This window comes from Oryza glaberrima, chromosome 1 (assembly GCF_000147395.1).
Source record: "Oryza glaberrima chromosome 1, OglaRS2, whole genome shotgun sequence".
NCBI classification, from domain to species: domain Eukaryota; kingdom Viridiplantae; phylum Streptophyta; class Magnoliopsida; order Poales; family Poaceae; genus Oryza; species Oryza glaberrima.
Window position 1 is genome coordinate 5850317 of NC_068326.1, and position 132627 is coordinate 5982943.

The 132627-nt window shown below is 43.0% G+C and overlaps 15 protein-coding genes and 2 pseudogenes across 17 annotated transcripts; 7 read left to right on the top strand and 10 right to left on the bottom strand.

The window, feature by feature from the left end:
- The first annotated feature begins 1981 nt into the window (after positions 1–1981).
- Positions 1982–7375, top strand: LOC127778818 (protein RICE FLOWERING LOCUS T 1-like; annotated as a pseudogene).
- Positions 7376–8261: 886 nt separating this feature from the next.
- Positions 8262–22444, bottom strand: LOC127778826 (histone-lysine N-methyltransferase ATX5-like). Its single transcript, XM_052305463.1, is given in 33 exon segments — positions 8262–8887; positions 9164–9429; positions 10040–10361; positions 10461–10702; positions 10775–11003; positions 11555–11719; positions 11814–12159; positions 12161–12204; positions 12865–12932; positions 13280–13466; positions 15283–15325; positions 15454–15554; positions 15645–15719; positions 15894–15980; positions 16128–16217; positions 16294–16350; positions 16441–16527; positions 17120–17318; positions 17648–17712; positions 18037–18141; positions 18261–18406; positions 18635–18759; positions 18870–18972; positions 19056–19131; positions 19269–19404; positions 19833–19922; positions 20019–20113; positions 20233–20298; positions 20403–20471; positions 20569–20682; positions 20776–20983; positions 21079–21134; positions 21353–22444. Coding segments are annotated over 33 exon segments (4992 nt in total). The 5' UTR covers positions 22088–22444; the 3' UTR covers positions 8262–8692.
- Positions 22445–26149: 3705 nt separating this feature from the next.
- On the bottom strand, positions 26150–28965 carry LOC127778809 (histone-lysine N-methyltransferase ATX3-like). Its single transcript, XM_052305441.1, has 8 exons — positions 28006–28965; positions 27556–27611; positions 27277–27484; positions 27062–27172; positions 26896–26964; positions 26720–26785; positions 26530–26622; positions 26150–26461 (listed from the first exon to the last, which is right to left on the bottom strand). Exons 1-7 carry the CDS (start codon positions 28645–28647, stop codon positions 26572–26574), a joined length of 1203 nt encoding a protein of 400 aa, XP_052161401.1. The 5' UTR covers positions 28648–28965; the 3' UTR covers positions 26150–26461; positions 26530–26571.
- Positions 28966–31289: 2324 nt separating this feature from the next.
- LOC127756977 (uncharacterized) lies at positions 31290–32681 on the top strand. Its single transcript, XM_052282368.1, has one exon. The coding sequence runs from the start codon at positions 31667–31669 to the stop codon at positions 32408–32410; it is 744 nt and encodes a 247-aa protein (XP_052138328.1). The 5' UTR covers positions 31290–31666; the 3' UTR covers positions 32411–32681.
- A 736-nt stretch (positions 32682–33417) lies between these two features.
- Positions 33418–36137, top strand: LOC127763917 (uncharacterized). The gene is made up of 6 exons (XM_052288725.1): positions 33418–33605; positions 33705–33758; positions 34484–34557; positions 34751–34868; positions 34964–35022; positions 35892–36137. Exons 1-6 carry the CDS (start codon positions 33489–33491, stop codon positions 35968–35970), a joined length of 501 nt encoding a protein of 166 aa, XP_052144685.1. The 5' UTR covers positions 33418–33488; the 3' UTR covers positions 35971–36137.
- Positions 36138–36205: 68 nt separating this feature from the next.
- On the top strand, positions 36206–40157 carry LOC127763910 (probable F-box protein At3g61730). Its single transcript, XM_052288714.1, has 9 exons — positions 36206–36320; positions 36420–37174; positions 38236–38456; positions 38540–38584; positions 38674–38841; positions 38956–39003; positions 39094–39264; positions 39387–39500; positions 39590–40157. Exons 2-9 carry the CDS (start codon positions 36774–36776, stop codon positions 39673–39675), a joined length of 1254 nt encoding a protein of 417 aa, XP_052144674.1. The 5' UTR covers positions 36206–36320; positions 36420–36773; the 3' UTR covers positions 39676–40157.
- Positions 40158–42432: 2275 nt separating this feature from the next.
- On the top strand, positions 42433–43672 carry LOC127768514 (uncharacterized). Its single transcript, XM_052294112.1, has one exon. The coding sequence runs from the start codon at positions 42625–42627 to the stop codon at positions 43195–43197; it is 573 nt and encodes a 190-aa protein (XP_052150072.1). The 5' UTR covers positions 42433–42624; the 3' UTR covers positions 43198–43672.
- Positions 43673–48561: 4889 nt separating this feature from the next.
- On the top strand, positions 48562–49504 carry LOC127760461 (non-specific lipid-transfer protein-like). Its single transcript, XM_052284725.1, has 2 exons — positions 48562–49118; positions 49222–49504. The coding sequence occupies exons 1-2, from the start codon at positions 48760–48762 to the stop codon at positions 49244–49246; spliced, it is 384 nt and encodes a 127-aa protein (XP_052140685.1). The 5' UTR covers positions 48562–48759; the 3' UTR covers positions 49247–49504.
- A 190-nt stretch (positions 49505–49694) lies between these two features.
- On the bottom strand, positions 49695–52179 carry LOC127776741 (endoglucanase 1). The gene is made up of 6 exons (XM_052303274.1): positions 51934–52179; positions 51604–51816; positions 51254–51454; positions 51048–51137; positions 50794–50958; positions 49695–50696 (listed from the first exon to the last, which is right to left on the bottom strand). The coding sequence occupies exons 1-6, from the start codon at positions 52177–52179 to the stop codon at positions 49695–49697; spliced, it is 1917 nt and encodes a 638-aa protein (XP_052159234.1).
- A 5586-nt stretch (positions 52180–57765) lies between these two features.
- On the bottom strand, positions 57766–61182 carry LOC127776731 (endoglucanase 2). The gene is made up of 8 exons (XM_052303264.1): positions 60910–61182; positions 60600–60812; positions 60056–60256; positions 59863–59952; positions 59604–59768; positions 58867–59524; positions 58729–58761; positions 57766–58423 (listed from the first exon to the last, which is right to left on the bottom strand). The coding sequence occupies exons 1-8, from the start codon at positions 61150–61152 to the stop codon at positions 58104–58106; spliced, it is 1923 nt and encodes a 640-aa protein (XP_052159224.1). The 5' UTR covers positions 61153–61182; the 3' UTR covers positions 57766–58103.
- Positions 61183–65124: 3942 nt separating this feature from the next.
- LOC127776750 (uncharacterized) lies at positions 65125–70183 on the bottom strand. Of its 2 annotated transcripts, none has more exons than XM_052303294.1 (9): positions 69911–70183; positions 69247–69307; positions 68582–68746; positions 68366–68471; positions 67704–67886; positions 66916–67081; positions 66011–66264; positions 65633–65722; positions 65125–65534 (listed from the first exon to the last, which is right to left on the bottom strand). In XM_052303294.1, the coding sequence occupies exons 2-9, from the start codon at positions 69274–69276 to the stop codon at positions 65479–65481; spliced, it is 1050 nt and encodes a 349-aa protein (XP_052159254.1). In that variant the 5' UTR covers positions 69277–69307; positions 69911–70183; the 3' UTR covers positions 65125–65478. The 2 variants fall into 2 exon arrangements, with proteins under 2 accessions (XP_052159254.1, XP_052159246.1); XM_052303286.1 differs by having other exon boundaries at positions 66011–66318; positions 69911–70182.
- Positions 70184–76812: 6629 nt separating this feature from the next.
- LOC127760335 (uncharacterized) lies at positions 76813–80216 on the top strand. The gene is made up of 2 exons (XM_052284576.1): positions 76813–77118; positions 79747–80216. Exons 1-2 carry the CDS (start codon positions 76936–76938, stop codon positions 80002–80004), a joined length of 441 nt encoding a protein of 146 aa, XP_052140536.1. The 5' UTR covers positions 76813–76935; the 3' UTR covers positions 80005–80216.
- A 43-nt stretch (positions 80217–80259) lies between these two features.
- On the bottom strand, positions 80260–81194 carry LOC127760334 (uncharacterized). Its single transcript, XM_052284575.1, has one exon. It carries the CDS (start codon positions 80961–80963, stop codon positions 80460–80462), a length of 504 nt encoding a protein of 167 aa, XP_052140535.1. The 5' UTR covers positions 80964–81194; the 3' UTR covers positions 80260–80459.
- Positions 81195–83986: 2792 nt separating this feature from the next.
- On the bottom strand, positions 83987–85299 carry LOC127760108 (uncharacterized). Of its 2 annotated transcripts, none has more exons than XM_052284319.1 (3): positions 85066–85299; positions 84748–84895; positions 83987–84600 (listed from the first exon to the last, which is right to left on the bottom strand). In XM_052284319.1, exons 1-3 carry the CDS (start codon positions 85140–85142, stop codon positions 84538–84540), a joined length of 288 nt encoding a protein of 95 aa, XP_052140279.1. In that variant the 5' UTR covers positions 85143–85299; the 3' UTR covers positions 83987–84537. The 2 variants fall into 2 exon arrangements, with proteins under 2 accessions (XP_052140279.1, XP_052140278.1); XM_052284318.1 differs by having other exon boundaries at positions 84748–84901.
- A 19227-nt stretch (positions 85300–104526) lies between these two features.
- LOC127759978 (bidirectional sugar transporter SWEET3b) lies at positions 104527–106465 on the bottom strand. The gene is made up of 6 exons (XM_052284187.1): positions 106359–106465; positions 106241–106277; positions 105929–106151; positions 105674–105835; positions 105314–105433; positions 104527–105213 (listed from the first exon to the last, which is right to left on the bottom strand). The coding sequence occupies exons 1-6, from the start codon at positions 106396–106398 to the stop codon at positions 105037–105039; spliced, it is 759 nt and encodes a 252-aa protein (XP_052140147.1). The 5' UTR covers positions 106399–106465; the 3' UTR covers positions 104527–105036.
- A 610-nt stretch (positions 106466–107075) lies between these two features.
- Positions 107076–110407, bottom strand: LOC127755685 (alpha-amylase/trypsin inhibitor-like; annotated as a pseudogene).
- A 7659-nt stretch (positions 110408–118066) lies between these two features.
- LOC127785448 (jasmonoyl--L-amino acid synthetase GH3.3) lies at positions 118067–124003 on the bottom strand. The gene is made up of 5 exons (XM_052312902.1): positions 123904–124003; positions 123118–123453; positions 122920–123021; positions 121905–122707; positions 118067–119074 (listed from the first exon to the last, which is right to left on the bottom strand). Exons 2-5 carry the CDS (start codon positions 123429–123431, stop codon positions 118518–118520), a joined length of 1776 nt encoding a protein of 591 aa, XP_052168862.1. The 5' UTR covers positions 123432–123453; positions 123904–124003; the 3' UTR covers positions 118067–118517.
- Positions 124004–132627: the final 8624 nt, after the last annotated feature.

Genomic DNA, 132627 nt, shown 5'->3' on the forward strand with positions numbered 1-132627 from the left:
TGATTAGTTGAGAAAAGAATGTAAGTTGAGTTCATTTTGTTGTGTCTACTATTCCAAAGTAAGTTTGCTTCTAGTGCAAGTATCATCAATTTGTAAATCGTTAAGTTTTACTCCCTCCTTTCTAATATAGGTGCAACCTAATATAGATGTGACATATCTAATTTTTTTTCACGAACGCGTAAAAGAATTACACGTTAATATAATATATTAGATATATCCAATGTTACATTTATATTTTTTTTAACCAGATGTTACATTTATATGGAGACAGATGAGTATTCATTTAGTCCTCTTATCGACCTACCATCAATGCTATTTTCTTATTAATGATGGGCACTTTGATATTTTCTTCTTTCACGAACACGTAGGACTAAAAAGTAGGAGCAAGTTATTTTGCAATGAAGGGATCTATAACATACCTAAGGCGTGAGTATATCAATAACTATAAATTCAGCACTGAATTGCAAGTTTTCTGTTTACCCTGCTTCTTATTATTTTTTCTGAATTGATCTAATTATGGCATAAGTGCGAGTTATTGGGATTGACTTAGTAATAAAAAGTAATTGACATATAATAAATAATCATCTAAGACGACATATTAATTAATTACTTCCTTTGCTTTATATTGTAAGGTGTTCTAAGTTCATCTTAAGTCAAACTTTGTTTAACTACTATCAAAATATAGAAAAACTTAGCAACATCTCTAACACTATATTAATTTTATTAAAACCGCCATTAAATAGGAGCAGATCTTTATAGTATTTTATTAAAAATTGACTTGCATCAACTTAATTAATATACTACTAGCAGTTTCAAAAATTGATACGCTATCTGTAACCAATGTAATTCCTACCCATATAATAGCTACTAAGTATATACTACTCCGTCCGTCCCATAATACAAGAGATCATGGCCTTCAAATTTATCCTGAAACGTTAGAGATCTTGGTATCCCGAGACAATACTTATTTATTCCTCACCCCTAACTTGTATACTAGTTTATTCCTTCACCTATCATCTTTTATATTATTGTATTCCCTCATCTATCACCCTTTGTAGTTTGAACCATCACATGTTCTTTTATACTTCCTTAATTTTTAGGACGGAGGGAGTACATCATTAATATCCACCCCACCTATACATGTAGTGTCTCGGAGACAATATTGTAGCTAGCATAAATCTATAGCCTATTTATTTCTCTCTCTTTCACCTAAGTATAAATTTGATGTGGCAATCTTTATAGGTGCTTACATCACTCATTGGATTCGTTCTTACGACAAAAATAAAGAGAGTGTTGTTATTTACTTAGTTGAGACATAATATATCTGGCACTAATAATTAAGGCCAAGGGAGCTGAATTAGATGGAAAAGAGTACTCTCTTTTTCCATAATATAAGAAATTTTGGCCTTCAAATTTGTCCTAAAATATAACTGATTTTGTGATCTCGAGATAATCTTTTATTTCCCACTTCCCCACTTGTGTATAGTTTATTTCTCCACATAGCTACTCTTGTAGAGTTTAATCCCCACCTATCAATTTTTATACTAACTAATTTATTCTATCTCCTATCACTTTTTTCATCATTACTTGTACTTTGCTACTTCTTTAATCTTTGGGGAAAAAAGGACATAATCCCTTCCTTAGTACTCCATTCGCTTCATAAAAAACAAACCTATGACATAATGTGATATATTTTTAATACTATGAATCTGGACAACATTTTATCTAGATTTGTAGCACTAGGATTTCTTAGGTTTGTTTATTATGGCAGATCGAAGGTGTACATGGTACAAAGCAAGGTTTGTTTTTTATGGTAGAGGCGGTGTATATGGTACATAGTCCCTCTCTTAGTACTCCATCCATTTCATAAAAAACAAACCTAAAATAGAATGTGACGTATTTTAACACTATAAAACCTGCGACGATGTATCATATTTTATCTTAGGTTTGTTTTTTATGGTAGAGACGGTGTATACGGTACAAAGCGAGCAGCCAAGCTACTGTAGCTAATGGTAGGGCGCGTGCGACAGTGGAGTAAAGTGAAGCAGCAGCAGAGAAGCAGAGACCATTTCCCCTCCTCCCTCCTCTCTCGCCAAACACGACGACGTCGCCTCGGTTTAGTCGTCGTCGGCCGGCAGCCGGATGACGGGCAGTAGTTGTCCGGCCGATTCTTCCCAGCTGCTGTACCCTCGCAGGGGTGCCCCCACCGCCACCACCACCTCCCGTCCTCCTCTCCATCCGCTCATCCTCCCGCTGCCGCGGCCGCGCTCATGCGCCCTACGACGTCGTCCTCCACCGATCCGTCGTCCTCTCCATCAGCTCAGCTCGTGATCAGGCTGAGCTCGCGAGCTTCTGGTGCTATATAAGGCTGGGTGGTGGTGCAAGTGCGAAGCGAGCGGCCGGTCAGGACGATCGATCGAGATCGAGCTTGACGGCGGCGAGAGGAGGAGGAGGGGAGACGATGAGCGGGCGGGGGAGGGGGGACCCGCTGGTGCTGGGGAGGGTGGTGGGGGACGTGGTGGACCCGTTCGTGAGGAGGGTGGCGCTGCGGGTGGCGTACGGCGCGCGGGAGGTGGCCAACGGCTGCGAGCTCCGCCCCTCCGCCGTCGCCGACCAGCCCCGCGTCGCCGTCGGCGGCCCCGACATGCGCACCTTCTACACCCTGGTACGTACGTACGCACGCCTCCGCCGCCATCGCCGCCGGCGCGGCAGCTAGCTGAGCTGACACACTGCTCGATCGATTCTTGTGGCGTCTGCAGGTGATGGTGGATCCGGACGCGCCGAGCCCGAGCGATCCAAACCTCAGGGAGTACCTGCACTGGTGAGTCATCGATCGAGTCAGCACAGCAGCAGCTGTTGTAGCTGACGCGCCCTGTGACGACTGATCTTATTCAGATTCAGAGTCCAGATTCAGCTCCCTGCACTGCACCCTCGTCGTCTCGTCTATCGTGTCGTACGAGATAGAGCGTATAGCTATAGCCAGCCAAGTGCCCGTGTTGGTGTTGCACTTGCAGCCACGAGATCGATCGAGCCCTTTTTGCCTCTTTTTTTTTTAAAAAAAAAGAGAGAGAATATTTTTGCATCGGGGTAGCAGCCAGTGAATACAGTTACGAAACATGAACGTTTGATCGTTGACTGCATGCTAGCTAGCTGCTTTTCAAAAGAAAAAGGGCACACATTTCTTTTAATTTAGATGAAAAACAATATATATGGATCGATCACACATTAATCTCTCTCTGCAAATTCTGCTATAGTGATGTGCCGAGCACTGTTTGATTGGGCCTTCTAGCTAGTTTTCCTCGAGATAATAACACACTCATATGTATAATATGCTGTATATAATATATGATCATGATCTCTGGAATGATCATTACGTCGTCTTTGGGAGAAAAACACATGATTTTACACAAACTGAGTTATAGCAAAGCAGGAACGACATTGAGTAGAACGATCTTAAGATAGTATATATTCAATCGATCGTACGTAGGCAAATAAACTAATTAATTAATCAACTGACTGAGATACTAGCTTTATTACAGAAACAACACCAAATTTATCAGCATTCAAACACTATTTTATTTATTATTAATTTCCATGGAATGTCTCAAACAATGTCAGAAAATCAGGTGATGTTTAAGTGCAGTATAGTAGTTTTTTATGTGTACAAAAGTTCAATATATATTTTTCAGAATCATTTCAATAAATACATCATAGCTAGGATTATCGGTAAAATATTGTCACATATAATTCCTAGCTAGGAAAAATATATAAAACAATTTGCTTGTATCTACAGTAGTTGCACATGCTAAGGAATTGTATATATGGATTGGTAGAGATTATATTTGTATTGCACATCCATGAAGAGATAAGAGGTTTAATTTTACTCTTCCATTATCTAAAAGGCAGGTAAAACATTTCCATTAATTATCTAAAAAAAGTCTAAAAGGTAAATATCATGTTGGATATATGTATCAAACGATAGGGTTTTCTAAAACATTCTGTCCAACAATTTAAAATGTGCTTAGTTTCTTTTTTTCCCCTTGTTTAGAAAATAGTTTTTATGAAGTTATTTTGAGTGGCATTTTCCCTCAAATGTGGTGTGTATGAAATTTACTAAACAATTTAACATTTGAGCTTAAATGCATACACATCACATGAAATTAATAGCAAAACAAGTTGATTTCTTCTCTTCCTAGCTTGGTTCAACTAAAGTAATTAAGAGATGATAAAATATTATTTGGATAAAAGATGGTGTAAATTAAAGTATCTATATCTGAAACTAGAGAATAGATTTTGATTTTCCTTGATAAATTTATTAGAGAAGAATTTGCAGTACACAGTAAAAACAAGCCAAGAAAGTAAAAGTAATTAAGGAGGGAATTAATGTAATGTGCACAATTGCTAGAGGAACATTTGAAAAGTAGTCCATATTTATTTGATGTCTTTTGCATGGTTGCATTTCCGATTAGTGTTCATATATATGTGAGGCCTTCGAAGTAATTTACCAATTAAAATGATAATTTGCATGCACATTTTGTATTGTATATAGTGATGACATAAAATGATTTTGATTGGCATTGCTACAAAAATGATTTTGGCATTGCTGTATATGATCATACGGCCGGGGATATTGATTGCAATCAGTTGCTTTTGTCAATAGTTAATTAGAATTTTCGAGTGTGAAGGGAGCTTATAGACGAACTGACCGAAACAATAAAATTAAGAATCCTCCCAACACAAAACCCTCATGTGCACTGTACGTAGATGTGTCCAAAGATCATGTGCAAAATTTGTACAATCAATGAAAATAGGACCGGATGTTTCACATATATAGTTAATTAAATTCCAGGCCATAATTTTTTAACAAAACAAGGTTGATTATACTAAATATAAGAAATGATTATAAGTATATTGTTACAATAAAGGACATAAAATTTGCCAAGACAAACCAATATACTCCATATATAGCTCAAAAAGTCACAAGCTAGAGATGCGAGCAGAAGAGCGCAACCACAATCCTTTTGAGTTATTTGTGCAACAAAAACTCTATTTCTTAATATATTGATGTGCAATCTTTTTGCGCGTTCGCGAAAAAGAAGAGCGCAACCACAACATTGTTGACGTCACCAACTCCAGCACATGCAAAAGTATATATGAATGTGTATATGTCACCATCTTCGATCCTTTGACAAATCTGTAAGTCAACGTCATCAAACAAATTGGAGACCTAGATTCTGAAATCCGCACCACCAATTGAATCGTCGGTAACCTAGCATACAAATCTTCCTAGATCTTCATCGATGATCCCAGAAATACAGAAGACATTGTCAAAGATATACAAAAGACAAAAAGAAAAAAAAAACTCTAGACAATCCTAATTCCATGGACTTCCTAAAAGACAAATCTCAATCTATCTAGAATATCTAAAATTCCTTTTTTTTTAAGAAACCCTAACTAAAAACTTATTGGATAAAGACAAGACACGGGTCCCCTTCCTCCTTATCACCGGCGAGGATACAGGAGACGAGGAGGGTACCTGATGACGGTGGCACATGAGGTACCCTTGGCAGAGGTGAGTCATGAGCATACGATGCTGCTATGTGGATAACTGAAAAATTTTTGTTGAGAGAATTCCAGGCAATAATTTGCAGAAAACCCCATTAATGCTGGTTTTAATCCGGCTAGGCTAGTGCCGGTAGTGATAGTCAGTATCTCTCTAGTTATGAGCTAGTTCCAAAGGCCATTTCTATTTGTTGAAACCCTACAATAAAATTAATAACCGGTTCATCCTAGCTAGTAAAAAGAGAATTCCATTATATATCTAGGTAAAATTTATTCCAAGACACTAATGAAATTTGTGGCCTTTTTCTCTAGTACACTAGTTTTATGGTTATTTGTTAAAAGACACTTGACCGTTAGTTAATATATATTCTTCCAACAGAGAGATAAAACTTAATTTGCAAAAGACAATAATCCTTGAACCACCTTCAATATAAATTTGAATATTTTTTAAGCTGAATTTAAACTTGTCATACAAAATTCAGGAATAATATATTGTCCCAAATTACGGAAATGAGAATTGCCAAAAAAAATGCAAAATCAGAAAAATGAAAAAATATTGGATGAATTTAAACGACTTTTTAAAATGTTTTTATTTCCACAATTTTAGTGCACATTTTCTACAAAGGGAAGGAGCATATAATTACGCAGATTAATCATTCTACAAGTACTTAGATAAATTCTTAGGAAAACTAATTGCCCAGTTCTCACTATATATATTATATGAGTAGAAAATACAACGTACACTCCTAGAAATATTTTCATGCCAAATTAAGCAAAGCTAGTTCCTCATTTTGCGACCTTCACATGGTTAGTTATTGGTTAATATATACTCCACTTGATTCCAAATAATGTCAGTCATTTCATACTTGCTCACAAGAATCAAGAAAACATTTCAAATTACTTCATTGGAAAATTAATGTGAACCGATTTACGCGACATTCTTTCACCCTATTCAAAACTGATCAACGGAACTTCAAGTTCCATGTGCTACCTATGCTGAAAATATAATGGAACTGATCAGAATTAACGATCTATCAATGCAGGCTGGTCACCGACATCCCGGCTACCACAGGAGTCTCTTTTGGTACTGAACAACTATAGCACTCTCTGAACAATCTTGCAACAGTTACATTCATATGTGTGCACATCAACACATGCATGAAATCAGATCACTCTGATGTGAAGAAGAGTACAATTGCTTGCTAATTTTGCAGGGACAGAGGTGGTGTGCTACGAGAGCCCGCGGCCGGTGCTGGGGATCCACAGGCTGGTGTTCCTGCTGTTCGAGCAGCTGGGGCGGCAGACGGTGTACGCACCGGGGTGGCGCCAGAACTTCAGCACCCGCGACTTCGCCGAGCTCTACAACCTCGGCCTCCCTGTCGCCGCCGTCTACTTCAACTGCCAGAGGGAGTCTGGAACCGGAGGAAGAAGAATGTGAGCTAGCTCTCCCCTCTCTATCTCTCACTCCCTGAATTTGGGACAAGTCCTGAATTTTGCATGACAAATCCTATACTCGGAACGATTTGAAATGGAAATTTGATCATATGTATTTTTAGCTCCCTATCCTCTCTCTCTGTACGTTAGTTACATAAATGCTCCCACCGATTCTAAATGTAATTTATTTATATTTCTCTATTTTTCTCGAAATTTAAGTTGTTATAGGACGTTGAGGAACTTTGTCCCCCATTTTTCCTTTCATACCCTTCATTGTTAAGGGAAATGCTACCACTCTGATATATATAAAAATGATGTACCATTTTCAATATATAATAACCATGCACAGGGAATATAGTCATGTTAACACTTTGTTAATTCTTAAGCACAGCTCTAAGACGACCTACATTTGGAGTCAGATGAGGTATTCTCTCTTTTAGAAATAGAGGGGAACACTCTCTCCCATTTAATTAGAAAGCCCTCTTCATTATCAGAAATGGCAAAAATGTACGTCTATGTTATATCGGTAGGATTTAATACGATTGAATTGATATTAGATGGATGGACAGATATATGTCTCAAAATGGGATTGAACTAATAGGCTAACAGTGGCGGATCCAGAAAATCGATTCGTTGATGTCATAACGTGTCTATCGGCGTCATAGTATGCTAATTATGTTTAGATCATGGTGTTACTATAATATATGGATTAGCAGTTTTGCTATAAGTTTTACCGAAAGTCGTCAGCGTCGTCTGACACAGACACTTATATCCGTCCCTATAGGCTAACCCGCTAATCTATTTATAGACCAAATAAGTGGGTAACCCGTTGGTCAACCCACTTATTAGTCTATAGGTGGGTCCATAGTCAACCCGCCTACACCCTACGATTACGATTGAAGTGTACAATATGAGCTACTATTGGTTAATCAATTGAAGGCATTTTTCTCTGAATGATGTGTTCGGGTTTTTCATAGATTTTTGGAAGTGCATTTGATGATATTTGGCAAGACTACATATATGGTCTTCAATACCGTGGAGGTGTCTCTCCTTGAGTCCCGTTTTAGTGCACCTTGTAGCTAGCTACAACTTGCGTGGTTCCATGTGTTTGTTTGCAAGGAGTAAGGAAATTGAATACCAACTGACGATTGCAAAAGTTGGCCTGTTTGATCAGCTGCTATGCAGAATTATGCCACTGTTACTAACTGCGGCAATGAAGCGGCCTCCCCATGCATTGCGTGTACGTGACGAACCAGCTCAAGCCATTTGGTCGGAATCTGCACACACTGCATGTATATAAGAGCTGTAATTCCCAGTATAGTTACAAGGACACACCACACACGTAATAACAAAGAGAGTTTCAGATATTCCGTCGTCATTTCTAAAAGAAACTCAAAAAGATCAGAGGACTGCATATCTACATATGATGTTCATTCTGAACTTCGTGGTATAACGATCCAAGAACAGATGAGCTTCCCTTTCAACCTTTAGGTGCTAAAATCTGTGCCACGCCTCGAGTTGGTTTGTAGCATACTAGCAATTTTGGTCATACAACTCAACTACTCAAGCATCACATATTTAGAACAATCAGCATGACATATTTTGGGTACTTGGCTGGGCACCATACACTTCACGTATGGGTGAAATCTTGCGACAAAACTGCTCAGGGGCAAATGTTGCTCAAATCATGAAATTCTTATGAAGCAAATGAGGATGACTCTTCAATCGACATCTGTTCTGTGGGCTTTAGGTACCAATTACGTGGGTTGCTATCCGTTGAATCGGAATTTGAAATGTACAAGACCTTGTTGTGGAACTTGTGCAGTGTTTTCCGGTGACCAATGCTTATGTAAGTAATCCCTGCAGCTTCAATCTGACTGTATAGATGACGCTGTGAAAACGAACAAAGTAGTCAGAAGCAATAATGAGTAAATGTAGGTCAGTGAATCAGTGATCACTGTATTGTTTATGCATTCATAAGCATTAAGCAGAGGTCATCAATCCTCTCTGTTTTGCCTCTAAATGAACTAAAAGCATTTATGTAATTCAGGGGGTGACGAATCCATACTTAGCATCTTTTGGCAATTCATGGTAGCTAGTGTGTTACTAGTAATTAGTAGTAACAGTATGGCAAATATAGCATCATAATAGAATTGTTAGTTGTTACCTCATTCATATCATCTAGTGCACTTGTGGACTCATCAAGGAGGACTAAAGTTGGTTTTGCAAGTAACAACCGAGCAAATGCAAGACGCTGTTGCTCCCCCAGAGAGAGAACACTGGCCCAATCATGCATAGAATCCAAACCATTGAAACGAGGCAATATATAGCCTAACTTAACAGCCTCAAGTACTCTGATCAGTTCATCAGTTGTGGGCATCTCAGACTTGGAACCAACTCCATCTGATGTGGAGACTTCAAAGGTAAGAGGGTCTGAAATTCACAAGATGGTACAACTTTAGGTCATTAGGTAGATGCAAATGTATGTTCTGGAGCTTCCTGCCAGAAGTATTGTATCAAATAAACTTGAGGCAGAATGTGTGATCTCTGTATCAATACGGATTTCTATAGCTTTATACCACATCCAACAACAAAATGCAAACATTTTTAACTGTTTCATCACTATTAGGCAAAGAATGATGCAACTATAAGGATTCAAAGAAGAAAAAAAGAGCAACGGCGAAGTGAGTTTGAACGTTATAATAATTTTATACTTCACTTCTTTCAAGATGCATTATTCGAGAATGTCATAGCATTATATTTTTTTGAACAAACGTCATAGCACTGTAATAAAGTCACTTAAATTCAGAGTTACCCCATGGGGTCAGTTCTTGTCCCCATGTACATATTTAAAATAATTGAAAGTTTTATATGATGGTATGGTACCTCTATGGCTTAAGTTGCACAGTGTATACAAAACTTTCATGTAAATGTAGTTTTCACACCGATGTGGATTCTACCAAGCAAATGGTTTGTTGTTGTGGTCTCTAACAAGAAAGAAGTTTACACTTGATTGTTCATCGTGCAATATAGGAATAATTACCTGTACTTTGAGGATCATTATTTGATGAATGACAAACATCTTCAGTCCATGTAGGATAGAGCAATTGCTGACGAAGGGTTCCCAAAACCATATATGGTCTCTGCGGAACAAAGAATATACCATTATCCCTTCTCTGCTTTGAACTTTGTAGCAGTTCTTCACCGTTTGACTGTATGTTGGATGGCTCATCAGGACCTGAATTTGATGTTTGAAGCTCCATGGAACCTCTCACATGGTATATGATGTCCCCAGTACCACTGGTCCAAAGGCCAGCCAAAGCACGTAACAAAGAGGTTTTCCCACTTCCACTGGGCCCCATTACCTAAAGGCAAAAAATGAACATTTCTCCTCTGTCAGATGGCAGTGATAACATTTATTTCTCCTATTTACAAGTAGGCGAGTAGCTAAAGAAACCAAATACCAGTAGGTGGTCCTTTTCTTTGAGTTCCATAGTGAGGTCAGTAATAAGAATGTTTCCACTCCTGGGTGTTAATAATGTCAAATTACAAATCTCAAGAACCATGGATGGATTAGATTGTGTCAGTGATCCATTGGAACTCAGTACAGTAGGACCAGTGCTCTTGAAAATTATGTTGATCCCATCAATGTTATCAGGCTTGGATAAAGATGAACCATTTCCATCCAACAGATCATCAAATTCACCTGAAGATTATTGTTCAATTAGAATAGTCTAGATATGTTAGCAAGCAATGCTGAGAGAGAAAAAGGCATCACCTAGACGATCAATAACCGCCGAGAATGCACTAATTGACTGAAACTGGAACACAATGAGAGAAAAATCACTAAGGATATGATTGAAAGCAGACACTGATTGATTTATTACTCCAAATTCAATTTTTCCTGAGAAGTACATCGGAGCAACAACTGCAGCTGGCAGGATCTGGATTAAATAACGGTAGCCATTGGTGAAAAACTCCAGATTACGAGATGCTATTAGCAATTCCTGCAAACAGAACAGGAAAAGATAATATAAATCGGCCTGCTTAGAAAAATGACTCACACATCATAAGTTTCCATCTGAACATTCAAAAAACATGGAGCTGCTGCAAAGTGACAGTTTTTCAGGGATATTAGTCTCATAAAAAGCAACTACTACTATTAGTATGGCTGAAGGTTTTGTTTTGGAATTCATAGATTATCTAACATTTGGATAAGTTTTCAAAATAACTTTTGGATACCAGTTACTAGGTGTACTATATTACTAATTCAGTTGTAAGAAGAATATTACAGCACATGTAAAACCAAAATGTTATTATTACATCATGGTTTTAATAGTATATTACATCAAACAAAAATCTGAGTATTAAAATTGGCATGTAACCCATGAAATACCACAGCCACATAAAGGAATATGTATGTTTTATATGTTCTAGGATGCTTTTAGTAGCTATGACATCCTATTCCAATACTATAAAACTAAATGTCAGAACAAACAAGTAGTGTAAAATGAATAATGATGTATGGTGAAAGAAAGTCTATACAAGCAAAGCTTACGCTAAGGTTTTCAAAAGCCCTCCTGAATCGATCCAACAAAAGTTGCAATTCATTTTCTTCACCGCCATAAAAAGCAATTGATTCAGCATTTTCTCTAACTCGGACAAGTCCATAACGAAAATCTGCTTCTTTCTTTTCTTGCATGAAGTTCAAGTTGACCAAATTCTGTCCGTACAAGAATAGCCAGCAATTAGTTTTAAAGAAAGAAAGAGTATGTTCAATGCAAGTTGGAGATAAATAATGTTGATAAGCAACTTACTTTACCAAGGAAGATACTAATTCCAGTGCCCCCAAGGGAGTAGACAATAAGAACAATGAATAATGGTGGATAGATCCCATAAAGGATGTTACTGAATGATATCAAGTCCACGGCAGCATTTAAAAATGTCAGAGAAAATGCAAGCGCGGTTCCAGTGAATGCACTGAGATCATCATTGATCCGTTGATCCGGGTTATCAATTAGTGATTGAGATTGAATCTTATAGAAAGTTCTATTTTTAAAGTAGCGCTTCATGTAATAACTTGTCATCCAAGATCGCCATCTTAAAGAAAGGGTCTCCCTTGCATAGTCTCTCAAGACAAAGAACTGCAGTATAGTGAGAGCAGAAATCAGAACACAATTATACTCATAGGAATACAGGTTGCTGATTCTGCAACACAGAAAGTACATATCCTTGATTGATAGATACAAATAGAAGTAGTAGCAATTCTAGACACACTGCTGGAAAAAAGGAACAGAAGTAAGATTCTAGAAGCTAATCCATCTAGTGGGAAAATCAGATTGCTGAATGGTTTGTGGTCATAAAAGGGGTAGTTTACCAGATGGAGACAAGCTGCTGGGTTCCAGATCAAATAGTAACAATGAATTTTGCTAGATTCTTGAGATACATACCATAAAAAAAAGAAGAACAAGCAGAACTCAGAGATCTCCAGTGCCATGATAACCATTGATACTTGAAATAGCCAACTATGACAGTGTTGCCTTCCAAATATTACTCTCTAATTCTAATTATTTAACATTATTGGAACTTTTATCATCTTTGAGAATCAAAATGTACATTGACAGCAATACCAAATTTGGTAATATAGTTACATGAATGGAACTATAATATTGTGATGTTACTTACGGAAAATCTAGTGATATGTGATATAATTCTTGTATAAACAATCTAAACAAGTGATGAAAAAAGGGTTGGTCATAAGTTAGCACAATCTGATATTTTCTCAATCTGTGTCTAAGTGATACAAATAGTTGTAACAGGCTAACAGCTTGAAGAGCAATACCTACAAAAGAGCAGCAATATGCTCACCGGTATTCCTACAGCAAAACCTCCCAAGTAATACAGCAGTTGCTTGGTAAATTGTTCCTGGTCCTTGTCTTGCAAGAGAAAACACTAAATGTGTGTTAGCATAAAAAAAATAGAAGCTATTGTACATCCACTTTGGACTTTTGATGACAATGGCATGCCACCTTCAGTAACACTTGTAACAATAAAAAGCAGAAGTGTCCTTATATTTTGTCTAGTTTGAGTCTTGCAGATCCCCGAAATTTTCAAATGAGGGTGTGTCCATTTTAGTACAATAGATTTAGTGTGTACGATATAAAGGACCTCTCCCTCTCTTGTTCCCTCGCATTGTTATGTGCACTGCAAATCCGTGTGTGTAATTTTGTTCAGAACGTACAATGAATCTACAAGATAACAATTTAAACAAGACAGAACATACCAGCAAGGGCATTGTAGAAGTCACGACCCAGAAAGTTAAATCCAACACTAATTCCAGTAGTTGCTAATGTAAGAGCAAATACTGCAGCAAGCCTCAGCCTCGCTTGCACTTTATCTTCTGACCACCAGTAAGGGGCAGCAACTTTCCAAAATCTTCTAGCAAGTGTTTTGAGGTCCGTTTCAACTCTCTACCAGAACGAGATAAAAAAGACACATTAATTAGCAACAGAACAAATAGAAGCCAGACTAGCGTAAGAAGCACTAATCGCTACAGAAAGGCACTGCCTCCTCCATAGATGAAAGGAAACAATAGGCATATAGCACACCACTAGCTGTTAGCCCGTAGGCCATAACATAACATGTACTGAACCAAAAACACAAATGAAGTAGTACTAATTTCTAATAAATTAGTTATAACAGCTAATAGACGACACTGCACCTTGTACACATACTAGAAATACATTTACAATCGCGGATCACAAGGCTCATACGGTTTCACGATTGACAGTTCACATTCTAAATCGAAATTACTAGTTACCACAGCCAGATTGAACCAAATGAGTGAAATGGCATAATCACAAGAGATCAGACAATTGATACTTTGGCTATGCATGTATGAATGAACATTTCAAAACGTCATCCCATCCCATGGTTGATTTCGAAGCCGACGACTGCCCACGGATAGCAAAACCCACAGCACCAATCACATCACACCACAGAAAAATCGCCAATCGGAAAAAAAAAAAAAAACCTACAGCTCGCCGCGGAATTACAGCACAAACCTAAACCTCGAATTGCAGATGATGTACACCTAACGAACTCTGAACTCTGAACTCGCAGTTTAAGCTATAAACAAGCACCGAAGCAGATCACGCGCGCACGAACCCAAAACAAAAAAAAAAAAAAAAGCACAGCGGGGAACTCCACGGAGCAGAGAAACCTCCATCACCTTATCCTCGGCGCCGGGACCAGAGCCGCCGCCGTCGCCGGTGGCCTCCCCTGCGGCTGCCGCGGCGGGAGGGGCCGTGGCCCTGCGTCGCCGCCCGCGGCGGCGCATGGAGGAGGATGCCACCGCGTGGGGCCAGTGGAAGCGGGCGTGCAGCGGCAGCGGAGAACCGAAGCAAACCCCGGGGGAAACAAGCCGCCGCCGTCGCCGCGGCGGCTGTGGTGGTGGTGGTTGGAGCGGGAGGAGCAGTAGCCGCGGGGACGACGACGAAGTGGAGGGGAAGCAGCACGCGGGCGCAGCAGCAGTAGGTAACCCCATCTCCGCTCGCGTTTGGTAGCTTCTCGACTCCGCTTTTTCTTCTCCTCCTCGTGACCTCGCGTGCTCTCGCCGCGGCGAGCAATGGCGGCGAGCGGCGAGGAGAGAGAGAGAGAGGCGTAGCAGCGAGCGCCGCTCGGAGGAGTCCAGTACGAAACTACTCCGGCGTCGTCCGTACCCGGTCGGTCACTGACAAGCCGGGCCCACGCGCAGCGACAGGGGAGGGCTGGGGACACGTGTCCTTCTGAGGACGACCCACCGGGTGGCTGCAGCAGCGCCACTCACGGCCTATCTGAAACTGAACTGCAGAGGAAAACTACAGATACAGAAGTCTCTAGCACAGAAGAAAATGGTATGCATTTTGGATATTCATTTCTCTTTCTTTTCATCATGGAGAAAAGGCATTAACAACTTAATCATCTTATTATTACATCAAAGTAAGAAGAATTTACAAGGGGCTCTGGCAGCGTGTTGCTAAATTGCCAGGTGCCTGCTATGCTCTCACCGAAAGTCTGAAACCGGTAAATCCAATCCAGCCTCGCTATCTAGCAAAATTTGTGTAAAAAAATCACAAACTTTGATGCTTGTTTGACAACCAGCCTTTGAATAAACGAAAGAATCATGATGAATCTGAGAATATAGCCCTTTGGCATGGTTAAGGGGGGTTAGCCTTGTGACTTGTGAGAATGTTCACTTCAGTTCATGTATCCACGGCAGTTAGGAGCTTTACACAGACAAGGGACCCTGCAGTCCTCGGACTCGTCAGGGTCAAACAAGTAGTCATAGCTGCACACAAGAGGGAGAGACGGATCAGAAAATTGTAGAGATCCATAGCTTCGGGAATGGAGACAGTTAGCTGTACTCTCAAGGTATAAAAGGGGCATCAGGACAGGGCAGGGTAAGGAGCAAATTACGTTAGTTCTTCGCCAGCTGAGACGTCTCTTTTGGCGATAAGAATTATCTGGCTCTTTTCATCGCCAACACTCATGATCCTTGCGTAGCAATTAGGCATACACTGAAAGCAATGACGATAATGTTTAGCTGTTATATTTTGTTGGGCTATTAAGGTAGAGAGAAGATGCAAATGGGAAACCCAAAGTATTACCGAGTGATTAATTAGGCGGGCTATGTTCCCTTTCTCTGTTGCATCAACGACAACGTCTTCGCTGATCTTGAACAGCTGCAGTGCAAAAGAAAGAATCATCACCATCACACATAGTTAAGATGTGGTATTTCCAGTAGATCAGTGACCTATCTGGAAATCATTGCATTATTCACAGGTAGAACTGCCTAAATAATTCAAGTCAAAAGTAGAACAGATGACCTCCACAAAATAACACAGTGAACAACTTACATAACAATCTTTCTTCTCCCTGTGATATCGTGCTTCCCTCAAATCTGCAACACTACGTCTAACTTGGTCACCGCGATATTCAATAACCTAGCACAAAAGTGGTCCATTGACATGTTAAGAACAGGCTCCTAGTATTTGGATGCACAACAAACAACAGAACTGGAATGCTAACTATTTACCATGATAAACTATTGGGTTTTATTGGAAAAAATGCATATAACTTAAATGGCATACCATTTGCCCCTCCTGGATTTTCTTAGCAGCAAAGAGTCCCCATCCATGTATTCCAGATCGACCACAAGAGACCCTTTTGTTTTCTATTTTCTGAAATCATCAAACATTTAGTGTATCAGTATGCTGAAATCAAATATTAAAAAGAACAATCAGTCAGAAACTAAACCTGTAAATACCGAAGTCGTTCTCTAAAAGTTGCGAAGGATTTTTCATCCTTTTGATCCTGTTAACAAGTGGGGGTAAGATGCATAAGTTCTCGCATTCAATGGTTGCTGGAAGAAAGACAATACAGTAGTTAGAATGGGATAGTTACCATGCAAGCGTTCAAACCCTCAATTGACTCTTGGGAATGATGTCGGGGTCCCATTATTCTGTGGGCAATTGCCTCTCCTGGTTCTTTCTGGAACATGCAGAAAATTTAGTGCTAGAGCTAGCTTATAACAGAAACAAAACCTAGGCAGATCCATATTCATCCATATGATAGACATCCTATTATTCCAAAAGAACTGTATATAACTGCCACTAAGAGTCCCATCCTTTGAACATGCAAAACCAAGGATAGATTACAGCATGAGAAACCCATGCAGACAAGAATCTAAATTGCTTGGATGAACTAAGAATTTTACATAAACTAAAAAGGAAACTACCAAAAGGAGAAAGAACATAAAAAGTCTAAAGGATGGGCTACAAAGAATTACAAAATGAAAGTGGACAGTGTAACAAATTCGTGAATTATCCCTGCCAATTAACTATATCTTTTATTGTATTGGGAGGCAGTGACGGAGCCATGTATTGTCAGCTGACGCCACAGCTTTTTTTGCAAATACCATTGTGAGTCTCATTTTTTTATATATAAGTCCATTGAAATTTACAAAAATAACCCCCACTAAAATATAATGCAATGGTATTTGACCCCACAGGGTAAAATTCCTGGCTCTGCTACTGTTGGGAGGAGCAACAGAACAAAACAGAATAGGGGCGTCATAAAATACCTTATTTTTCAGCATTTCATAAGGTAGGCACCTTGCAGCTGGACAGTCAGAAATTTTAGCAGGAAGGACTTTCTCCTGTAGATTCTCTTTCCTGACAAGTCTTGTACCACTCTGTTTCTCATTATTTTGGGGCAAAAATTTGGTTGAGAAAACTCCTTCAGGCGTCTTAACTATCAAGACATTATCTGGGTCAGGAGTACTGCAAAGGGTCAGTAGAACAGGTGTAAGTAACACGAATTTGTGGCACTTAATCCTTTAAGGTAGAATTGCCACTCCCACAAATAACTGAGACAACAGAACTGTTCCAATATCTTGTCAATTCAATGCATCAGATTACCATTGATTTTGCTCAAAAAGGAATGTATCGCTATGCTACTAAGATGAACAACAAAAAGAAAGAACAAGGTCTGGAAAATAAGAGTCATGACTCATGAGCCTATATTGGAACTATTATTTTTAATGGAAACAATTTGATGAATTGATATATATTTGAACAGAGGGTGAGACAGTAAGGTGAAAAAAAATTACCTGTGAAATGCACAGTAGGAAACCATTCTTGTTATGTTCCTTCCATTTTTTTCAGAGTATTGCAACTACAAGCAACAGAAAAACATCAATTATGATAAACTGTATCCAGCTGTGCATTAATGAAGAAACAATTGACTAATAAATTAACATCAAATGATACAGAATAAATTTTAAACAAATGTACAGGTCACGCTTCAATGGAATAGCTTATATGGAAAAATGAAGCATAAGGCTTGTGCTCTTCAAAGCAACAGTACACAGAATCAATTCAAAAACCAAGCGGGCGAGTACAAGTGCACAAAACTCTCCCAGACAAGCATCATAAGACTCGTAAGTCACAAAATGAATTTATTTTTTATTTAAGCAAGAAAAGGGTTCCCACAGTCTACCTCCATGCGATATCCTGCTCTTGATGCACACATTGCATGATAATAAGTAGAGCACTTGTAGCACTGAGTGCAGGCACCATGCATCTGCTTGCATATAACACATGCCTGGAATTCATATGACAACATAGTGTAAATAAACATCACGACAGGAACTCAACAAATAAACAGACAATAAATATCCAATGCATAACATTATATACAAAATAACAATGAGAAATCTTAACCTTCTTAAAGTACTCTGAAGGGATGCTCAATATGCCCATGGCTGGCTCCATTGTCTCATCAACAGGAAAAGAGACTTTAGGTTGAAACCAGGCACATGTAACATGAACCCATAGTTGGTCAATATCTGTTGGCTTGAGAGCACCGCCTAAAGCAATTAAAAAAGAAAAGGTGAATACTGATAGCATTAAAAAATAATATAATGCAGCGAACCAAGACTAGGAAAAATGGACACCAAGCACCACTGCAATTTAATCAAATGGGGTACATCATATAAACATAATATAAGGAACACTGGAAAGCCTCAGAAAAAAATGTGAGGTATCAGTATCATTCAATACTGTGATGACATACAACATCATGGCAGGAATGATACCTTTGACAGGACAAAGACAACATTCTCTTTTTTGTTTCGGCAATTCACATGCTCGACAGACCCAATTTGTAAAATCTTGTACATCACGTGCTCCATAGCACTCTTGGTGGACAGCTATTTGGCATCTGCACATAAAGATTTTGGACAAGTTTTTCAGCTACACGCAGTCCTAAAACATATAATGAATCCATAAACTAAGGGTGTCAAAAAAACCTCAAAGATTAGCAGGAAATACCTGTTGCAAATAATAATTTTATTGTAGTCCCAATCCTCAACCCATCGACAAACAGCACAACGTTCAGTTGTCCATCTAGCATTGACAGGTCTAAAAGAATTTGCTGCAAGCATCAAATTCATTAGTTGTGAAACAAGTTGCACACACCAACTGCAGAAACCAACATAAACTCAAGAGCCAATGTACCTAGCAATTTCAGCAACTCTTCTTTATTAATACTTGGTGTAGAAGACTTCACATTTGCGCAGGGAATATCATCCAACTGAAGGTCAGACAAACATGAAAGAAGTCATATCAAGTTCTCATACCTTTGAATTTTATTGAAAACTAGGTGAATTCAAGTTTAGCGATCATTATAGACCACCAACTTTCAGATAAATGAAGAACTTAAAGGCTTACCAAGGTTACCAATGGATCCCCATTGCTCTTAAGTTTAACGCTCATCTTCCAGTTCTTCTTCCTTGAACCAGTATGTCTCTCCCACTCACTCAGACTCATCAGCCTTTCTTTGCAAGAATTACATTGGCATAGTATCCTGCCAATAACAATACAAAGTCAATACCAACAGTTGCACCAGCCACAGCCACATCAGGAAATCAGTTTATAGTCCTTTAGAAAGAAAGGAATACATGAATTTCTTTAATATTGAACAATCGACCTTTCAAATGTTGTTTTTCTTATTGAGCCTTCTAAGCCTTGTGGCACAAAATATCCAATATGGCTAAATTGGTTAAGTGTCAATTTTCATGCCAGATGAATGAAACAAAAGAGAAATATATGCCCCTAGGAAAATAACCTATCACCTAAATCTAGTAGTCCTTCAAAGAACATATGACTCTACATGATATGGGGGATTGAGAAATAAAACAAGCTAAAATCACTTAAAGAGTGTTGATATCCATGTAATAAGCTTAAAGAAGCATGCTGGCTGTAGATTAAATAGAAGATATGCAGAATACATACATGTGCTTCTTAGGTAAATACATTCCGTCCATCCCAAAGCAGAACACAGGTATCATTTCCGGCAGTTTTTCCTTAGAAGTGCTAGCACATCTGTGTATAGATACATTAGAAAGTGGCATGCTTATAATCATTTGAGTAACGTTAAATAGAAGTCAATAGGTTGGATAAAAAAATTAAATAACTCACTCTGAACTGTTCGGAGTGTTCATTTGTTCAACAGGAGGTACTGTCTTGCGTTTTGATTTGCAATCTGGACAGAAGTAATCGGCATTTTCTAAGTCCTATAAAACAGTACTGGAGTCAGCAAATTATATACAGTTATTATTCGTAGAACTGTTCGATATCTGTGTCAAACAATAGGATAAAAAATATAAACATCAAAACAAAAGAAGCAGATTACCTCCATGTTGATGCATGTTAGGTCACATTCTACATGAACCCAAATTTGACACTCATCACAACAAACCTGCAAAGAAGGGTGTTGCAGGTTGTGAGCCTTGACCCATGGACAAATCAAGAGAACATGTAGAATATAACAGCGACAAAACACATATATTTCTAAGCTCTTACCCAATTTCCACCATCTGTGTGGTGCCAGATTTTCTTGCATATGCCACAGTACTGCTTTGACTGCAATAGCTGCAGATATAATAAAATTTGCACACGTAAGGCACCATAAAAACAGAAAACAGTAATGGAACACACAAAAACCCATCACAAATGTACGGCCGCATACCTTATCACAGTGTCTACAGAGTAACTGCTCTCCCGCTTGCTTCTTTTTCTTCGCGATCTTGGGTGGAACACGATTACCACAACTATCACAACATCCAGGTGATTTGCCAACAACCTGCAGTGTTGATTAGATTGCGGCTCAGCTGAAAGTTGTAATAAGGCAGTCACAAGCTCATATCTTTACATTTGTGATGCATCCGGAACTTACCTGAGCCTCCGATTGACATTCCTGGTCATTGTTAGAACCACTCCCTTCCTGTAACCCGTCAGGGACAGACTGGTCATTGACAGACTTCTCTAGTGAGCACCCCTCATCCATTTCGAGCTCAAAAAACCCACGCTCAGCAAGGAAAGCCTCCTCAATTGCTTGACGGAATCTGTTTGCCTTGAGTTTATACAAAGCCTGACCCTGAAACCTGGGAGACCAAAGAAATTTCAGATAGCACGCAGGTAAATAAATCCCCATAGCAGCATTTTTAAAAAAAAAAACGAACGTATGCCAGTAGCTTACCGGTCTAAGTAGTCCACAAATGGAAAGATCATCCCTTGCTTAATCCATCCATAGTCCTGCGATGCAAAGAAATACAGTACTGTAAGTTGACGCAAACCAAAAAAAAAAAAAAAACAGAAAGGGACTGTTTGGCCCATGCGACACATGGTTTACCCTGTTTCAGTTGCACTTCGTGGAACTCTTATTCCACATTTAAATTCAAAAAAAATCACATTTAAATGTTGGGTTGTGGATTTCAAGGACAAAACAAAAACCAACACCCCACAAAGCTTACCCTGCCATGCCCGCCAGAAGAGAATCCAAAGAACATGACGCAAAGTGCACCCGGGATGCAGGAGTTCAACACGACCGCTGGCGCGTGGAGCAGTGGGTCAATCACCACCGCAGGCCATGCTGGGCACTTCTTCCCGGACCTCGCCCACACGACATCACCCAGCACGAAATCCTCCGGCCAGTAAAAATCCTCCTTTTTATCGCCGCCCTCCCTCTTCGGCTTGCACTCCACCACCACCACGGGCTTCCCCTCCGGCGCCACGCTCCCGCCGGCATTGCTCAGCGACGTCACCACGCTGCCGCTGAACCCGCTGGAGCTGCTGCTCCTGCTGATATTCCTGCACGCCCGGTACAGCTCCTCCTCCGACTGCGCCGGCCGCTCGTCGCCGGGCCACACCGCGGTCTCCACGGCGCCGAAGGCCGCCGCCGTCGCGCCTTGTTGCTCCACCGCGCGCACCTCCACATCGTACACCTCCCCGTCCCCGCCCTCCCGCGCGGCCGCCTTCTTCGCGGGCCTCCCCTTCTTCGCGGGCGGCAGCGGCAGCGACACCACCGAGTCCCTAAACCGCGAGGGGACCACCCGCTCGCGGCGGCGCTTGGCGGGCACCACCGCCGCGCCGCTCCCCTCACCACCCCCGGCGGGGGGGGTGGGCCCCTCCTCCATCTCCAACTCCCCGGGGAGGGGGACGACGGCGGCGGCGGTGCAGCGCTTGAGCGGGATGCGGGACGCGAGCATCCCCGCCGCGCCGAAGCAAAACCCTAGAATTGAACTCCCTTCCTCCCCCCAACTCGTCGGTGGCCAAATCCTCCGCGTGTTAGGGTTCCGAGTTTCCGACCGCTGGGGCCGAGGGATTTTAAGGATCTAGGCGGGGGAATCCGAGTGCGGTTCGGAGGCGAGGCGAGGGCGAAAAATTTGGGTTCCCTCGCAGGGAGGGGCTCGGGTTTTGAACGAAAATTTCGAACGCGATGTCGGGGGGACGAGGCGGAGGCGAGAGGTGGGGGAAGACGACTCGTCGGCGCGCGGCGGGGGGATGAGATGGGAGGCTGACAGGTGGGGCCGTGACGGCGTGAGGTAGTGGGGAAAAGGGTTTTTTCGCGCGGATCTGGAGGGGAGTGGGGGGGGGGGGGGGGTGCTGTGGCGCGCGGGGAGGCGGAGCTCTAGTCGGGCAACGAATTTCTGGGTCGTTTCAGTTTTCGACGTGGATAAGGTGTGACGCACGCAAGATGTGTACCGTACCACCTTTTGAAACAGGTCAGACGACTGAAAGCATACTCCCTCCGTAAAACGAAAAAAAAAAATAAACCATAAGTTTTCGTGTTCAACATTTAGCTATCCGTCTTATATGAAAATTTTTTATAATTAGTATTTTCATTTCATTGTTGTTAGATGATAAAACATAATTAATATTTTTATGCGTGACTTGTCTTTTTAATTTTTTTCATAATTTTTTCAAATAATATAGACGGTCAAATATTGGACACGGAAATCTAGGATTTGTCACGGGAGGCGTACATGTGAACATGTCGCTTGTTCACGGAATAAGCCAAACGGTATATTTACAAATGAATAATAATCTTGTGAATAAAACTTTTATATAAATGTTCTTAGAGACATAAAAGCAAAGGTTGAAAAATAAACTTCGATAAAAAACCTTAAAATCAGCTCTAAATTTAAAATTGAAAATTCATAACTGATAAGAATAAGCGAAAAGATGATGTCCATGGGCTCTCGTCCGGGCTTTGAACTCTTTGATGAGCACTGTGGTCACCTCTCGGGTTTGAGCACCGGATAACAGAATGGTACTCACCAGCAAATTTTAGCTTTTTTTTTTGGTCGAAATTAAATTATTCGAAACCATTTGAGGTTTTACTCGGGATCTACTTTTTGAAACATCAAAATTTCACAGTTCCCACTCGATTTTCATCAAAAACGTATACGCCTTAGTTGAGCAACATAAAGGCATTAAAAGGAAAATAACGGCAAAAGAAGTACTCATAGGATATCTCAAAATATGTTTAGATAAGCTCTGTATTCAGTACTAGGATATATTCCGTTCAACTAAAATCTCTTCTATTTTGCAAGGGAGAGAATAGCACAAACGGAGAGAGTGGTAGTACTTTACATAACATTGCATCAATGATGAACAAAACGATGGCACCAACATCTCCTTACCCGAAGCTCCCCTTCCTCCATTCAAAGTTTCCAAAGGGCCGAGCTATATTTTTTTTATTGAAAAAAAGTAAAAATTTTCAACATCTATTTATACTGTAAATTCTACTACCTCCATCCAAAAAATATAACCAAAATATAAGACATAACCACCACTATAAAAAATAATTATTACCACATTCTTATTTGGATCATCTTAACAAATATAATGCGTGCACCTGATATGATTAAAGATCATGAGGGCAAAGGATTAAAAAACGAATTTAGAGGAAACAAGGGTAACAGTTAAACGTGTATGCATGTGTGTCTTGTATTACAATGTAACATAAAAAAGGTTGCGCCTATTACAATGTAAGATTTACCCCTAATATAATGTATACTTGTATGATAAATTTAATAGTTACGATGTAAGATACTAAGATATACTCCTAACAAAAAAGCGACATAAATATGTACTATGACTTATATATCTTGATCATGAAAATGCCATCAAAGCAATAGTCATATAGCTAACTTAGCTCCATAATTCTGTAGTAATAGTTTAGGCCAAGTTAACAACAACAACAACAAAGTACTAAAATACTTGGTAAAAGAGAGAGAGACAAGTTCATCCGCCCCATATAAAATCAACCTAGTATCATATGTGACACGTCATAGTATTATGAATCTAAACATGTATTATATTATTTTTTTATGAAACGAAAATAATATTAGATGGACTCACGTTAATGTCTTATCCAGGGCAACATATTCTATGCACACAGTCACTCACGTGTATACACGTGCACACCAACTAAAAACTGTCACCAAAAAATCTAGAAAAAATCACACACATACTTTCAATTGTATTACACCTAGGGTTAAAATCTTAACATCAAATTCATTATATTTTAGCCGTAACAAAAAAACAAAAAATCTGACAGTTTTAAGGTTGCAATTTTGTCAGAATTTTATTTTTTTTTCTATTCTCTATGTAGAATGAATTTGAAGATGCGACTTTGCACGTAGATGTAATACTATTGAAAGTACATGTATGAGTTTTCCTAGAATTTTTTGTGATAGTTTTTAGTTGGTGTACACGGTGTATACACGCGAGGGCCTGTGTGCATAGGATACGCTCCCCTTATCCAGGTAGCTAACATTTTGCAACGGACAAACAGAGCGATCCGATGGCCAAACAATCCACTGAAATCTAAGCAGAGAATCTAGCAGACAACTTTTTTGATCTCCATTGTTCTTCCAAGCGGGTTGGTGTCAGGATGGGGAAGAGAGCTGACAAGGGCAATTTTATCATTATTTAATGCTCCCTCGTCCCAAAGTGCGTAGTTTTCCATATCCAACGTTAAATTATCCGTCTTATTTATTTTTTTTACGATATTAGATGATAAAACATAAATATTACTTTATAGGTGACTTATTTTTTAAAATATTTTCGTAAATATTTTAAATAAGACAGACGATTATACGTTGGACACGGAAACCTGCAGCTACACTTAGAGCATCCACAATGTAATGCAAAAGTAGTCTATATAAGCAATATAATATTTCATTCAGTCACCTAGCAATATTGTGGAAGTAGTCCATAGCAAAGAAATAACAAGAACTACCCATAAGCATATGTGTTGCTCATAGAGAATAAAATATGTTATTTGTCTCTACTTTCTCTTTCAATATTATTTGCTATCTATATACATTGTGGAAGGCTACAATAGTTCTCATATATGTTGTTTGCCCTTATATATAAGGGCGTGCTCAATGTATATGAACTACCTTACTATTATGGTGGGACCCACTAAAACGTGTTATCATATCCACAATGTATATGTCGAGAGAGGATATTAAGGTGGATCCCACAAACCCAAGATTAGCCATTGAGAGAGGGAGAGAGAGTAACACTACCATGAGAGAGGAAGGAGTAATATATTTTTTATTCCTTGTGGATGGTCTTTATGCATATGGCTAGCTCAAGCAAATGCCACCTATAAGAACTACTCTCACAATGTATAAGATTCACTTTAGAGGCTTAAGACCTATTCTTATGTTCACATTGTGGCTGCCCTAACAAACTCATGTATTTTCGATGTTAGATTCTATAATTTCCTACATTCCTTCCAAGTATAAGGGTAAGAGGGGCATTTTCATAACGGTATAGAAGAGATCAAAACAAAAAATTCATATATATATATATATATATATATATATATATATATATATATATATATATATATACACATATATATATATACACACATATATATATACACACATATAAAAGGAAATGAGTAGAAGTGTAGAACCTAGGGACGAAATGAGTACAAGGAGTTTTCTGCAATGGTAAGCAAGTATGTTGTTCATTATTATACAAGTGACCAATCTTACGAAGTCACTTGGATAAATAAACAGGTCAAAATAATGTTGAATTTACACGTGTGATTATACCCTGCAGCGCAAGCTACTTGTATGCTTTTTAAATAACCAAATAGAAGTATAGGTCTTAGGACCCCAGTCACCCCACACAAGAGTATAAAGGCTAAATTTTAGATGCCAGTGATACAACATGGAGTAGATAAATAGAGTTATGAAGTGATGAAAGTCCCAAGAATTGTCAAACTACATTACTTCGGTGGCTAAACATACAACAGCATAAGCATTTCAAATAATTAATATTTACAACATATATGCATGCATGGTTTATGTACAACATACACGCTGGTTTGTGCCTTTGTGGATACTACATTGCGGATAGGGATCCTAGTACAGGCTTTCTAGTTGGTAGGTCACATTGTCACAGAGAAAATAGTCATTACAGTTTATGGACAATGCTATTTTCTAAAGCACGTCTAACAAAACAACATGACGGCACCAGAACCCGTTTGACCATATCACAATACAGTTTCAGTACCAGTGTACCACCCTCACTAGTCCCTACATACTACATGTCTGCACAAATGACAAATATTAGTTCCAACTATCACAGTTTCAACAGACTTTCAAGGAAATTAACTCACTCTGAACTGTTAGGAGTGTTCATTTGTTCAACTGGAGATATTCTAGCGTTTTGATTTGCAATCCGGACAGAAATAATCAGCATTTTCCAAGTCCTATAAAATTATATTCAGTTATTCATTCATAGAAATACTTGATATAGATGCCAAACGACTAAAAAATATCAACATTGAAACAAAAGAAGCAAATTACCTCCATCTTGATGCATGTCTGGTCACATTCTACATGAACCCAAATTTGACACTCATCACAACAAACCTGCAAACAAGTGTGTCACTGTGTTGCAGGTCATGTCCTTGACCCCTAGACCAATCAAGAGAACATGTAGAATATAGCAACAACAAAGCACATATGTTTCTAGCTCTTACCCAATTTCCACCATCTGTATGGTGCCAAATTTTCTTGCATATGCCACAGTACTGCTTTGACTGTAATAGCTGCAGATATAATAATGTTTACACGCATAAGGCAAAATAAAAACAGAAAATGAAATGGAACACACAAAAACACCTCTCCAATGTCCAAGCAACATACCTTATCACAGTGCCTACAGAGTAATCGTTCTCCCTCTTGCTTCTTTTTGCTTGCTATCTTGCATGGAAGACGATTACCGCAAATATCACATCCAGGTGATTTGCCAACAACCTGTAGTACAGTTGATTAGATCGCAGCTCAGTTGAAAGCTGTACTAACAAATGAGGCAGTCACAAGCCCATATCTTTGAAGTTGTGCAGCATCCATCCAATTACCTGAGCCTCCGATTGGCATTCCTGCTCATTATTAGAACCAGACCCTTCCAGTAACCCGTCAGGGATGGACTGGTCATTGACAGACTTCTCTAGTGAGCACCCCTCATCCGTTTCGAGCTCAAAAAGGCCACGCTCAGCAAGGAAAGCCTCCTCAATTGCTTCACGGAATCTGCTTGCCTTGATCTTATATAAAGTTTGGCCCTTAAACCTGGGAGACGAGAGAAATTTCAGATACCACGCAGGTAAAGAAAGAAAAGCCCCATTCACCACGCAGCTTACCTATCTAGGTACTCCACAAAGGGAAAGATCAACCCTTGCTTAACCCATCCATAGTCCTACAAAGAAATGCAGTAGTGTGAGTTGATGGAAGCCAAGAAAAAAAATAACAGAAAGGGGATGTCTGGTATCCCTCACATGGTTAAGCCTGTTTCAGTTGCTCTTCGCCGTATTCTTGTCTAAGTTGAGTTCTATCAAGGACAAAGAAAAAAAACAAAAAACAAAAGAACACCCCGACTGCTTAACCAGAAAGTTGTGGTGAATAATCTTGTGATCTTTCCTTGTGTTGGCGTTCAGTAGTTTGTGTGTGCTTCTGTTTTATTAAGCCTGTGTTTTATGACCTGTTGAGTTGCGTTGTGTTTGGTTGAATTGGTGTAATAATTTGTTGTAGCTCTTTGAGCAGATGCCGAGATTCTATTCCATTATCTAAAAAAGGAAGTTGTGGTGAATTACCCTGAGGCCGCTATTAGAGTATCCGAAGAACATGACGCAGAGTGCACCCGGGATGCAGGAGTTCAAGACGACCCTTGGCGCATGAAGCAGTGGATCAATCACCAGCGCAGGCCATGCCGGGCACTTCTTCCCCGACCTCGCCCACACAACATCCCCGAGCACGAATTCCTCCGGCCAGTAGAAATCCTCTTTCCTCTCGCCGCCATCGCTCTTCGGCTTGCACTCCACCACCACCGTGGGCTTCCCCTCCGGCCGCCCATTCCCCCCGCCGCCGCCGGCATTGCTCAAGGACGTCACCGCGCTGCTACCGCTGAAGATGCTGCTGCTGAAGCTACCGGAGGTGGAGGTGCTGCTTCTCCTGATGTTCCTGCACGCCCAGTACAGCTCCTCCTCCGTCTGCACCGGCCGCTCGTCGCCGGTCCACAGCATGCCGGGATCCCCTTCTTCCAGCTCCACGTCGTAGAGCTCCCCGTCCACAACTCCCCCCTCCGCCGCGGCCTCCGCGGGCTTGCCCTTCTTCGCGGCGGCCGTCGGGAGCACCAGCACCGAGTCCTTGAACCGCGACGGTAACACCCGCTCGCGGCGGCGCTTGGCCGGCATCATCATGCCGCTCCCCTCTCCGGCAGGGGGCGGCTCCCCCATCTCTCCCCGGCGACGGCTCAGCGATTGAGCGGGATGCGGGACGCGAGCATCGCAACCAACCCCGGGGGGGAGACAAACCCTAGAATCCCCGGCTCGGTTGGCCAGCCAATCCGCGGGGCTCCGGGATCTCGACTCCCGGGAGAGGAAATCGAGGAGGCAACGCGCCGGCGCCGGGCGGGGCGGCGGGCGAGAGAATTTTTGGGATCTCTCCGGTACTCCGATCGAGCTCGAGGGATGGGGGGATGCGGCGCGATGTCGGACAGGAAGCGAGGTGAGTGAGCCTGCCGAGGTAGAGGCAGTGAGGCAGGGTGGGGGAAGGAAGACGACGACGACGACGAATCTGGCGCCGGGGAGATGAGACGAGAGATTGCCGCGTGGCAGCAGTTCGGTTACGTGGCAATCTTGTCAATAAATAAACTACTAGTAAAAGAAAGTATTTATGGAGAAAAATACATTTCATCTGTTTTATATCATAAAGCCGTTTTAACTTTTTTTTTCCTAAGTTTAACTAAATTTATAGAAAAATCTAGCAACATTTTTAACATAAAACGAATAAACTATCAAAATATATTAAATTTTAGTTTTAATAAAACTAGTTTGATGTTATAGATATTGCTAAGTTTTTCTACAAATTAGAAAAAATGCCCGTGCGTTGCAACGGGTGAATGCTATTTTAATCTTATTATTGTTATATACGGTTTAATTAAGGTGAAATTTACCGTGGGAATTCGCTTAAAATCATGAGCTTTAATTAGAATCCGATTGTCTGAAGTTATCATGCGAGTTTTTTAAAGAGATTTCTTATACGGCTCTTATGTATTTTCAAAAGCAAACGGACTTAATAAACAACTCGAATACGGATATTTATTTCTAAAAGTGAACGAACTTGAAAACCGACTCATACACAGATGACGTACCAAAACACCAGCAAAAACATATTCAATTCATATTATAGTAGAGATTTGGTCAAACTTAAAAGCTAGGAAAAAAATTAAAATGACTTATAATATGAAATGGAGCATGTACTCTTTATAACTAACTTTACATGTCATCCTCTACTTATCTTCTCTTCCTCTCTTCCTACTTCTCTCGATCTTGCTCCTCGTAGCCCCATCATTATTATTGTCGCCACTTTCCTATCACCTTACATGATTTGCTCGTCCTTGTAAAAAATCCCTTTGCCACAAGCTGATGTCGTTGCAGCCATCGACAAGTCAAATAGCCAATGTCGTCTATAAGCTCACCGGTACTACCCTTCATCAGAGTTTGTGCATTTTTCACTGGATCGCATAGAGGTGGAATGCTGAGCTAGAGCGAGAGGTGGCTATAGCTTCACCCTCGATGTGTCCATGAGGTCGCCGCCGACGTGAGGTGGCTAGATCTAGTCGTTGCAACACCACTAGATAGATCTAGTCGTTGCAACACCACTAGATCTAAAGGTTGTGTGGCCATGAATCGAGTTAGCAAGGGCGAAACAATGCAGGGTATTGGTCGCCTCAAGCTCATGGGAAGGGGTGTGTCATTTTTACCGTTGCCTTGAGCCATCCAAATCTTGAGATACGTGAGATCATCTTCGTCATTTCGGTGGCCTACTACCGGAACATGGTTGTTGCATATATTCCATTGGCACGATGACATGGAGCCCCACCATGCAACACAAGGTAGGTGTTAGAGGCTGAGCTGTAGACTTGCGGTGCATGTCTTGCCAGAAAGCTCAATGGAGCCAGTGGACTTAGCATGTGTTATTTGGCGGTTTCATGAAAGCACAGCACGCACATTAGCGTGTTTAGTAAGGAAAAAATATACATGTCCAACTGAACCAATTCTCTAGCTTGTGTTGAGGATGTGCATGTGATATGTATGTTAAGTGTTCGACTATTGTATTTGAAAGAAAACAACATAACCAATGAATCGTGTGCCTAAACTTCCCATTTGTTTGTTCTTCTTTAGCCTTTTTGGCAAACGGTTGGCACAAAATGGTTTGTGTGGATTGAAAGCATTACTAGTGACTGGATTAATGTACTATGGTATTAAACAAACCACTAAAGAAAACTATCGAGTTGATATTTAACTCTTAAAAGTTAACCAAAATGTAGGACTAGTTCCAAACAGCACCACCAACCAATAATTAAATTATAAAAAAAGGGAGCATATATATTAACATAATACAAATGTTCATCCAAAATTATTCGTTTATCTATCTAGATTTGACTAAATTAAGTAGTTGTTTAACTAGTATATCAGAATTCATTACTTGAGTGGTGGTAGAAATATACTGTGCGCAGGGAAATCAAAGGCCATAAAGACCACGATGTTTTTGGTAGCTTGGAAAATCTTAGAGTGAACACAATAGACAAGTCTTCAACAAGAGAGAGAGAGAGAGAGGAAGGTGTCTCAAATTGTTGAAAGAAATCAACATTTGAGTTATGTGTAGAGTGAAAGACTTAGCGAGAACATCTAGCCTAACATAGCCGTGTACTTTATGAAGACTCCACAGTCATACTTTTTTCTTATGTTTTTGTCGACTGTAAGTATTGTTTGTACTGAAATATTGGGCCTGTTCATTTTAATGCTATTTTCAACCTTACCAAATTTTGGTAAAATTACCAAAAAATTGTCTACATTTAGTTTGCTGCCAAATTTTGGTAACTATATAAGAAATCCTACCAAAATTTTGGCAATGGCAATGCCAAATTTTGGTAAGGTTTTTTTTAGCATCAAAGTGAACATACCCATTGTTACTCATTCCAAATACTATAGGAACAGCAATATTTAGAAAAAAAACAGTCATATTTGTTTGAAAAACTTTTTTCTCAGCTTTGAAGAGGTTACTTTGAGAACAAGCATGAGAAGGCCACAGCTGTCATTTTCAGTCTCGGCCTAAAGCCCAAGAAAGAAAAAGGCCTAAACCCCTTAGGCCCTTAACGCCACCAAGAGTCCAACACCAAGCCGCACCAGATCTCCCTCTCCCGAACCCCAGCGCCGCCGCCGCCGCCGCCGCCGATCGCATCGGGCCGCCATGGAGGACGTCGTCACCGACGCGCCGCCGCCTTCCCGCTTCTCCCCGGACGACCTCGACAACTTCGCCGCTCCACCGCCGCAGCCCACCCCTATCCTCGTCGTCTCCCCCGCCAACCCTAGCCCCGCCCCGCGCCGCCTCCTCATCCTCCTCATCTCCCCGACCTCGCTTGCGCTCCTCCCCCACCTCCCCTCGCCGCCTCCGCTGCACGCCTCCCTCCTCCTCCCCGAGCTCCCCCTGGAGCGCTCCCAGCCACCCATCCGCGTGTATCTCCATGCCCCCTCGGGCGCCCTCCTCGCCGCCGCACACGGCCCCGCCCCCGTCCCCGCCCACCGCGCGCGCGCCGTCGCCAGGAGCCTCGTGTCCGCCCTCCAGCCCGAGGAGGTGCTGGTGCTCGACGCGGTCCGGAGCGGGGCCTACAGGGGCAGGCTCGCCGCGGACGAGCCCGTGGAGGGGAAGCTGGAGACCAGGGCGGCGCGGGGGCGGGGAGGCGTCGGCGCGGCCCGCGGCGTGGCGGCGCTGGCCCCGCCCGGGAGCGTGGTGGACGGGCTCGGCGCCGCGGTGTTGGCGGAGTGCGAGATGCGCGGGAAGGCGGCGAGCATGGTGGTGACGTGGCCGGAGGGCGCGAGGCCGGCGGAGTTCGGCGTCATGCGGCGCGTGGCGGCGGAGCTCGGCGTCGACCCGGCCAAGGCGGCGGCCGGGAGGGTCGCCGGCCGGGCCGAGCTGGACGCGCTGTACACTTGAGTTGATTCGCTCGTTTTTTCGCTGTGATTGTGTTGCACGGTTGCTCGTGATGAGTTTGTAATGGAGAAAGAAAAAACTGGGATTATATGTGTGACAAAGAGATGATTTCTTTGTGTTTTGAGACTATCTGCCTCATGGATTCTTAATATGCAAAGCAAACAATTTTCTGGTTTTGTTGTGTGTCATCACCAGTACATTTTGTTGTGCTGCCGGTTATTTCACAAAAATGTGGAGTAATTAACTATTTACCACTCTTACGAGTGGTGCTAAATTATTTGCCACTGAACCCACGTGTCATAGACATATGAGAGCTCAGATGTTATAGAGAGCGAGTGACAAATAATTAATTGTAGTAATAATTAATTTTTGGGTCCACATGAGGGACCAAAAATGTTGCGGTCTTTAGTTTGTTTAATTTAATTTAATTGTAGTAAAAAATAAAAAAAACGTGAGAACAAAGGCAGCAAGAAAATGGTCCTTTAAAACGCTGGACTTTATCGTATTTCGCAAGAATAATAAAATTCCTGCAAACTCCAAAAGATAGAGAGGAATTAGTTTAATTCCCGCAAAGATCTTTGCGAAATTGCTCTTTCTAAGGGATATGCTTCCCTCTCACAATGTGGCATAAGAAAGATACACATGGAGAAGCAAATGATTTGGAGGAGAAAACATACTCGGCACACATAATTCAAGTTTGGAAAGTTTAAATTGCTTGAAAAAAAAAAGATCCGACGAGAGGATGCCAAGTGTGATAATGGATTAATAGATCACACATAAGTGACACATCAAACTACATGAGAACCCACCCACGTGATCTTTTGTTGCTCAACTTAAGTTTAGCCTTTAGTTTAGAACACTTGAATAATTGAGTTTCACTTTGGAATGTATTTCCACCTAAAATTTCAGCACATAAATTAGAGAGAGAGGCCGCGAAAATCCCAAACTAAACGAAGCCTAATGGGCCGAATTTATAACGGGCCAAAGTAATTTGGGATCTTTACCACACACCATCGAGGTCGTGTTCTCCATCAACCTCGCCTTTCGCCTCTCCGATTCGACCCAAGCCGACGAGGCGACGATGGACGCCCTCACCCGCCTCCACCGCGCCCTCGCCGGCGGCGACGACGACGAGGAGCAGCCGGAGGATTCTATCCTTGGCGACACCGAGGGCATATGCTCCCTATCCCCTGTCCAGGTAAACCCAGGAACTTGGACAATCCCCTCGAATGCAGGATCAAATGTCTTGGGGTTTGCGTCGATCTGATTTTGTTGCTCTTCGCCTTGGCTTCTCCAGCGGGTCTACGGCTTCGCCGCGTGCTTGGTTGCGGGACTGGCTCTGATGATCCTGGTACGCACGCACGACGCTGCAATTTGGTGCCTGAAATGCAATTCGTTGTCCGTACGGGCTTGCGGCTGCTAGTTCCTCATGTGGATGTCGAATTAGCTTTGTAGGTGTTGCTGTTTCCACCAACAGGATCGTATACACAATGTATTTAAGCAAAATAGTAGTATTCGCTATCCAATGCCTCTTGGGTGGTTATACGGAAATATGTGATTTGAAATTTAGGTTTACCAAAATATCAGCAAGTTTAAAGTCCTCACCAGAAGGGGAAAGAAACAAAACCAAGTTTCAAGTGTTCTGACATATGGTCACTCCGCAGTCTACTCTTTAAGAAAATTGGTTTAGCTGCAATTGTAAATTATTAAAGTTGCCTGTCTCAGGAGGCAGGAGCACATGATATGTTTTATTGTCTCAGTCCTAGAGAAGTAGTGCTATTGTTTTCTCTTAGGTGCACTGTAGATCTTCATTGCTAATTGCTATGCTCACGAGTACTAATTTGTTAGTTTGATCTAAGATAAATAAGACGATTTGTTAATTGACTGAATTCCACAGGGGCAAAGAAATCACATTATTAGGAAATTAAGACCAGATGCTTTATTGTTATAGCTAAAACTTATAGATTCTGTAAGATAATTTAGTGGTAGCAAACATGCCTGCACTTCAAATTGTTGATTTTGTTGTGATTACTTTGAAAATTTTCTGAGAAGTTACTTTTCATTTTTCCTGTGCAGTCACTTGTAGTTTTCGTCAGACCCATCAAATTTGCAGTCATGTTTACATTTGGAAACATCCTGGCAGTTGGGAGGTGATTACACAGATTTTCACTCATATATCATTTTTGTTTTCAGATTAGCTTAGTGATATCCCTTATATTTAGTACCAAAGTGTATACTGGTTTTGTTTTGTACTACTGATATGCATGTTTAGTCATTGCATTAGTACTACTGGTTTTCTTTTTGAAAGTTTGCCATATGTTGACATGAACCTTTATTTGGCAGCACAGCTTTCCTAATAGGGCCAAGTCAACAGTTGAGGATGATGCTTGACCCAGTTCGTGTGTATGCAACAGCTATTTACGGTGGATTTGTTTTTCTGGCTCTAATTTTTGCTCTTTGGGTTAGTATTATTTATCCACCATCCTTTTCCTTATGGACAGATTCTTGTAAGTAAACCACTTAATCTTGTGTTTGTCCTGTGCTTTAATTGTGCAGATCCATTCCAAGGTTCTAACATTGATTGCAATCATATGCGAGATCTGTGCTCTGTTCTGGTAAGCCTCCTTTTCTTAAAATAATACTAGTGATTTATGAGTCTTAACCTATTGTTGTAATACTGATGCCATTTGTAAGTATGCCTTAATTAAATTGATATAAGCTTTACAAAAAGATTGTAAGATTAGAATAATATTCGCTGTGCTTTTGCATAGAGAAGTGGTAAACAAAACTGGCCTTTAGTTATACTATGCTAACCGTAGCAACGCCAGGCACACATGTGGTTAATTATCTGTATTTGAGACTGGTTTTGATCCTTGAGTGTTCTCATGTACTGAATGCGCGTTGAGAAAACATTAGTGAACTCTGAACTGATCTTACAAATATCACGATTCTAGAAAACATTAGTGACTGCATGAATCAACTTCAGGTGTTCATATTAAGTGTTTGTCTGACGTTGCCAAACATTAGTGCTCAGTCAGTGCATGTACATTGTGGAATGTTGAAGCAACAAAAGGCGAACTCTGCAGAAACACGAGGGCTGCTGCCTACATTTATCTTCTGCATATCATGAATCCATAATCTGAGTCATCAACAGGAAAGAAGCGTGTAGGATGTTTGCTGTTTGCGATGGAGGTGCAGTAGCACCACGAATTAGGATCACATGTATCCGATACCTCACTTAGGTACTTTTTCGTGGGAGTTTGAAAAATTAACATAGTTTATATGGTATATCATGAAGCTAGATGCATGTCTCTTGACACCAGAAATCTCCATACCATGAAACAAATTGTATTTCCACCCCTTCTGTTTTTATTTTATGAAATGGATCAGTATTGTTTGTCTGTTTGTATCTTTATTTCTCACTCTTGTCTCTTGTGACAAATTAACTGATATTGGCTCCATATTCTCCTCTCTTGCACCTCAGGTATAGTTTGAGCTACATCCCTTTCGCTCGGCGAATGGTGTCTGACCTGATGGTGAAGCTCTGTGACACTGAACTTTGACCTGATGGTGAAGTTCATGGGTAGTATCAGGATGCCTTAAGGTGCTTGCCCATGTTAATGCAATACTGCTTCTCCTCCTCCCCAGTATTGTTTGTTCACCTAAGTCCTTACAATCCAGATTTTGTGGATACACATACCTTTATGTTTTGTATAAATGTATTACATCATGCACTTGTTTTTTGTAACGCTGTAAGTTCATATCTGTCTGAAATTGGCCAAACAACTGAGGCATCATGTATACAAATTTCTTGGCTGCACAACTCTGCGCGTCTTGCTAAATGTCAGCCATCTGACGTCTTTGCTCCACCTGGTTCTTAATGACATTTTGCTCCACTGCACAGACTGTTTCTGTAAATTCTAAAACTTTTGAATCTCTTTTCGAGTCGAAAACTTCTGAATTTTTAACAGGTAAGAGTAGTGATGTTCCATTTTTTGTTTCTCTTTTGCAGAAAAGAGTGTTTGCTGCTTGGGCGTCAAAGCTGCCAGAACACAGATCACCCAAATATGCGACTACTGTTGAAGTCTTCGAGTTACAACACCTGGCTCTACTCGCCAGCCACTGTCTGGTGGGGTCCGACCAGGCCCACTTGTCAGTGAGCAGCAGCTGTGTTCCCCCGCAAGAAATACCGAAACTACCCTTCCATCACCATCAAAATTACATTAACACCCCTGCCCAGCAGCTCAGCTCCGGTTCAAATCTCCCAGCCAATTCAAATTTCTGAACACCTCGTCGCTCCCCGGCTACTATATATGCCACCCCATTCCTCGCCCACACGCGCAGCACACGTCGCCCCCATCGCTGCATGGGCAAAGCGATCTCCCTTCTCCGGCCACCGCGAGAGCCACAGCCACGAGAGAGCGAGGGCGAGGGCGAGAGGGGGAGGATGATGGAGCTGAGGAAGCGCCCGAGGCCGCGGCGCGTCGACCCCGACTTCGTCTCGTCACCGCCGGCTTCGCTGCTGCTGCCGCCGCCGAGGAAGCGGGCGAGGAGGCAGGCCGCGCCGCCGGCGGCTCCGGCTCCGGCTCCTGCTCCTGCGCGCCCATCACCAGCGGCGAGGAGGCGGCCGACGTGCGCGCGGGTGATCATCCAGAGCCCCGTCGCTGGGCTTCAGCCATCCGTGTGCTGCCCGTGCGAGGCGCCGCTCCGGGCGTGCAGGCTTCCGCGTGCCTCCTTCCTCGCTCGCCGTCGCCCTCCCTTCGACTGGTAAGTGATTCGCTCTGCTCCCTGTGCGTGCGTGCGTGGCTTCGAGTTCGAGGTGGCGAATTTTGAAATTGGTTCGGATTCTGCTTGCGTTGTTCTTAATCTAGTGTGGTTTCGATGTGCAAGTGTGTTTCTGGAAGTTCCGTGGATTGGAGGAAGGGAATTGGTTTGAACTAACTTGGAGTTCCTCGGGTTGGATTTGAGCATCTGTGATGAAGCAGTGGAGAATCGCCTCATGAATTGCTTGTCTGTGTTTGCATTGCGGTGATTTGAACCTTGCTGCTGTGATTTCAGTTTGGTTATTAGGTGATCGCAACATAACCCATTGAATCAGTTCTGATGCTGCTGTTTGAATCCTCTAGCTCTGGATTGTGGGTTAACTCTTCCATTCTGTCGCATTTGGCCATCTGAATTGCCTGTTCTGTTTGCGTTTCTGCATTGCATTATGTGAATGTTGCTGTGAACTCAACTTGATTTGAAGCGATCGATCGTGGTCACAACTTAATCCACCTGTTGCTGTTTGAATTTTCTAGCTCTAGATTGTGGCTTAACGCTTCCATTTGCGTCCTGCTCCTAATCAGCTACCTGCCGCTGGACGTGGGTGGCTTGAAGCTTCGAGAATTCGAATTTTGTTGCGTTGAAATGCTGCACTTAACTTTTGAACAACCGGTGCGAAGTGCACTGGAAATCCTCTGCTGAGCGCTTTTGGTTAGAAATTTAGAATTGCTATGCACGTTCGAGTGTTTTGGTACTTGGATTGGATGAAATTCTGTATCATTCGTTATTCTTCTGGATTCAAATTCGTAGGAGCAGAGTGCTGATTAATGCGAACAGGAACTTCTGCGTGCTCGAATGATGGTTGCTGACTTGCTTCTATGCTTTCCAATTTGTGAATTCGTTGTTTACATTTTCTGGGACTTGCCCAGATGCACTGCAGAATTTTTGAATTCAGCCACCTGCAGTTTTGAGCATTGCTCCTCCTGCTAAGTTCATTTTTCCAGAAATCTATCGTCAAATCCGACTTCGAATTTGAATTCAGGAGTTTTTTTGCTCTGTTGTTGCAGGTACGAGGCGGACATGTGGACGGAGGTGGCCAAGTACCTGTTCGGCGCGGAGCTGGTGCGCCTCTCCTCCACCTGCCGCTGGTTCCGCCGCCTCCTCGCCGACGAGTTCATCTGGCGCCACGCCTTCCTCCGCGACCTCTCCCTCCTCCCCGCCGCCGCCGACCGGTACCCTCCCCGCCCGCTCCACCGCTCCTGGCGCCTCCTCTACGCCGCCGCCTTCAGTAAGCTCCTCCCCTCCCTCCCTCCACTGACGACCCGGTCCCACTCACTGACATGACACGTGTCCCCTCTCTTCTTCCTCCAGACGGCGCCCACTCGTACTGGTTCCGCCGGAGCAGCAGGCACATTGGTAAGCGCAGCGCAACGACGTCGTCGAAATCGTTTGATCTCTCTCCGCTCCGCTTCTTCTGATTGATTCGTGTGATATACGTGACGCAGGGGCGTACCGGATTGGTGGGTTCCTGCTCGAGTCGCCTTACATGCTCCTGACGGCGAAGCTGGCGGTGCCGCAGTGGCTGCCGCCGCAGGAGGACGGCCCGCAGATCGCCATCGAGATGACCGGCGCGTGCGTGCTCCCCAACGCGCGCCCTGGCATCTGGATCACCGGTACGCGCGCCCATCTCATCGCCACCCAATTCCTCGCAAGCTTGCAGTTCTGGTTAATTAAACTGTTTCGATGATCTCACTCGCATTGCTTTTGGCCTTGTTGAAATCTTGCAGACTTCCATCTTGTGAGGTGTCCCAATTGCACCCTCAACAAGTGCGCAGGTGAGTCGAGAGACTCTGGGGGTTTTTTGATCCTGCCATCGTGGAGTTTGATTGCTCACTGAATTTGGTTGGGTGCAATGGGTGGTTCAGGGGTCCTGCAGGTTCTGGACGCGCGACACTGCGAGCTGTTCCTGGAGCAGGGATTCTGGAATGGCACCTGGGAGTACGAGGACCTGGGCGACCACTACAACGACGAGGAGACCCCCACCGCAGCCTGCGCCATCTTCAACGCCAGCACCCGCGCTCATGAGTCCATTTCATGTTCGTCCCTGGATCATTTGGCATTTGTCAATTCCAGTTCTCTGTTCATTTACATTCTTGGTACAAGGATGGCACACTCTCACAACGACTGACATGGGTGGCATCTTCTTCTTCCGGTGCAGGTGTTCTCCACTCGAAGTCTTGGGTCAGGAGATGCGACGACCCACAGCCCAAGGCACATTGCCGCCCATACGCTGTTGCCCTCAATTCCAACCTCCTGTCCAACTCCAACCAGGGTATGCACGTGAACTAAATCAAACATTTCTTTCTGTCTCAAGTCTAGTTCTGATCTGATATTCTTTGCATTGTGTGGATTGGATTGCAGGGTTGGTGTCAAGGTTCCAGGCGATGCGAGACACGACCGGGAACGGGCAGATAGTGTCTATCCGGATCACACAGCAGATTTACTGATTCAAGTGCCTGGTTCGTTTCTGGTGCTGGGTTCCTGCTCTGTTGTTTAATGTGTTAATGCCTTGTTTGCGATGATATAAGTTCTGTCAGGGATAAATCATGAGAGGGAATACAGTTATACTATAGATGGTTAGGCCTCTGTTAAGATTACAAAAATTGTTTAGAGTACGGAAGTAGAGAGCGCCCAAAAGGAGCAGATTTCGTGTTGTTTATATCGAATCATTGAGTCATTTCGGTAATATTCTGTGCTTCATTGAGAAGTAGCAGCTTGTTTTAACAAAACATAGTACTATGTCTATGACTATAAAGCCAAGAATTTGCTTATTGTACATACTTCACTCTGCTTTGCTAGCTTGCTTGATTTCATGAGCTGCTCTACTGTTTTCAATAGACTGGGCAACATAATCATGAATGATTTGATACTCAACTTGTAGAGGTTTGTGAAACCGTAGCTGAACTACAGAAGTACTGCAAATATCTCTAATTCTGTTCTTGCCCTCTGACAAGGAATGTCAACACTTCACTAACACTAACACTGGCATCTCCTCTGCCTATTCATTTTCCTCATTTAAGTTAGCATTTTTTAGTCATGGATGTTAAGTCTCATGATATCCTTTTTATATTCGGGATAGCCAGTCTGTATGTTAGATTGTCTGAAATTGATGCACAAATTGGATTATCCGTGGATTTCAGTAATCGATTAGCATAAGCTTGCATGATACAGGAGGTGGCTGGTAGCTATCTAATCTGATGATAGTCCACGGAAATGAACCTCTTGCTCACATGTGTACATTTAGATTCAGTTCGATTCTGACACCTGGTTGGGTTAGTGGCATGAAGCTTAAACAAAGCTTCCAATTCCTCACGATCCTTTTGCACCTTTTATTTAGACCTGGTTCTTGTTGGTAACTGCAGTTCCATCGTAAAACCTACTCCTTTTGACTTTGGTCAAAGTCAAAATGCTTTAAGTTTGACCAAGTTTATAGAAAAAATAGTAACATTTTTAACCAAAGACAAATTTATCATGAAAATATATTCAATTATTGATTTGATAAAAGTAATTTAGTATTATAAATGTTACTATATTTGTCTATAAACTTAGTAAACTTGAAACAATTTGACTTTGACCAAAGTCAAAACGTCTTATAACCTAAAACAGAGGGAGTAGAATTTATCTGCTGCTAGAAATCCTCGTTGCAAGCTTTCTGGACAAGCACCTTAACATACATAAATCTGACAAAATTTCAACCTGTTATTCATCTAGCACAATAGGACGCTTTAGTGGGCACTGGGCAGTAGTTTAGTACACCCTCCATTTCAGGTTATAAGACGTTTTGATTTAGGTCAAAGTTAAACTACTCTAAGTTTGACTAATTATGTAGAAAAAAGTAGTAATATTTCCAACACTAACATAGTTTCATTAAATCTATAATTGAATAAATTTTCATAATATACTCCTTTCGTTTCTAAATATTTGACATTATTGACTTTTTAGCACATGTTTAACCGTTCGTCTTATTCAAAAACTTTTGTGAAATATATAAAATACATATAAGTATATTTAAAAATGAATTAAATGATAGGAAAAGAATTACTTCCTCCGTTTCACAATGTCTAGATTCATTAACATCAATATAAATGTGGAAAATGCTATAATGACTTATATTGTGAAACGGAGGGAATAATAATTACTTAAATTTTTTGAATAAGACGAACGGTCAAACATATTTAAAAAAGTCAATGGCGTCAAATATTTAGAAATGGATGAAGCATTTGTCTTGGATTAAAAATATTACTACTTTTTTCTATAAAATTAGTCAAATTTAGAGTAGTTTGACCAAAGTCAAAACGTCTTATAATTTGAGAGTATCAACTACATGTTGTTTGAGCTTTGTGTTCTTGCTCGGGGCTCTGATTTCTGAACGGTGTAGAGATTTCTTGCACTAAATTGATATATATTGCCTTGATGTTACGTTCGGAGCCTGAAATGTTACATCCAGTTCGGTAAATTTTAAGTGGCCGGTGATTTACCGTACTAGTGATGTATGCGTGCAAATTGCAAAACACAGTAGGGGAGACACTGGGTTAGGCAGATTAGCAATTGCAACTAGCCAACCTACTGTTGTATCCATACCTATGGATCCTAGCGGGCTCAGCAGAACAGTTGTGATCAACTTGTTCTGCGATTAGCGAGTCCTAATCCCAATTGAACCGTGCAATGGATGGCCTACTCCAAGTACTGCAAAAACTATCTTCGGCTATGCCCAAACAAATGCGTCGGCTGCCTTTTGAAGCTCTCATGACGCATCTTCCTTTCCCTCTTCTTTTTTTTGCCGGGTCGGCCGATTCCTTTCCCTCTTTCCCGTAGGAATTTTGTAGTCATCCATGATCCATGCTTGTACGTGTGCTAGTGCTCAGAAACAACCTTGAACCCACTTTCGATGGAGTCCCAAAGATGTTAACTGAAAGTTGAGCTGCAAAACATAATAATTTGCCAACTTACTCACCCTGTGATTAATCTATTTTCACTGTGTAGTAAGTAGAGAGTGTTACTTACTACAGTATCTATTTTTGTTTGGATGTTTGCCGTGGACAAGTGCTAACTGTCAAAACCCGTTTTGACCTTAAACCCAGCAATAATAATGTAAAACTCCATTGGGCAGTGCAACCTACTCCTCACATATTATATTATAATTCCTAAACCTTGATCAGTTAAATTAATAGCTCTGTTCCCTGTGGCTTTATATAAACACCATGGTTGTCAGCAGTTCAGCACCACCTAGTGGCATCACCCAGCACTCCAGCAGCATTCAGCTTCCCTTCCTCTCCCCCTCTCTTTGTTCTCCTCTAGCTCATCCCCATACCCAAACCTCCATCAGATCACAACTTCGCTAGCTAACTAGAGAGCAAAGGCCGGGCAGTGCAGGGGGGAAAAAGGAAGAGAGCCAAATGGGCAACATGCTGCCGTGCTTGGTCCAAGGCAGGACGACCCTCCCGGCCGCCATGAACCCCAAGCAGAGGCTCTACTCCCTCAAGCTCCTCGTCAAGGCCCTCCACAAGCTGAAGAAGAAGATGATGATGAAGCCTAACAAGGGCAACAAGATCGGTAGCAGCAAACCGTCATCGCCGGCGGCGCCGGCGGAAGCAGCTTCAGCCACAGCGGCGGCGGTGGCAGGAGGAGGCGTAGAGGCGGCGATCGGGAGCAGTAAGCCCAAGGTGAGCCCGCGAAGAGCGGCTCAAGGTGGGCAAAGGAAGGGCGTGGTGCGGGTGAAGGTGGTGCTGACCAAGGAGGAGGCGGCGCGGCTGCTGTCGCTCACCGTCGTCGGCGCCGGCGCCGGCGCAGGCGGTGGCCGCCGGAAGACCACCGCGCAGATCATCGCCGAGATCAAGAGGATGGAGATACGCCGCGCCATGGCGACATCGTCGGCGGCGGCGGCGTGGCGCCCGGCGCTCGCGAGCATCCCCGAGGAGCAGCACCACCACTCGCCGCGCCGTAGCCTCGACGTGCAGCAGGTGGCGTAGAGGTCACATACTCACATGTGTATATGTGCCTACATGCTCGTGTGCACGTACGTAGGATGATCGTGGTAGAGATGGGTAATCAAACACACAGAGAGAGGACGAGAAGGGTCTGGGTTGAGAGGCGAGCTAGGCCGGCGACGACGACGGATCGACGGCCATGTACATGCTCCCCCTCCCATGCACGAGCTCCGGCCGGCGGCGCAGCGAGGCGCCGCCGTGCTTGCTATACAGCTTCCCTTTTTTGAAGCTTAATTACCTCGAGGGGTCCCTCCTCCATCGCCCTGCGCTGGCCATCTCATATGTTAATTAGTGACCACCAAATGAAATGGAAAATGGAATGTAAAAGTTAATCCCCTTCCTTGATCATATCGTACGATCTTTCGGCTGAATGCTTGTAAGCATGCATGCATGTTCGAGATGTTAATTAATTCCTTCGAGCAATTTGAAAGAAAGAAATTTCCTTGGTGGAATTCAACCGGTCTGTCTCTGTTAATAATACATGAAACGTCTACGTCCCTTCAATTTCAAGCCTAAATAGACGGCACATGCACATTTGAACGATGCTCTCATATTGACTGTGCATTGAGACTTACATGTACTCTATGGCCGTATTTCGCACAGTTCGCTGAAATGATCAGTTAACATGAAGCTAGCTGACGATCGAGATTATTTTTCAGTTAAATTAAGATCCAGAGACTCCGGTTGGTTGCGACGTGAACAATAATTCAGCATGCTTTGTCGTCTAGAGACATAGCTCGCACGTCCAACGGATTGAAGCTTGATAGCCGGGAGCCCCCATGTGCAGTTGTTCGCTTGCTAGCTTTGCAAGGATACTGCAATAAATGGAGGGTGGACAAGAAAAATATAGTGGGTTAGCTAGGATGAGCTGAATATAACCATTGCAACTTGCAAATGGCAATAAACAAGAGGAGATTGAGGTAGTGTTGTGGTTGAGTTGGGGGTGGACGGTGGTTTCCTCGCGAAAATGTTGTTTATTGTATGATATTTTTCACGTTCTTTACATGCTAGCTGTAGCACTGCTTATACTTCTAACCGAGTAAGCATTCGTTTTTTTTTTCATTTATAAGGTTTTAGCAATTATTATCCTTTCAGAAATAATTTAGATGTCATTTCGTAATTTGGATATTCAATTTTCCGAAACTTCACATGTATAAACCTACATATATAATGAACCTACACATATAATATAATTCCGACATTTTCCATAGCTTCAGGTCATGAAAATTTTGAGCACAGTAGAAATGATGCGCATACAATTAATTTCATTTGTGATTCTTATCTTCAACATTACCCAAACCATTAGATGAAGTACTAAACCCTCCTATAAAAAAACAAGTCGTCTTATGTCCTTTTTTGGGGAGCTTAATATTTTGCAAAACAAGCTTCATCTAAAACAAGCTGGTTTCCTAACTTTTTTTTAGAATATGCACCAGGGGAGCTAGAGTTTCTGAGGAAAAAAAACCGCAGTTGCTATAAGCTCCTCAAAGCCTTAGAATACATGTAGTTAAGTTAACTTTAACTATAAAAATAATTTGAGATATAAGTTTTGGGTATATGAAAATGACATATTCAAGTTTGTCATAATAGGATCTTTAATAATATTACACTAATTTATTTATTTTAATTTATGCTAACGAACTAGCTAGGTAGTCGATGTTGTATAATGTTGACTTTGAAAAGGCCCCAAATAACTTTTTTTAAGAAAATAAAAACCCAAAATAACTTGATTATGAGACAAAAGGAAGTAACACTTTTTTTACTTAGGGTGTGGTTGTTAAGAGGAGGCAGGCACATGATACCCGTCTCAACTCTCAATTGTCCAAGCATTTCCTATGCTAACAAAATAACATGCATTTTTTAATTACCCTGCACAAAAAAAATAAAAACCCTTCGGTTACACCATTATTTGCTCTTACAATACAAAGCCAGTCGCTAATTTATCGCCAAGTGTCATTTGTCTTTTTCTCCTATATTCTCTTGAACAAAACTTTAGTGCTAACAAGTTGACTTCCACTTACTGATCGTAATTAAGTTCTAAATGCCAATTAACCACACCGTGATGCCCGGTTCATGAACATTCAAAACTTATTTTTTGCGAGGATGAACATTCAGAACTTAAACCAGTACTTAGACCATAAGCTAGCTAAGCCGACATCCTGCCTGAAAAACCGACGGGTCGTCGTTGAGTGCGATGCGTGCAAAATGCAACGCATGCATGCGCGGCCGCACATGATATGCGGCTACTAATTATTCAGCTTAGCTCTCTTGGAGATTAGATTAAGCCGAGACGATTCGGCGTCCCCATGTGCCCTGTTCGTGGCTCCGGCGCGGCGTCCCTATCTATCTCGGGCCCTGCCTGTCTTCCCGGCTCTCTGTAGTCGATCTGCACACGTAATTTTGTCTCCGATCGATCGATCTCGCGTGATCTCGGGGACTTGTGTTCCTCCGGCTGGAGACGACGACGGCGACGAGGACCACTGCTCCGTCTGATATCGACCAAAATCGCATCGCTCATGGCTGCAGAATTATTGTAGCTGAAGAATTATGAGCCTTGGTGAAGAATCATCGAGTTTGGTACTGTGTGCATGTATGTATGTATGCAGTTTGGATTCCGGGCTGTATATGTATGATTCGGTATTTGATTTGTTGTGGCAAGTATTACTAGAAGTATATATACTATACTCTGTATACTGATTGCGAGATCGCTAATGATGATTGAGATTTGTTTGACAGGGTTTGGTCTACTCTGATGTTGAGGTGATAACCCGAATCGGCGTTGGGATAAGGGATCCTCTGCCTGCATGCGTCGTGGGCATATGCACATGGCCCGTTTGTTCGCGGATTGGGGGGGGGGGGGGGGGGGGGGGGAGAGCGCCAACACGTGTCCTGCTGTGCAATCTCCGGTTGTCTTTTTTTGCCTCTCGCATAGTCGCATTGTGACAACTGACGCGCGCGAGAGAGAGAGAGACAAGGTAGAGAGGATTCGTGGGGGATGTGGAGGCATAGAAGTCCAGAAGATGGAAGGTATGCACTATTCCTTTTTTTACCCCCGGGTGGGACACCCCACCTGAATAAAATTTGTCGGCCCAGTCTTCCAAGATGCTCATATGGGTAGGGTTTACGTGCGTGTGTTTATAGGGGTAAGTGCGCGTGCGTTATGAGTGTCTGCGTTGAACTGTGTAATTCAAAAAAAAAAATGAACGGAAGGTATGCACTATTCCTTTTTTTGGACCCCCGGGTGGGACACCCCACCTGAATAAAATTGGCAAAATTTGCTACAGGATACTCAAAGATTGTGGCATTTGCTGTGAGACACCCAAAAATCGTGTATTTGCTTATGGACACTGTAAAGATATGGTAATTAGCTGCTGGACACTCGAGGCATTATTTTATTATTTTCGGTGAAAACAGAGAGAGAAAGAGCGTTGAAAGTACCAAAATGCCCCTGACACTGTTCTTCTTTCTAGTATTTTCTTTCTTCTCTCTTTTCTTCTCTCTTTCCTGCCCTGACACGGATCGCGTTCTTCGCTGCAGGAGGCGTCGCGCGTGGCGGTGCCGTGCGGGAGGTGCTGCTCACGCGGTGGAAGGGGCGGGACGACCAGGTGCTGGTGTACAGTCTCCTCCCAGTAGGGGTGGACCACGGCGAGCTCATGGGCAGAGCGCGGTTCTGCCTGTGCTCGACCGGCGACGACGAGGGCGCGGCCACGGCGAGCCGCCGCGTTGTGGAGGCCATAATTGCTGGGTGTTGCGCCATGGACATCACCGTCTCCTTCCTGCGCCGCCGTCGCCGGTGAGCTCCAAGGCCGAAGCCTTCTTCCCCTCGTGCCACTACCTCTCTCTTCCCCAATTCCGGCCAACGCCGTCCGTTGCCGCAGCGCCACCTCCACGCCATCCCAGAGCCCCTTGCCGCGCCACCGGGTTCGCCTCCATCTCCTTTTGCCGATGCCGACGCTCGTCGCGGCAGCCATGCGCCGTCACCGACGAACACCGCCGTGCCGCAGCCATGGCAGAGCACGGCTAGGGAGCCATGGCTGCTCTGCTTCCTCCTTCTCTCACATCTGGTTGCAGCCGGACCTGGTCGGCTTATACAAATGGCCCATGGGCAAAATTGTCTTTTATGAAAGTTTCTCTCACCGTTTCAGTCGGAAATAATAAAATAATGGAAGGAGTGTCCGCCAGCAAATTACCACATTTTTTCGGTGTCTAAGAGCAAATACACGATCTTCGGGTGTCTCATAGCAAAGATCACAATCTTTAAGTGTCCTGTAACAAATTTTACCAATAAAATTTTAAAACCAAAGGAGAACAATGTACATGAAGAAAAACAAAGAGAATGAAATTACAGAAGCTCAGGGGTTATAAAGTTGATTTATTTTTAGTATGAAGGAAGTGTGTGAAAACAATGGCCAATTGGGTCTCGGAAAATATAACGTGCTTGCTAAAATGTCGTCCCCATATCCTGTAGCTGATTATAGATAGACCCTGATGGTCAAGATGCCCTGAACTGGATCGTGTTTCCATGCTTCATCTCCGCTTCTCTCAAGTACTCCCCGAACTCACATATCTGGTGGGCTGGATCCACCGTAAGAAACAGTCAAACAACACTCACTTCATAGATAACCAATTGTTTAATTATTCTTAGTCCCTTATCTTATACTCCTAGTAAGTGCTTAAAAACTTGGTATAAATATCAAATTTATCGTACAATTACAATATAATTATAACGTATACCATGTAATTTTTTAAACTATTTTTAGATAAAAAAATATGGTGATGTCTGAGTCATACGGCAGCCGCAGCAGCGGACGCCGAACCACCTGCCGAACATCCCCCAAGATAGCGAGTCCTAAAAATTTTTAGCGTTAGTTTGCTGGGTTGGTAACTAACTTAAAAAAAAGAGCGACTCGTTAGCTCATAAATAATTACGTATTAGCTAATTTTTCAAAAAAATAAATTAATATAACTTATAAAGCAGCTTTTGTATAATTTTTTTTAAAAAAGTATTGTTTAGCAGTTTTGGGAAGCATGCCGAGAGAAAACGATGGAGATGGGTTGGGGAAGGAGGGGGAAGAAGAAGTGAAGAACACAGCAAATGTAGGCAGCATCGTCCCGTACAGATCAGGCTGCAACCACGGCCCGCGGAGATAGTTAACGCGGCCCACGTTGTGCTATAGCCCGTTACTCTCGCGGGCCTCTCCAACCTCCAGTTTTTTTTCTAGCCCATCAGCTGATACGGGGCCTTCCCCCCCATGCAGGAGGATGGCCCGCCACGCGGTGTTTTGGGCCGTTCTCGCCGCGCGCGCCCGTGCCGATCCGGGACTCATCCCACGTGCCGCCTCGCCACCGCCGCCGCCGCTGCTCCGGCTGCCGGCTGGACTTTCACGCTTACGCGCTCTCCCCTGCCCAACCACCACGCAAACAAACACGAAGTTCGCGCCGTCGACCGGCTCCCCTCCTCCCCCGCGCGCATCGGATCCCCCTACATAAACCCTCTCGCTCGCCATCGCCATGGCAGCAACTCCCCTCCTCCACTAGACCACTATGCACAGATCGATGGCCTCTCAGACGGTGGCGCCCCTCCTCCTCATCCTCATGCTCGCGGCGGCGGCGGGGGGCGCGTCGGCGGCGGTGCAGTGCGGGCAGGTGACGCAGCTGATGGCGCCGTGCATGCCGTACCTCGCCGGCGCCCCCGGGATGACGCCCTACGGCATCTGCTGCGACAGCCTCGGCGTGCTCAACCGGATAGCCCCGGCCCCCGCCGACCGCGTCGCCGTCTGCAACTGCGCCAAGGACGCCGCCGCCGGCTTCCCCGCCGTCGACTTCTCCCGCGCCTCCGCCCTCCCCGCCGCCTGCGGCCTCTCCATCAGCTTCACCATCGCCCCCAACATGGACTGCAACCAGTAAGTTCATTCATTCTTTCTTAACTCCAATTCAATTTATCCATCACCTCGACTTAAGCCTGATTAAATTTAACTTGTTCTTTGCATGCTTGCACTATTGCAGGGTTACAGAGGAACTGAGAATCTGAGAGCGTGAGGAATCGAGTTCATGTTGCATTTATCATCAATCATCATCGACTAGATCAATAAATCGAGCAAAGCTTTGATCAAGAGCGAGCCGCCTTAATTAATTTACAATAATCTTGGATGTCATCCTGCATGCGTGTATGATCACACGGTTGTTTAATTAGGCACTTTAATTTTGCACTGTCGTGTGTTACTTATTCCTGATCTCTACTATACGGTGACTAACCCCTGATCAAAAGTTTAATTCAACATGTTTTCGAGTACTTGCGATCCTAATTCCCAAATTCATATGCTTTGCAATATCAAATGATCCATCGAGAAGAAGAAACTATATATTATTCCAAAAACGATAACACAAACGAGCTTTGCAATATATTATTCATAATATGCTTTGCAATATCAAACGATCCATCTTGAATCAGCAATGGTTGTTCGTTGCACGTCCCAATTTCAGACGAGCTTGTAGCCGATGACCCAGACGTCGGCCGGCGGCGCCGCTGCGCGGCCGCGGACGACGTAGGCGAAGGCGGCGCTCTCGCCGGCGGCCAGCGACGACGGGAGCACGTAGCCGTACCTCGCCGCCTTCTCGAGCCCCCACACCGGGCCGTGCGGCTTGCCGATGCCGATGTGGAGCTCCTCCACCGTCTTGCCGCCGGCCGGCGACCTGTTGCTCACCGTCGCCGCGTACCGGCGGTACGTCCTCCCGTCCTTCTTCCACGACGCCGTCGCGTTCAGCTGCGTGATCTCCACCGGCGACGCCACAGCTGCGAGAGGTGGCAGCAAGGTCTGGTTGTCCGGCCTCTTGATCGCTGCTTCGGCGAGCCCGCCGCGGCCGCCGCCGGCGAGGCGAGCGAGGACGCCCATGAGCGGCGCGTTGTTGTAGGTGGCCACCTCCGTCTGCTGGTAGTTGTTCCTCTCGTCGGCGAAGCCGTCGCGCCCGTCGGGGCCGCCGACCACGGCGCCGTCGAGCAGGTTCGGGTTGCTGCCGGCGCGGCCGAACCAGTTCGCGTACCCATCCTTGCAGCTCACGAACGACGGGTTGGCCCTGATGGAGACGATGGACGCGCCGCGGTGGTGCGCGCGCCGCGGGTACCTCTCGCCATAGCCGACCATGTAGCTCATCCCCCTCGGGTTGCTACCCAGGATGTAGTCCACCTGCGACTTGGCCAGCGCGACGAGCTCCGACGCCCGCGCCGGCGGCCCGGCCTGGCACCGCACGACGGTGGCGCCGGCGGCGGTGAGGTGGTCGGCGTAGACGGCCAGCAGGAACGACGCGCCGGTGACGAACTGGAGGTTGTTCCAGCCCTGGTGGTACATCAGGCCGCCGGGCGTCCTCCCGACGTTGCCGCCGCCGCCGCCCTTGCCGAGGCAGGAGCAGGCGAAGACGTCGGCGTTCCGCTGGTACCTCCGCAGCACGGCGGCGTGCGGCCCGGTCTTCCCTTGCAGGAGAAACTACATCAAAAGGAATGTAAGTATAAGTACAGTGTTGGGGTGAGTAGTACTACTCTTGTATCCGACAAAATGTGGTAATCACTGTAGCATTTCAGACCTTTGCAGCTAGGACTTGCACTCCGGGGTACTTGACGTCCCAGCCGAATTCGTTGGTAGCCCAACCGGTCCCGCCGAGCGCGTCGCCGTTGTTGGCCAAGTAATCTAGGTAGCGGCGGTTGTCGGTCGCCTGGTATAGCCACGCCGATGCCCACAGTAGTTCATCCTGAAGCGCATACATCGGATATCGTCATCGGATGACGAAGATATGGCCGGTTCTCAAGAACGTGGTTATTCATTTTGTCGGAAACATACCCCGTATCCGCTGAATGACCCGTAAAATTTCTTCGCGACAGGCATGCTGTCGTCGTACTTTCCCCGGTACTTGTCGGCGAAATCAAACAGCTGGGCACATGAAGAAATTTAGGTATATTTCAGCAATAGTTCAAACTAATCTTGTGAATATTTTTTGTTGTTGTTGTTGGTTTAGTCATGTCGGATTAAATTCGAATCGAAGATACCTGCTTGGAGTGTTGCAGGAGTTGGTTTGCGTAGCCCGGGTTGGAGCTACGGAAGACGAGCGACGCGGCGGCCAATGCCGCGGCGGTTTCTCCGGCGAGGTCAGAGCCAGGATGCTGAGGGTCAAGGCGATACGCCTGACGGCTCGTCGTCATGTCCTCCGGCCGCTGCCAGCAGACGTGGTCCGAGTCACCATCTCCAACCTGCAGAATGGAAGCAAACAATTCATGTACAACACTCCAAAAATGTGTGCTGCTACTACAGGTCATATAAAAAAGTAAAACCACTACATTTATGCACACGAATCGAGACAAATCAAAAGGAATTCATGGATGGATGGTCGCCGGCCGACCTCGCCGTAGAGCACGTTGGGCGCCGGGTGCGCCTTGACGAAGTAGTCGGCGCCCCACCTGACGGCGTCCATGGCGTGGCCGAGCTCGCCGGCGGCCGCCATCTGCTTCCCGTACTCGAGGACGCTCCACGCCATCATGGTCACCGTGAACGCCATCGGGAACCCGAACTTGACGTTGTCGCCGGCGTCGTAGTAGCCACCAACAAGATCCACCTGAAATGGAGATGTGTAGAATAGAACACGTTCTTGCAAATTAAATCGTACTGATCAAGATCAAGAGCAGAGAAAGATTGCAGGTTTGCTAGCTGCCACAATGGCGGGAGCACGTACGCCGTTGGCCTTGCCGTCGGCGAGGCCGGAGTTGGCCCTCCATGCGATCCTCTGGTTACCGGGGAGCACGCCGGAGCGCTGCGCCTCGAAGTAGAGGATGCTCTTGCTCAGCGCCATGCGGTAGTCATGGCGTCCGCCGCCGCCGCCGCCACGCGCCGACGTCTGCGCCGTGGCGGCGAGCACCAAGGCGACGCCGAGGAGATTAGCCATGGACGACGATGCTGCTGCTCCTCCTCTCCTGGCCATGGCTGAAGGAGTGAAGGCTAACCAAGGAACGCGAGATGCTTCAATGTGTCCAAAGCTAATGAAAGGTAAGGAGCTGTATTTACATTTCGAGGTTGGAGAAAAAGGGCCAAAGAAAAGTTAATGAGGGTGATATCACGAATTTAAAGCAAAAATAATGAGGATGATCTCATGAATATATCTTCTGTTTGCTTATCATATCTCCATCTGTATGTATATCTACTACTCCCTCTAGTAGTCATAAGTGTACAACGTTAAGAAGAAGATTTGATCAAAATTTTGAAATTTTGACTACCAGTGAATTTTAAAGTTACTTATAACTACACCACGCCCTGAATTCCTCAACTACAAATCTGTCAGTAAAGACCCCATATGCTGTTATATTATGTGTCAGGAAAATTTTTACCGAAGGTCTGTCACGCCAACTGCTGCCGGCAAATATCATTGCCGACAGATAAACTTGTTCCGACAGATAGGTGCACGGTATTGTTTTAAGAGTAACTAATTAGTTACTCTTAGCAATTGGGATTACACGGCAAAATATAATTTTATTCTAAGGAACTTGAAGATTTATAAATATTATATACATATTTTGTTTTTTGAATCATAATACAAACATAGACATTACACACACCTCCTAGTCATATGAACACGTTTGAAAATTGGGTTGGTGTATATTGAGATTGATAAAATCATTATATACACCTTTATTGTTGATGGTACATCATCTATCACTAAAATTTATTATATTTGTCTTAGCTTTTTTATTCTGGTGATGATCTTTTCAGAGGAGTTGAAAACTTGTCCCGATCACTCTTTTTTTTTTTTTCAACTCAAACACATAGGTGTCAGTTGGCAAAGGCCGAAGGTATAAACCATTTCTATCGTCTTTTAAAAAAATCAACTAATAATTTTGTTTTCATCTGAAGTCCTGCGTGGTCTTCCAAAGCTCCAACTTGTTAGTTCCATGCACTTACAACTGGACTGAACCAAACCAAGCCAAAAAGAAAGTGCCAAATCCAAGTAATGTAGTTGACCATACTGGAACTAATAAGCTGTTATTTCTCCTATGTGGTTGCTTAAGGGCTTGCAATTAGTTAGTTGCCTCCTTTTCCTAATCTATCAGTCAATTATTGTAGAGTGCTAAAATTTTGTCAAGATCCATACCATATAGTAGTAGATCTTATCTCAATCCCTTCCTCCTCTAGCATTCTTGACACCGCCTCTCGCCCTGATCATCTGCGCCCTCATGTCGCCTTTGTAGACATGGGCTGGTGTCGGTGTTACTCAACGGTCTTCTACTCAGCCTCCTTTCTATATTTATATTATCGTCATATTTCGATTAATTGCTTAGTGGTGCCGTTCAACACCTATTTTTCACTTTTTTTACCCATGTGTGTTGCACCACGTTACTGTTTTTTACTAAACACTGTGCACCTCGTGGTCCTCTCTTTACAGCTGTACTACATTACTACGCTACTATCGAGTGAAGAACGGGCAGCGGCCCACGGACCAGCTGCAAGGCCGGAGGGCCCAAGCGAGGGAGGACGACGGCCTAGCTCGGCCCAGTAGTTCAGCCCAATACGAGGGGAGAAAGCAGTGTACCAGTGTACCAGTCCAGATTCTTGCTTCGAGTGTTCGTTTCGCCAAGGTAAACCATGGCAAGTAAATCAGTTCTACAATGTTTTCACTTTTACTTCTCCATAAGAAACTATATTACCCTGCTATATGCGTGCCTAGCCTTTTCTTGGTTTCATTTCTCAAGTCGTTCATACTTGGGAGACAAATTAATCATCAATACAATACAAAATGTATACAGACACATTAGAGTGATATCAAAGAGTAAAGAGGATATGAAAAGTGCATGGTCTTTCATTATTTCTGTGGAAAACCAGAACGAAATTTGTCCTTAGACACATTAGAGTGATATCAAATATTAAAAAGGAGATGAAAAATGCTTGGTCTTTCATTATTACTGTCGAGAACCAGAACGAAATTTGTCACTATACGGTTCCTTGACCAGGACAAGGAAAGAAGAAGAAAAAAAAGACGGTGTACACAGTAGTTTAATACTTTAATTTGCTGGTCATTGATAGCTACTGATTCTTATGATAAGAATCTTATCAATCTGCCTCCGGTCCTCCGACAGTCACCTCTTCTATCTTCTGCTTTCCCGTCATTGTATATTCCTGCAGTGAGAAAACCCAAAATTAAGTAAGAATAAGCTACAAAAACGCATGCCATGATGAGAGAGATGTGGAGCTCCCTTCAATCCAATCAATAGAGGAAGACAATGGTGGGTTCATCTCCCGGGTCATGCAAACCCATGCAAGTGCAGGCCTACAGCATTGCTGCCATGCACTCCAGAGGTATCCATGAACCGGCAGCTGCATCCTACCACCTCCTCTCCTGAATTGGATCGAAAGGAGCTCCTCTTCCTCCTCTTCTCCCCTTCAACTTATGTATCAAACGCAACAAAAACAATGTATATGAAAAAAGAGGTGACAAAGCTGGCTAAATCAATCCTTGTGTGCTATGGGTTTCTAGCCTAGGAACGCAAGAGTTCTGAGTACGACGATTGCATAGGGGTTGGTGGATTTATATAGAGCTCAGGGGCGGATCAATGCAGGGTCTTCACATAATGGACAGAGAACTTGCCTTTTTTTTTTTTATACCTGAACTTGCCATTTGTTTTTACCTTGCCTTTTTTTTCCCCTTGGCCCTTGTTATGTTTACTTTGGTATGCATCATGCATGAATGGCAAGTGAGGCTGGCGGCAAGCCTTGTTGCACATTGAAATATTTTTGCAAATCTCTTATAGTTCTTTATACAGCAATTTTTGGAAAGTGGTGTCTTGGCATGAGGATATTAGTAAGTCTGTGTAATTATGGTGATATAACTTGGCATGAGTATATTTGCAAAGATCGATGATTCCTTAACCTTTTGTATTATGTTCGAAATCTTGCCATATAAAATATGTCTTTTTAGAGACGATTCTCACAATATTTGTTAACATTGCTGTGAAGTTTCCATATCCATTCAGTTATTTCCATTATACAGTACCTAGTTATTGCTGCGAGGCATGCATATATGCAAATGGACTTGTCTTTGCAAATGGGAACATATTCCCACCAAATGGTGAGACACTTGCAGATAATCCGCGTGCCTATATACTTGGTAGGTACATGTACTTTAACTACCAAGATCTTTTCGATTTGTAAATCCAAATTCATATGCTTTGCAATCTAAATTAATCCTCTGACACTGCCACCAAACTGTGACCGGATGATAACCCACATATATTATTCCAAACACTAACCAGTACATACCTTACATGGACATGGAGGATGGCTGAAATTTTAACTGGCCACATCACTTCACATAAGGGAGTGGTTCTAATCACTTCTCTTGAGTGTATCTTTTTCTTTCAAATTTGATATGAATAGTTGTGAAAAATTCTGAAAAAAATTGACAATGTAGAGTATAGTGATATCTAGGAGTCCACCAAAAATCAAGTTTAAATTCGACCTACACATCAAGAAACAAAAGAGACAAATTCAGATATAAACAACACGCTACTATTTATACACTGAATTTGTCTTTTTTATATCTCGACGTGTGAGTTGAGTTTGGACTTAAAATTGTGGAGTTGTATAGATAGGTTGTATGAGTGTTTCCATAATTTTTCGTAACCATTTAGATTATTTTTAAGCAAACAAGAGGACATCTCTGGAGGGATCAAAATAGTTTCCCCTTCACATACCTTAACATGTAAACCTAACAATCTTACCAGTGGCTGTTGCACGTTAAATTAATTTCAGGTGAGCCTGTAGTCGGTGACCAAGATTCTTGGCTTCGAGTGTGCGTTACGCAAGATAAACAATGGCAAGTCAATGTGACAGTCTGTTTTCTTTTTTTCCTAAAGATGCTTATCATGTTCTCCTTTATTTTTCCTTAAGTACATTACCTATTACATACTCTCTCCGTTTCGAGATGTTTGACGCTGTTGACTTTTTAGCACATGTTTGACCGTTCGTCTTATTCAAAAAATTTAAGTAATTATTAATTCTTTTTCTATCATTTGATTCATTGTTAAATATATTTTTATGTAGGCATATACTTTTACATATTTCACAAAAGTTTTTGAATAAAACGAACGGTCAAACATGTGCTAAAAAGTCAATGGTGTCAAACATTTCGAAACGGAGGGAGTATTAGATATTACATATGCGTGACTAGCTAATTTCATGCCTATTTCTGGTTTTATCGCTTTATCTCTCAAGTTGTATATTTCCAGTAACCTTTTTTTTCCCAACAACAAAATGTACATACACAGAGTGATACCAAAGCTTAAAAAGAAGATGAGAAATAATTCATTACTGCAGAAAATTAACCAGAACGAAACATGTCGTTATACATGGCTGATGGTTTCTTGGCACGGATGAAGAAAGAAAAAGAAACAATACAGTATACACAATAGTCTAATTTGCTACTTAATCTGATCAATCTGTCTCCGGGTTCCGGTCCTCCGACAATATCTCTTCTTCTCATCTTCTGCACTCCTGTCACCATATACTTCTGCAGTGATGAAAACCCAAAATTAATTGAGAACAAGCTGCAAACTTATAATATACATACCATGATGATAATATGTGTGTGGGAGAGATAGGTGTAGCCGGAGCTCCCTTCAATCCAATCAATAGAGGAACACAATGGCAGGTTCATCTCCCAGGTCATGCAAACCCATGCAAGTGCAGGCCTACCGGCATGAACTGCAGAGGTATCCATGAACCGGCAGCTGCATCCCACCACTTCCTCTCCTGAATTGGATCGAAAGGAGCTCCTCCTCACATCACAGCAAGATATCCATCTTTCTTCAACCTATGTATCAAACACAACAAAAACAGACAAAAGTATATGAACAGAAAAGGTGACACAGCTTGCTAAATCAAAATCCTTGTGTGCCAGTATGAGTTTCTACCTAGCCTAGGAACGCATGAGTCCTGAGTACAACGATTGCTTAGGGGTTGGTGGGTTTATATAGAACTCAGGGGCAAATCTTGGCCGTCGGATCAGACACATGGTCCTCACATATATGGACAGAGAAAGGCAGGCCTCGTTGCTAATTGAAATACTTTTGCAATTTGCAAATCTCTTATAGTAGTTATTTATACATCAATTGAACAGCCGGATTCGGCTTTTGGAAAGTGATATAAAGTATATTGGTGAATCTGTGTAATTATGGTGATATATAACTTGGCATGAGTATATTTGGCAAGAAAATTCCCTGTAACTCATAGTATTTATATTCGAAATCTTGCAATACAAATTTGTTTCCTTTTTAGATCGAGGTGCTTCTCACAATATTTGTTGACATTGCTGTGAAGTTTAATTTCCATATCCAATCAGTTATTTCCACTATACCTAGTTGTGCTTGATTCACAGTTCTTTATTTGTATACTGAAGTGATGTTTCGGAGGCATGCACATATGAAAATGGAAACAAATACCCACCAAATGGTGAGACATTTCCAGATAATCTGCGTGCATATACTTGGTAGATACATTACATATTTACGTGTACTTTTAATTACTCCCAAGATATTTTCGATTGGTAATCCCAAATACATAGATATGCTTTGCAATCTCAATTAATCCATTGACATCAACCTGCTCTACTGCCTGGATGATACATTGATAACCCATATTATTCCAAACACTAGCCATACACCTTGCATCTTACATGGACATGGAGGATGGCCGAGATTATATTGTAACTGGCCACATCACTCCATGTTACCTCTCGACATGTAAACCTAATTAACAATCTCACACACGCACACAAACTGGTGAAACGTGCACACACGAACTTGTAAATGTAAATTTTAGTAGGAACTAATTAATGGTTCGTTGCACGTTTGATTGATTTCAGACGAGCTTGTAGCCGGTGACCCAGACGTCGGCCGGCGGCGCGGCGTGGACGTAGACGAAGGCGGCGCTCTCGCCGGCGGGCAGCGACGGGGTCCAGCTCGGGAGCACGTAGCCGTACCTCGCCGCCTTCTCGAGCCCCCACACCGGGCCGTACAGCTTGCCGATGCCGATGTGGAGCTCCTCCACCGTCTTGCCGCCCGCCGGCGACCTGTTGCTCACCGTCACCGCGTACCGGTGGTACGTCCTCCCGTCCTTCTCCCACGACGCCGTCGCCTTCTGCTCGATCTCCACCGGCGACGCATGCTGGTGATTGGCACCTGCAAAGTTTGCACAATATCAGTATCAATTGGTAGTAAAACTCAATTCATCATCCCTTCTTAAGATATCCTCTCATTTTTACATGTCACTTAAAAGTCATCAAAAAATTTAAAAAATATTAGTAGGATAGATCAATATGTGAAATGTCACTTTACAGACATGCAAATATAAATTCAACATATAAAGTAGAAACAAAAATAACAAATTTGACTGTGAATAGAGCGCGTAATTCACGGTCAAATTTCAGCGAAAAGTTCAGTAAAAAGCTCAGTGATTAGATGAAGTAACAATGTTGAGCAATTACCATGAGGCAGTGAAGTGTGATTTGCAGCGATTCCTGCATATAAGCAAAGATGCATTTGATCAAATGATGATTTCTGATTGCAATCATTTCTGTAAAAAAAATAATAATATGTGCCGAGTAAGATGGATCGATGGATACCGTGTTGAAGTGACTGGCCAAGCCGGCCGCGGGCGCGGGCGCCATGGCCGGCGGCGAGACGGGCGAGGATGCCCATGAGCGGGGCGTTGTTGTAGGTGGCCGCCTCCGTCTGCTCGTAGTTGTTCCTCTCGTCGGCGAAGTCGTCGTGCTCGTCGGGGCCGCCGACGACGGCGCCGTCGAGCAGGTTGGGGTTGCCGCCCCGCCGCCCGTACCAGCTCGCGTACCCCTCCCTGCAGCTCACGAACGACGGGCTGGCCCTGATGGAGGCGATGGACGAGCCGCGGTGATGCGCCTGCCGCGGGTAGACGGCGCCATATCCGACCATGTAGCTCGTCCCCCTCGGGTTGCTCCCCAGGATGTAGTCCACCTGCGACTTGGCGAACGCCAGGAGCTCCGCCGCCCCGGCCACCGCCCCGCCGCCGCCCGAGCACCTCACGGCGCCGCCGGCGAGGTGGTCGGAGTAGACGGCGAGGAGGAACGACGCGCTGGTGACGAACTGGATGTTGTTCCACCTCTGGTGGTACAGCATTCCGCCGGGCGTCCTCCCGACGTTGTCGGTGGCGTCCTTCCCAAGGCACGAGCACGCGAAGAAGTCCGCCTTCCGCCGGTATCCCTGCAGGACGCCGGCGTGCTCGCCGGCTTTGCCTTGGAGGAGAAACTGCAGCATTTCATATTTGGGTTGAAGCTTTTGCCGGCAAAACGTGGTAATCACTGTAGCATTTCATATTTTGTCGTACCTTTGCAGCTAGGATTTGAACTCCGGGGTACTTGACGTCCCACCCAAACTGGTTGATGGACCAGCCCGTCCCGCCTAGCGCATCCGCGTTGTTGGCCAAGTAGTCGAGGTAGCGGCGGTCGTCGCTCGCTTGGTATAGCCACGCCGACGCCCACAGTAGCTCATCCTGAACAAAATGTACTATGGGTATTAACATAATCGTCTAAAAATGTGGCGAACCGCCGTCGATTATGTAGTTGTCAATGTTGTCGAAGACGCACCCCGTATCCGCTGAATGACCCGTAATAGTTCCTCGCGACGGTGATGCTGTTGTCGTACCTTCCCCGGTACTTGTCGGCGAAATCAAACAGCTGGGCACACAAGGTAAAGTCAAGAACAATTCGGCTATAGTTTGATCTTGTATTGTTTTTTTTTTCTAATTTGTTTAGTTAGCTCAGGTTTGAATTGTCACACCTGTTTAGAGTGTTGCAGGAGTTGGTCTGCGTAGCCCGGGTTGGAGCTACGGAAGACGAGTGACGCAGCCGCCATTGCCGCGGCGGTTTCTCCGGCGAGGTCAGAGCCGGGATTCTGAGGATCAAGGCGGTACGCCTGACGGCTCGTCGTCATGTCCTCCGGCCGCTGCCAGCAGTTGTGGTCGGAGTCACCATCGCCGACCTGAAAAGGAATCAATTCAGTCAATCATGTACCATGATTGTGTGCAAACCACTGCAGGTCAATGCCACTACTTCACTGAAGCATACAAATTCAGACCAAAATAAAAAAAACAGAGGATGATTTGCCATCCTCTTTCATTGTCAATACAAATTCAGACAAAAATAGTCAGAGGATGACCTTGCAGTCATTTTTCGACAAATTTGTAGCAAAATAAAACAGTCAAATTGCAAATGCAACATCTGACCAGGTAAACCCCAATCGGTCAGTGGCCATGCACTCGAGTGCTTGGCTGCTTTCTCGAAGTTAGTTGGTAGAAGCAAGAAAGGCAATGCAGTGCACTGACCTCAGCGTAGAGCACGTTGGGCTCCGGGTGCGCCTTGGCGAAGTAGTCGGTGCCCCACTTGATGGCCTCCACGGCGTGGCCGAGCTCGCCGGCCGCCGCCATCTCCTCGCCGTACTCGATGACGCTCCACGCCATCATGGTCACCGTGAACGCCATCGGCAGCCCGAACTTCACGTTGTCGCCGGCGTCGTAGTACCCACCAACAAGATCCACCTGAAAAAAGAAAAAAAATCAACAGATCAGATGCATGGAGCTGTAGAACACATCCTGCAATTCAAGAACGGAGAAAATGGTGAACGACTCCACGTACGCCGTTGGCCTTGCCGTCGGCGAGGCCGGAGTTGGCCCTCCATGTGATCCTCTGGCTACCGGGGAGCACACCGGAGCGCTGCGCCTCGAAGTAGAGGATGCTCTTGCTCAGCGCCATGCCATAGTCATGGCCGCCGCCGCCGCCGCGCGCCACCTGCGCCATGGCGGCAACGACAAGCACCACCAAGGCAATGCCGAGGAGATGAGCCATGGACACACCAGCTGCTCTTCCTCCCCTAGCCATGGCTGAACACCAACCAAAGAAGGCTGTGCAGTGTTGCTTTGGTTGGAAGCTGACAAGCTCAAGAACCTGTATTTATAGTTTTGAAGGGAGGAGAAAAAGGCCAAGAAAGAGATAATGAGGGGTCTCATAAATTTGCTATAAATTTTACATGAAATAGTTCATCTCCTACATGAGTCGGGAAAAGTTTCCCGGCTTTGAGGCTTTGGTGGGGTGGCCGACTGTTTTCTTCTTCCATTTTAAGCTTACTGCACTCTTTATTTGTTTGCTTGTTGAGATAACTCTGAACAAATTTGTCAGGTGATCACATTCAGAAACACTAGCTGTATTGGTAACTGTATACAATTGAACACTCTGAACATTCGTACATGTGCATACTGGCAGATGTATGGAGCGTATAGTTTGGGTATTGCTGTACCACTTATATACCATTACATTGGGTCATTGGAAACTGTACCAAAATAAGCAAAGAGAAAATTGCTACATTTTTTCTTTTTTTTTCAGTTGCCTGATTAACTTCGTCTATACACTTCGATATTTATGTAAACATTTTTTATCAATTAAAAAATTTATTATCATTTCGGTACCACCATCAAATCGATCAACATAGTGTGTACTGATCACAAATAAAATCATTTTTTTAAGTTGACCCTGTGCACCCTGTGTAATGTGATTCAGGATTTGTAACACCTCAATAATTGTGATCTCCTTATGTTAGATTGGGTTCTTTGTTATCCTCTGTGGTGTGTTCTATTTGTTTAGATCTACACTCTGTTTCTAAGTGCTACTATGTACTAATTGGTTGTAGCTCTTTTGAGCAAAGGCCGGGATATTATATTCCATTATCTTAAAAAAAACTAAAATTGCAAGAAATTAGCGTGACATGTACACTCTAATTTCCAGCCGAAGATCGGAATAGTGAAACTGAAGTTCTAGGTGATGGGTTGCAGCTCTGTAAGTCTGAACTTCTTTTTGACGTAATTAAGTCTGAACTTTAGTTAACTAAAGTTCAGATTTGGTCATGGTTTACAGGTTCAGATTATCTGTCCCTTGGGACAACATAGCAAAACGCAGCCAACACACACTCTAAGAAATTCGTCTTTCCTACTTTTGAATTTGGCAAAGTGCTCCTTCTCCTAGCAAAAGTGCTCATGCTTTTCAAATAACAAGCTAACCTGGTGCCCACCAAAAACACCAAAGTACAGACTTACTTTGAAGCAGCATAATCACCTTGTTTCTTCTACAAGGCTTTCAGAAACTTGCATAGGACTTGTGCGCTCAGCTTTGACTGGTCTGAGTGGTGACAATACACAGTCCAAGAAAATGTTGGAAGCATGTACTTAAACCTGGCATAAATTGCAACTAATAATTCTGTTCCATCTCCAACCAGTTAGCTTCCTGTACTTCCTGTAGTCTTAATTACTTACAAATCGAGTGAACCAAACCAGGACAAAAACAAGTGCCAAATCCACATATATAATGTAAGTTGACCACACTGCAACTGAGCTAGCTTTTTCTGCTCATAATTAAACAACTGGTTGCTTAATTACTTCTCCTAAGCTTGCATGACGTTATGAACAAGTATTGTAGCTTGGAGAAGTTGGGAGTTGAAAACCTTGTGATGTTTTATGCTTCTCTGTTGCTTGAATTACGCTGTTAATCTGCATTCAGTCCAGTGCTCGAGGTAGCAAAGACACAGTTGATCACTCCAGGATTTCGGAAGATAATAACGACGTATTTACTTACATGCATCCTTCCTCCTACCCGGCTGACAGGGCCCCGGTAGCTCGCGTGAGATGCAGTACGTCAGGTTAAAAGTCTTGCAGGGTTTTGACTCCATTGACAAGCTAGCGTGCAAGCATGTTCGATCGATCTCTCCTGCGTAACAAACACTCTACTTTTAGAGTGATTTGAGCTGCTCACATTGAAGTAGTACTAGCTAGTGCAGGTTGGCCAGTCTGAGTGTTGTGGCACTCGGCAGTACTCCCTCAGTTTTAAGAATGTGAGGTGTTTTTACTTTATCCGAACTCAAAATTCTTAAAAGTTTAACTAAGTTTATAGAAAAAATATAGTAGCATCTAACACGCAAACTTAATTTTATTAAACCCACCATTGAATATATTTTTATAGTATACTTCCTCCGTTCATGTTATAAAATGTTGATTTAAGTTTAACCAAGTTTATAGAAAAAATAGTAATATTTTTAACCCAAGATAAATTTATTATAAAAATATATTTAATTATTAATTTAATAAAACTAATTTAGTAATGTAAATATTACTATATTTGTCTATAAAACTTAGTTAAACCTGAAACAGTTCGACTTTGACCAAAGTCAAAACATCTTATAACCTCAAACGGATGGAGTATTTATTTGGTGCTAAAAATGTTGTTACGTCTTTATATAAATTTGGTTAAATTTTTTTAAAAAAACTTAGAACAAAACTGAAAACACCTTACATTCTGAAACAGAGGGAGTACCAAATTACAGCACATTACACTGGAGGAACATTCTAACTTCAGTAACAGACAGTATCAGATTAGCAAAGAGCTCTAAGTTCAGTATGGACAGTCCAGATCAAGTAGTTCTTTTTTATTTCTACATGCAGCTGACTGTTACTTCTTGAAGTTGAGATCAGAGTTAAAATTGCGGATGGATGTACACATCAGCTCGTCAAAAACCGTTTCAGTGATCCTGCATGTGACGTTCTCTGAAGTCTGAATTTTGTTCCGCCCCCCCCCCCCCCCCCCCCCCCCCACCCTCTCTCCTTAGTTCCGGCCGGTGCAGCGCCCTGAAGCAAGCAGGCTTGATTTCCGGCTCAACATTAAACTGTCCTGTTGGATTATCTGTTGCAAATTCGTGCTCTCTTTATTACGGCGACTCCAAGGTAGAGAAGCTGAAGGCACTTCTAGCAATTGAACAATATATTATACACCTTTATAATTTATTAGGACTTGGAGGTCGAAGGTTATATTTAATTACTCCCTCCATTTTATAATAGATGACGCCGTTGACTTTTAAATACATGTTTGACTATTCATCTTATTCAAAAAATTTTATGCAAATGTATAAGATATAAATCATGCTTAAAATATTTTGAGTGATACAACAACTCGCAACAAAATAAATTATAATTACGTAATTTTTTTTAAATAAGATGAATGGTCAAACATGTAATAAAAAGTTAATGATACCATCTATTAAAAAACAGAGGTATTATGTTGCGAAGATCCAAACTAAGCATGCCATGGAGTACTGCGGCAGTCGTCTTCTTTCTCTGCCGTCTTTTTCCCTTTCTCAACTCTGAATCTCTGATCATGCACGCACGCGATTCTCCATTTAAAATTCCTCATTTGCCGTAGATTAATGGAGTACTAAATTAATCAGGTTCGTTTTGATTCAGACATGTTTGACTGTGAGAAATGAGCTGCACATGACCATGATTTCTGCAGCAATGGCGCAGACATGGCCGCCCCACGCATCAGCCGAATTTACGTGTACTCTAGCTCTTGTGTCTGTCTGACCTCGCCGCAAACTGAAAAAAAGTTCAGATCAAGTGCATCAAGTTCAGGAAACCTGTGATGCTCATACCTTTGCTGCTAAAATACTGGAGTACGAGTATAGTAGTACACTGCACCAGACAGACCGACTAGAGGGGAGATGGGAATTTTTTTTTTCCTATAAAAATGTCCCCTCATTTTTTTTTCATGTCAACCAAAACATCAGTAAAATAGGTTAATATGAGATACACATAGGTCCACAAACACGCGAATTTAAATTCGATCTATATAAGTTAAGAAAAAAATATAGCAAATATGACTATTAATAATGCCCGCTATTCAGTCATGTTTTTTTAATTTATATAGGTCGAATTTAAGCTAGCCTATATTTATTATAGAGCTCATACAACACATATTGACATATCTTACTATTTTTTTTAGAAAAAAATTTAACTAGAACACGTAAAAACAAGGGGACATCCTCTCGAAGTCTCGAGAGGAAAACAAACTTTTCCGGCTAGAGGAGACATGGAAAATGTGCAGGTCCACATGAACAGTTCACTTCTTTAGCAATTACAGAGAGAGTTCATGAGGTTTAACATCTGTAAACTTTTGATCCTTGTAGCCAGCTGCTTAATCTGCCCTACTGTTTATTGGAAAGAATTAGGATTGACCCCCTACAAAATTCTTCAGCAGTGACAACAGTACATGCCGATTGCCGCACCACCATGCGCATCTACAGTTAGAATTCTGTCACAATTTCTCTGCAAGGTTACACTACATGAGATGGGCACGGGCGGCCAGGCCTTTAGTCTGAAACTCTCTCTGTTACTTCTCTTCGTCTGATTGTGAAGGCCCGTTGATGGCATCAGCAAAGTACTCAACTGGACATAGTTTAACATAGCAAAAATTAAAAAGTCGTGAACGGTGTTTACGCTGTAGTTTCAGGAATGTGAAACATCACCAAGACAGTTAAAGTTACCTATGTCATTCTGGTCTGGGGAATCAAGTAAAATGTCGGAGTCTGAGGCCAGGAAAGGAGTACCTGCGTAGTTCTCAAGTGCTTCCAAGTCTGAACATGAATAACAAAATGATTAGAATGGCACACAACGCTGTAATGCCTCAGAGACACATATAACAACACCAAAAAGTCATTCGTATGGCATATTCAACCAATAATAAATGTGGTGAACAAAAAACAGTGGCAAAAAGAAAGGATATTCTAGAGCATGAGAAAGTTGCATTTGTGCCAAAGTCTGAACCAGAGTATATAAAAAATGCAAAGTTCTTATTTCAATAGTGGGCGAGTTGATCATATGTATATTAAATAAGGTAAAAATTAAGCAAGCTATAAAACTACCTCCCAAACTTGTTAAATCTGCTGTTAGGTCAGAAAGGCTGAAATTCCAGAGCTGTCCTAAAGATCTGATGGAGTCCCTTGACGAGCCATCTGGTCCTAACTGCAGTTGTCCTGTGTTCTCAACATCGGATACAAATGTTGAATCTAGAGCTGATGTATCCATGGTTATCCCTGGTATCTCAGATGGAGTGAAAGGAGCATGGTTGCTTGATGCTGCCGATGAGGGACTCACAGCCATTTCAGATGACATAGCACTGCAGGTAGCGCCAGCATGAGCAGTTTCAGGTGCACCGTTGTCCACAACCATGCTTCAACAACATCAAAGTTACATCATATGAATCATGAACGTGAGCAGAAAAAAAGGGATATATCATAGATGTGCTGAAACAATGTGTTCAAACAAAATGGGCATGCTGCAGCAATATCATAGGGCATCAAATAATGAATTATGGATAAAAGAAGTCCTAAACATGACTTTTTGCAGTAACAAAAAGTCTGTTAATAGACTTTCTTTGCAGTGGGAAATAGATATTGCATAGGGAAATGGCGTTGTAAGTCAACAAATTATGGATAAAAGGCTGGTGGAATTACTTAAAAGTTCAGAGTAATCAGATATAAGGAACATGTGCAATTTTTTTGCAGAATTAGGCTGGTAAAATTAGCAGCAAAAGGGCATAAAGACAATCATAAATTGTTTAGGACTTGTATTTCAGTATGTGTAAATAAAGGATTTGCTTCAACTAGTCAATAAACAGAAGCAGGAAGAAAAAAAGTTCATTTTCCTACATGCACACAAAAGATTCATCAGACAAAACATGCTTGACTAAATGTTTAAACAGGTACAACCCATGACGTAAACATCTACCATGGAGGAAAGAAGAATCTGACATAAAGGTAAGGCTTACTCATTTCCAGAGTTCATGCGAATTGGATGATAACCACCAGCTGCAGGGATCCCATTCACTACATGCCCGCTGGATAGACCACAGGCCATTGAGTCAATGTGAGGCTGGCCAGGAGCAGGCATCATAGGTTGCTGAAGTACCGGATATCCCATAGGCAAATTATTAACTGCACTGGAACCAAGTTTACATTGAATAAGCATGGAAACAACACTTACTTTTCTATATGTGTAAAATCAGTCAGTGGTTAACCTCAAACCATTGCTACAACATGTCTAAACAGTAAAATAAAGTAAGGTATTTGTGAAGGAAAAAAAACTATATCATGATGACAATTACTGTGTTAATAGAAATCCTATAAGCAAGGAAATCATATTTGAATTGCCGTATCATAGTGATAGGATATTTGTTCTAACTTCTGATCACCCTGTTGAATAGGCTTATCTCTAATAAATGGGAGTCCAAATTAATACTTCAGTTCAACATTGCTGCAGCCAATGAAGATAATGTAGGCTAGTGAAAGCAGAATGAAAGTGACTTTACTAACGATAAAAAGAAAACCAGTGGGAAATTTCAATAGAAGTTAAGACTTAGAAAAAAATTACTGCAAAAACACAGGAAAGAGAAGGAAGTTGCATGAAAGAAAATGTGCACACTTCTTATTCAAAGCAAATTGTAGTAACCATAACAGACACGAAAGCAATATAAACAGAATATTTGAAACTTTAGACTGAAATCTACTAGACAGAGTAACAACTTTCCAGGCCTAGACTTGTAAGCATGGACTTTACCTGGCATAGGATGCATTCCGTTTTGCATAGGAGCCAATGGAACATTTGGAGGTGCTGGATATTTCATCAAATTGTATTGGTGCTGCAGTAAATGGTTGAACAAGATAATCTGCCTTTTCAATTTCAACCGTATATAGTAAGCACGAAAGAATTCAGAGTTCTCTTCTTCAAGTTTCTGCCATACTGAACATCAAAGAGTATCAAACAAAAATGAGCAGCAGAAATTAAAAGGCTAATGGACATATATAGCAATCTGGAGGCTTTATATACAATAGACATAGCATAACATAAGTTGGGCTTAGGATGTTTACAAATTTCCATTTGACCGTGCATTCCTATTTCTTTAAGTAAAATGTATAAATTGTCAGTAGGGTAAAGCATGTACGATTCTACATACATCTGGTACTGAGTTTTGGGATGCCGCATTTATACAAATTTAATAGAGAGCAACAAATGCACGGTTTATATCAAACAAATTTAGCCACCATCTTATTAGCAAGGTTTACCTATGACTGAGTAAGATGAATTCCATACTGGAAGCAAAAGCGTATATTAGCAATTACAATAAGTACGGGAAAAAACAAAGATTACACAAAACTAGTGAGTGCGGTATGAAACCCTCAAAACATTAATATCATCATCAACTGATTTTGCAACATCACCTAAAGTAGTGAAACCAGGTTCTATTCTTGCACGAGTAGAAAGCGTCCTAACAACCTCTCCTTTGTTCATGTATAGCTGTAGACAGCGCTCTATCAAATTCTGCACCTGCAACAGGGTATCCAATTTAGTTAATTAGTTAGCAACAGTCTAGACTGGCCCTGTAGAGGGATGCCATCTGAAAAATCCAAAAGCTTCAGCATAGCTTGAGATCTTACAAGTTCAATATCTTCACGGGAGACCTTTCTATTATCATTACTAGCGATAGACAATGAACCAGAGTCTCCTCCAGGACCATCAGTGGCCATTGGATTCGGCTGGTTACTTTGCACTTCATTAGTACCTTGTGCTGATGACTGCAACTCGGTTGGGCTCTGAATATCCTGTAGGAAACATCCATACTTTGTTAATACTGAAAGCAATAACAGTCAATTATGAGATTTACTAGAAAAGGAGAAAGAAGCCTTGTTTCTAACCACTGAATTTTCTTGAACAAAAGCTATGAAATAGTAATAATATAACCGGTACCACTATTCCTAAATGTCTACAGATCAGATAGCCATGCACCATGCTACAGAGAAAGTATCATTACCAGAATCTCATTTTTTATATATTTACATGCAAATGTCAGGTGTTCGCTCCAATGTTTCCCTAGTTAGTACAGAAATCAAACGTTATCATTTATCAAGACTGACAGAGACTACATAAAATCTGTTTAATGCGCACTATATCAATCAGTAGAGTGTAGACTGCTGAAGAAAAAGCCTATGCATTTCCACTTTTTAGTGATATGATCAAATGATGGTTTTTTCATCTGAATATAAAGATGGTACAAAATGAAGATCTTCAGCGAATACTACAGAGGTTAGCGAACAAAAATCACCTGAGAATCCTTCATTGCAACATATGACATAAAAACAGCTATTCCAAGATCAATGTTTATCCTGATAGGGCAAAAAAGATATAAACAGTTATGCCAGAATGGGTGCAAAAAGATATCAACAGTTAACACCCCACCCCCACCAGCGATTTAGCTACCGAATTAACATACCAGCTATCTAACAAAAGGAGGCCAATGAACGGTACGGTACAGTTTCAATAAAATAGTATAAAAATGTAGCAACTTACAATAAACATATTGAACCTATTCCAGCATAACAAAACAGGTAGGATTGATGATTGTGTCAGGAATATCCTCCTCCAAAACAAATAACCGCACCACTAATTCACGTAGTGCATGGGGTCCAGTTAACCCCCAATCTGCAAACCGAGCAAGCCCCTACGAGGTGAACTAGCATCAATCTTGCACGCTAAAGAAGTACTAGTCCTGAGCCGGGCGCCCGGGCCTAACGTGGGGCATAGGATTGAACTGAACCCCCCCAAATCTTTCAAGAACACAAGCTTAGCCGCTACCATTATTACCATTACCACACCAAAAGAACCCAAAAAGAAATCCGTGAGAGAAATCCGGCGGGTTTAACTGGAGCGAAAGAAACCGCTCCAATTCCGGATGGATTTCCAATCTACGAGGCGAGAACGAGAGATACCTTCAATTCGATTCGAGCCGGGAAGGATGCGAGGCGAAAGGAGACAGACAGACAGAAACAGAGACAGAAAGAGAGAGAGCTTGTCCAGGCCGCGCGGGGGCGGGGAGGGGAGGAGAGGAGGGAGGCCGTCGCCGCCGCCGCCGCCGCCGCGCTCGCTCGCCGGCCGGCCGGGCGCGCGCTCTGCTGCTGTGCACGCTGCTGCTGCTGCTGCTGCGCGCGGCGCACACCAGAAACACCCCCCAAAAAGGAGGAAGAAAGTGAATTTGTTTAAGCCTTTCAGAGTTTTATTACTCTCTGTAAATATAAGAGGAATTTAGCCATGGGGGAATATAACGGCCGTTGGGGGCCGTACAGTGTACCAATTTTAGCAGTTCATATTGCAGTCAAAAAGAATTTATTTGGCAGTTCATTAATGATGTTGTTTTTTTCAGATAGGCCCCCTAAAAACAATTGTCATTTGTGTTACTAGTTTCTTTTTTTTCTTTTTCAAATACGGTACAAATGCAGAAGCTAATAACGCACGCATACTAATACCTACTCACAACGAACACACTCGATTATGTACCATTTCAGTCTAATTTTAGGTTGTTTTTTTAGAGGAAGTATGAACAAACACCCACACTTTACCATATGAACACAATTAATATGCATTTTTTCTATACTTTTGTAATATTTTTTATCATTTTAATGACTGAAAAGAAAAATAATAGTAATAATATAGAAAAAAAATTGGATACTACTATGTTTACCTTCACATTGTTGAAGATTCATATTTTTTTTACTATAACTGTGGTAATCGTGATAACCAGTAAATTTGTGATGGACATTATATATATATAGGGAGCTAAATGAGATCTTCATTGGTCGAGTAAAAATTCCACACTTTAGTGCAGATTAGGTACAAACACTCGCTCGTGATTTTTCTTTTTACACAGTGAAAACATTTTTTTTCTGATTACACTCCTAAATTATGCCCCTTTAGATTTATTGGAAAGATTTACATCTAAAGATAACCTCCTTTTCGTCGATTAATACGTCTGGGCCAAAAGTGTTTTTGCTTGAAAGGTGGTGCATCACATATTCATGTGCACCTCTGTGTCCTTGGGACGACCTTTTGTTGAATGATTAGCTCTCTCGAGATCAAATCGATGATTGCCTCTCTGAGTCCCACCAAACTAATAAATGAATCAAGACCAGTTCGTCCAAATCGAGAGGTTAATGAGTGAAAGCTTCAGGAGCCCACCTAGCATGTGAGTGTGACAATCTCACTGCAGGCAGTCAGGCATAACACACAAGATCTCGTAGCTCTGGTTCTCCTGCCCTCTTGACATGTACCATTCGGAATAGGAACTCTTTTATTGGTTAAAAATCATGTAAAATCCATGTTTTCAAAACAGTTCTCAAAAACAAAATAACATTAAATTGCCTTGTCTGGGACTTATGACCTCCCACATATATCCTGTCATCACAAATCATCTTCACAAATCATCTTCAGTTATAATATTTACCACACATTGTTATAAAATAAATTTTTGCATACATCTCCTAGATTGGTTCATGCCAAAAAAGGCATTCACCTATGTAATAGGTTATGAGAGGAGGTGTGGTTAAGGACCGTCCTGCAAGGTCACCAACTGTAAGCTCTTGTCCTCCTTCCCTCCTTGGCATGTACCATCTTAATGCAATCTCTTTTATCGGTTAAAAATCGTGTAAAATCCGTGTGTTCCAAAATAGCTCTGAAAAGCAAAACAGCATTTAATTATCTTGTGTAAATAGATAGATATAACTATTTGGCTAATATTTGCATGTCTGGTACTTATGACCTCCCTCCTATCGTAATGAATCTTCTTCAATTATGATATTTCCCACACACTGCTTAAAAAAAATCCACATACACCTCCTAGATTGTGTAGGCCACCAAAAAGGCATCCAACTGTGTAATACGCTGCGAGAGGGGATGTGGTTAAGGATTACCTGCAAGGTCACCAACTGCAAGCTCTTGTTGTCCTTCCCTCCTTGACATGTACCATTCGGAATGCAAACTCTTTTGTCAGCTAAAAATCATGTAAAAACTGCGTGTACCAAAATAGCTATGAAAATCAAAATAACATTAAGTTGCATTGTATGACTAGACATACATAACTATACGGCTAAAATTTACCTGTCTAGTACTTATGACCTCCCATTTATATCCTATCATAATGAATCCTCTTCAATTACAATTTTTGTCACACACCGCTACAAAACTAAATTTCCACATACACCTCTTAGATTGCACAAGCCACCAAAAGGCATTCACCTGTGCAATATGCTGTGGGAGGGGATGCGATTAAGCACCGTCTGCAAGGTCACCAACTGCAAACGATCATCTAAGATGACAGCTGGCATAAATTATTTTCAAAAGTTCACATGCGTCCGTCCAATGACCGGTAAAAGTGTGTTATTTCAACATGCCTTTAGTTAAAGAGGGTCCATTGATCTCTCTGATAAAACCAGTTTGATCGTGAAAGGGCATGTAGCCTAGTGATTGCAGTGACCTGAGTAGCACCCGGTTCTGAGTTCAAATCTTAGGAGCAAATTTCAATTAGGTTGTTTGAGCGACTAAGTTTCTAATTTCAAAGGTTATATATATATGGTTGGATCAGCGGTGACAACGGTGCCGTCTATGGATCAAACTGAAACTGCAAGCTCATTCGGTAATCAGTTAATAAACGCCTTAAAAGAAAACCGATGTTGAACAATTGTGGCCATTCTCTAGCTCCCTCCCTCCGAAAACAACGGCGGTTTAGCCGTTTCGATGCAGCCGGCCGGGGGGCCATCAAAAATCTCTGCGAAGCTAGAGATCGAGAGCTCTTGCAGCTCGCCGCGATCGACTGATGGCAACGATGGCCACGACACCCCCGCGCGCACTGCAGCAGTCGCGCTCGGTCGTTTTCAGGTTGTGGATAGCCATGCCAAGGGAGGAATTGTGACCCCGGCTACCATCGATGGATTCGTGAGGTGCTGCTTGGTTTGGACACCCCTATCAAAGCGGTCACTCGCACTACTCAGCCGTCAACCTACCCTGTTGAAATTTTTCTTTAACAGCTACTACTACTAAGTAATATCTGCAAATTAAAGCTCTAGAAGAATAAAATTATGATGTATGCAAGATGTTGTAATTGAGGTGGCTAACTCTGCACAAGACAAAAGAACTGTGCTGACATGTATGTCTTCTCTATATATTGTTGTAGAGGATCCAACATCGATACACACCACGTACTTCTTTCGTCCTAAAATACAATTATTTCTAACTAAAAATATAAACAAGTATAGAAAAAAAAGCTGTATTTTAGAAAACAAGAAATTATTCTAATATCATACGTGTGCTTACTCCTTTTCTTGAGAGCATGTCTTCTGCAATATGTCATCTTAGGTGAGTTAGGTTAGGTTTTTCTCCACGCTATGTATGGAGGGCGTTTGTATAAAACTGTTTACTTTCTACTAGTAATTGAATGACGTATAATCTTGTATGCGTTCGCAAATAATGATATGCAATTATTAGTTTTTCTTGCAACCGGTCAATTCTTAGCTCATATGAAAGAAAAAAAAAGAGTTACCGCATAATCGGCAAGGGAAGGACGGAATTGGATTTATTCAGGGACCAGCAAGCATATGGGCTTAAAAAAACAATTTAGCAAGTACCTCCAGAATATAGAGAGTTCAAACAAAAATCTGAATAATACTCTGCAAAGAGCCGAAACATAATTGCACCAAAACCTAGTACCGACAAGGGGAAAAATGCACAACCATGGCGTCGACGCAGCGTCATCCGTTACGTGGTCCTCGTGCTCACTCACTCACATGACATTCTCTCTCTCCCAGCTACAATTATTGGACAAGTACCAGCCACTACATGCACAAGTTGGCACTGTTTTAGACTGACGATTTTTCTCTCCTCTTCTTGACAAGGCCGAATATGAAATGAAAACGTACGGGGGAGTGCTCCCTGGACTACTTGCTGTTGTTGTAAATGAATGATTGTGATAATTGTTCGAGGATATATAAATGAATGACTATTGTGAAGCTGGAAATTAAAATTAAAGTTAGTATTATATAAGGAATATAAGTTTTGAAAGTTACACTGCATAGTAGGTACTTCATTCGTCGCAAAATATAAGGGATTTTGGATAGATGGGACACTGTCTCATGTATCCAAAGTCACTTATATTTTAGGATGGAGGGAGTAAGAAATTGTATTAATCCATTCACCCCTTAAGCATAAAAATAAATTGGATAAAAAATAATTGTATGTTAAACTAGCTATTTTGGTACGTATATAATAACATGCATCTACGATGTAACGAACCAAACCTATGTAAATAGGGATTAGGGATAAAACATTGTATCCGATAGTAAATACACGTACCACACATAATCGTGCGGAGAGAGGGGGGATAGGAAGAAGAAGACTTTTAAGATAGTAGAGAAGATGAACCGCTGAATCCATGAAGCATGAATACTAGACGCCGCTTTCGATCTCTTGGAAAAGGAAAATGTCGATCAATCTAGACGGCAATCACTCACCTCGCGCGCCCACGGCGACGTCACGCGATCGAACCCGTCCAAAAAAAGTCAGCGAAATCACGACGAGACATCACATGCGCGCGCGGTGCCACCATCCATCCGTGCACGCACGCACGCACCGAAGCGGGCAAGGGGACGTACGTACGTGGTGTGGTGGATGGACGGGCGCTGCGTGTGGGGAGTTTAGCTCGTACGCACGCCCGTCCACACGGCCCCCGCGCGCCGCGGTTCGCGTAACGTTAAACCTCGGTAATTTTTGTTCCGGGTTTCGCCACCGTATATCCTGTCCGTTTCCTTGATTGATTGGTTTGCTTTTCTGGGTAGCTATAGCTTTGCTTGCTGTATACATTTACAGTAGTGGTACTACTCGTGGGCGCAACGTTACGTCTTGGCATGGCGTCCGGCGGAGAGGGAGAGATAGAGAGAGATTCCCGTGGCCGTTGAGAGAGACGCGAGAGGAAGAGGAGGAGATCGTGGACCACCTCGTCCCCCCGTACGTGCCAGAGCAGAGCAGATGGGATCCGTCCGATCGAGAGCGACGCCGAAACGGAACGGACGACCTGCGCCAGCGCCAGCGCCAGTGCCAGTGCCAGGCCCCCGGCAAGTCGCGCGCAAGTGTGCAGCAACTGCTTGGTTCTCTGCGCGTGGCGTGCGTGGTTTTTGCTGGTTTTCGCCGCGATTCCGCGCCGGTCTCGCGGCGGCGGCGGCGGCGGCGTTGCGTCGGCGTACGTGGCGCGAGGGGAGAGGAGGAGCGTGGCGGCCACGGGCGCCATACATTCCACCGGGGGGGGGGGGGGGGTAGAACGGTGGGATCCACCGAGGAAATACGATGCCACGAGACGGATCTCTCGCGAAAGGGATTCTCGTCGCCTCTTGGCACGTCGCGTCGGCGTCACGGACGGTAGCCGCCGCCTGCCGGGGAAAAACCGAAAAAGATTGTGCGCCACTGCTACACACGCTCGGTATTTTTCTCGCGCGTGTGTATCCTGTAATTGTACGCGTCTCTGTTAAGCGATCGGGCCTGTATCTGTGGGCTAAGCTACTAGTGGTGTGTTGGTGATAGGTACGCTGTCTCGCTACTACTACAGGTGGGATCTTCTGTATGTATATACTACAGTACACATGTGTTTTATTTTAAGTAAATTTCACAAACCTACGGATACTTCGATCAAATTATCATAAAACTGTAGATTTAAACTAATATATCACAAAACTACAGATTTAACACTAAATTTCTCACAGAACTTCAGATTTAAGGTAGAGTATCGTAAAACTACAAATTTAATAATAAAATTATCACAAAACTACAAGTTTAGTGATAATTTAATCACAAAACTTACACGTTTATAACTCAAACATAATGCTAGTGCTAAGGATTTAAACTCTAAAATCTGTAGTTTTGTGATAACTTTGTTATTAAATCTATAGTTTTGTGATAAATTTAGCGCTAAATCTGTAGTTTTGTGATACATCACTTTAAATATATAGTTTTGTGAAATTTGCTCTTTATTTTTCTTGAGCTGTGATATATAAATATAAATATAAATATTCACTGGATAACTATATCATTTGCATGTGCCGTTTTGTAATTGAATTGCTTGTTAATTCATGTTCAATTTTAAAAACCGTGTACGGGCTAATCTTTATGTTTTGTGTTTGTTAAGTTGGGGATGCTTGCTAGTAGTATAAAATTTTTAATATGAAATATTAAACCATTATATTTTGTCTTACAAACTATAAACCCCGTGTGGATCTAAGATTTGAGGTTGCACTAAATAGGTGTTTAAATTTCCATCCGAGGGTTCTATTCATGGTGGTATCTGAAGTACCTTGCCTTTGTTATAGCGGGGAAAATAGCTACCCACACAACTAACAGTAGTTTTCAAACAAAACCAAATTCTTCATACCATAAAAAATTTATAGAGCGAAGTGAGCATATTCCTTTATGGTGAAACTAACCCACCTAGATTTAAATTCTAAACTTGACACGGGGGTTTGGGTTTACGGTTTTATCTTCAATAAGCACATTGTGAATGCATATGTTTGTACTATATATTTTTTTTAAAAAAAATGTTATACGCATGAATTAGAAAAAAAAGTTTAGATGAAAATAAAATAAGAAAACAAAAAGAAAATGACAGCCTCCAGCGGGCCGCAACTACTGTCTCTACTTTTCGCACACAATACACAGAGGTGGGCTTTGAGACTTTTAGCAGCAGCGATGCAGAAAGCGTATTGGGCTTTCATGAATCCGGCCCAACTAGCACCTCTCTAGGGCTCTACGAGGAGAAGAAGGCACAAGTGCTCCACCAAGTCCGCGTCTCCGAGATCGTCGAGCCGAGCACACAAGGCGGCGGCGGCGGCGGCCGGCGGAGAGGCGGGTGAAGAGCCAGCGAGCGGGAGGGCGAGAGGGTTTTCGGAGCGGGAGGGCGAGAGGGTTTTCGGAGCGGGAGGGGAAGATGCCGCTCTACGACTGCATGCTGCTGGTGAAGCCGCTGGTGACCAGGGAGGCCATGGCGGAGCTCGTGGGGCGGGTGGCGCGGCGGGCGTACCAGCGGAACGGCGTCGTCACCGACGTCAAGTCCTTCGGCACCATCTGCCTCGGCTACGGCATCAAGAAGCTCGACGGCCGCCACTTCAAGGTCAGAGCCTGATTCGCCGCCCCTCTCTTTTGTTTGTTGTCTCTCGTGAGGTTTCTTGTCTCCCTTCGTGTGCCGTGACGGTGAGTGCCTCGTGGAATCGGTGGGGTTTGGTGGCGATCTGTTGCTCCCGTGTGGATTGAAGCGTGTTCGACGAAATGCTTAAGTGGACTGGAGTGTTGCGGAGGAGGTTCCTGGTTCTTGCCGGCGGGTGTCGCCTTTGATGTGCTCGATGAAATGCCACACTGGGTTTAGCCGTAGAATGTCCTTGACGCCCTGGAGTGCCGAACGGACTTCCCTAGTGAATGCCGTAGAATCTTATCATTGGAGCTAGCGTTTTATGTTTAGGTTTAAATGTTTCAGGAATATCAGGATTATTCTGGTTGGGTGGTTCAGAAAAACAGATGTGCTGCAGTAAATGGTCTATTTGCTTTGAATAATATAACCCTTGATAGTTTTGAGGTATAAATTACCTCCGCGATGCTAATGGAAAGCATCTTACAGGTGGAATGGTGCATATTCTTTCAGTTCTGTTATCCAAGTCTAGTTTTGGTCATCTTATTTGCAGGATCCTATTTACTTAAATTTGGTTATTGGGACTCTAAAAACTCACTTTGTGACACGGCACTTGAATGTTAGTGCCATTGAAGTATTCTTCTTGGTCTATTGGGGGAAATAATTGACTAATTGTATTATACTTCGTGACTTATACATCTGGTTCATTCATATCTGGAGTTTTGTTTGCGTTAAGCACTTTGCTACTTGTGTGGATGTGCACCAAAGTTTTGTGATGGTATTTGGTTGTGCCCTCAGGTGCTCTGTGAAATGTCCAGAAGGGTATCTCTACAGTGTTTAAAGCTTGGGCTGTCATTTCAAATTTTCTTACAAAATTGTAGAGGTGTTATGCCTTTGTCCTGTTCCATGCTCTTCAGGGTTGCCATAAGCCCCATAACTGACTATAGTACAGGACTAAGGGCTACATTTTTCATTTCCTTGTGTCCTATCCATTTCCACATCTACACTAGCATTTTCGTTAGTGTAATAGTTGCTTTGTTTTCCTCAAAACTGTAACAGTTATATGATCTCACACTATTGAGTTCAAATCAACATTGTGGATCCTAAGGATTTATTTTCAGCTTGTTATGGGAGATAAGTTAGTAACAAAAATATACAATATCTGTATGTGTTTATATTCAGCATGTGAAGAATGGTCAATTGATTGTTGCATAGTAATTGAACTTTGGAAAGGGTTGCAAAATACACACCATTAGTCAGTTTACAGTAGGTAGGATATCTCCTACTACCCATAATGTCATCTTTCCAAGTGTGGATTTCAGGCTCTTATGTCGAAATACCTTGTTGAGATTGACTGCACGATCTTGTGCCAAAAACTGAAAATCAGACTGAAATGCAACGCTATATCATAAATGGTTGCAACTCTTTACTTGTACGAAATTGTGATGCATGCACTAGGATTGTGAGTTTTATGGCTTTGCTGACAGTTCCTCAGTCACCTTGATGGTCGCTCTGAGACTTGGAACCATTTGTCCTTATCAAACATATATGGTTATTAATGGAGACTTGAATTTGCTAACTATTTTCTTCTTGTTACATATAAAAAATTTAAGAGCTGAATGCTTTTTAGTGGGGTTCTGAGGTCTGAAGTCTGAAGTCTGGACATAGGTCAGTGTGATTTCACATTGATTTTATATGAGAACAATGTCATAAGCTATTGCTAATGGAATAGCTGTGCATGTAATTATATAAAAAAAGTTCTATGGAATGAATCTACCTTGTTCAATTGCACATCTTAAGTGGTGCTGACGCAGACATACAAGTTAAGAGTTAAAGTTACCCTACAAGTTATCACTTATCACTAATACTGTTACTGCATGAGTAATGAGAATGGCTGCAGTGATGCGCATTTGATATTTCACAATGCTCTAAATGGATGTACATTCGTATGTTCTTGTTCATAAGAGTGTATTTTCATCATCAATTAACTCTCAGATAAACCTTCGATATTGCAAGTGAGAGTAAAACTTAGTAATTAAATACATCACTATTAGAAAATGGCTGTATATGTACATGGCAAGTTCTTAGTAACTATATTCTAACTGTTTGTTAACTGCTACTTTTCCTGTTTCTGTTCAAGTTTCGATCCAATTATAAGTGATATAAACATGTTTATATATGCTTGGCTACTAGCAAGGTATTTAGGAATGTGGATTTGATTGCTTTGAAAACAACTACTCCCTCCGTTTCAAAATGTTTGACACCGTTGACTTTTTAGCACATGTTTGACTGTTCGTCTTATTAAAAAAAATTTGTGAAATATGTAAAACTATATGTGTACATGAAAGTATATTTAACAATGAATCAAATGATATGAAAAGAATAAATAATTACTTAAATTTTTTGAATAAGACGAATGGTCAAACACGTACTGAAAAGTCAACGGTGTCAAACATTTTGAAACGGAGGGAGTACTACTTTGGAGTTTGGAAGCCTCAGAGCAAAGTGATATAATTTCTGCTACTGGCCAATGTTGACAAAAACAAATACCAGCTGCATATCGAATTGGATTACTTTTCTTGATTTGCTGAAGCTTTCTTAATGCCGTGTTTGCAGGGCCAACTTATGCAAATGACCATGATGGTTCCACCCTCCTTCACCCAAGAACTCCACTACCTGAACAAGGAGGACAGGCTGCTCCGCTGGCTGGTGGTGAAGCACAGAGACGCGGTGTATGGTGTGGAGTTCATCAACGAGGACGACGGGAGGAGGGAGATGACGGACTTCCGCTACCGCACCAAAGACGAGGCCAGCGATGTCGATGAGTATGACGACGACGATGATGACTATGAATATGAGATCGACGAGGAGTAAGCTTTCATCGCATCTCTGCTCCCATACCGGCAGGCAGATATTGTTGTCCACCAAATAGGGAATATCTTGAAATGTGATTTTTTTTATTTCTTCCCAGTTGTTCTAGATCATGGATAGCAAGTAGTAGCCTGTTTGTTTGTCTGACGTTTGTGATGCGAATAAGCACCAAAATGAATCATATATAATTTCAAAGCTGTCACTGCTTTTGCTCATTTGTGATTTCTTGGGTTTAAATCATGCAGTTTCTCTATCATGTGTGATAACGTAGGAGCATCATTTATTCATCAATATAGCTTTACAGACTGCAGACACACACAATGATGCTATTGGGATGATCTGCATGGAGGAGGAATTACAGTACTATATCTACCCCCCTAATAATGCTTAATTAAACAAGATGACGTGATCACAAGAAGCATCCGCGGCCATGGACGGCCAGGATCATCCAGAAATCATCAGAAGCGATGCGCCAGCGACCAGAACCACCCCACGATGCCGCCCTCGCCTCCCTCGTCGTCGTCGTCGTCCGAGTCCGAGTCGCAGTCGGAGTCCGAGTCGGAGTCGGATTCGTCGCCTTCGCCCTTCCACGCCGCCCGCGGCCACCACCCGCCGTCCTGCGCGCCGCCGCCGCTCCTCCGGACCGCCACCGCGTTCGCCTCGTCGCCGTCGTCGCACCGGAAGACGAGGCAGAGCAGCGAGGCGCGCGGGCGGGCGGGTCCCCTCTCCTCCTCCTCCTCCGGAACGGCGAGCGCGGCGGCGTCGGCGTCGGCCACCGGCTTGGGCGGAAGAAGCGGCTCCGCGTCCGCGGCGGCCTCGCGGTAGTCAACGGGCTCGGGCAGCAGCACCGCCGCCTGCGGCGGGAGGTCGGCGGGGCGGCGCGCCGGGGCCGGGGCCACGAGGAGGAAGCAGACGGCGGCGGCGAGGGCGAGGGCGGCGGCGGCGGCGCCTGCGGGGGCCATGCTTTGCTCTTGCTCTCGTGATTAGTACTAATACTAGTATTTGTGGATTTGTGAATTTTTGTGGTGTGATTTAAGAAGGGCGATTTGACTGGATTCCGGCACCAGACCGGCGCTTACACTTGATTAATCGCTAAGGAAAGCCCCTCCCTTTCATTTTCGTGTTACGACAGCGACGAAACGAGACCAAGCAAAGGAGAAGAGGGAACGTACGGCGGAACGCAGCCAAAGTACCTACCAAAAAGAAAGAATCACTTGCCGTTGCCGCACTTTAGATGGCACTCCCTTCCTCCCATAAAATAAAAAGAATGTTAACATATTTAATAATAATTTATAATATTAGAATATATTAATATTTAATACTAGATTAATTTTTAGGACGAAAAGAGTACTCCATGTCCCAAGGTACTGCTTGAGACATGAATTTTGAAAATTATAATTTTAGAGCTTTTTTTCTCCAAAAAAGTATATATTATAGTTCTATTGTTCAATATTAGCTTTTAAAAATAAACAACAAAAATATAAAAAAAACTTTACCCATTAATTATTTTTAATTGGTTCATTCATGTTTTCACAGGTTACTAGTCATACATCTCAAATGGCGGATGATGTTACTTTTTGAGTTGTGAGATAGACATAACCGATGATATTATCACATAGTAGAAAAGACATATATCCATGTGTTCTAAGGGTGAAGTCTTTTTTTTTCTCATTTGTTGCATGTGCATACTAAATACATTTACTAGAAACATGTCTTTCTTCAATTGAACAAATTAAGTACACCTTATATTATCGTCTATGTACATTTTAAAATATAACCCATCGTGAAATACCGAAAATTGCTCAATTCGCGAATCAAAGAAACCTTAGTAGTCGCACTACCATTTTTATTTCGATACATCGTGACTTTAATTTTTTTGTTCTTATAATCCAAAACTAAGTTCCTTGGCTCCTTGCTGCTATGGAACGATATACTCTCTCCTTCGCAGAATATAGCAACCTAGTATCGGAAGGGATGCATCCTAGTATATTCATAGTATTAGGATACGTATCATCCGGTTTTAGGTTTGTTATATTTTGAGACGGATGGAGTATATGCATGCAATAGTAGCATTATCTGCTTTGGATTACCTGATCGGATGACGTGGTTTTCTTTAGCCACTTGTGTAGCCTACAGCAGCAGTACTACTGCAGTGTGTGATATATATCCTTTGAAAGGTATCATCTGTATGCAGAATAATGCATTGGCTTTGTCGTTGCCTCTCATATGGAGGATGGTGCATGGGCGGGCAGGCAGGCAGGCAGGGCTACATGTCACGCAGGCAGGGAGAAAAATGCATGCCTTTGGGATAAACTTGCTGACACCATTATTCAGACTTTCAGAGCTTGGAGACATGGTGCACGACCGCATGTTCCTGCATTCCTACATTGTTAATTATGGAGTTTTAATTTTTTTTTAATACCCCAACTATAGCTCCACGTATCAACTTGTCATTGGCTCTACAATTTGTACGTTTTCCCTTTCATATTGGCCTTTGATTACAGAACACTATTACACTGCCTTAATATATATCTCCTTAATTTAGTCCTTCCGAGTCATTGGGAGCTAAGGCCGTATCTAAAATTTGAGACTCCGGTCGGTTTAAAACATAACATATATAAGGCTTTATATTTAGAAAATACTTATAATATAGCAAAAGAGTAAATGTCGTTTCTGGTGGTGGTGGTGGTGCTCTGCCTAGGTTGGAAAATAATTACCCCATAATGCAGTGATTCAATTTTCTTTAATAAAAAGAGAGAGAGAATCTCTGGTGCTTAGAACGCGTGTTAACATCGTCTTTGAGATTGTCATTATTATCACAGTTTACGGAGCTAAACAAAACAAAACAAATCCGTTCTACCCAAACTAGTAAGCAAGAAGGGAAAACTTTTAAAAAATGAAATTTTAATATGATTTTTTTTAATTTTTTTTTATGAATTATGAGTTTATTTCATATTTACGTTAGAATAATTGTTTAACCTTTTGTTTAAGAAACATGGGACTTTGTTTAAATAAGTAATAGTGTGTAATGAGAACCACTGGATTGTCTCCAGAGGATGAGAAAATTGACTAAATTTTTTAAAAATTTTAGGTAACTGAAATTAATCTATACACCCCCTCCCCTCTCTCTCTATTAAAAAGGAAAGAAAGAAAGAACACCCGTTTCTTCTGATGAAAATGCATGGATCTCGGTTCTGCTGTTTGCACCTGTCTGTAAGCTAAAGCTCTATATATATCTAGCTTGCACTTGAAATTCCTTGTGATGATATATTATGATTGATAGTCCATGTATTATCAATTCAAATTGAATAATATATTGAAATCTTAGAATGATGTGTTTCAACCATAACCTAACTATACTGATGAATTATTCAGTAATTAACCGGACCTTGTAAATTGCCATGTTTAATTTCATAACATCCAATTTTTAAACATAAAAATGTTTCTGATAAATGGATCAATTCACTAGCTGCCTAGATAGGTGGACTACTATAAATGCAAAACTGAACTGTAGTTTCGATCTAATACATTTTAGCTTCGATCATCTCAGAGGCACAAATACACACAGAGACTGAAGATGCTGATGAGATAGATTTAGATATGCTTATTAGCTATAGCTAGGCTGCTCAACTTTCCCAATTTCCATGCAAAGGTTTCTTGATCAACCAAACATGTACATCGATCGATATGCATATATGTTTCCATCAAGATCATCTTCTCGGAGACTTTGCAAGTGCTAATTAGGAATCATATCTGATTAATTGATCACAAATTCAAGAGAGGTCCGTTGTTCAAAGCTGGCACACCTCGATCACTCCTAGCAAGCTATATCTCAGCTCCTTAATTTTGTCTTGTCTTAACAAAGTGGTCAACAAAGACCTTAAACCGCTCACATTAGGAGCCCAAAGCGTGCAACTATCCATGCATTGATGATACGCTCATGCATATAGAAACAACACCCAAAAGTCACACACGAATTGCAATGTTTGACAGAGATTAGAGCGGCAGAATGCAGCATAGCACACATATATGATGAGTCGTAGTAGCTATAATTTATACTACTAATACAAATAGGTTTTGAACAAAACCATGCAGAATTAACCATTACATTGCTAGGTTGGACATAGCTAGAAGTCGTCGTCCTCTGACAATAATTAGAACCTAAGAACTACATATATTAATTTATTATTATCACTGCTAAGCAGTATTAATATACACATACTAGCAGCTATGCTTGACAATGGAGTCAACAAATCCATAATATATATATGGGAGCTCACACTGTCACACACACACACACACACACACACCGACACATGCAGCAAAGGCAATTGACTCGATCGATCAACTCCTTCAATTTAGCTTAATTAATTAGTAATTAACTGCAACCATTTACTGCTATATATATAGCTACATATATAGCCATATATAGCTGATGCCAAATTAAATTAAGCATCTAGTAGTTGATTGATTGGCACACACATATGTATTATATATATGTGTAATAATCTCTATCAATTTGACCGGTCATATCGATCAAGCAAGCTCCTGGTTCTTCTCCACCACCCTCACTTCCTTCGCCAACCTCAGTATGCTCGCCTGCATTGCCATGACCACCAAATCAGCTAGCTGATGTATAGCAAGGTTACAGATGATATATTACCAGTGATATAAGTCATCTACTGCAACTCTGCTACTAATTAGTTATAACTGAAAATGCCAGCAGCCAGCTTATATTTGTCTGACCTGAGCATCGGTTATCTCGACGGCGAAGCCGTCGACGATGGCGAGAGACGACTTCTTCCGGTAGGTGTCCGGCTGCAGGAGCTTGGCGAGGAGCTTGTCGTGCTTGTGGCTCAGGTAGGCGTCCAGCGTGGCCGACCCCTCCTTGGACCTGCAGCTAGCAATATTCAGAGAAACACACGATTGATCTGCTGTTACACTACCAGTATATATGTATAGATTCTAGCTATGTATCATTCTATCAATGGCAGTAGAATATATATGTGTGTGAAATCTGCAATAATATGTGTAGATTTATGTGGTTCGATAATGTGTACAGACCGGTCAGCTCTGAGGCGCTCATAGACAGGGTCGAAGTTCATGAACACGAAGTAGACCTCCTGCTGCGGCTTCGCCATTGCTGATCTAGAGCTAGCTCAACCCTCCTCTCCTCCTCTTCCTTCTTCGTCTTCTTCTTCAGCTAGCTGTGGCTTAAACTGCACTGGTGTTCACTGTTCAGTGCTACTAATTAAAGAGATCGAGCACTCTAAGGAGATAACAAGATGTGTGCTCGGTTGGCTGGCTCTGGCTGCAGATCATTGCAAACGCCGGTATTTATAGCTGGTGGTGGAGAGGGAGCTAGCTAGCTTGCTCACACAGTACTACGGCCACTACTGCAAGTGTGAACAAGAAACGCGTAGTACTGTGTAGTTTTCTTACTGCACCCAGATTAGCCTAGATCTAGAGTTGATTTGAATATTTGATTAAGCTAAGCACAGCATGCACGCAACCTAATTAACGACAAACCGTTCAAGCAGTCTCTGCAGGCAGGCAGGCCGGGTTTGATTTGGTCAAGGCATCTCCCGTTGAATAACCACACCGCTGCACATGCATATATATCTCTAGCTAGTGCAGACACTTGTCAGCACTTGACTGAACCATAATACCATATTCATTTATCTTCAGGAATAAAATATGTGTGCATGCAGTTGCATCATTAACGTATATATATACAAGCATGCATGGTGCATGCATGGGTGACCGATATATATACTCCCTTTGTTTATGTGATGTTTTGACTTTAATCAAAATTAAACTGTTTTAAGTTTGACTAAGTTTCTAGAAAAAAAATAACGTTTTCAACCCAAGACAAATTTATTATTAAAATATATTCAATTATTGATCTAATAAAACTAATTTTATATTATAAATATTACTATATTTGTTTATAAATTTAGTTAAACTTAAAAGTAGTTTAATGTCTTATAACTTGAAACGGAGTATGTATCATTTATATTTATATGTATATACATACATATTCCCAGCTAGCTAGCTAGCAGAGAAATGCAGAATGTTTGATTCCGATGATGGCATGCATGCAATGCAATTATGCAAATGAACACACATGGACGCACGCACGCACGCACGATCGATGCACGGATGGGGAATCTTGCACAGGGCGGGGAGAGGCGGTCAAGGGCTGGAGATAATCTCTGCGCTCTCTGCTGTCAGCAGTCTGCGCGCGCGCACACACACACACCTGCAGATACTATGCGAGAGATTCAGAGAGATTAAGAGATTGGTTGGGCGGAGGCCGGCCGGGGTAGTACATGCGTTCATGTCGTGTTGGCTGATCTGATCAGAATCACGCAGTACGCCGGCCGGCCGGCCGGCTGGCCCGGATCATCAGCGATGGGACGGCGTCGCAGAGGCTGCGTGCGTGCATGCATGCGATATCAGCGAGCGATCGAGGAGGACCCGGGAAGCATCGGATCGACCCGGCAGCCGCGAACGACGGCATGTTGCCGGCCGGGGAGAGGGGAGAGAGGATCTCGGCGAGATCGGCCGGCCGGCTGGCATGTATGCTGCCAATATGCCATATCTGCAATTGCTAGCAGCCACCACTTCACCCCTTTTTTGGGCGTGCATATGCATGTGTGTGGTGTACGCACTAGCTAGCTAGCTGCCTATCGTCTCTGCTGATCTCTAGCCGTAGTACCTCTGTTCTGTGGGTTTTGTTCTCCATCGATGGATGATTTGATGGAAAGTGGATCCTAAGCCCATGAGGACATGCATGCATGCACCCTGGTTCTTGTTCGAATGGTTATATATGCGACTCTTCAAGAAATGATGGACATAATTAACATACTCTCTCCGTCCAAAAAAAAAATCTAAAACTGGATGTGACACATACATTCTAGTACGTACAACAAATCTGGACAGAGGTATGTCCAGATTTATAGTACTAGAATGTATCACATCCAGTTTTAGATTCGTTTTTTTTTCCGTGCGAAGAGCCGCACGTGAAAATAGTATTCCCACTTTTCCCTCTCACCTACTTCAAAATTTCCCCTCACCCCTCCCCTCTTAGCTCTTTTTCTTTCTATCTCTCTCTCACACCTCTCCTCTCCTCTCCTCTCCTCTCCTTTCGGCGGGCGATGGCGGCGCGCGGTGACAGCGGCGGTGCGTCGGCGGTCGGCATCGGCGCGCGGCGGCCTCATCTCCACGCGGCGGCGGTGGAGGCGCGGGATCCGGCGGGCGGCGGCCGTCTCCGCATGGATCCGGCAGCCGTCTCCGCATGGATCCGGCGGCCGTCCGGCCTCTCCCCGCGTGGGATCCGCTCCCCTCCCCTCCCCTCCCCTTCCTTCCTTCCCCAGATCCGGCGGAGGGGAGGGGCGTCGGCCGCGGTGTGGCCGGAGGGGAGCGCGGATCCGGCGGGCAGTGCGGAGGCCGCCGCCGCCGATGACGAGGAGGGGGCGGCGGCGCGGTGGCGGGCGGCGCGGAGTCCGGCGGGAAGCGGGCAGCGTGGAGGCCACCGCCGACGAGGAGGAGGAGGAGGAGACGGCGGCCGGGAGCGGCCGCGGCGGCGGCGCCGATTCTAGGTATTTTATTTTTTTGAATTTTTTTTCGGTTTTTAGTTTTCCTGTGCGGGCGCCATAAGCGCAATTTTCGCGTGCGGGTGCGCCACCCGCACGTGAAAATCGCGATTTTCCTAGACCCCTTGGTGCGTGCGGGCTGCCCACCCGCACGCAAAAAATCTATCATGTAGTAGTGCTATTGCATTGGAGGTTTGTGAAAATCGATGATAAATGCGTCGGGATTTGATAAAGTTGAGGTATTCTAGTTTTGTCGTCTAATTCATTATACTAGGAATGTATCCCGTTCATCTAAAATCCCTTATATTTTAAGACGGAGGGAGAGTATATATATATATATATATATATATATATATATATATATATATATATATATATATATATATATATATATATATATATATATATATATATATACGCGCGCGCGCCTTATGAGATCAATCTTGAAAACAAATACTAAAATATTTTTCCTGTATATACGTGCGGATGCGTAACATGCATTTAATTAGCTGTATGTGTATGTTGAAGAGATTCTGAATACATGTAGGATAAGGTGGCTATCTAGATTACTGTAGATGCCCTTATCTGTATGTCGCAATCTAGAACATACATATATATTGGCTTTTTCCTTTGTCTCAGACAAGTATGGCTGTATAGACATACATGGCACTATATACTACTCCCTCCGTTTCGAAATGTTTGACACTGTTAACTTTTTAGCACATGTTTGACCGTTCGTCTTATTAAAAACTTTTGTGAAATATGTAAAATTATATGCCTACATAAAAATATATTTAACAATGAATCAAATGATAGGAAAAGAATTAATAATTACTAAATTTTTTTAATAAAACGAATAGTTAAACATGTGCTAAAAAATTAACAGCGTCAAACATTTCGAAACGGAGGGTGTATGTCAGTACGACTGTATAGTAAGCACTGCTACGTGTACCAGCCGCCAAAAGACCGGGCATATTGCAATTGCGCTGAAACCATTAATTGCTTTATTTTAAAGGGATAGAAATTCTTTTGGTTGCGTAGGGCTCTACTTTAAATGGACTCATATATAGACAACCAATCAATATTTTTTTTTGTAACAAGATGACATGGGTGCATGGCTGAGGGAGGAGTCCCAGGGCCTGTGTACAGCGGCGATGATCATAAATTCATAATTGTTAATCCCTCCATTTTATATTGTGAGAAGTACATATGTGTATATAAGTGATCATAACTGTTAATCCCTATGTTTTATATTATAAGATGTTTTAAATTTTTTAGTCAAACTACTTAATGTTTAATCAATATTTTTTAAAAAATACCAACATTTCAATATAAAAAAATACTATTAAAATATATTTGATGTACTTGTGGATGTTGCTAAACTTTTTAATAAACATGATCAAACTTAAAAGATGAAACTAAGTTTGACAAGTAAAAAAAATCAAATCATCAATAATATGAGACTATTATAAAACGGAGGGAGTATCAAACATTCTAATGTACCAAAAACGCCTGAATATACACTACTACATTTGTTATCCAAATACAATTATAGCATATATTATGCATGGTTTCTATACAACTTACAATAATGTGGAATTTATTATAAGCACCAATAACAGGTTAAAGTCTGACATTTGGATCGAGACATCAATGCCAAGACTTCAAAAGAAAAGGAAAAACATAGATCACGCTAGCTAGTATAGACACTCTTACCCGTGCTGATTAAGGCTATGTTTGGTTTCATGGTTTAATTATTAGCCCTCACCTTTTAACTCTAAATTAGCTCTCAAGGATCCAAACAGGTGGGTTAATTTGAGGATAAAGTGAATTAGCCCCCTCAAAACATTAGCCCCTCCAAGGGATGCTAATGGGGCTAATTTTGTGCGGGGACCATTAAAAAGCAGCTCTCTCTCTCTCCCTTTCTCTCCTCTCTCTCCACCTTTTAGCCTTGAATTAGCCCATGGATCCAAACATACCACCCTAAGCTAATGTTTAGTCTACCAATTCATGACTAAACATTAGTTCTCAAAAATTAGTTCTGGGCTAATCTTCCAAACAGGGCCTAATTCCAAACCTCTTAATTATAAGGTACCTGATATTAAAAAAGAGCACTAGCAGGGATATTATTTGATGACGCGCGCTCTCTCTCGTGGCTCGATCTTTTGATGAGAAAATAACTCTTGTTTTGATCGAGCGCGACGTTTGCGACGTGGCTACCAACCATAATAAGTCTAGGATGTCGTGCCATCGCTACACCACAAACGATGTCATATCAACCGTGACACGCGGTTGATGATCCCTGCAATACAAACGAGAAAACACTGCAAGAACAAGATAAGATTCAATCCAAATATTGCGAATAGGTGATTAAGCACAAAGAAATAGTTGTGATTGAAGTGGTAGATCTAATCGATTCCGGCAAATCAACACACCAACTATTGGAGGCTCTAAATCTATAAGTCGCTGACTAATCGAGCGAGAGGATTAGAGACGAGGTGTATGGCACTTGGCAAAATTCAACTAAACAAAACCCAATTGTATTTGAGGGTGTACAAAGCTATTTATAGAGTAAAATAAAGCTAGGATTAAGTGCTAATTCATAAAGGTGGAGGGAGACACTTCCGAGATGGGCGTAGTATATTACAAGGTCTAAGGCCTAAGTTTGGTTTCAGCAACAACACTGTCTTGTTTTGATGATTCCTATTGACTCGAGATGAATTTGGATATAAGACCGGATGCGTATTAAAGGTGACAAGGTAAGCTTTCCATCAAGTCCAAGATCACCCAAGTCGGAGTTGGCATGAAGCTTCTAGATCCGTTTGAAGTCAGTATCATCTCCGGAGGCCGAATTGGATTTCAAAACTTAATGGGCTTGAATATATCGTAGATCCTCCATTCATCCTATGTATTCTTTGGTAGTGTTTTATATTTCTTATACTTCAGCGGCGGAGCTAGAGCGAAACAGAGGGTGGTGCCACTTGCTTAATTTACTCTACTTTAGATTGAGTTTAAGCTGATACGGGTGCCTAAGTTTGTATATAGGGGGTGCATACATAGTGAAAATAGATGAGGTATAGCAAAATTGACCGGATTCATGGGCACCCCCTAATATATACTAGCTCCGCCCCAGTATACTTGGTTGTATGTCTATGCTTTCACATTATTATGAGTGCGATTGTAAAACTGACACTAATAAGGGTAAATACGTTCTGGTTTCTACTTTATAACCGTTGCGCATATAAGGGTGCACCCATTTTTTACTTCCGCATGCGTGAAAGATAACTTAAAAATTATTTTATTTTTTATGAGGCATCTATATGTGTTGTTCGCACAAAATATGCAGGTATTTGGTTTATAAGACTTCAACCTGAGACCTCTCTCCAGCAAAGCCTCCTTACAATCTCACCTATCATTATCAAGCACTTATATATTGTTTTGGGAACAAACGCGCGCTACTCTTTTGACTACTCCCATGGGAACAAATTTTCCAGGATTTAACGCTTTGTGCTTTCATTGGTAGGCGACGTACCTGTCGACAGTGAGGTGCTCATAGGTGCGTCCGTTCATAGGGGTGAGTGTCTGTGTGCGTGCGTTGTGAGTGTCTGCTTTGTACCGTGTAATTCTAAAAAAAATTCTTTAAGTTTGATAAAGTTTATAAAGAAAAGCAACATTTACAACACCAAATGAGTTTCATTAAATTCAATATTAAATATATTTTATAATATGTTTGTTTTGTATTGAAAATATTAATATATATTTTTTATAAATTTGATCAAACTTAAATAATTTTGACATTTTAAAAAAATCAAACTAGCCGTCCATCCGGCCAACAAAGAGACATACTCCGTCCAATTTCTCTGCTCGTACATAGCTCGTCAATGGCGCGCCCACAGATTTGGCCCTCTTTTGTGGGATTCAGAGCCATGGACTGATGCATGATGAGAGAGAGCGATCAGAGAGAGGCCGGCCCCCGGCCGGCACAGCATGCATATGCAGCCTGCAGGTTTGGGGATTGATCAGGACCGGAATCGGATCACATGCATGTATAATGCTCTTGCTCGCTGGATGCCACCACCTCCAATGAAAGCGTCGTCGGAGATGTGGGGGACTGGTTTCCTCCCAGGGCATCACATCCATGCTTTGCTAGCTAGCTACCTTCCATATGGCCTCAGGCCTCAGCTGGCCACTTGCATCAGCTCTAGCTGCATCTGCATTTTTTTAGAGAAGGTTTTTTTTACCCAGCCTCTACATTCAACCGGATATATGCAACTTTTTTAAATTAGAAACTTAGCGTATCAAACAGGGAACTTAGCCCTCAAATAACCAATCTGAAATTCGCTTCTATATATGGAGATTTAAGAGCCCCTTTGAATCGTAGGAATGTAAAAACAGAGGAATAGAAAAAACACAGGATTCTGACACGAATACAATTGTAAAACAGAGGATTGCAAAACACAGGAAAAACACAGGAATGGCCGTTTGATTGGACTACAGGAAAAACGCAGGAATCAGATGAGAGAGATAGACTCAGAGGAAATGTTCCAAGAGGTTAGACCTCTTGCTAACTTTCTCCAAAATGTGCATAGGATTACCCATTCTATAGAAATTTTAAAGGATTGGATAGGATTCAATCCTTTGTTTCAAAGGCCTTCATAGGATTTTTTTTTTCTATGGGATTGAAATCCTCCAAAATTCATATATTTTTCCTATAAATCAAAGGGGTCCTAAAATCAGGACCTTAGTGCTACTCAGAACTTACCTGCATCTGCATGCAATGCAATATTCATTCATGCAACAGCATGCTTTGCTAGCTTTAAGGGTAGTCACTTCCAGGGTCCCAGCTAGGAAATAAGAGAGTTTGTACTGCATCTGCATGCATGCACATATACATGCATAAGTCCAAACCCAACAAACTCTGTGGCCATGCATTGGAAGTATATGTGGGCTACTGTGTACGGCCTGAAAGCTAGCTCAGCCAGCCACATGTTTTGATGATGGAGTGTGTAAAATCTTGGGGTCTCCAAAACGGTAACATCAATGTTTCTCTATTGGATATAGCTACTATGTTAATCTCACTTCCTTCATCAGTAAATATACTCATTATGTGCTTAAATATAAGCATTTTTATGTTGTTTGACAAATATTAAGAAAAAAAAGGAAAGATTCCCTCTTAGATGCATTAATTGATCAAAATTTGAAAGTTAAGTTCCTTGGATTTTCTTTCTAAGCATCTGATTGGCTGAAAATGCGTGAATTTCCGTGCGTTGGAACTGGTATCCTAAAAATGCTTATTAAAATTTAAAAAATGCTTATATTTGAGAATTTTTTTTGGGGGGGGGGTATAATATATGTCGTTTTAAAATATATGCAATTTGATCAAAATCTTAAGCCATCAATATACGTAAACATATTAAATTTTGATTTGTAAACATAATATAGCTGATTTGTCATGAAAAAAAAATCGTACGTATTTATATTTTATTTTTTAATGAATGCATGATTAGAAAACAATGATAAATTAAAGTATGTGTCAATATCCTTAAAACATGTACAAACTATTAGGAGTAAATAAACATTGTGCAAATCAGATTAACTATAGCTCAATTAAAAGCATTGAAAGACTTTATAATTAAAGCTCATTTTGTCGTGTTGTTATCTTCTTTGAGGATTATATGGCCATCAAATTAAGACTCTCTTCATGTTCTTGCAATAGTATTCCTAAGAAGTTCCATGTCTGCAGGGGTGAATCTAGAGTTTGGAGGGGGGCTCATTTTCTTCTTCCTTCCATAACCCCTTGTTCTTCTTCCTCACCCTCTTCTTTCCTCTCCCTATATCCTCTCTCAATATAGTGATCCAGCGTGGTTGGTGGGCTTGAGCCCTCTAGCACGCACCCACACTATACTATGCGGTCTAAGCATGACATGATTGTCCATCACACATCTAAGCTAGAGTATTTGCATGAACTGAAGAGATGGCGGCATGTTTTTGGCTCCGTAGAGCACAAGAAGCATGCCAACTCATGAGGTTATCCGTTGTAAGGCAAGCTCCTCTCATGGCAAGAATATATTAAAAAAAAATCTCCTAATCAAATTATTTGCTTTTAAAATGATCTTGCCTGTCATAGAGGTCCTCTTCCCATGAAGAATATCTTATAGACATAGGAGTATCTTATAACTAGGCAGAGAAGATCGAATATGATGGTGTTTAATTATTATTAATATAAATCATAATGATATCTGATATATGTTATGGATATATAACAAAGCATAACTAGGATTAATGAACATACGATCGAGCTCCACATGTATCAAATTAACTTTTATCATGTTTTAATTTTCAGGTACGGATTAATATCTAGCATGTTATATATATGGCATGAACAATCTAACTTGTTTGCATGCATATATATATATATATATATATATTTCTGCTATGAAGAACGCGCGTAGCTACGTGTGCCAATACACATGACATATGATTAAACCACACACAGGGAGGGCTGCACGCACCATCGATCCAGAATATCTCCCCGGCCGGTTGCAATATATGGACAAATCAAACTCTCGAACGAATTGCAATTTCCAAAGGGGCGTACAGATCGATCGACACAGGAACACAACAGAAGTGACCGTGTGCAAATTTTCCTGCCCTAGCTAGCTCGAAATAGTGCCGGCCGGCGCCTTCGGTTCTGCATATAATTGGCAAATTAACGTATGAACAAACCATACAATGTACTCCTCCGTTTTACGTTATAAAACGTTTTGATTTTAGTTAAAATTAAACTGCTATAAGTTTGACTAAGTTTATAGAAAAAAGTAGTAATATTTTTAACCCAAGACAAATTTATTATGAAAATATATTCAATTATTGATTTGATGAAACTAATTTGGTATTTATATTTGTCTATAAATTTAGTCAAACTTGAAACAGTTTGACTTTGACCAAATTCAAAACGTCTTGTAACCTGAAACGAAGGTAGTATATACCACTGCACATGCTAGCTCTGTTTTTGGCGAATGCTCACATGCTAGCTCAGTTTTGATCCATATATACTTCTAGAACTGGTACTTCTTCTTCCATGCATTCATGCAAGCATTGAATCAAGCTGGCTAGCTGCTAACTAGTCTCACACCTTTCAGCTAACATGGCGTCACTATATAGGCAGCAGTGTAAATTTGATAAGATTGGCAGTAACAATAATGCAATAATCTCCATATCCATATATTATATATACGCATTATCATGCGTGAAGATGCAAGCAAAAGTTTGGTTTGTCGTCGTATGCATATGCTTGTAGTACTCCCTCCGTCCCAAAATAAGCGTAGTTTTACACTATTCATCTCCAACGTTTAACCGTTCATCTTATTTGAAAAAAATTTATGATTATTATTTTTATTATTATTAGATGATAAAACATGAATAATACTTTATGTGTGACTAATTTTTTTTAATTTTTTTATAAATTATTTTAAATAAAACGGACGGTTAAACGTTGGACATGGATTTTTACGAGTGTAATTATTTTGGAACGTACATGTTAAGGTTGGCAGAGGAACAGATCGTTGCAGCTGATGCATGCCCCAGTAGTACTATACGTACACTCGTCGTACGCGGCGGTGCGCGCTAGCTGCTGCTGCTGCCCAGCGACGTACGTACTCCATATACCAGCAACGCAAGCACGCGCGCTTTTCGCATTGGCAGCGACGTGACAAAGACAAATTTAGCCCAATCATGCACAAATCCCACCCAGCTCATGCTAAGCTACCGAACACCCGCGTCCACGTGGCCCCTCTAGCTCCTCGACCCTACCCCCAACAGCGCCAGCCACTGCATGCACTAGCTTAATTAGAGCAAGTTTAAATTTAATAGTATAGCCAACTACTAGCTCCGGAGTCAATTCATACAATAGTCGCTTACTATACTATTAATATCTAGTCCTACCTGTCATACACATATTACGTCTTGGAGTCTATGATGCAGTTGGCTATAGATCTATAGCCCGATGCTCTTCTCTCTATTCATTTATCTTTTTAAAATATATTTATAGCTGTCTTATAGCCTACTATTGTACCTGCTCTTAGCTCGAGCTCGATCCATGTATTTCCTTCGTCCAAAAAAAAAAGACAACCTCTGAGTATGTATTTGGATATGATGTGTGTCTAGATGTATAGCCAACCTTTTTTTAAGATAGAGGGAGCATGTTTAATTTGGCCTGGGTCATGTAAAGTTATGTTCGTTTATAGGATGTGTACGTTGTAATCTCAACAGCCATGTTTAATTGTTTGAAAATGTTTTATCTTTGATCTCTTAATCTTATGCTACTGCTGCATGCTGCTTCCTACTCTACTAGCGCGCTCACTAGATCAGCTTATCGATCTCAGCTAGCTAGCTAGCTGGCTTGAAGGATGAACAGTGAGATAATTAACTTAACTCGAGGGGTAATAATTAAGTTGGTGTGTGCTCTCTGTTTGCCGACATGCAGGGAAACCGCTGGGCATGCATGAGATATATGCAATCGTATATGCAGTGTACACAAACAGCAAGATCCAATAGTGATCACTAGCTTGTCTTCATCCATCCTGGGCTAGCTAGCTAGCTAGCTTTGGATGCTTTCTTGAGAAGTTGTGAGTGATCTGCAAAAATATATCGATCGATCGCAATTCCAATCATGGATATGCATGCATGCATAAAACGATGAATCATAGTCCTTCTGTCTTTTTTTTATAAATAACACCATTAATATTTGATCACATGTTAAACCATTCTCTTCTTATTTAAAAGTACGCAAATGAATAATATATAAATCATGCTTAATTAAAATACTCTGAGTGACAAAATATCTCACAATAAAATAAATTATGATTACATAAATCTTTTAAATAAGATCGATGAATATGGTCAAACGTACGTGTGACAAGTTAATGACGTTATCTATTAAAAAACGAAGGTAGTATGTTCTAGATCATGTATAAGTTTACTTTTAATTTTCTTACCATTATTTTTACCGACGTCGTATCATGAGCTAGTAAACGACACACAGTGGCAACCATGATCTGACGTAGCGTAGTCTAGTGACGTGTGGATAGCTAGCATGCGTGCATGAGTGCATTATCCGGCCATGAGATCGAGCTCGACTAGTCAACAATGGCGGAGCTATAGCTAATAAGGATATATTACTTTTTCTTTAATAAATGACTTTGTGGATTTTTATATGTTTGTTCATTCATCTATTAAAAAAATATGTACTAATTATTATTTATTTTATTGCGAGTTGTTTTATCATTAAAAGTATTTTAATTAGCAACTTAGTATGATTTATATCTTATACATTTATATAAAAGTAAATTGTATTGGTGGTACACAAACTTGTTAGGTGGGTGTAATTTAGTATATAAACTTGTAAAATGCTCGTTTCAGTACACGAACTTATCTAGTTCGTGCGAACGATGACCAAAATAACTTAGCAATGTTAATTTTACGAAGCTGATGTTGATTAGGATGTGACGTGCATACGTGTAGTATGCATAGGACATTCAATATTTAATATTTATAAATTTGGTCTCTGCTTTATCCTTCATTATGGAAATAATGAATTTCATATATTTCTAACCTTTGTATCACTGCTCGATTTTTTATACTATCACTATATCCTATTGTATTTTTCAATGAAGATGTGTATGTCTAATATCAACTTTCTCATATATATTGCCTAAATCAATAAGATTAGCTATGTAGTGTTGTTTTAATCTTCCTCCGCACGCACCAGATAAATTTATGCACCAAAACGTTTATTTTACAAGTTTGTGCACTAGATTGCACCCACCTGACAAGTTCGTGTACTGACGATGCAATTTATTCTTACATAAAATTTTAAGATTTTAAGTAAGATGAATGATCAACCGTGTATCTAAAAGTCTGTGACGTTATCTATTAAAAAACAGAGTATATTGCTAGTGGAACGGTGGCATATATACTGGCGCCATGCAACTACAACACAAAAAACTTGCGGGAACCTGGAGATCGATCGAGTACATGCATGAACACGATAAACCCTAGATGCATAGGCCGGTTTAATCATGTAAGGTAGATGGATCATGGCTTCATGGTTGGATATGATAGATCAGAGGTAGTGTACAGTAGTAGGATATGTTACTCAAGCATGTTAGGTACTCCCACCGTCCTAAAAGAACTTAACATAGTAGGAGATGTGACGAACTTAACATAGTAGGAGATGTGACTCCTCCTAGGACAACGAATCTGGATTACCCTTTGTCCAGATTCGTTGTCCTATGAGGGATTACATCTCCTCCTAGGTTAAGTTTTTTTTGGACGGAGAAAGTATGTCCTTTATTCCATAAAAAACCAACCTAATATTGAATGTGGCACATGCCAGTAGTACGAATCTAGACGTATTTTTATCTAGATTTGTTATATTTCCTCCGTTTCACAATGTAAGTCATTCTAGCATTTCCCACATTCATGTTGATTTTAATGAATCTAAGATAGATATATATGTCTAGATTCATTAACATCAACATAAATATGAGAAATGCTAAAATGACTTATATTGTGAAACGAAGGAAGTACTAGAATATATAATATCCCGCTCTAGATTCGTTTTATGTGAGACGGAGTGAGCATGAGTATATATGCAACTCGATCTATTCGCGCACATGGCGGAATTATAAAAGCAGCGTCGCTCTTTCTCCTGGAGCAGAGCAGCGATCGATGATTGCCATTCAGTCGGTCGTCGTCGTTTCGATGGACTCGAGGGACCTCGGTTGGGTAAACAGTGTATATTTACATGGGCCTTGTTTGGATCCTTGCTATTAAATACTCCTCGGAATCTTGCTATTTAGGATTATTAAACGTAGATTACCGACAAAATCGATTCCATAACCCCTAGGCTATTTTGCGAGACGAATCTAATGATGTATATTAATCCATAATTAGCGGCTGATTACTGTAGCATCACTGTAGCAAATCATGGATTAATATACCTCGTTAGATTCGTCTCGCAAAATAGCTTAGAGGTTATGAAATAGGTTTTATCAGTAATCTACATTTAATACTTTTAAATAGCAAGATTTCAAAGGGCTATTAAATAGCTCCTCCGGATTCAAATAGGGCCATGGACTTGGAGTTGGATATCAGCTGATCTGCTGATGGAACTATGGAAGAGAAGTCAAAAGTGTCAGCCTTAGCTTTGTTTTGCGCACAGAGAGAGAGATAACAGCTTTTGATCGTGCGTGCTCTCTGTTTTTTTTTTCAAAATAAAGTACTCTGCACTGACGGAGTGACCATAAAAAACTAATCTAGTATTAAATATATACTGTCCAGATTCGTAGTAATATAATGTGTCAAATCTAGTTCTAGATTTAATTTTTTTGGACGGAGAAAGTACCGACGTAGATTCATCTACACGCGTGTAAATTTCTATAAATATATACCTTATCTCCATAAACATCTTGAAAAATTAGTATGTCAATATATATAGAATCACTATCTATATAAGTACCTCCTAATAAAAATTAGCTTTTATACATGTCTTGAGATTAGTGAACTCACACATAAGTGTTTTGTTGTCCGTATGTTGCACATCAATGAAAGGGTAATTAGCCCTAAATGCAACGCACACATGTATACCCTATTTTTATTCTTACGTGTACCTCTAAAGACTAGACTAATATATATCTTTTGATTGACGAAGTTACCATGAACGTCTCATCGTTAACTTATATGTTGCCTACCACCAAACAAATAATTAGCTCTAATTCAAGTTAGAAGAGTATGTTCCATTAACCACAAAGAATCTAACCAGCTGAATTCCACAACTACGAAAACTATCTTTCTTGGCGGCCATTTTTGGTTTTTGCTGGCGGAATTTAGAGCCGCCACAAACCAAAGGCCAGTGAAAATCAAGATCTTCGCTGACGGTTATCGATCGCCAGCGAAGACATATCTTCGCTGCGACTGTGTTAATGCAGCCGCCAGGCCGGGAGGGCCGTGCGCCTCGAGGCTGGAGGGAGCCGCGGCCCGATCCGCCACCCGCGACCTTGCGGCAGCCGGATCTGCTGCCCACGGCCCTGTGGCGGCCAGATCCGCCGAGCTCCGCCCGCCCGAGCCCCTCCCGGCCGAGCGCCGCCGCGCCCGAGCCCCTACCGCCCGAGCGCCGCCGCACCCGCGCCCCTCCCGACCGAGCGCCGCCCTGCCCAAGCTCCACCCGCCCGAGCTCCGCCGCGCCTGAGCCCCTCCCGGCCGAGCGCTGCCACGCCCGAGCTCCGCCCACCCGAGCCCCTCCCGACCGAGCACCGCCGCGGCTCCGCCCACCCAAGCGCCGCCATCGCCTATAGGGAGGGAGGAGGAGACGAAGGAGGAGAAGGAGGAGAGAAAGATGGAGAGAGGGAGGCGCGCGGAGAAAATGAGGCAGCGCCGGCTGGGTAGGTAGGATTTTAACGAGACTCGATTTTAATACCGCGCAAAACACTGTTCCTACCGCCAGCGAAAATAGGTTTATTTTTGCTGGCGGCCAACGTCATCACTCCGCCAGTGAAAATTGATGTTTTCGCTGGCGTCAAGTTAAGAGGGCTGCCAGCGAAAATACCATATCTTCGCTGGCGGCCAGCTTAAGAGGACCGCCAGCGAAGATAGGTTTTCGCTGGCGGTCCATGACCCCCCACCCTCCCTATTTTTTTTATGGCGGTTTTATCTCGTAGCTGCCAGCAAAATTTTTTTCTAAACGCCATGAAAAATCGTTTTTCTAGTAGCGTTCGTTGCTCACTATTTTTAATGCGGTTTTATGCAAGGTTATATATATCGGAACTCAAAAATATTTTCGGGGTACCAAATAAGCCGAAATTCAGATACTTGCGGAACTTTTGGGGAAAAAATCCTGAACTTTGAACAAATTTTGGTTGAATTTGAAAAAAAAATGCTTACATAAAAAATGAATTTTCGTCCAAAAAAATTTCCTATCGGGGGACTGAATTTTGGAAATGGCAAACCTTGGTTTTTATGCATGCGTGCCATCCTGAAACGGGAGTTTGCGCATAGATCAGCGTTGGTCGTTTGCCATACGGTGCGTCATGACTCATGAGGAGGCGGGGGACACTGTGGTCGTCGACGTACGGTGCGGAAACTGCTTTTAGAAGCAGCGGTGGATTGCATTTTCTTGTGGTTTCCATCCAGTTACATTTTTGCTTGTCCTTGTAAACTCTGATGGGAAAAGCATTGCAGTCCTCTACTTCTATGTTCCTCTGCATGTAAATATTTGATTGGTACTCCGTACTCCCTCCGTCTCATATTATATCTTTATAGTCAAACTTATTTAGATTTTGATCGACTTTATAAAATTTTTTTTAAATATCTACAACACTAAAATTAGTTTAATTAAATATAACACATAATAAATTTTGATAATAATGTTGGTTTTGTGTTGGAAATGTTGATTAAACTTTTAAAAAAAATTAACTAGGAATAAAGTCACCTAGAGAAAGTATGGAAGAAAGTTACCTACTAGGCTTGGCTCTGTTCATTTGGGCAGGTTCCCAACTCCTCTTCCTCGTCTTTCGCGTGCACCTTTTTCAAACTGCTAAATGGTGTGTTTTTTTGCAAAAAGTTTCTATACGAAAGTTGCTTAAAAAATCAAATTAATCCATTTTAAAATTTTTTTTAGCAAATACTTAATTAATCACACACTAATGGACTGCTCCATTTTCCGTGCAAGGGAGTTGGGTTCCCAACCGCCTGAAACAAAGGGAGACACATGAGCTCATAGACCACCTTGAACACCAACGGATGGTGGTGATTGTGGCGGCGGCAGAGGTAGTGGGGATGGGTGAGGAGTAGGGGAGCGGGCGCAAGAGGAGGAATGGCCTGGAGGAGGGCGACGAGAAGATAGGTGGAAGGAAGAGGAGAGAAAGGAAGGAGAGAAAAAGATGTTGACATGTGAGGATCCAGATCCTTTAACCAGTAGTGTATCTAGGATGAAAATAGAGAGGGTGCCTTGTTCGAATGAGAATTTCGGACGAGCAATCATCTAGCTTATCAGAATTCAGACAAGCCTCTTAATTAACGTATAATTAGTTAAGTGTTCGCTCTTATAAACTTTAAATTTTGATTTAATTGAATTTTGAAGAAACTTCTCTATAATAAGTTTTTTGAAAAATCACAATGTTTAATGGTTTGACAAAGAAAGTACCTCAAGAACTCTAAATCTGAAAGAACATGGCCTAGAGTTAGTAAACTATACACGCCAATCTTTTTGTCAATCAAAATTCTAACTTGTACCAGAAAGAACACAAAATAAAGAATAAAAATATTACAAGTATATGGTACCTGGTAAATATATATTTGAAAAATGGTGCAATGTTTTTTTCCATTTTTTGTATTTGGTTGCACTTACAATAAAAGAATCAGTTGGATATATATGGCTGAAAGCACTAGGAGGTACTGATTCCATAGCCAGCTACTCCGTTTCTTGTCATGATGGCTCGCTGCTGGATGCAAATATCTGTTAGCACATATGGCCTATGGGGCTATGGCCGGCCGGAGCTGGGGCTGGAGCCCCAACCAGCCCCGACGATGGATCCGCCGCTGCCTTTAACGTAGTGCTCGCTACGTCGGAGGGACGTCTAGCGCAGCTACGTCATCCGTTCCGCATCGAACGAACGCGTGGAGTGTGGCGGCCAAACTGGCTTGCATTCGGGCCAAATCAGCGAAATAGCAAAAATGGGCATCTGTCATTCGCTCCCATTTCCTCAAGGCCATTAGCCGGCGGCCGCTCGTCGTCGTCGATCTCCTCCGGCTCAAGCACTGGTGCAGTGGATCCCGGAGGAAACACCTCCCCTCATTGTCGGCCTCCTCCCCATCAATCGCCTCCTCGTGCCTCTTGAGCAGGGTTAGAAATTCCGGAACGAAATTTCGGGTGTTTCGGTGGGGCCCGATAATAAGTGACCTCCACCCATCCGCCTCCCCTCATTGCATTGCACCCACGCACCGTATCCAGATCGAAAAAAAAATCGCCATCTCGCCGCCTCGCTGGTTCGACGCCAGTCGCCGCCTCAACGTAGCCCACCGCCGGCGCTGCACGCCCCCCTCCCAGCTGTCGCCCCCAGCTGTCACCCGCTCCACAGCACCGCGTGGGTGGCGGTGTGCCTCTCCAGGTGACGGCGGCTACGCTCTAGATTCTAGGACTGATTTTCCGAGGTTCGTTATTATCTATTTCTTCACATCTGTTTGTCTCACTATCTTGTTCTGGTTGCTTCTAGTTCTCTCCATGTACACCTCAGATTCTAGAAGTTGATGGAAGAATGGTTGGGCTTATTAGTTCTAGGACAAGATTGGTAGACTTCCATGTGCATTTTTCGAAAATTTCGCCCACAATTTGAATTCAAATTTTCTAAAAAAAATTTGTCCGAAATTTCCGCAGTATTTCTGAAATTTCGGAAATTTTGGAATTTTGGTGACCTCCAATACAAATAGTAAACCGATAGGTCAAACCCTGCTCTTGAGAGCCCTGCTTCATCTGGGATCTGCCTCGTCCAGGTCTGCCTCGACGACGACGGCTTCCACGGTGGATCACTTCACCACCACCCACAGGGGTCGCGCCGCCACGAGACGAAGGGCGTCCGTTGCTGCCATGACCGCAGCACTGCCACCACCGACGATGACCACCACCACCACAGGCTTTTGGAGGAAGGCAACAGTTGCTTGAGAAGCCTAGTTGCGATTGTAAATTGATGTGAACGCGGCAATTTGATGTCTTTATTATTGATTCCAGACTGATTAATTTGTCCAATTGAGAATGTTCGATTATGCAATTTGAGATCAGTACATACAAACTTGGCATAATATATGCATAGAGACTTGCATACTACTTGCTTTTGCTTGCAAAATGGCAAAAGATAGATGTTTATTCTCCGCCCGCACCTGAGCCAGACAGGACGAGACGACGAGCGGCCGCCGGCCGATGTCCACGAGGAATTAGGAGAGATCCAGATTTTGTTGGCAAATTAAGGAAATTAGATCTTTCTTCTAACGGGCCGAGCGCAAGCCAGTATTGCTGGCTTACTCCACGCGTTCGTCCGATGCAGAATGGACGACGCAGCTGCGCTGGACGTCCCTCTGACGTAGTGAGCGCTATGTCAGACGATCTGGATTCGACATGTGAAGCGCTATGGTTTTTGTTAGTTTTGGTTGACTAGGCTACCAGGTGCGTGTCACATTGGATCGAAACCGCTTCGGATTGACTAGGGGTCATTCGTCCGGTTTAAAAGTTCAGTGTGTAAAATATCTAGTTGTTTTTAGTTAAGAGAGTAAATCAAATGATCGTAATAATCTAAGAGGATAATTCACACATTTTTCTTTAAAAAAGGTTCATATTAATCCCTCACGCATATAAAACGAAGCGACTTATTAGCACATAATTAATTAAGTATTAGTTATTTTTTAAAAAGAAATAGACTAATATGATTTTTTTAAGCAATTGACATATAGATTTTTTTTCTAAAAAAACACTGTTCGGTAGTTTGGGAAGCGTACGTGCGAAAAAGAGATAAAAGAGTTACTCCTATGAGCCATTCAGTACATCGAAGTTATAGCATTCAGTCCTATTTACTCCGTGTGTTAACATTCCAACAAAAAATCAATCCTATATTCAGATTCGTATATAAAAATTGTTGCTTTATTTTAGAACGGATGGAGTAATTTTTTTGAGTGGATGAGAAGAAATATTCGTTCATTTAGCAAATTCAATGGCGATAAATACTTTTATAGAGCTAGAGATAAGAGAAAGATGTGGTTGGATGTCTGAATGACTGGCCCGTGAGCATCAATCACTGGATCCTGTTAGCAATTCTCAAGACGTACAGCTTTGCTGCTGCCGTGGTAAGATCACCCGCTATGGTAAAGTAAGATGCTCTCTATAAAATATGTATATCTCAGCAATACACTAGATTAATGGTAAACCACCTTAATAGTATATCTACATGGGTATCTATAGCTCTCTAATCCATTGCCTCGTTTTTCTCTATAGACTATCTTCAGGTTAATAGATAGCTTTGCTCTCTCTCTCCATTTAATCTCTTCCAAGAGGAAAAATATACTGACATGGATCTGTTGTAGAGAGCCTATAGATAACCATTACGAGTGCCCTAAGAGCAAGTTTAATAGTATAGTCAACTACTAGCTCCTAATCATTTATAGTTAATTTAATAGCTAATTCATACAATAGTTACTACACTATTAATACTTGATCCCACCTGTTATACATACATTGCATCTTGGAGTCTGTGTTGCGGCTAGCTACAAATCTGTAGCCCGCTGCTTTTCTCTCTTTTCTTTATCTCCTTAAAATATGTTTGTAGCATGCTATCGTACCTACTCTTAAGACAACAGAAATGAAACAAGTCCCCAAGTGAGTACATAAAACACATCAATCTCTCTGAGCCTCTGGCTCCCTTCCAGTTATCTTCTCATGCGTGGTTACCACTTTCAGACCATTTTCCTGGTCGATGTCATGAAGCTTTTCAGCTTCCTTGTGGCTTTTCCTGTAAATGCAGTACAGGACCAACTGAAGGATACCCATTGGACAGCCAATGAAGTTTGGTGACTGCACGAAACAAGCAGAAGAAAGAAATGAAAACAGAGTGATTTTACAGCTCGATCGATCCATCTCTGAATAAAAACATATGTACCCGGTATGTACTAACCGCGATGAAGAGATCCTTCCCTAGGAGCCCATATATCATCCATAGAGCACTGGAGAGGAAGGAAAACAATGACAGGTAGAAGGGCATGAATTCCACACTTTTTGTTGTTATGACTTGTTTCTGCAAATGTTAGCTCCATTAGAAAATTTAAGATTACCGCGTAAGAAGAATGAAAACAATTCTTCTTGTACACAGTTCCAACTTCCGAATTTGATATGTTTCATCACTCCTATGGATATGATCTGTACTTATTCCTTGTCAATACAAGTTTTTATCTTGAAGTTAATGCTATTTGGAACTTAATTTTGTCTGTGCAGATTATGACTCTGAAGTAGGGCAGTATATGTGAAAGATACTCACTGCAGCTACCATTGGAGAGCTGTACATCGATATGGAAGCCACCAGGCCAATACTACCCACAAAAACTTTGCGTAAACCGTGCGTATGAAACAGAAAGCTTGAAAAAATTGCTGTCAGCGCAAAGAATGCAAGAACGGGTAGCACCATTCGCAACACAAACTTCTGAAATAAGATCATTAGATAAGCCTGTCAAAACATTGTTTCAAGAGTTCATGTATCATGAATATCTGAAGAATTCCTCTGCAAAGAACTTGCCTTTCTTTCTCTGGGTGCAAACCATGTGTATATGCTGATGAATGCGATCTCAAGCAGTATGCCAAGCCCATTGATGGAAGACACTGTAGAATTCTCCCATCCTGAGCTTACTACAGGAAGCCCATACCATGTGTACAGGAGGCAGTTGAACAGAGCTAAGATGTATGGAACACAAGAGAATTCTTCTACACTGCCCTTCTTGATCACCCTCCTAAATGTTAATCTGTGATTTTCAGAGCACATTGATAAGCAAAGATAGCAAATGAAATAAATTCTGATCATGTATGGTATCTGTGGATGTGATGTACATACATAGGTGCTGCATACAGGAGCATGGAAGCAGCATTTCCTGAAAGTGGGAGACACTAAATTATGCTCTGAAAATAATGAAAATCTGAATTTATTCCAAGAACATTCAGAAGAGAAGTACCTAGAATTCCTACTGCTACACGGATTGTGTTGGAAACCATTCTAGCTGTTCACTGAACGTTTCAACTCGAATGGACTAGTATTTGACAAAATAGTTACTTCTTTGCTCCAAGTGTGGGTCTGTCTATTTATAATGCCTAAAGCATACTTAAAAGTCTGAAATGCAGAATGGGTGGATGAAGCACAGAAGGCCAAAAGCTATGCATATGCTCCATGAAATTCAGTAGGATGGCACAAACAGATTATGCTCCGTTTGGCATCCGGTTGCTTTCAAAAGCATACATTCGCTTCTTTTTTTATTGAAACATTAATCAGAACAAGTAAAGATTGTGGGAACTAAACTCTAAAATTTAGCAAAGAATATCACAACCACCAATAGTGTCATTTCATGAGCCCAACCGTTTGTTGATTAAGACACAACTCATGAAACAAATACTAGGGCAAGACTAAAAGTTTTTTTCTGAAAGGCTATGCCAAAAAGCAGAGACCATTTACTAATGGAATTCATTCGTTCGTTCTATGCTGATTCCACATTGAAAGCCATGTCAACTGAAACCCAGTAACGAGCATGGAATATAGAATTCAGACAAATTAGTGATGCTGAATTAAGCCAACACATTGACGATAGGTCTATTCTGATTCCACATCGAAAGCCATGTCAACTGAAACCCAGTAAGTAGCAAGGAATATGAAATTCATACAAATTAGTGATGCTGAATTAAGCCAACACATTGACGATAGGTCTAATCTGATTCCACATTGAAAGCCACTTCATAAAGGTAAGTCAGCAAATAATACCAGAAATCCCAGGTGGTGCCACGAATGAATTGTTTGTGGTGACAGAATTTGGAATGGTTAGTCACTGGGAGATAAAGCAATCCAGCACTTCGACGCACATTCTGCATTATGAAGATTGTTTAGTCGATAACAAGTAGTGGTGGTGTCAAATCCTATGAACTAAAAGAAAGACCCTGATTCAATTTAGATATATTGTGTGATTAGTCGAAATCGAAGTTGGCAAAGCTAAGCTTGCTGTTATCAACTCATCCAAACCGTGGGCAGAAAATGGTTGTAAATCCTGTTACTCAGGTGGTATGTGTACTGCTGGATCCATGCCAATCTCTGACGAATACTGCAAACGTATGCAGTGTCTTCGTCAGATCTCTTGCTGGGTCAGCATGCAATACAAAAAATGCCTACGCATCAAGCAATTAACAAATAGCCAACTTGGAATTGCTGTTCTAGTTCTTTTTGACGTTGTTCATTGCATCACATTTAATCACTTGATCTAAATGTTGTCCGAATTCCAATTACATCTCTGAATGTTTCGACTAAATTCAGAGACGGATTTGTCATCACGTTCGAATCCTCTTCGGTTTCTTGAGCCGACCATGATATGGTCACTTCGATCACTTCAAATATATGCATCCTAATATTAATCCACGCATCAATCCGACGCCCAAAGTTATAGCAACTTCCCGGCGAGAGCGAGCGAGTTCACCGGAGATCAGTACGCGCGCACGACATCACAATGTCGTCGTGCTGGGCGTCGGTGGCGGCGGCGCTGCGGCGAGCGCCGAGGAGGAGGACGCGGGAGCCGTCGCTGCAGGAGCAGCTGCTGGCGGCGTCGGAGCGCGCCAGCGTGGAGCGGCTGCGGGAGCGCGCGGGGGCGCTGCAGCGGGAGCTGGACGCCGTGGCGGGGGAGACGGAGGAGGCCGAGGCGGCGGCGCGGCGCGCCGAGGCGCGCGCTGCGGGCGCGGGCGCCGCGCTGCGCGCCGCGGCGGGGGAGAGGGAGGCGCGCGAGGCGAAGGTGCGGGCGGTGGACGAGGAGATCGCGGCCATGGACCAGCGCATCAGGGTGCTCCAGGCCATCGTCACCACCATCACGCCCAAGTGATCTCGATCCTAGAATCCGATTCGAATTTGATGACGATGAAGACTGATTCTTTTCTTGTTTGGTTTTTGTAAAATTCGTGCAAAGTTTGCAAAGGTTTGCTGTGATAAAGATTTTGGGGACTACCTATACATTAATTCATTGACAAATTTTCTCTCAAAAATATGTAAAATTTGACATATGTAAGTATAATTGTAAACTTGCATATAACTATAGTATAATTTGTACGTAACTTTCAAAAACATCATGGTAACATGTTATTTTCGTGAAGTGGGGGTCGTGGCCTTGTGGGATCAATTCCCCTCACTTATATGCATGTTGTGATTTTTTAATTCCTCGTTTGCACGAATCGTGAAGCAAATTTAACAGTTCAAAATTAGATGAAAGTAAAATACATGTTAATATATAATTCACTCTGATTATTTAAAAAACATTAGGAGAAAATTTGTCGAAAGATATATAGCAAAAACGTAAATTTTGTAGATTTTTGGGTTCTCTGAATTTTTGTGTGCCAAAATTTCCAAGGAACTAGTGCTGGCCTGCTGGGGTACGGTTTGTGGGCTTGAAAGGCTTATTGATCTTTATTCTGCATCCAAGCCCGGCCCAAATTGTAACTAAAATATATTTTCATAAGGAATAAGTTCATCTGAGGTCCCTTAGCTTTACACCGAATCTAATTTTCGTCCTTAAACCTCAAAACCAGATATAACCGGTCCCTAAACCGTCAACGGTACAAACGAGATCCCTCGGTGGTTTGGTAGGTGGTTTTGGCTGACGTGGCGCTTACGTGGCTGGCTTGACTAGGTCTTCGTTCCATGTGGTATTGACGTGGCGCTTACGTGGCAATTCTACCTCGAAAAAATAATAAAAACCGTTGGCCCACATGTCAGGTTCATGAAAAAATAATTTAAAAATGACAGGGCCCACATGGGCCCCACATGTCAGCCTCACTCCTACCCTCTCACTCCTCTCTTCTTCCCTCTTCCCTCTCCCCTCTCTCTCTCTCCTTCCCGGGAGCGGACGGGCAGGTGGGCGGCGGAGCAGGCGAGCTCGGCGGCGGGAGGAAGACCGACGCCAAAGCCACGAAAATTCGGCAGCTCACGACGGTCTCCACCACGGGAGGCCGCGGCCGGCGGCGGGAGGAAGACCATGACCATGGCCGCGGATGCACAAATCCGGCCGCTCAACCGCGGGAGGCCGTGGCCATGCACACCGTCGTCGTCGCCGGCCGTCACGCCGCTCATCGGCGGGCAGAAGTCCACGCGGTAGTTGGTGCCGGCGGGGCAGGTGAAGGTGCTGGTCTAGTCGTCCTTGGCGTAGCTATAGACGTCGGGGCATAGCCCCTTGAAGAACATGGAGTAGCTCGTCGGCGAGCATGTTAGCACTAATCTTGTTGCATAGGATCCTTAAGTGCTTGTTTAGTTTTTGGATCACATCATGTGTTAGACCTGGTTGCATGCTGGTGCTACCAAATGTGATATGTTCATGTTAGTGGCTTGCAAGGATCGGCAAATTAGCTAGTACTCCCTCCGTTTCACAATGTAAGTCATTCTATTATTTTCTACATTCATATTGATATTAATGAATCTAGACATATATATATATCTATTAGATTCATTAACATTAACATAAATATAAGAAATGTTACTATGGCTTTGTGCTATGCTAGTACTTGCATGTCCTGCATGAGCTAGTGGAGCAAGTCTACCGGTTAGTTAGTTTTGTGCATATAGCAAGTCTTCTTTTGTTCATCCAGCTAGCTACCTTGTCTGCCAACGCCAACAGGGCAGACGTGCTCGAAGCCTCGAACTGGCCCCGGCAGCAGTAGGTGTCGCCGCGCTGAACTTGCCGCACGCACTGGCGCAGCCGCCTGGGACACGGAGCTCGGGGAGGCACGTACCTCGCCGTGATGTCCACGGCGCAGCTCGGCCCACGCCCCTTGCTGCACCCGGCGCCGCCGCCGTTGGTCGTCGTTAACCCGTCGACGAGCGACAGGTCGAGGAAGTCGTCGCCGGCGCCGGGTCAGGAGCCGAGCGTGTAGCCGTGTACTCGGGCAGCGTGGTGGGCGGCTCGCCGGAGGCGGAGCAGGACAGCACGCTGGCGCAGTCGCCCGTGACGCAGCGGCCGCGGCCGCTGCCGTCGAAGGAGCCGCCCATGCGCTCCGCGCCTCCGCCCCCCACCTGTCCGTCCGCTCCCTGGGAAGGAGAGAGAGAGAGAGGGGAGATGGAATAAGAGAGAAGGGAGTAGTGAGGCTGACATATGGGGCCCACGTGGGCCCCATCTTTTTAAAATTATTTTTTTAACTTATATGTGGGCCCATGGTTTTTATTATTTTTCCGGGGTAGAATTGTCACGTAAGCGCCACGTCAGTGCCACATGGGATGAAGATCTAGTCAAACCAGCCACGTAAGCGCCACGTCAGTTAAAACCGCCTTCTAAACCGCTGAGGGACCTAATTTGTACCGGTTTTGACAGTTTAGGGACGTATTGTATCTGGTTTTGGGGTTCAAGGACGAAAATCGGATTCAGTGTAAAGTTAAGGGACCTCGGATAAACTTATTCCTTTAAAAAAGTCCAGCCCAATCTTGAGACAAGCCATGCGTTTCTTCTCCCCCGAGATTAGAGTGGCGATTTGCTTCGAGCAGCAGCTGAACCATCCGTGGACCTACAGCCATCGGAAGATCGCACGGCGAGGCGAGGCGACACGACCGATCATGGCGGGAGCAGACACCGCAGGCGGCCGGCAGTGAGGCGGCCGATCGTGGTAGAGGGGAAGATGAGCGGCGGCGCGGTGGCAGGGCGAGGTTTGCTGGTGAGTGCTCACAGTAGTGGCGGCGGCGTGGATCGGTGGACGAGAACGCGTCCAAGCAAACTGATCGAATTCTCTGAATTTTGCTGCAGCTGTGTTGGGATGCGCGGCAGGTTGAGGGAGGGGGCATTTATGGTAACCGACATACCTGTCCACATTGAATGGCCTCATCTTTTCGCTCTTATTAGCTACTTCCTCCATTTCACAATGTAAGTCATTCTAACTTTTTCCACATTCATATTCATATGTATCTAGATTCATTAACATCAATATGAATATCAGAAATGCTAGAATGACTTACATTGTGAAACGGAAGGAGTAAAATATAAATTTTTAATCTTAAATTTGGAGTTGATTTTAAGATATACTCCCTCCATTCCATAATATAAGGTACGACCACTTTTTTTAGATGTTCCACGATACAAGACATGCATGCATATAGGAAATTAACTATGAGTCATTCTCCATTAAATTATTACTTTTTTAAATCCTCCACTTTCATATTCTCTAATTCTATTGGATGCATGCATTGTATAAGATATGCATGCATATAGGCAATTAACTATGACTCATTCTCCATTAAATTATTACTTTTTTAAATCATGCACTTTCATATTCTCTAATTCTATTGGATGCATGCATTGTATTTATTAGGATGATCCAAACTACAAGAAGATAATAATTATTTCTTGATCTTGGGATTATATCATTAAGAACACATATAAAAGTTTTATTCATAAGAGCAAGGCTAATAATATAGCCAACCTATTGTCTATAAGGTTCTTTGTAGCTTTCTCTCAGCCTACCCATATAATAGTTAGCTCTTTACAATTAATACATGACCCACACTCTTTCACAATGTTTCTTGGTTCTTGTGTCCAAGCCGGCTGTAAGTTTACAGCCCGCTTCTCCTATCTCTCCTCTCTTTTCTCCTCAACTCAGCATTTAGCCGGCTTATAGTCTATATTATATTTGCTCTAAATTATTTTTCATTTGTAAATATGCTTTCGTTTTTTTTTATTATCAGATAAACGATGGGGCTGGAAGTGTACATGTTGTGAAAAAAAAAAAGAAAGAGCTAAAAACCTCGTGTTAGGAAGGCGGAGCAGGAAGTATTCCTTAATGAGAACATCTCACATTATCACCACCATGATGCCAGATGGCGCCCTCGGCCCACACTACATATGTTGGCGATCAAATCAGACCAAATGGTGTGTACTTTGGTGCTGCATACTGCACCTATGCAATTCTGGGCTCTCTGGGCCCTGCAATTATCCCCCATTTTTTGCTGCTGTACTGGCCTGCAGCCATGTGCACGGGGATGCAGAGTGTTCTCCCAACCGCCAGCAGAAAAGATGTCCGGGACTTGTCTCTTCCGCCGCCCCCCCTCTCCCGAGCCCCCCCGGCCCTCCTCTGCATGCAGTTGCAGACATGCAGCAAATTGCCAAACACAAATCCCAGACAAAACCATATGTATATTCTCACCGAAATCTCACGATATATGGGCATGTTCCGCTGCACTTATACGCAGTGGCGGACGTAGCTTTAAAATATAGATGGGGCGGAGGATAGAGATGTTCACTCGATAAGAGCAATCGAATACAACACATATTGTATTAATAGTTCATTGCATAATTGCCTCAATCTGCTAGGTGTTCACACCTTATTATACCTAATGTTAATGGCCCATGACTACTATAAGAAGGTAAGGAGGTCTGGAGGGTGAGGGGCGATACGAATCGTAGCTGAGTCGATCGACCCACTCTACCTAATGTGTAGATCCGCCCCTGCTCATACGGCTACGATGCAGCCGCACGGAACAGTGCTTTGTATAAGCAACTGTGGCAACAGCATTGTGTTGTAGATGTTGTACCTTGCAACCGAACAGGCTGTATGTATATATAGGGTGTGTTCGCTGGTTCTGGTTCCCGTCTGGAATAGTGTTGTCGGTGATATGGGCCCGGGGGTATCACGTCTAGAGGGAGGAGGCCGCCCTCAAACCCACGTGGCTCCCCGCGAGGGGGGATCAAGCCGGGGTGGAGCGGTGGCTACCTCCTCCCAGCTAGAGGGAGGAGGCCGCCCTCAAACCCACGTGGCTCTTCCCGAGGAGGGTCGAGCCCGGGGTGTTGCGGCGGCTGCCCCCTCCCAGCTTGGGGTCGGGCAGCCCCTAAACCCATGTGGCTCCCCGCGAGGAGGGATCAAGCTCGGGGTGGAGCGGTGACTACCCCCTCCCAGCTAGAGGGAGGAGGCCGCCCTCAAACCCACGTGGCTCTCCCCGAGGGGGGTCGAGCCCGGGGTGTTGCGGCGGCTGCCCCTCCCAGCTTGGGGTCGGGCCGCCCCCAAACTCACGTGGCTCCCCCCGAGGGGGGTCGAGCCCGGGGTGGCGCGGCGGCTGCCCCCTCCAAGGTAGAGGGAGGAGGCCGCCCTCGCTTGGGGTTGAGCTGCCCCGACCCCCTCCACGTATCAGCCCACGTGTACAGGGTTAGGTGAGCGCGCCTAACGCTCACCTAACTGCATTTAAAGCGGTCTATGCAATCGCGTCATGCCGCATTTAATGCGGCGTGCTGCGCATCTGACCGGTCTGTGACCGGTTGAATGACCGATGGGACGGCGACTGTGTACCCCCGCCCTGTCAGTGTGTCAGGCGGCGAGCGGCGTGCTCCGTCCCGTCCCATCATAATGATGAGGGGCTTCATAGCCTCTTACTCCGGTCAGAGCTGGTCCAACCACTCTGAACTGACCCGGGTTCCCGTTTTCTAGTGTGAACGAGAACCCGGAAGTCCTCATCCATTAAATGGCGAATGACAAGGGCGCCCTGCATGATTTGGTGGGCCCCGCGCAGCAACTGACGTGCAGATAGCTTCTGGGCTAAGGCACAAGACATGTAATTAATATAGAGAATATTTTCCCTTCTCCCTAGGTTGCACTCGCAGCACATGTGGTATCCCCTTAGAAGTATAAAAGGAGGACCATGCCTAGCGAGGAAGGGGGATCGGACTAAGGATCCCTGAGTCAAAGCTTGTCTAACCCTAGCTTGCATACCAGGGATTCAGGGACTTTCTAAGCACAGAAGAATTATACACACAAGAGTAGGGTATTGCGCTTCATAGCGGCCCGAACCTGTATAAACCTCTTTTGTCTCATCGTCTTGGAGGGGCTTCCGAGATCAAGATCACACACAGTTTCGCTCACCAAATCCTCGAATCTCACCCACTGCCCCGGCCGAACTCTCAAACGGGGGCCTCACAGCTTCCCGCTAGAGAGGGTCACGACTCGACAGCTGGCGCGCCAGGTAGGGGGCGCGTTCGTGATTTTTGAGGTTCTTTCGAGCGCCGGCGTGGTGAGTGTCGCGCCGCCGCTACGGGGAAAGGCGCAGCATCCTCAGGAGTGTCGCGCCATCCCAGGCAGGGGGCAAGGCCCCCACATCCCCACCTGGTAAGCTTGGCTACCAGGCCTTTGTGGCGAGTCTTTGGAATGTCCGAGGGCCCCCAAAGCTCCAGCCCTGCCTCACCGAGAAGTACGAGGATGGCGCCAACCCCTCCGAGTCCCTCCAGATCTGCACGGCTATCATAGAGGCGGCGGGAGGTGGCGACCGGATCATGGCGAACGTCTTCCCCATGGCCCTCAAAGGCCAAGCGCGGGGTTGGCCCATGAACCTGCTGCCGCCTCGGTTCACTCCTAGGAGGACTCTTGCAGTTTTGAGCTCCGGGTGCCGTCGAAGCCTGGGACCCCCTGTGCTGGCTCTTCTGTAGCGGCTGGCTTTGGTCCCGCCGGCTGGCTACGGTGCCCGGCCCGGCTCAACTGATCGTCCTTTCAAGCTTCAAGTATTTTCAATTTTTCAATTCATTAGCTTAAAATCTTATATTTAATTTCCCCCATTCTATTCTCATGGCCCTGCGACCCTCGCGTGTTGCGCATTTGTTTGGCCCCTCGGTGGTAAGAGCCCAACCTCTCTCCCATCTACATGAACGATTCTTCGCTAAGTGTGGGGGCTAAGTCTTCTAGCCTTATCCTAGCCTTAAGTTGAGCTCCAAGTGCCGTCGAAGCCCGGGACCCCTGTGCTGGCTCTTCCGTAGCGGTTGGCTTTGAACCCGCCGGCTGGCTACGGTGCCCGGCCCGGCTCAACTGTGGACAGGGATTGCTGGCTTTAGAATTTTTCGGCTCTCACACTCGTGCGAAAGTAATCGTCCATGAAGAAGGAAGAGAGATTGGATGGAGGCCACCGAAAGGAAAGGGCGAACAAAATATATAGCGTTGGGGCACAGGCTCATGGGAGCTTGACCTCGTTTGCTTAGTGGTCGCAGGCTTCCCTAAAGGATTCGGAGCCCAGGGTGGGGAGCCCTCTTCGAGCCAAAGGTTTGAAAGGTCGCGACGTGTAAACAAGGATAAACAAAGGTAACAAAGGAGGTGTTACAATACCCGGACCAAAGCAGACCTCTCTGGGAAAGCTCAGCGTTGGCCGGGGACTCTTTTTGAGCATAGCATTTGTAATACTTCCTTTAAGTATATATCTTCTTTATTCATGCTTATCAGCAAAATTATCATGGCTTATATTTATCTCTCACCCATCTCTTCCTCGCGGTCCCACGATTCCCACGTGTCGCACGCTCGTTTACCCCCTTGGTAACAAAAAGTTTGTATTCACTTCACCCATTCAAATGATTCTTTGCTAAAAGTGTGGGGGCTACGATTCCTAGCTCTATCCTAGCCCTGCGTCGAGCCCTGGACGCCGTCGACGCCTGGGGCCCCCTATGCTGGCTCTCCCGTTGCAGCTGGCTTTGGCCCCGCCGGCTGGCTATGGCACCCAGCTTGGCTTGATCGCGGATGAGGATTGCTGGCTATGGAAAGTTCAGTCCTCACACTCACACGAAAATAATCGTTTGAATAGATGAAGTAGAACATGAACAGAGGTTAACAAAAGGCAGGGGTAAGCGAGGTGCGCAGCATGAAGTCGCGGGCCCGAGAGAATCTAACAACGTTTGCTGAATATATATAGAAAATAAGTTCACAACCCAAGATACGGGCGGCGAGTCGCCCTCAAGTTGGGGCGAAAAAGGCGCATGGGCCCTAGTGCCAGCAAAGAATGGAGAAGAAACCGGGCCCACATCGTTAGACTAGGAGAGTGGCATCAACCCTGGCCACCGGGGGAAGGTTTTGGTCAGGGCTAACGCCGGGGGCTACTGTTGGTGATATGGGCCCGGGGGTATCACGTCTAGAGGGAGGAGGCCGCCCTCAAACCCACGTGGCTCCCCGCGAGGGGGGATCAAGCCCGGGGTTGAGCGGTGGCTACCCCCTCCCAGCTATAGGGAGGAGGCCACCCTCAAACCCACGTGGCTCTCCCCGAGGGGGGTCGAGCCCGGGGTGTTGCGGCGGCTGCCCCCTCCCAGCTTGGGGTCGGGCTGCCCCCAAACCCACGTGGCTCCCCCCGAGGGGGGTCGAGCCCGGGGTGGCGCGGCAGCTGCCCCCTCCAAGGTAGAGGGAGGAGGCTGCCCTCGCTTGGGGTCGAGCTGCCCTGACCCCCTCCACGTATCAGCCCACATGTACAGGGTTAGGTGGGCGCGCCTAACGCCCACCTAACTGCATTTAAAGCGGTCTATGCAACCGCGCCATACCGCATTTAATGCGGCGTGCTGCGCATCTGACCGGTCTGTGACCGGTTGAATGACCAATGGGACGGCGACTGTGTACCCCCGCCCTGTCAGTGTGTCAGGCGGCGAGCGGCGTGCTTCGTCCCGTCCCATCATAATGATGAGGGGCTTCACAGCCTCTTACCCCAGTCAGAGCTGCTCCAACCACTCTGAACTGACCCGGGTTCCCGTTTTCTGGTGTGAACGAGAACTCGGAAGTTCTCATCCATTAAATGGCGAATGACAAGGGCGCCCTGCATGATTTGGTGGGCCCCGCGCAGCAACCGACGTGCAGATAGCTTCTGGGCTAAGGCACAAGACATGTAATTAATATAGAGAATATTTTCCCTTCTCCCTAGGTAGCACTCGCAGCACATGTGGTATCCCCTTAGAAGTATAAAAGGAGGACCATGCCTAGCGAGGAAGGGGGATCAGACTAAGGATCCCTGAGCCAAAGCTTGTCTAACCCTAGCTTGCATACCAGGGATTCAGGGACTTTCTAAGCACAGAAGAATCATACACATAAAAGTAGGGTATTACGCTTCATAGCGGCCCGAACCTGTATAAACCTCTTTTGTCTCATCGTCTTGGAGGGGCCTCCGAGATCAAGATCACACACAGTTTCGCTCACCAAATCCTCGAATCTCACCCGCTGCCCCCTGCCGAACTCTCAAAGGGGGGCCTCACAGCCTCCTGCTAGAGAGGGTCACCCCTCGACAAGTGTGCACGGAAAACAGAACGATTCATTAGTGCATGATTAATTAAGTATTAGCTTTTTTTTTCAAAAATAGATCAATATGTTTTTTAAGCAACTTTCGTATAAAAACTTTTTGCAAAAAACACACTGTTTAGCAGTTTGAAAAACATGCGCGTGGAAAAAGAGGGAGATGGGTTGGGGAACTTGGGGTAAGAACACAGCCATAGTATACAAACAAGAACTCGTCCAGCGGGAGAAGGAGCAGAAGAATCTTAGCCAAAACCAGTCGAGAAATAACACGAATCCTAACCCCTTAACACGTGATCCGTCCCTTATATATGGTTTAGAGACTGACCCATGCTTTGAGGTCTCTCTCTATATACACGAGGGTTTGTTTATTATAAGTCGGTTTTTTTACTATAAGGAGTCTGTGTGTCCATACATCGTTTCTTAATTAGCAAGCGTTTAATTTTTTTAATAAAACTAACCTTGAAAAATTGCTCCTGAGGGGAATTGAATCTAAAAAATTGATAGATGCTATTCACTAGGCTAGAAAAATCGTACCTCTAGAACCTAGAAAACTCGCTCCTAACATAACGCTGCAACCACTGGGCTATTACTATAGTACATGTACAAAAGAAACACACAGCACATGCATGCAGACGCAGCTAACTTGCAGACATTATCAGCCAAGGGTTTATTTGATGCTGGGACATCATCAACAGGAGGCCACATGCATTCATGGTAGATAGGTAAACACTAATACTATATGACACATACTTTTGGCCGGTGGCCACTTGATCAACTCAACTGGTCACAGGTGCAACACTACGTACCAATCCTAATTAATTCACTCGGCACCTGCAAATTCTGCATGCAGATTACTACAGGCTACGGCAGTAATCTGATGCTGAATTAATTCCTTATCCCCTTTCTGGCGAAACATGGTGACCACTGCATCTTGCATGCTCTAGCTACAACCTCATCTCTGTCACTACAGCTAGCTTGCACATTGCATGCCCAGTTCATCATCATCAATCACACTTTGCGTCTTTGGTTTGCAATTCGATCCCCTTCTGCATGAACTACTACTGTCGATCGATCGTCGATCGATAGTTAATTTGATTGGATGATCAGTCGTAGGCGGAGCTGAAGAAGACGTTGACGGTGCAGCCGGCGAGGATCTGGAGGACGCCGGAGTTGGAGCGGGAGACGCAGCGGGGGGACTTGAACTGGCTGACGGGGGCGCCGAGGGAGAGGTAGTGGCGGAGAACCTTCTGGAAGGTTCCACGCTGCAGCACGCGGAGCTCGAGCGGGGCGATGGCGCCGGACTTCCTCGACCCGACGTAGCCGGCGTCGGCGAACGCCCTGTCCAGCTCGTCGCAGCAGGCCTGCATCACGTCGCCGTCGACGGCGGCGGGGTCGGCGGCGTTGAGCTCCAGGAAGACGACGTAGTGGCCCGGGTCCGACGACACGTCGGCGTGGCTGGTGTAGTCCACCACCTCCAGCTTCTCGCCGGCGAGCACCGCCCTCGCCGCCGCGTCCACCGCCAGCTGCAGGTCCTGCTCGCTGTTCTTGTCGATGTTGATCGACAGCATCAGGTTCCTCCTGCACACGAACTTGAGCTTGGGCGTCGCGTTGTAGAACCCTGCCACCTTCACCACGTCCCCCAGCCGGTACCGGTAAAGCCCTGCATATACATACATACATACAAAAATGTCAGAACTATGGTAAAAAAAGACGTTCCTCAGTGATATCATCAATGAAATGCGCTACAGGACGGTATTCCGTTCGAACATGATGATACCTTAAAGGTTTCATCTGATACCTGGTACGTATCATTTGATAGGATATCATCCCTTCCGAACGAGATACCGTCGTGTAGTATTCCAGCATTCCCCTTTCAAAGAGGTTGTGTGCGTGTTAATTATGCATACTCCCTCTAGTCAATAATACTTGAAGTTCAGAGTACTAATTCTAGTACTCCCAAAACATCAAAATGTTTCTGACTGAAGGGAGTATAATCTTAACCAAGAATCCACTTAAAATCATATCATGAATAATCCAATAATGCGTACCATTGCATTCGCTAATTAAGAGTTTAAGACCAACTTTCACAGATTCAGACATCATTATTATTTGTTCAGATTCCTGAATAATCCTGAACAGATCAAGGATACACTCAACAAAGTACGTACACAGGGACAAATTAAGGTAGCTAAGCTTCAAACATCATATGATTAAGATGGTACGTAGGGTAGCATGCATATATATAAACATAATTAAATCAATCATGCCAAGGAAGAAGAAAAGTATACTAGACATAATAGATTGGCCCCCATCTCTGCTCTAGCTAGGTAGCTGAGCTGAGCATGTACATGTTCTTGCATATGTACCTGCTGCCCACTTGGGCTGTGCCGGGTAGCCTGTCACCGATTCTTATCCGATTACCTGACATGATCACAGGAGAATTCTTCGTCGTCGTCTCCTCTTTCGTTTGTGGCGCCCATACAGCCATCCATGGAAGTCATGAGTCTAAACGCGACGACAAACCCTAGCTAATAAGCTATCAATTTGACTACTGAAAAATTAATGGGGTGAAAACGCTGAGCTGATCAATTACCTTGTTGGTGAAGAGGTAAGAAAATTAAGCCTGAATATTCAGATACTGGAATGTACTACCAGAAAGAGATGGCCTGGCCAGTGTTAGTGTTTGTTTGTTTGTTCATTCGTTCGTTTGATAGTTGCAGCTGTTGCATTTGGATGTGAATGCATGAGACTTGGCTAATGGTCAAGGTTAACTACGGTTAAGGCTGGGGAGAGTTGAGTACGGATTCCGAGCTGCTGATAAGAGACAAGAGCAAACGTACCAAAGGTCATAGGACAGATCGTCATTAGGAGGTCTTTTTCTGTTTCGAAGGGATTGTTTAATTTTGGTCTGTCAGTTTCACACCTGATCCATGGTCTACAACTATCATCATTGCTCCCATTTGTAAATTAAAGCTACTAGAAGAGGTGGTAGGAGTCGTACAGGTACTATTAGTTCTCAAAGTCATATGAATAATTAAGATGTTTTGTTTTATCAGGATGAATTGAATGAGTCGTCCTTGGACTTGATTTGAAGCATTCAACAGAGTCGGAACTAAGGCTGATGGTGTAGGAGTAACTCTGTAAGTTTCAGATAAGTGTTCAGTACAAGTTACCTTGTGAAAGCAACACAGCAATTATTGATCTACATGTATAAAAGAATTAACCTATCATAGCAAATTAGCTTCTTTTTTTCAATGTTTTGTCCATTCCATTGGCTAGTTTTCATTGATCTTCAGTCAGGTGTGCGCACACATAATATGTTTGAGAAAATTATGCAAGTGAAGGGCCACTTGGGTTAATTAATTAATTCATCCAAATCCCTACATCTCCAAGGTATGTTCATACCCTTGTCTCCAAGCAACTCAAAAGTCCTCAACCAACCAGTGCCTGAGCCAGGGTCAAAATCTTATCTTTAATAGTTGTTTGATGACCTAATCATCTTCCGAACCAAAGACTAAAAGTCTAAAACTAATCTACAGACAACCAAACAGAAAAAGCAATGGCAACTTCAGATCTCCTGAAGTTTTCCCATTGGTCATGGTCCTTTAAATCTACCAAACAGAAAGGCACATCTACAATACAATTCTTTGACAACAAAAAATAAAAAAAGATCCAAGTTTTCAAGACCAGAGTGACCATTTAGCCCAAGGGTTTGGAAGGCCAAATGAAGTCAATGCCCCACCTTTGGACAATCAGACTGTCAGAGCTCAAGTCAACAAAGGGGAAAAAAAGCAATGAGGCGAAAGTTCTCTGTGCTGTCACTGTGACCACCGATATGCATTGCTGTCAGGACAAAGCAGAGGCTGCTAATGACTGTGTGTTTGCAAACCTGCCTCTCCAGTTACGGATAAGAAAGCAACGGGCATGCAACAGGTGCAGGTAAACTGTCATAAGCTAATTATATTACACTAAATGATGTGGTGAAGCATGTCTCTGTCTACAGAATGTAAAGCTGTTTATCTGAAGAAATTGTATACAACTTTTAGTTGTTTCTAGCATTTGTACAGAACAACTTTGATCTATCACTGATTTATTTTTTTGCCTTTTTAATTTATACTGCAAAGCAAATGGAACTGCTCCATTATTGCTTATATTTACTCGGATAATTAATAAAACCATTCTTAGTCCTCGTTTCATGCATATCTGTTACAATATTTACCAAAAAAAACAAATTGCCACCCTAGGATTTTCCCAAACATGTTCGGTACACATGTGGTCCCAAAAATGCTAATGTTTGTAGTGTCACAAAAAGAAGGACAATTATTTTTGGGCAAACATTATATGGCCAGTAGCTGCAAATGTGCAAGTGACCAAATTTCGACTGGTTTCATGAACAGATATGCAAAAGCGACAGATATTCATCCATTTTTTGGACTGCAAGTAGTAACAAGCAACCAACGTCATGCATGATGAGGACGAACGTGTGTTACCTGCGAAGGTGGTCATGACGACCTCGTAGAGCTCGCCGGCGGCGACCTCCGTGAGGCCGACGGGCTCCGCCTCGGCGTAGCCGCCGTCGCCGGCGACGGGCTTGAGGGGGATGAACTCGAAGTAGGCGATGTCGGGGAGCACGGTGAAGGTGGCGCGCTCCGGCGGCGTCCCGGGCTCGACGTTGGCGCCGACCCACCCCTCGGAGGCGCCGTACTCGGCGGCGACGAGCGGCAGGCCGCCGGCGTAGTGGCGGAGCTTCTTGACGTAGTGCTCCATGGACCCCGTCATGATGCCGTACACGTACCTGGCGTTGGGCCACAGCGCCGGGATGACGCCGTACCAGTTGCTCAGGGCGGCGCACTTGCGGGCGACCTCGTCGGCGAGGCCCGGGTTGGGCGCGGCGAGGAGCGCCGCCATGGCGCGGCGGACGGCCGGCGAGGTGACCCGCGACGGCGACACCTCGCCGCGGCGGATGTCGGCGCAGAGGTCCTCCCAGGCGCGCTCGAACGTCTGGAACGCGAGGACGACGCTGTGGGCGAAGGTGGCGGACACGATCTGCACGTCGCCGGCGGCGAGGAGGCCGGCGAGGAGGTGGCAGTAGAGCGACTGCGCGAAGTCCGGGCCGAAGATCACCTCGTCGGGGCTGCAGCACTGCGACTGGATGTCCCTCATCGTCGCCTTGAACTCCTCGCTCCGGTACACGTTCGTCGTCGCCGTCGTCGCCGTAAGTCCCCCCTTCGTCCTCGTCTCCCTGCTGCTGTAGATGAACTGCAGCGCCTTCCCGTTCTCCACCGGAAATTCCCTGATCAATTTCACCGCCATTAATTTCCTAGAATTGAGACCTCACTGTCACTGATTGATCGATCGAGATCGAGCACTATGTTGTTAGTACGTGTCGTACGTATGAAATAAAAAGGGAGAGAGAGAGAGAGGCAGGCTGTCCATGGCGGACAGCGACGCCGGGGAGGATGGCGAAAGAGACAGCGATCGAGCTCGCCGGCGGCGATGGCGTACCTGTTCCGGAACGCGTAGGAGATCCGGTATATCTGCATCGTGGACTTGACGAGCTCCTCGTTGAATAGCAGGTACTTGCGCTTCCCCTGCGTCGTGCCGGAGCTGCATGCACCGGCGGTGAGGTGATCCCCGCCATGGTCAGCGACGTTCTCGATCGAGGTCAAAGAGCAGCAAGCGGCGGCGGGCGGGGACACTGACCTGAGGGAGATGGAGGTGGCGGGCTTGGCGGTGAGGACGGGGGAGGCGTCGCCGTCGGCGATGCGGTCAATGTAGGGCTCGAGGTCGGCGTGGGTGGCGAGCGGGACGCGCGCGCGGAAGGTGGCCGGGTCGGTGGCGCCGGCGAGGCCCAGCCCCCGGAGGTACTCGACGCCGCCGTTCTCGGCGAGGATCCGCCGCAGCGTCTCCCGCTGCACATTGGCCGCGTCGCGCGTCACCCGCTCGAACTCCTCGATCACCGCCTCGCCGCTCACCCCATCCACCCTAGTACTCCTCGTCGCCTTCTTCTCCAACATCTCGCCGCCACCACCAACAAACCTGCACGATCGACCAACATAAAACAAAAACAAAATTGAATTCAGAAGCGGCAGTAATGGAGACAAATACAAGAACGAAACAAACTTTTTTTTGTTTTTTTTTCTTGGGGGGAGAAACAAAGTACACCGAAGAGCGGCAAAGGGAAGAAGAAGAAGAAGAAGAAGAAGAAGAGAAAGAGGAACAGGACACCAGAAAACAGCCCGTGAACTGAAGCCAAAAAAGAAAAAAAAAACAACAACAACAGCAGCAGCGAGATGAACAGCAACAGCTAGCGCTGAGATTAATTTTCAGGAGATTGTTCGGAGCACAGGGAGAGGCAGAGGCGACACAAAACCAATCACAAAGAATTCAGAGAGAAGAACAGAGAGAGAGAGAGAGAGAGAGATCACGGGCAGCCCAAGAACAGAGCAAGAGACGACGGCGGAACAGACAAAGGCACGCCGGCCTGACCTCTCAGCGCGTCGTGACCGTCGTCGCGTCGTCGCCGGCGCGGCGCAGCAATGGAGGAGGAGACGTGGTGTGGTGCGGTGTGAGGAGCACGGCGAGGAGGAGGAGGAGGGAGGAGGCGTCCGGGAGCATTTATACACGCGGCAGCCAAAATCCGCGAGCTCCTGTGAGATTAAAAAAAAAAACGCTTCCTTTTTCTCGAAAAAACGCTTCTTTTTTTTTTTTGTTTTTCTCCCGAAGTCGAAGAGGAGGGCAAAGAGGACGAGACAAAAGCTGTTGCCGTCGTCGCTGATGCAGTGCACCGTTCGGTGCTGCGCTGCTGTCCTCCGCTCTGCTGATTCTCCAGTAAAATTGGGATTATTTTACCGTCTTACGTGTAAAAAAAAAAAAAAGAGAGAATGAAGTACTCACTTCGTCCCATTTTAAGTGCAGGTATAATTTTCCGTGCACAATTTTAATCGTTCGTCTTATTTAAAATTTTTTTAAAAAAATAAAAAGCATAAGTTACGTATAAAGTAACGTTCATGTTTTATTATCTTATAATAATAAAAATTAATAATTATAAAAAAATCTCAAATAAGACGGATGATTAAAGTTAGGCGCGGAACCTTATGATTGCACTTAAAATGGGTTCGAGAGAGTAAATGATCTTGATTAACTGTTTATACGTGCAAAATGGGAATGAAGTAAATGGTTTTGAAAATCCACCGTGTAATGACAGATGGAGCGAGCAAATACCTTTCCTGATCATAAGGGGCGCTCTAAATGATCAATGCTCCAGGTTGGTTTTACCTGCAGGGAATGATAATTGTGTGCCACATTAGAAATGTGTTTTTATGATTTACCATTTGTTCGATGGTTTGTAGTTGGCAGAATTATTTGGTGATGAACTGGGGTTTTGGTAGTGGGGCTGTGGGGGGTTGAAGAGCTGTGACCACTCTAGTCTCGCAAATAATCTGGTTCTTCTTGTGGATAACAGCTATACTCATGTTGGATTGTATTGTGGGGAATGAGAAGATGTTACAACCAAGCACATGGGTTGTGTAAATGTGTCATGTGTTTTACCCTGGTCTCTCTAATCCCACGGAAAGTCTTTTATCCTTATATATATACATATGATACATGGGAAAAATGCATGAACAATGCCACCCTTTGCATGTGTCATGTGCTTACTCTATCCAGTCTACTTCATCTTTTGTCATATTGCCGGGCTTGCCGCTCTCGGACGTCTTCTGTTATTTCACGTCTCAAACTGCGTTAGACACGATACCTGGTATGGGCACACTGGATCAACTACTTTAATAGAATAACTTGCGATAGACACACATTTAATATGGGATGACTAGACTCCCAGGTGCATCTTACGCCCTTCGCGCATATCTTGGTTGAGGGGTTCATGGAGCCAACCAGCCTCTGACCAAAAGGGCGGCCATGGGATTTCACGTGGGTCCACACTACTCTGACAATCGCATCGTCACCTTATTTTGTGGTCTTTCTAGTTTTTACTGGTCGTGGTCGTGGTTGGGCCTCATTATGGGCCCACTACCAGTGACCACGGATACTAGCTGAGACCACTTCCATTAACCATTTCAAGAATTTAACGAGTCATGCCCACTTCAAGAGAAATAGGAGGTGCGTCGGGAAACCCTGTGCCCGTGACTAGATATGTGTTTTTTTTAAGAAAACCATGGATGTGTTAGTTCATGTTGAATGACTGAATGACCAAATACAATAATAATTTGTAATGATTATTCAAGGGTATAGAGGAATCAATTAACTATTATAAATGTCGAAAACTTGTTCAAAATAGCATTCTAAGAAATTCATATGTAGAAAACTTTTTTAAAAATTTGTACCGTTTAGCAGTTAAGGAGCTTCTTAACTTATGTGGACAGAACGAAGGTGAAAAGGAACACGCATGCAGGATAAATTCTAAAGACCTAACTTATGTGGGGTTTACACGGCTACTCTTTCCACTTGTTCATGCAGCCTAATGCACTATGGAAATTAAGCGAGATATATCGATCCATATCGGTGCTTATCCCTTTTCTGCTGTCATGCTCTGTTCGTTGATGGGGAATGGATTGGGGGGTCTCAATTCAGACGTGATTGGCTGGTATTTATGATGCCGTCGTAAGCTAGTGGACAGCAATGTTGTGATGATCTCGACATCACAGGGTGCTAATTAATCAACCAAGGATAAGGCCAAACGAGATGTTACACCCGACGACACACTCAAAAAAATCCAGTGACTGCAGGGTCAACTGACGATATTTACTGTGCCATATCTGTGCCTGTCAAGTGTTAACTATATACTCAATCGGAGGTTACAAGATGTTTTTAGGTTAAAATTAAAGCAGTTTAATTAAATTTATAGGTAAATATAGTAATATTTATATTACCAAATTAGTTTTATTAAATTAATAATTAAATATATTTTTATAATAAATTTATATTAGATCGAAAATATTACTATTTTTTCTATAAACTTGGTCAAATTTAAAGCAGTTTGACTTTTACTAAAGTTTAAACATTTTATAACCTGAAACGGAGGGAGTAGTAGTTCATGGATGGGTTAAATTAAAGAAACATGTTTGGAATTAACCGACCTAGCCGAGTTTAACTTTGGGGTTAGCTTAGCTCTCTGCACCTCCCCGGAAGAAAAAGTGAGTAAAAAGTTACTCTCTCAGGTCAATTTTATTTGACATTATGAGAACTGGGTTTAGAATCTTCAGATCTCCCAACGTCAAATATTGTTGACTAGAGGGAGCAAAACCGACGGTTTTGATCCAGTTCGATCGAAAGTCAAATCTGGCGATGAACGGTCTTAACACCGACAACCAAACCGGGTTCTTGTGTTACAAGTTGTAATAAATTTGTTTTTAGAAATGAAAGATAATCAAGAGAAATCCAAAGATGTGGTCAAAATACATGTAAATGGTAAATAATACTAATAAGAGCTGGAACATGTCCTAACCACCGGTGGGCCTAGGGCCAGTGACATTAGATAACCACCTAAGCTCATTGGCTCACCATAGTGGAGTAGGCACATTACGCAGCTAGTGTTTGGTGATACCCAACGAATTAGCTTTGCAATCTACTGTGTGTTTTAACCAAGACAAATATTTTCAATCCACCACACCATGTGATCAGTTGTTCAGTATGATTAGTGAATCATGATTGATCTCATGTCAACCATGTTTGTTTTCCTAGTGCACAAACTATATACTAGATCACACAAGTAGTAAAGCTTTTTAGTGTAGAATATTGATGGTAGCAGTGAAAAGAGACAGAGGAATGTTTGGGGTTCTATCCTCTCTCTCTCTTTTTTTTTTCAGATTTGGAGACCTAATTAAGCTCCTGCTCTTTAACCATTAACCAACTTGCCAAGTGACTTCTGGTTGGTACTAAAGGCCCAGTCAACATACAGCGTATGTATCAACAACAAAGACGCACACACATACCCCCACCACTTGGCAACTTGCTCATGTTTTCCATAACTGTGATGGTTAGAATGCAACAGTCACTACAGTTACATGTTGAATCCAACTTATATAAGTTACACTCGTCAGCTATAGAGCCACCTCCTTAGCTTTGGGTGTGATTGTGGGCAAGGTGGTAAGAATCAGGATATATACTGGGTATGATATTTTTGTTTTCTTAGTAGCATTTTTTTAGAATTTTTTAGCTGGTAATATTGAACCGTAGAATCAGATTGTAGGATTGAAATTCTATCAGATTTTGTAAAGTACATATTTTTAGATACATCGTAAAAACTAAAACCTAAAAGGTTGAATACTTTTTTATAAATTTAGTTGACATTTAAAACTTGACTAGAGTTATCAATATTATTTTCAATCCACTTTAGTTTTAAATAATACTTACGTAGGATCTATATAATATGGTACCGATCTCGTAGGATCATATCGAACCTTTTACGTAGGATCAGGATAACATAAAAATTTAAGATACATGATTTTTTTTTAGATAATGAAATATAATATCCCGGCTTTTACTCAAAAGAGCTACAGCCAATTATTACGTAGTAGCTTAAGAACATAGTGTAAATCTAAATGAATAGAACACACCATAGAGAAAAACAAAGAAACCAGCCTAACGTAAGGAGATAACAATTATTGAAGTCTATTTGTAAATCTCCAGCCATAATTGCCAAAAGGTTGCATAACCATAGTCTCCAACTTATATGCAACTTTCAGAAACTCTTCATCTTCATCACACCTTTGTAGTTGTGCCAAAATCGGAGCCAATGAGTTGCCCTGAAAATGACCTGCATATAAGAAAATGATGGTGATTTATCAAAAACCATATCGTTCCTACTCAGCCATATTGCCCAACAAATGGCAAAAGCTCCAACAAGTATCAGTTTACTCATTTTCTTATCAACTCCCACAAACCACCTATTGAAAATATGAGATATGCTAACTGGAAGATTAAAACCAAAAGAGAACTGAACTGCTCTCCATAGGAACTTCGCAACATAAAGAGATGTTAGAATAGACTCATTCTTCAAACAAAAAGAACACCTCAAGCTGCCATTCCAGTTACGCATTGCCAAATTATTCTTTGTTAACACAACTCCTTTAAACAAGTACCACATGAAAATTTTAATCTTAAGTGGCAACTTAAGCTTCCAAATACACTTATTTCTCTCGATATAGCTATTATTAATTAAAGCTAGGTACATAGACCTCACCGAGAACAAGCCATTCTGATGGAAATTCTATCTTAAACTATCAGACGAATCATTCAACTGAATATCTACTATAGAGGCACATAATTCATGCGAACAAACAAGATTCTGACCAACTAAAGTTCTCCTGAAAGAAACATTAAGCGGAACAGATCCCATAACAGTGACAATAGAAGATGTTTTCCTTCGAACAATTGCATACAAAGATGGATATTTATCCATAAAAGCCAAGTTACCAATCCATTTATCTTCCCAAAATCTAATTTGTTCCCCATTATTGACAATCCAAGAACCCATATTTAGAAAGTACTTTTGACATTCATAAGACTAGACCAAAAATGGGAATCACCTTATTTCTTGTTAACTTGGGTTATAGATTTATTATAAAGATATTTCATCTTTTGTATCTCCAAATTATGATTCCCAAGACCCCCCTGGTCCTTGGGTTGACAAACAACATCCCACCTAGTGAGCCTGTATTTTTTTCTTATGATCATCCCCTTGCCAAAAGAATCGAGATCTATAATAATCAATTTTATGAAGAACCCATTTCGGCACCTCAAAAAAAGATATCATAAACATGGCTAAATTTGAAAGAACATAATTAATCAACACCAGTCTACCACCAACAGATAAATGCTTGCCTTTCCAACTACTAAGCTTTTTCTCAATTCTCTCTTCAATAAGTTTCCAATCTTTATTAGAAAGCTTCCTAAAATGCATCGAAATTCCAAGGTATTTAAAAGGAAAGGTACCTAACTTACAACCAAAAATATCAGAATATTGCTCATAACATTCCTTTGCCTGACCAAAGCAAAATAATTCATTCTTGTAAAAATTTATTTTTAGGCCAGATAACTTTTCAAAGACTGATAAAATCAGTTTCAAATTCTTTGCCTGTTGCAAGTCATGCTCCAAAAAGATGATAGTATCATCTGCGTATTGCAAGATAGACAAACCATCATCAACAAGATGAGGAATAACCCCATTCAAGAGTCCCGCCTCTTTAGCCCTCTTAATCTATAGAGTAAGCATGTTAGCTACTATATTAAAAAGAATAGGAGATAAAGGATCCCCTTGCCTAAAATCTTTGTAAGTTTGAAAACAATTACCAATTTGATCGTTAACTTTTATAACAACATGACCACCTTGAACAAAAGATGCTATCCACTCACACCATCTAGGAGAAAAGCCTTTCATTCTCAAAGTTTGTTGTACAAAAGGCCATTTAACTTTGTCATAAGTTTTCTTAAAATCAATCTTAAAAATTACACCACTTTTATCTTTGCGATGTAATTCATGTAAAGTCTCATGTAAAATAACCACCCCTTCCATAATATTTCTCCTAGGAATGAACGTTGTTTGAGTAGGACTAATTACCTTTTGAGCGACATCCATTATTCTATTTGTAGCAACTTTGGTAAAAATCTTAAAGCTACCATTAAGTAGGCATATAGGTCTATACTGTTGAATCTTCAAAGCCTCAGTACACTTAGGCAAAAGAATGATAGTACTAAAGTTAAGCGAATATAAAGGCAAACTACTAGAATGAAAGTCCTTAAACAGTTCTAAAAGGTCAAATTTAATGACATTCCAGAAAACTTGGTAAAACTCAGCAGGAAATCCATCTGGACCCAGAGCTTTGTTATGTTCCATTTGAAAAATAGCATCCTTAACCTCATTTTCAGAAAATTCCTTAGTTAAGGCTTCATTCTCTAAATGTGAAACTTGAGGAATGTCAAAAACATAATTTTCATCAAACTGAAGGTCGAACTCGTCAGGAGGGCCAAAAAGACCTTTATAGGATTAGAACTTTTCCGAATTGATAGGATCACCGTGGATTGGGAGGATATTGGGGCGGATCCAGCGTGGATGCTGGGAGGGCCTCGAGTCCTCTCTACCTTACTGGATCCCCATGGAGAATAGGAGAGATGAGAGGGAAAGAAGAGGGAGAGGAAGAAGAGTAGGGGGGTTGAAGGAGAAAAAAAAATGAGCCCCGCTAACTTGATGCTAGATCCACCCATGAGGATAGGAGCTCCTTGAATCTTGATAGTGGGCTTGGGCTCCACGGTGATCCTAGCTCCACTACTGACACTCGTCAACGGGGACAATTTTCTATGCTCATGCCGGTATCTGTCATGCAACTATGCAAAGACCACTAACTAGCAAGTCTGATAACATCTTTTAGTTTATATCCAAGATTGGCACACAGTGGTAAAGTCTAATCACATCTATAATTTATCCAATATTGATACCTCATCTTAACAAGCAGCACCTCTGAAGGTACAATTGATTATCTGTACCTAAGAAGTAAGAACGGTAGAATGGCACTTGCTCATCGAGGTTGCATACTGTTTCTTGAAAATGGACGATAAAAATGAAGGAAGAAGAGTGATAACTTGCAGTTGGTCCTCGTCTTAATCTGAGTATCTGACTCATCGCTCTTGGACATTTTTAAATTTTAACACATAGCTGATAGTCTTTGAGAGATTAACACACACCTGATATCCTGATGGTGATGGGATTTGGAAAGGAAAAGAGAAAAGTTTAATGTGGTGTAGCAACAGAGTCAAGCTGAAGCTTGTATATTTTTATGCTCAACTAGGTGTCTAGGTCATACTGAAGTCCCTTCAGAGAGCCAGTCCAAGAAACAGAAGGAAAAAACAAGAGATTTCCCTGCCTTATTTCTCCTGATCTTGTACAGGGACAGCGTGCCTTGACATCCAACCAACTCGATCCATTCCATTGCATAATAACCCATTTTAATTCCATCACCTGTGCTGCTGTTTCAGCTCTCAGCCTCTGAATGGAGGGGTTAGGTTATAGCTGCAGGCTCTGAAGCAGGTTATGTGCTCAACAGAGACAGGAGGCCACAAAATGACACCAAAGTTCAGATAGAGTTAAAGGCTCATGGACCAATTTGTTGCGACAGTGAGTGCCACTGTTCAGTAGAGGATGGTGATACAAGCAACCAACCAACCAACCATGGTTTTTTGGTTCAATTTTTTGGCTTGTCTTCCACTAATTTGCTGCTTGCATGCCTGGCTCTCACAGAAACGTCTCTGGATAGGCTTGTCCTGCCTACTAAAAGATGGTTCTTGGACTATGCCAATTATGCTGGATTCATTTTTTCGGACGACGCAGACACGCACGCGCACCCAACCACCTTTAATTTGTACACCCTGAGTGCGTCTTGTTAGCATGTACACCTAAATTAATCGATGTAAACAGGACATCCAAGGCCCTGAGCCTTTTTTTCTTGTAAAGACCCATATACTGTTTCCTTTTTTATTCAATGAAATTGGTCGCTTGCCGATTCGTTAAAAAAAAGAAAGACATCCAGAATTGAACCATTTTATATGTAGCACGGATGAAAATTGTATGGAAATTTCACATCGTATGATGGCACCAATATCATTTTAATAAAAATAATATAAAAACGATATCGTTTTCTATCATTTTCGTTTGTCATATATTAATTTATTTTTTTTAATATCTTTCTGTGTCATATTTAAGTCGTCACTGAATAATTAAATTTATAAATATGAAAAGGTCCTAATCATACCAAGATCGTACCTAAAAATAAATAAAAGTGATATCATTTTCGATTATTTTCACCCCTAATACAGTCATCCTTCCACGAATCCATCGATCGACTGCGTCCTCATAGCATACACCTAAATCGGTGCAAACACATAATCTCCGCATGATGTCCAAACGCGGAGCGTTTTTACATAGAGTCATGCTTCCACAACTTCGCCGCAAACATTATTCACCACCATAGTACTCAAATTTCACTCCAAGAAAAGGTGGTAGCGCATTTCTTTCAGATCGAAAAGGACACTACATGCCGGAGTTTGAGCTTAGCCAAAGCTCTACATGTAGAGCCTATGTAGCCCGTCGATTTGATCACGCCAACCACTGCACTCACAAGTAACAGCAGCAGCCAGCAGTGACCAAACAGTCTGAACCACTGTTAGTTAGTTGAATGGTGCTGTGTAACACCTGAGCCGATT

Bases quoted from the DNA above. Each gene is read 5' to 3' on its own strand.
- LOC127778809 (XM_052305441.1), bottom strand. From the start codon at position 28,647: ATGGGGGAGCCGCCCCCTGCCGGAGAGGGGAGCGGCATGATGATGCCG. The intron at 27,612-28,005 runs GTAATTCACCAC...ATTTCTTTGTAG, and splicing joins ACTCTAATAGCGGCCTCAGG to GACTATGGATGGGTTAAGCA. The intron at 27,485-27,555 runs GTAAGCTGCGTG...CTCGTCTCCCAG, and splicing joins TTTGTGGAGTACCTAGATAG to GTTTAAGGGCCAAACTTTAT.
- LOC127776731 (XM_052303264.1), bottom strand. From the start codon at position 61,152: ATGGCTAGGGGAGGAAGAGCAGCTGGTGTGTCCATGGCTCATCTCCTC. The intron at 60,813-60,909 runs GTACGTGGAGTC...TTCTTTTTTCAG, and splicing joins CCGACGGCAAGGCCAACGGC to GTGGATCTTGTTGGTGGGTA. The intron at 59,953-60,055 runs GTGTGACAATTC...TTGTGTGCCCAG, and splicing joins TCCTGCAACACTCTAAACAG to CTGTTTGATTTCGCCGACAA.
- LOC127763917 (XM_052288725.1), top strand. From the start codon at position 33,489: ATGGACGCCCTCACCCGCCTCCACCGCGCCCTCGCCGGCGGCGACGAC. The intron at 34,869-34,963 runs GTTAGTATTATT...TTAATTGTGCAG, and splicing joins CTCTAATTTTTGCTCTTTGG to ATCCATTCCAAGGTTCTAAC. The intron at 35,023-35,891 runs GTAAGCCTCCTT...CTTGCACCTCAG, and splicing joins GAGATCTGTGCTCTGTTCTG to GTATAGTTTGAGCTACATCC.
- LOC127760335 (XM_052284576.1), top strand. From the start codon at position 76,936: ATGCCGCTCTACGACTGCATGCTGCTGGTGAAGCCGCTGGTGACCAGG. The intron at 77,119-79,746 runs GTCAGAGCCTGA...CCGTGTTTGCAG, and splicing joins TCGACGGCCGCCACTTCAAG to GGCCAACTTATGCAAATGAC.
- LOC127759978 (XM_052284187.1), bottom strand. From the start codon at position 106,398: ATGGTTTCCAACACAATCCGTGTAGCAGTAGGAATTCTAG. The intron at 106,278-106,358 runs GTACTTCTCTTC...TCCCACTTTCAG, and splicing joins TGTAGCAGTAGGAATTCTAG to GAAATGCTGCTTCCATGCTC. The intron at 105,434-105,673 runs GTGAGTATCTTT...TAACATTTGCAG, and splicing joins GCTCTCCAATGGTAGCTGCA to AAACAAGTCATAACAACAAA.
- LOC127760108 (XM_052284318.1), bottom strand. From the start codon at position 85,142: ATGGCGAAGCCGCAGCAGGAGGTCTACTTCGTGTTCATGAACTTCGAC. The intron at 84,902-85,065 runs GTCTGTACACAT...GAATATTGCTAG, and splicing joins GAGCGCCTCAGAGCTGACCG to CTGCAGGTCCAAGGAGGGGT. The intron at 84,601-84,747 runs GTCAGACAAATA...ATGGCAATGCAG, and splicing joins TCGAGATAACCGATGCTCAG to GCGAGCATACTGAGGTTGGC.
- LOC127776750 (XM_052303286.1), bottom strand. From the start codon at position 69,276: ATGTCATATGTTGCAATGAAGGATTCTCAG. The intron at 68,747-69,246 runs GTGATTTTTGTT...TGTTTCCTACAG, and splicing joins TTGCAATGAAGGATTCTCAG to GATATTCAGAGCCCAACCGA. The intron at 65,535-65,632 runs GTAACTTTAACT...AACTATGTCCAG, and splicing joins CCCAGACCAGAATGACATAG to TTGAGTACTTTGCTGATGCC.
- LOC127768514 (XM_052294112.1), top strand. From the start codon at position 42,625: ATGGGCAACATGCTGCCGTGCTTGGTCCAAGGCAGGACGACCCTCCCG.
- LOC127760334 (XM_052284575.1), bottom strand. From the start codon at position 80,963: ATGGCCCCCGCAGGCGCCGCCGCCGCCGCCCTCGCCCTCGCCGCCGCC.
- LOC127776741 (XM_052303274.1), bottom strand. From the start codon at position 52,179: ATGGCCAGGAGAGGAGGAGCAGCAGCATCGTCGTCCATGGCTAATCTC. The intron at 51,455-51,603 runs GTCGGCCGGCGA...TCCATTCTGCAG, and splicing joins CCAACGTGCTCTACGGCGAG to GTTGGAGATGGTGACTCGGA. The intron at 50,959-51,047 runs GTATGTTTCCGA...TATGCGCTTCAG, and splicing joins GGTCATTCAGCGGATACGGG to GATGAACTACTGTGGGCATC.
- LOC127763910 (XM_052288714.1), top strand. From the start codon at position 36,774: ATGGGCAAAGCGATCTCCCTTCTCCGGCCACCGCGAGAGCCACAGCCA. The intron at 39,004-39,093 runs GTGAGTCGAGAG...TGGGTGGTTCAG, and splicing joins CACCCTCAACAAGTGCGCAG to GGGTCCTGCAGGTTCTGGAC. The intron at 39,501-39,589 runs GTATGCACGTGA...ATTGGATTGCAG, and splicing joins CCTGTCCAACTCCAACCAGG to GGTTGGTGTCAAGGTTCCAG.
- LOC127785448 (XM_052312902.1), bottom strand. From the start codon at position 123,431: ATGTTGGAGAAGAAGGCGACGAGGAGTACTAGGGTGGATGGGGTGAGC. The intron at 123,022-123,117 runs GTCAGTGTCCCC...CGGTGCATGCAG, and splicing joins GCCACCTCCATCTCCCTCAG to CTCCGGCACGACGCAGGGGA. The intron at 119,075-121,904 runs GTAACACACGTT...ATGTATATGCAG, and splicing joins CGTCATGACCACCTTCGCAG to GGCTTTACCGGTACCGGCTG.
- LOC127760461 (XM_052284725.1), top strand. From the start codon at position 48,760: ATGCACAGATCGATGGCCTCTCAGACGGTGGCGCCCCTCCTCCTCATC. The intron at 49,119-49,221 runs GTAAGTTCATTC...GCACTATTGCAG, and splicing joins CCCAACATGGACTGCAACCA to GGTTACAGAGGAACTGAGAA.
- LOC127756977 (XM_052282368.1), top strand. From the start codon at position 31,667: ATGGAGGACGTCGTCACCGACGCGCCGCCGCCTTCCCGCTTCTCCCCG.